The 144,179-nt window shown below is 38.4% G+C and overlaps 1 long non-coding RNA gene across 2 annotated transcripts; it reads right to left on the reverse strand.

The window, feature by feature from the left end:
• Positions 1–44,862: 44,862 nt before the first annotated feature.
• LOC144316744 (uncharacterized) lies at positions 44,863–90,435 on the reverse strand. Of its 2 annotated transcripts, none has more exons than XR_013382596.1 (4): positions 90,200–90,435; positions 86,990–87,080; positions 85,898–86,141; positions 44,863–44,957 (listed from the first exon to the last, which is right to left on the reverse strand). It is a non-coding gene; the product is annotated as an uncharacterized LOC144316744 (long non-coding RNA). The 2 variants fall into 2 exon arrangements; XR_013382595.1 differs by lacking the exon at positions 44,863–44,957 and adding an exon at positions 63,397–63,771 and having other exon boundaries at positions 90,200–90,434.
• Positions 90,436–144,179: the final 53,744 nt, after the last annotated feature.

Here is a 144,179-nt window from a genome sequence, read left to right on the forward strand (position 1 = left end):
TAAGATTTTTCCATTTATTTATGAGAGAGAGAGAGAGAGAGAGAGAGAGGCAGAGACACAGGCAGAGGGAGAAGCAGGCTCCATGCAGGGAGCCCGATGCGGGACTCGATTCCTGGTCTCCAGGATCACGCCCTGGGGTGAAGGTGGCATTAAACCACTGAGCCACCAGGGCTGCCCAAAATTAGATATTTTAAAACAGAAAATTAGAGATTTTCAGATACAAAGGCCACGTAAGCCAGGCCCCCAGGTTCCAATTAGAGCAACTAGAACCATCCGTGTTGGCTCCTCAGGTAAGCTCATTGTAGTTAATACGTATCATTACATAAGAGCTGATAAGAGAGTCACTTGCACAAGATGTTCTCCAAACCAGTAATATTCCAGCAAGAATCATCACTTCACATCAGAGTTCAAGCGCTCTTATTTAAATGTCTTTTTCCTTCATTTACATTGGTGTACTAAATTAACCTTATATTCAGTCCAATGGAAAAAAAAAAAAACAGCCATAAAGAGGAGATAGGAGGAGATCTGACTACAGTATAAAACCACAAGCTCCTCCAGAGCCTTCAGGTAAAGATTGGGAACTGTATTCATGGACTATTGCTGCTATCACAAATCTCAACAGATTTAGCATTTAAAAAAAAAAAAAACACATTGCCGGGGGTTAGGGAGTTGGGAGGGATGGATAGGCACAGTGTTAGGGCAATAAAATGGTTTTATAATATAGTATAATGTCAAACACATGTCATTGCTACTACGTGCAAAGCCATACGTGTTTGTGTGGATACATGCAACGTACGACGTACAGCACCAGGGATCCTCACACACCTTGGATGATGAGGACGCGTTCATGTATGTTCATCAATCGCAACTAATGTACCCGTGTGGTGGGGATGTGGATAGTGGGGGAGACCGCATGTGTCGGGCAGGAGTAGGTGGGAAAGCTCTACATCTCGGCCATTCTGTTTTGGGTAGACTTAAAACTTCCCAAAAAAAGAGCTGACTCAATATTCTTTGCTTATTTTCATTTGGGTGGCCATTGTTCATTGTGCGGGCAATCACAAGGGGTCCGCAGGACATCTTCAGAGCCTCCTGTTGCTTTGAGCAAGGGTAGTGCTCACAGAGGCCCATGTGCCTTGCTCCTGGCAGGTGTGTATATATATATATATATATATATATATATATATATATATATATATATACTTTTTTTTTTTTAAGACTCCTTTGTTATTCAGAGTTGTGGAGGCCTGAAACCCGAGTGCAGTCCGACTGGCTTCCTGGCTTGAGGGCGCGCAAAGCCAAAGTCAAGGCAACGAGCAGGGTGGATTTATCTGGATGCTCTGGAGGAGAATCTGCTTCCAAGCTCAAACAGGTTATTTTGCAGAAATCAGTTTTCCCGGAACTTCCGACTGAAGTCCTCGCTGCCTTCGTAGACGGAGGTTGTGCTCATGTTGCAGGAGCTCCTTGCATTCCTTGGCCTACGGTTTTCCCCATCCTAAAAGCCAGCAAGTTATGTAGAATCCTAGTTCTATTTCTTCTGCTCCTTCTTGTTTCGGATCAATCCTCGCCTCCCTCTCTGCCACCTTCTATTCTTACAGGGCCCATGTGATTTCACTGGGCCCACCCAGGTAATCCCAGAAAACGTCCCTGCCTTAGAGTTAACCAAATACTAATCTTGCGTTCATCTTCAGAGTCCCTTCAAGGCAGTACCCGTACTAATTTTAGATTGAACCCCAAGAAGTTGAGAATGTTGGGGACACATCATTAGAATCTTGCCTCTCGTAGGATGTTAGAGGCACATTTACTGCACTGATTGAAAACTGGGAAAAGGAAAGCCAACTTCACAGTATTATTTATGGGAATAACCTTGAATCTCAAACTTTTTCTTTTCAATTTTAGACTTTTAGGAATTTTTTTGCGTGGTTTTCGCCTTCTGTTTTTCACATCAGCTTTACTTTTAGCTTAAAGTAAATCTGAAATTTGAAAAAAAAAATAGAGTGAAATGTGAAAATGCCACACATATTTCCACCGTTCAAAGACAGCAACATTGACAATCATTGTGCTTCTTTCCAATATGCCCCAGAAACAGTTATATGTGTATCCTTCACAGTTTCCTACGCTTGTGCATGATTGTAAGCACATTTATGTGGATTTCTGAATTGTAGAAAACTCTCTGTGGGAGAGTTTGGGAGGGGATTCAATAATAGGATCATCCACGCCCATCATAAGTGGTAGACAAAGTCATTAGATTTTTGTTGTTATTTCAAATTTCATCCATGAACAGAGGAGACAACGACTCAAACTTCTTATAGATTTAGTCAAACGGACAGTTGAAATAGATGTAGCTTGGTCAAGTGATGATTTCCCCAGATCTTGTAAGGTGGTTTAGTGATGCATGTGTTATGGAAAACACTATTCAGCTTTTATCCCTGAACTTCCAAAGTCTTAAATGGTCATTTGGAGTTTCCACGGAAAACTGGAATATGATTCTAAGTAACTTCTTTCTGTTTTTGTTGTTGTTGTTGTTTGTTTGTTTCTTTTCTTTTCTTTTTTTTTTTAAGATTTATTTATTTAAGAGAGAGCAGGTGCATGTGAGCAGGGGGTGCTGGAGGAACAGAACCTTCAAGGGGACTCCGTGCTGAGCGCAGGGCCCAGTACCTCTGCACGGGGCTTGATCTCAGAATCCGTGAGGTCATGACCTGAGCTGAAACCTAGAGTCAGAGACTTAACAGGTTGAACCATCCAGGCACCCCTGATTGTAAGCAACTTTTTGAAGAAGTAATGAAAGGCATTTTGCCTGAGCCGTTGAACAGATGCAAATGTTGCCTTATTACCTTCCCACTTAAAATATATCTCAGCTGGACATAAAACTTACTGAATTACAAATTTTGTCAAAATTCTAAACTGTCTCTATTCAATTCGATATTTAGTTGTAAGAGAGAAAACTCAATTCAGGATGACTTGTATTCTGAGGGTAAGCAGAATTTTGTACCTGAATGCATGCTACAGTTTACTTATCTTTATCATTAACATTGAAAATGTCTCAAGTATTTTCTGGATGTAGGTCTCTTTTTGTGTTCTTTTGCCCTTGTGCCAATATTATTTTTATCTGTATGCTGAATTCTGTAATGAGTCAGGAATAAATTGATTTTATATTACTCCTTCTATGATTATTTTGTTTTTATCTCCAGGAACACTTACAACTCTTTAATTCTTTACTATATGCTTCTTTACGTGTCACATTCTCCATTGTTATTTTAATCTTGTTTTCCCCTAAATATTCTGGCAAATGATCTTGGAGGGGCGACTCAGGTATTTTCTTCTACAGCGTTACCACAATCTAACAGCGTCAATTCTGCTATTGCCTTTTTAGTTTCCCCGCAAACATCTCTGTTACTGTCTTTTTACAAAATTCCGTGGTTTTTGTATCTTTACTTAGTCCTTCTATGTGGTTCCTGTCTTTTTCATAAAAGTCATTCTCTCTTATTTCCTTTTTTTTTAAGATTTTATTTATTTATTCATAAGAGACACACAGAGAGAGGCAGAGACACAGGCAGAGGGAGAAGCAGGTTCCCTGCGGGGAGCCCGATGCGGGACTCGATCCCAGGACCCCAGAACCATAACCTGAGACGAAGGCAGACGCTCAACCACCAAGCCACCCAGGTGTCCCTCTATCTTATTTCCTATTACAGATATCAAACAGGCATCAAATTTTATAATGTCCTTACAGCTCTTAGAGGAAATCATTTTCAAGGATTTCAGAGAATTCAGAATGTTCTCTCATCACTGTTCTCCAACATGAATCCATGGTCCCATGTTAGTTTGTATGATTCCCCTTAGGAGGGAAGAGCTGTATCTAAAAGTTGTTTGCCCACAGACGATGTATAAATACTCTTGATCTTGTTATCTGCAGACTTTAGTACGAGTCAACTATCTCTTTTAGATGGTTAACTGAAAAAAAAAAAAAAAAGTGTGGCTCTAGATTTTAAAGCAAATTCACTTGGTTAAAAATACTTTTATTGAAGGCGACTCTGGCAGCCAGCCTCCAGGTTTGTGTTCCTCTGAGTAGGGAGGGCACTCGCACTACCATATTTTTATTGTGTCTCGGCGACAAAGCACATCTTGACTACTTTGACTATAATTACCGTTGTCTAATGAAAATTCACAAAGATGTAGTTTTGAACCTCCACTTTGTCACTTCCTAGTTTTATGGCTTCTCTAAAGTTCCCTACCTTGTTGAACCGGTTTCCTAAGCACTCCCCTCTTGGGATGGTGGTGTGAACCATGTGAGAAGACCCATGTGAGGCCCCTAACATGGAGCATATACGCCAAAGGTGAAAATGAGTGGTTAGTTTAAGTAGTCTCATGCTTCCGGGTTGTCACGGGTTCACCTCAATTACTCTTCCCTCCCGTCTAGGTTTTCCCCTCAGTGTTGCAGATTCTGACTCAATATAAAAAGCAAATTCATACTGAGGGATGAGATGGAGAGGGGTTAAGGTCAGTACTCTGACTCAATAAGCGGTATGCCACCAAGAGAGAGACACTCGATTGCTTTTTCTATTGATAGAGATCTTGAACGTCGGAGCCAAAAGACAGATTGTGTCGGCTCCCTAATTGCAGGCAGAGGCCATGTAAACTATCAATTTCATTCCTCAATCCCATTCCCTCAGCCTCTTTAGTTAGAAAAACTCTCACAGTTTATTACAATATGTTGAAGTCATCTCCTGTGGTCAAGGTGGGTGCGTCTGTGCGAACACAGGCCTTCGTAAGTATAGTAGTCTACTATTTAAGCAAAATACCATTTAGAACAAAGTGCTATGATTCAGGAAAAATGCCTCTCTTTAACTCAAAACTCTTGAGGTCTTATTGGCAAAATTCCCAGTGTGTTTCTTCCTGATGGTTGTTACTTGATAAATTAGTCAAATTTATTTTGGAAATAGTAGGTCACTGCATTACTACTTAACACCTGTGATGCGCTACTACGAGTCACCACTATCAGAAGGGGTAAAGCATCTAAAACCTCTCACGTTGGTTTGACCGTGAAAAGCGTGGTCAATAACTGCAGTGGGCATTCCTGACGTGCCACCCAGGGACTCTCACGCCCTTTCCCTGACCCTGCACCGCATCCCCATTCTTTTACTGCTTCGATGCCTCATCTGAAAATGTCTTCTGATGATCTCCCTTGGGCACAGGGACTGCCTTGCCTGTTGAAGTAATTGGAAATGCAGGAAGGTTTATACCTGCTTCCATTCCCATTCCTCTCTCGCCCACCCCTGACTCATGGCCAATGACCTACTCATGTGGGAAAACCAAAGTTCAGGTCCTTTTCTGGGAAAACCATCAGATGTGCCCCCTGAGGATCAGACTGAGTCTGTAAGTTCACTGGAAGTAGCATCTTCACTTAGAGGTCCCCTGCACTGCCTTGTGTCCCTGTGCTCCCACTTCCAGTGGTTTCTCCTGGGATCACAACCCTAGTAAATCACTTGCACTGGAATCCTTGGCTCAGGATCTCAGCCTAGAGGGATATCTCCTAAGTAGAATATTTTGGAACTATGACTTGAGAAACAAAGATGAGAAGTGCTGCTTTATTGCATTATGATTGCATTCAAAATATCTGAGAATGGGTTTTAGAATTTGGGTTTGGACAAGCAGCTCACATGATTTGATGCAATTTGATGTTTAAAATAACAAGAAATACAGAGAAGTGCTTGTTAAACATGTCCCCAGTAAAGAAGATCTTTCACGGTTGTCTGCTGGTTCTGGCCCTATCACTGCATTCTTCCGACGCATCTCTATACTCTTTTCTGAAGACTTTTATCCACTACTTCCTCAATTATTTTAAGCAATCTCCTCAGGAAGTTTCACTACCTACTATAAAATTTATATTAACCTATTTGAATTTCAAATAATAGTCTATTAGAGCTGGGAGAGACCTTAACGACCATCTATTCTAACCTTGTCATTTCAAAGATGAGGAAACTTAAATTTAGAGAATAAAAGTTATGGCCCAAGGTCGCACAGAGCCATCCCATGTTTTCTGAATTTTAGTCAGATATTTAATTTTTCCACAAGGGTGCCTTTCTAATTTTACAGATAATGATTGTGCAGGAATGTATTATATTTCTGGAGTGTTCATTTTAGCTCTTTCTATTCACAGAAATATGATCATTGCTTTGAATGGAACTCTTATTTAACATTCTAAACTCAAAAAAACCCCTGATTTTTCTGTTTATCCTGATCATGAATAAGGAGAAAATATTTCAAAGTCCATATATGCAGGCAAATGCAATGAAAAGCACTAAAATTTCCCATGATTCCACTTTAAAATTTTAGCTAAAAACCCTAATAAATTGGACCTCAAGATAGAGGGGAATCATTTTGGTGTTATTGCTGTTGTTGTTGTTGTTCAAAAAACACAGCAGTTGTTTAAACACTGAGAAGGAACAAATTTCAAAACTTCTCTATACCTCAAGTTACAATAAAATCTTTGATCCAAGGAAGGATAGTTTTGAGAGTGATAAAGGGTGTGATTAGTAATTATGTTGGATCTGTCCCAACAAACATATGTGGATGTGTAGTCACCTTCCCATGATGATGTCAGTAGACTCATATGGCTCTTAACTTCCTCCAAGAAGAGTTCCTCATTCATCCCCACAAACAAGCTCTTTTTCCCTGGACCACCAAAAAGCCCTAGGGGCATTTCTCTCTATTTTGAATTTCTGGATTATTCTCTCTCATCTGTATATATAGGTGAGATGAGATGATAGATAGATGATAGATAATAGATAGATAGATGATAGATGATAGATAGATAGATAGATAGATAGATAGATAGATAGATGAAAGACAGAATTATATATATATTATATATTATATATATGTAAATCTCTCCATCTTATACCTTCAGCAGTGGCTAGACTAGTGCATTTCTAGTCAGTGGTGCTCCCAAAATGTTTCAGTATGGTCACTTAAATGTCAATCATATATACAGTATAGACTTGAACCTGAAAATAACACAAATACATCCATTCGAGCTAAGCTCAAAGTCTTGTTTTCTATATTTTGTTACCAAACACAGATCAAAGATGCAAAGAAGCGATAACCAGTGCTCACTGCGATGCACATATTAAGGATCTTCAAAAAGATTTGCTAAAAGGATTAAATATCTGTACATGTGCCTTAATTCTTTCTTACTGACATTTCAGATTTTATATTATATAAAGAATTCAGGGGCATTTATAGATGTCAGATCAAGTCAGATAATCCATTAGTTTTCTGTTATTCTTCTCTTTGCAACCCAAGCTAATTCTCCTAATAGCTAATGATTCTTCTAATTACATTACAAGCTCTGTGACTATTGATCTCAAAGCAAATATTGGGGGGAAAAAAGAAATGAATACAATTAAAAGGAAAAGGTAATGCAAATTCTCCTCCTAAGATCTCCTTGCACGCAAAGTAATGCTTTTCAATACTAATAGTAATCAGCATCTCTGTCTTCTTTGTTCTATTATGACAAGAGTAATTAAAATATCAGTCCATAGTAATAAGATCGGTTTATGCAGTTATAGGCACCGAGGCATTAATATCACGACACCACTTTACATTTTTCCTTCATGGAGTTGGAGTGAGTGGCAAGTATTATTTCAGCCATGTCACCGACCAGTTTCTTTCCCACAGACTTCAAAACATTTTACAGGCTACCTGGTGACATTTCCTGCTGCTTTTGAATATCGGTAGCATCATTTGAGATTTGGGGGCCTGAAAGTACTTGTTCCATGTTACAGAAAATGTGACTATGACTCCAAGGTATAGAAAAACCATAAAAAAAAAAAGAAAGAAAGAAAGAAAGAAAGAAAGAAAGAAAGAAAGAAAGAAAGAAAGAAAGAAAGAAAGAAAGAAAGAAAAAGAAAACAGAAAAAAAAAAAAAACATCAAGCTCTTGGGTCAATTTTGTTAACTATCCTTGTTCCTAATTAGGTTACACTGATAATTTATAAAGCTTGCCAGGAGACAATTTTACAAATATTTGCAATGAAAAAGGACATCAGGTATTTAATAAATACTGAGCAGATTTCATTATAAGCACTTTTTGTGTATTATCTCATTTTATTCTTAAAATAACTCCAGTAGGCAGATATTATGGTTTCTCTTACTGAGATGAGAAAACCCTACCCACCAGGGTTGAAAAGATTTGCTCACGGTCTACCAGTCCACCCAGGTGACAGATCCAGGATTGGAACGTAGGTGATTTGTAACTCCAAGTACGTTTGCAGAGGGCTATGAATTCTCAGGCACGTTGCAAAATCACTTTCATTTTAGTTCCTTATTTTTATCAGTATGGATTTTCTTATCAATTTACTCGTGATGTGAGCCACGTATGTTACCATAGTTGGGATAGTTGCAAGCAAATAATCTTGGAAGTTGAAGCCCTTGCGATTTGGAACAAATCACTTAACGCCACTACCAGTTATTCTCATCCTTAGAATGGAATTAAAATATCTGTTTCTCCAAGTTGTGAGATTAAGTGATAAAGGACCTGGTGTAGTACTTTATTCACTAGAGAATGTTCACATGTAAGAAATTCATTGTTGTCCAGAGACTGAATTGAATATTTACTGCCAAAAAAATAAAATAAAAAACAAAATAAATAAAATAAAATAAAGTAAATAAAATAAAATAAATAAAATAAAATAAAATTAATAAAATGAAATAATAAAATAATAAAATAATAAAATAAAATAAAATAAAATATAAAATAAAATAAAATAAAATAAAATAAAATAAAATAAAATAAAATAATAAAATAAAATAAAATAAAATAAAATAAAATAAAATAAAATATTTACTGCCACTTTTCAGCTAGGAAGTTTTGTTTTTACAAAGTAGCAATGAAGTGAGTGTTCAGCATATGTTAAATGTTGCTGCACAAGTCAAATTTCTAACTCCAAATCTGCACCTGAAATCCCAAATTCCTGAGAAGGTGAAGGTGTCAGAAATCCAAAACGAGGTATCAGAGCCACTTTTTGTCTAAATATTTTTTATATGCTGATTATGTATTTATTTAATAAGTCAGCCTTGCTAGCCTACTGCGGCTCACTAAGGATCATACCACTGGGTTGTAGCGCTCGGCCTCTGTCCACCGTGAACACGTGTAGGGCTAAGTAGTGATCACTTCTCACTTGGTTTTGTGAGAAATGAGACACTAGTAATTGAAAAATATCCATCCGTGATCATTGATTTAAAACTTGGCAGAAAATATACCCCCCCCCACACACACACACAGACAACTTTTTCCCAGGTAGAACTTAGCATTTGCACTTGACCCAGCGTCTACATGGGTGAGCCAGAAGAATGAGCTGTCCGCACAGAGGGCGGGGCTCAGAGGGGCAGTGGGGGTCTTCTCTCCTCCTGTTTGCCTGGCGAACAGGCTCCATCCTAACAGTGACAAGCTTGAGTACAGTGAGAAAGATCATGGCTGGTAGCCATAAATGTATATGAAGCACATCCCTGCTCTCCTGGGACCATTGGTACTGGGAACATACCATATACTTTTTTGAAGATTCTATTTATTTATTTGAGAGAGAGCACAAGCAGGGGCCAGGAGGCGGGGGGCAAGGCAGGGGGAGAAGCAGACCCTGTTGGGAGCAGCGAGCCCCACGTGGGCTCCTGGGATCAGCCCTGAGCAGAAGGCAGGTGCTTAACTGGTGAGCCCCCAGCCCCCCAGGAATGTACCGTATTTCACACTATTGGTTAGTAACTTGTCTTTAGAAGTGCCCAGCGCCTTCCCTAGGGTCTTGCAAAGCCCAAGGCACCCACATTGCAGGCTGATGCCCACCCCGACTTACTCTGTGCATCCCATTAGCACCCCTGCATGCACGTTCAGAAACACTCCTTAACCATCAATGTATTTTAGGCATCTGTGTGGCTCTTTGACAACGTGACTATAAATTGCTTAAGATTGCTTTTGACTCGGTAACAGGAAGCACTGTCAGTACACTAGGAAAAAAACAGACAAACAAACATGAGTATGTGGTTGGTGTTGAAAAGGAGTGGAATAGTCTCTTGGAAAATGTGCCACCTCGGCGGGGGGGGGGTGGATTATTTTGAGCTAAAGGCAATTGAGACGCATGGCCCTGAGAAAATCTTTTAGCTCTCCCTTAAGGGATTTAGGTAGAGGGTCTGTCCCAGAAAGAGAGCTGTGACCAGGGGTGAAGGATTTACCTGTGCGGCAGGGCACACATCTGATTGTGGAGCAGATACTCCTCACCTTCCTGTGACTTGCCCTCGCCCCTTCCAAGCCCAGGCCCACACCCACTCTTGGCTCAGGATGGCATACAAGCCCCGACTGCCTGACTGCCGTTGGCTGTCCTATTTTAGGGCGTTCCCATAGGTAGAACACTACATTTGTCTTTCTCCTGTTAACCTTTATGTCGATACAATCATTTAGACCAGAAGAATAATCTAGAAGAGTAGGAGAAAAGATTTTCCATTCTGGCCGTGTTCATTACATACCCCTTTGCTTGTATGCTGGCTTTTATGCTATGATCCTTTTCTCATTTCTATTTGTTGTGATCTCTGAGCCCAGGAAACGGATTCCTGGGAAGGGACCTTTATCACCTGGGCCCTCCTGCCATGGGGCTTTCCATGAGATTCAGCCAATGAGAAGTTTCAGGAAGAGCAGGGGGCAGATAGGGAGAGCTCAGAGCTTTCACTGCACCTTATCCCACCCTCAGATCTCCCTGGGGCACCTGCCTGGTGAGCGGCTACTGTCTGTGTCCGTTGAAGCCACAAATCCTATTGAGCTGCTGTCTCGTCTCGCTTCCAGAGGTCGGTTCTCACCTCTGCTGGCTTCACAACAGTGGTGTCCCTGTTGTTCCTCTCCTGAGTTTACTGCTTAGTAAATCACCCCTTCATTGAAGTCCCTTGGGCTAATCCCTTTGAATGAGTCAACTATTTGTTGTTGGAACCCTAATACAGCTTAGTATCATATTATTATTATTATTATTTTTATTATTATTACTAGTTAAATGAAATATTTTTAGGGAAAAAAAATTCTTGTGTCCCCACTGTCACTTAAATATATTTAAGTATTAAATGAGGTATCAATAATTTAAAAAGACAAAAGTCTTCACAAATCTAACACAATTAAAGCTACCAACCAATTAAAGCATTGAATTAACATTTTGATTTGGCAAATGTTTCTCCTGAAATTTCATAGCTATTTCAATAAAATAAAATGCCACGAATACACAAATGACACTTCGTGGTCCTTTCTTTCTTTTCTTTTTCTTTCTTTTTTTTTTTTTTTTTACAATTTTATGTAAAAACATGACCATCTATGCAGGACAACAGATGAAAACCCCTGGGTTACAACCCTTCCTCTTATCTATCCTCCCCAGCATGCGATCGATCCACCTATTGTCCATCGTTAATGCGACAATGACATTGCAAATTACCATGGTCTAGACACTGGATTATCAAGTCAACCTAATGCTTCTTCTTCTAATTTGCCCAACCTCAATCTACCCTCCACTCTAAATCCCGTGTCATCGTTGTAGTATGCAAACCCGCTCATGCAAATCCTCTAATGAACATTTACAGTCCCTTTGATAAAGTCAACACCCTTTGCACAGTCTGTAAGACCTCTTGTAGTCTGGCCTGCGTTTGGAACTCTACTGGCACCAGCCACCCGGCCCAGGTTGAGCCATCCACCACCTGGCATCCCTGGATTACTAAATCCTTTGTTGTTGGGGCCTACACACGTGAAGCTTTCTAGCTAACACATGCTTTCCTTTCCAAGCTGTTGCCTGGCATATTTCTCCAATCTACCATCATTAGAGCCTCTTCCTCTAAGATTCTTTCTCTTAATCTTACTTGTATCTGGTTTAAATGGCCCATTCTTTCCTCTCATAATGTCGCAGTTGTCAGTTCACGTGTCTGTACGCCTCTTAGATTCTGTCTAGACAGAAAATATGACCATCTTGTTCACAGGTTCATTTCCAATATTTGGCAACATACAAATATTCATAATAGTTGTTTAATAAATTAGTAAATATATAATAAATACAACCTAGCACCCATTATCTCATTCTTTAAGGTTATTCAGGATTTCTCCATTTTATTTCAAAACATTCAAATCATAGACTATAAAAATTCTGTATCCATTTCAAAGATTTTAGTAGTTGTATCCTCAAATACTGTATTGGGGAGAAAACACTTTGATTATTTTCTTCTCTTAACATTTCATATTATGATAGAGTGTAAAAAAAGAAAAAAAGACTGAATATTGATAAAACCAACAAGTAAATTTAAAGAAATATTCTATCTATTACCTTTAAAAGATACATGTTGGCTTTTTAAAATTTTACTAACTAGTAAAAACCACTTTATTGCTGTTTTATATTCAGGGTGAATCTACACATAACACCAAATAAATTTAATTTAATTTAGATTCTTTACCAAAACTTCAGAAAAGTGACTAAAATAACGCTAGCCACATTTTCAGCAAAAAGTCAGGGTCACTGTGAAAAATTTATACTGGATTATTAGGTCCTATTCAAAATGTAACATATATAAATAAGTGTTTCAAATCTTTTAGGATTATATTTTAATAAGATATCTCTAATATGATGCCAATTTAAATTATAAAACATTATGTATACTATACCTATATTTTTAAGTAATAGAAAAGTTCCTTGAAAGTATTCTAGAAAGAGTAAAAAAATTGCTTTAACAGATGTATCTTTATGTGGCAAAATAGCAAATATTTAAAGCTATCTGTAAATTTTAATTTTCCAAAATAATTATCATTATGTATTGAATGAAATCTTAAACTATTTCAAGTAAAAAAATCCATTGATAGGATGTCCCTGCAAGTTCATATAATTCTATGAATTAAAAAAGTATTTAAATAATGAATAGTTGGAAAGAGCAAACAATATCATTAGCATTTTTTTAAATCAGCTTTGTTCTTGCAAGTGTAAAAATGATAAGATGTTATGCCACAAGCAGCGTGTTTGTTCTTTTTCTTTTGTATAGCTCCGTAAGAGGCAAATCCACTGTCATCTTGAACACTAATTTAGGCCGTTTAAACCATCCTGATCCGATGATTTGTGTGACTAGATTATTATTAATGTCTTAGAGATGTTTTAAATTTTCTGATTGGTAAGCATAGTACTCTTCCTGTACATAAAATGGCTGTGTGTGTTTTCATTTCTTTGAAAGTGTATATGGGAAAAAAGTATTGTCATCTCTAAAATAAATCTATTCTTACTTCTTTTTACTTAGGCTTCTACATACCTTTGGGAATGACTACTGTGAAAGAAAATTTATTATTGTTGTTATCATTATCATTGATTATCAATTAAAGCCATATATTTGCAGAGCTTTCATGCTCTTATCATTGATCTTTCACAGTAAATTATGTCTATGAAGCAATATTTTATGTAACTATATCTAATATGTAGTTATGATGACATATGGGTTTGCCAACTTCTTTTAGTCTATAATTATGGTAAGTACATAAAAATACAAATTTGATTTCCTTATGAAATTGATTTGTACATAATTTCTAAATTGGTACTAACTTGAAATACCTGAATAAAGCAGTGTGGACTTAAAATGAAATGGTTAGTGTTGATAATAATGATCTATTTCACTGACAATCTCAATATTTATATTATAGTATGCATTCAATAGTTGCTAAAATCAAGGCCTCAGACAATATCAATTATTAATAAAATTACTAAAATGAAGACAAAGGGAACTCTTCTTAATCACGTGTAAAAACTGTTGAAGGATGATATTAAATTAGCAAGTACTAAGTAAGTTCCTCCTAGGAAACAATGGGTAGTTCAAAGAAGCCTACTCAACCTGCAAGGTTCTGACAAAAACTGAATATTCTGTCCCTGAAGATACTTCTCAAATCACATCTGATTTTCAGTCCTAAATCTGCAATAAAACCGAATCCTTTTCAAGACTGACACATTAAGAATCAGTATAGATCTTACAGATTAAAAAAGAAAGAAAGAAAGAAAGAAAGAAAGAAAGAAAGAAAGAAAGAAGAAAGAAGGAAAGAAAGAAAGAAAGAAAGAGAGAAAGAAAGAAAGAAAGAAAGAAAGAAAGAAAGAAAGAAAGAAAGAAAAAGAAAGAAAAGAGAAAAGAAAGAAAAGAAAAGAAAAGAAAAGAAAAGAAAAAAAGAAATAAAAGAAAAGAAAAAGGAAAAGGAAATGAAAGAAAAGAAAGAAAGAAAAGAAAAGAAAAAAGAAAAGAAAAGAAAAGAAAAGAAAAGAAAAAAGAAAAGAAAAAAGAAAAAGAAAAAAAGAAAAAAAAAGAAAAGAAAAGAAAAAAAGAAAAGAAAAAAAAGAAAAGAAAAGAAAAGAAAAGAAAAAAAGAAAAGAAAAGAAAAGAAAAGAAAAGAAAAGAAAAGAAAAGAAAAGAAAAGAAGAAAAGAAAAGAGATGGCCTATCAAGAATGGGTAGGAGGGAACAAAGTGGACTAGTAACGCTTCAGACTCTGACACACGAGCGGCCTCGCCACATCCCTGGGCCTGAATGTTTAAGCCGATTCGTGTACCAGGTGCATCTGCTGCTCTCATGGAATTTCCTGACTCCTGCTCTTATTACAGGTAAATGTAGGAAGCACGTGGGTCTTCCCATGCTAATCTTTCACCTCCAGTTCTATTCAAAGTTACTGCCTTGACTTTAACATGTTACAGGCAGCATTAAAAATAAACTTGGAAATGTGAAAAGGTTATATTGGTGATGTATTAATTAAGGGATAGATCCATTATTTGATGATCTCTGGCCCTTGGACGTATGAGTATGCGTGGCCAGTCCCCGACTCCGCCTTTGGCATTCGTGGAGTGCGTGGCGGCAGGCGGCACTTGGGGCTCTGGTGGGTTGCTCCGGGTGGTAAAGAAACTGATCTGAAATCTAAGGGTGGCTGAGATTAAAGATTTGGAATATCAATGTCGTCCCCCTGTCTGCTCCACACAAGTCTTAGTTTTTTTTAGAATCAGCTCTAGTGGTTACCAGAGGGGCCCGTGTTCCAAACTGGCACAAACTGCACACCAGTCGGAGCATTTGTTAATATCTTTATGATAAACACATTTAAATTCTATGTTTGGTTGACCCAGATACAGAATATCGTCAGAAAAACACAGCACTTTCCAGGGAGCTGTGGCTTTGACTCATGAACTTGGCTCATTACCTTCTTGTAACCATAGAAAACCCACTGCTGGATTCCACATATGGGAAAGCCTATAGGTTTGATTTTTTTTCTCAACCATTTTACTCACTTGTTTCCTCCTCTTTGATCCAAGTTCAATGCGATAAATTTACTTTTCCCTTCAAGACCTTTGCACTAAAATGAACATAGGGTACTCTGAAAATGCTGAGAAAGGGATTATTCATAATTGCGTCTGACATGGTGAAAGGAAACGAGTTCACCGGGCAAAGCTCTGACACACACTGGTCCTCGGGCAGCCCAGTTTGTCTGTACAAAGTTGGAGACGTGAAGAAACAATGTGATAATAAACAGAATATATTTCCAAAGTCAAGAGCGATTCCCTATGCAGATTTGCAGCTGTGGAGAAAATTGTTCCAAAGGGAAAACAAACACATATTTCATAGAGTGTAATATGAGGCTAAAGACAAAGACCAAAAGAAATGAATTAACTATTTGACGCTCTCAACAGCAGTGTTCACGCGGATAAGTCAAATGGGCCTTAATGCTTCACTTCACCCAGACAATTCCATGGAAAGATCAAAAGGGTCCATCCTCAAGCCTCTAAGGTCTTAAATATGTATGGATTAGATAATGGCCAGAGGGAGGCTGGGCGTCCAGGGGTCTCCTGGAATGTAAGTGGACACTGGCTACAGGACCTACTCACTCCGCCACCACCCCGTGTACTCCCTACCACCGCAAAAATAACAGGGAACATGTCACCACGTCTTGCAACCCGCTGGACCTAACTTGGAACCTCATCCAGGATTTTGCCATTTCGGCTGGGGGCCCTGTGGTCAGTGATATCAGCTCCGTCTGCTTCTCTGTGCTTGGGGGACAGTCTAGCTGGACTGCAGAGGGAAGACGCAGAAGCAGATGGGTGTGGATGTGGATGTGGATTAGGTAACAGTGCCCAGGTCCTCGATCGTTTGGCAGCGTCAGCCTCTCATCATCAGCAATCCTTCCAGTGGCCCAACTATGCTCTTGTAACGGAGAAAATATACCTTCCTACCTTGTGACGTGAGTGATGCCTGAGTCAAAGTCACTTCAGCAAAGACAATTTTTTTATGTGTTTATTAACTTCTAGTCTTGTTCGTATTACCACACCAGCATCAGAGGGTATTATGGTAGATTTTCACTTTTATTAGTGTATTACATAGAGTTTTCCAGAAAAATACAAGCAATATGATAAATGTGTGTATAAATACATAGTCTTATTCGATACATACAGAGTGAGAGGGGGTTTGAGGGGTTGCCCTGTTGGCCAGTGCACCTGTGGAGGTGGAGAATCCACACAATCTGCCATCTGCCAGCGGAGAACAAGGAAAGTCCATGGTGTAATTCGGTCTGAGTCCAAAGGCCCAAGATTTGGGGCCGTGGATGGTGTAAATCCCAGTCTGAGTCCAATTGCCTAAGAATCAGAAGCAGCGTTGTCTGAGGGCCTGAGAAAATGCATGTCTCAGCTCAGGGAAAAGGGGCTTTCCCCTTCCTCTACTTTTTTGTTTTATTCAAACCCTCAACCGACTGGATAATGCTCTTCCACTCTGGTAGAGTGATCCTCTCTACTGTCTACCAAGTCACAAGCTGACGTCGTCTTCCGGAAACCTGTTTTACCAGCTCTCGGGCTTCCTTTAGCCCAGCCACGGGGACACAGGAAACTAACCATCACCATTAGTCTTCCAGTTTCAGGTTGTCAGCCTTCTTGGAAAGAGACTTGCTGAAGAATATCAGATGTTCCAATGTCAACTGACTTGTGCTCAGCACAGTTCTAGGAAATCCTGGTTTGGGAAAATGAAATCATAAGTGAGATACACTTTTTCCTTTTTTTTTTTTAAACACTTTTCTGAATTTCCGAAAAAATAAGAATATTCACAAATTATCAGAGATGAACACAAAGAAAGTTATCACAGTCCCTGGACTCCAGATTCAAAAAAAAAAAAAAAAAGACTTTATTCAACTAGTATCAGCCTTATTAAAAAAAGAAAAAGGCTGACTTTAGTCAAGCAAACTGGAGACCTTAAAGGGTTAGGATTCTTTAGTAAATAACCGAAGAAATATATCATTGTATTTAATGCACTATATGATAGAAGACATCTATAACCCTAAGCTGCTAGAGAGGAAGAACACCAGCACCAGCGTGAGATTTATAACCGAAGTAGGATAAATAATGATCCCCCAAGGCACATAGTTTCTAATTCCCGGAAACCGAGGTTAATTGTTATTCGGGAACTTTGTGATCATGATTAAATTAAGGATTCGGGACTAGGAGATTGTCCTGGATTGTCCGGGCTGGACCTCAACACAGTTGCTTGCATACTCAGAGCAGAGGAAGATCTGAACCTGACACGAGGTGGAGGGGAAGCAAGGGCCCAGGAAGCAGAGCCGGGAACTACGCAGCCCCAAGCCAGGGAAGGCCAACAGCTGCAGGAAGCTGAAAGAGGCAAAGAACAGGATTGTCCCCCCAGAGCAGAGCCCGGGGAGAAGGGACAGCCCGCTGATGCCCCAGTTTCAGCCTAGCAAAGCTGATCTGGGACTCTGGCCTCCAGAACTGTGCAAGAATGAGTGTCTGTTGCTCTGAGCCACCCGATTTATGGTCACTGTAGCCACAGTCCTAGGAAATTGATACGATCGCTGAGTCACACATGACCGATAATTCTCTTTCAATGATCGAAGTCCTACTGCACAACTCTGGCGTAGTGGGTGCTCTGCTCTGCTCAGGGCTACAGGGTCGTGCCAAACCTGAAGCGCCCCTCTCCTGCCACAGCACAGGGCCCAGGACAGACGGGCAATGAGGCTAGAGCAGAAGCTGTGCTTCTTCATACAAAACATGAACTGCACCATTTAAGAGCAAGGAGGGCTTAAAGCTCTGCGATTTTCCACCAGGTCACTGCTTATGCCCTTGTACCGCGCTGGAGCGCCAGGCCGGCCTGCTCCATAGTATTATCACTGAGGGTATTTGTCGGTTGCCTGCTTTGCCAACAGCTTTTTATACGTATTATGTTCTGCTTCTACTACAGACCTTCAACCTAGATACTATTATTCTTATTTTACAGGAAAAGAGAAAGTGGTTCTATTTGTTGGACTTTGCTGCCATCATAAAATGACACAGAGCGCAAGCAGAAAACGGAATGGAAACGTAAGACTTGGAAAGATCTTTCATAAAGTGGTTGTCGTTATTAAAATTAGAATTTCCGAAAAAATGTCGTTCTGCTTTCACCAAAAAATCCAGGGATGCCTTGAGTGGCTCAGTCAGTAAGTGTCCAACTGATGATTTTGACTCAGGTCATGATCTCAGAGTCTTGAGATCAAGCCCTAACAGGCGTCAGACTCCACGCTCGGCGGGGAATCTACCTGAGATTGTCTCCCTCTGCCCCTGCTCCCCACCCCATGTTCTCTTTCTCTCTCTCTCTCTAAAACAAGTAAATAAGTCTTTAAGGAAATACAGATACGCTCTTAAGATTTTGATAGATTCAGTCATCCAAGTTGTGAATCCAACATTAAGTTCCAGAATAACCAAAGATACTTGTGTTGATTCTGTAAGAAAATAGCTTTGTGGTGATAAATTGTGATTGGTTGATTTCAGGATAATTATTAAATAACTATTCTGGTAATAAGCAAATATAAGCTAGAAATTAAATTCAGTTAATCACAAGTCGTCAGAATAATATGCTGAACTACTTCAGCTTAATATACTAAGTTATTTCGGCTAAGGTCAGGCAATGGTCTGAAGGGTTATTTCTTCTGTTAATATAATTTCCAAGGAACAAAAGATTATTTAAATGTGGATAATAATGTGGTACATTTTACATGCTGCATGCCTTCAAGGATAGAGCAAATGGATATCAGATCTTACTGGATTATTTGGAAAAATATGCACATTATAGCCTTGTGTGCGAAGTGGGAGGGATATTTATAAAAACAGGTATGAGTTTTGATGGTTGGAACAATGCTATGAGGTTAAGGACAACACTTTCTTTAAAAAAATCGAATAGTTAGCAAGGAAATTCCTCATCAGTTTATGGAGATGATTAAGTGAAAGTGCTCTAGAATAATGCAGGGAGCATGCCAAGAGCTTAAGAATTATTAGAGAGTATTAGATTATGTAAAATTGTAATTTAATGTTCTTTGAAAGAAAAAATATTACCCGATATTAGTAGCCAGCATATGAATCATCCAGTGTAATTTCAGACAATGCTTAGTGTGGTTTAGATTGTTCTCTCACAGACCATCTGGCTTGTCCTCAAGCACCATGAGTTGTTTTTGTTTTTTAGGACTGTATTTATTTATTCATGAGAGATGCAAGGAGGGGGGGTACAGAGACACAGGCAGAAGGAGAAGCAGGCTCCATGCAGGGGGCCCAACGTGGGACTCGATCCCGGGTCCCCAGGATCAGGCCCTGGGCCGAAGGTGGCGCTAAACCACTGAGCCACTGGGGCTGCCCAACACCATGAGTTTTTAAATTAGTTGAATGAAGTTTAAAACCTAGCTGCACCTTGTACCAGCTGGGTAATCTTGGGTGATTTTTTAAACTTTTCCCATCATCAATGTGACCGTCCTACCATATTGAGGGCGGTCTCTATTGCACAGCAACCCTAAGGGGATTAAGTAACAAGGAATGGTACAGTGCCAGTGGGGTACCCCCTAGGAGTTCAATAAGGGATGGCTATTAATAAATAATAATTAATAATGGCAAAACGTCTCATCTTGAGTAGAAATGTCATATACTTATTTATTAAATGATAAGAGTATCTTTAAAATTAAATAGGGAACAATTTTCAGCCAGCAAAGAATGTATTATTTCCCACAGCAGAGGCCACCGCGGGAGGTCCACAGGAGGTTTCAACAAACACTTGTGAAAATGCCTTTTACCCAAGAGTAGGATCTGGCAAGTGGGCACAGCACTTCCTGACCTCCCCACCGAACCTCAGGGTTGCCAGAGACCGTACAGGTGACGTCTCCTACTCTTCAATCTCAACCAGTGCAGAAAATCAACCTGCCGTATTTCTGACTTAACAATTAGCAACGTTCTGGTTGAATGTTTTCATAATTATGGTCTACTACTTCTTAGTCTGTTCCTTTTTAAAAGAGATGGCTCTATTGTTGAAAGATTGTTAATATATTTGACAAACATCTGATTCCTTAGAACTACTTTCCTTTGGCCAAAACATACCACTTTGTGCATATTCCTGTGATGGGAGTTACCACATTGCATCACGCGTTTCCTTTTAACATGGCCTTTCTTGCTACTATACTATGAACAATTTTAAGGGAAGAACCGCGTCACAGCTCCAGTTTTGTCCCCAAACCATGTGAAGAACCTGACATACAATAGATACTTAATGATTTTATTGAATTACTGAACATAACATTCTTCATTTTGAAGCCACATAAAACAGTTAACTCCTTGTTCTGCATGACAGATATCAAATGATCGTATATTACTTTCAGTGTTTCTCTTTCAAAATAGCATTTTCAGTTGCTTCTAATGTATGATTCCGACATCTATCTCGACTGGTATTCCTGCTGTAGCTCTTTTTTATTATTCAGACTTCATTTTGAGTGACACCAAAAAATTTTAATAAAAGTGGATCAAGGAATATTTATTGAATGAACTGAAAATGGCCACCTTGGTTCCATGAGCCTTTAATAAAGCTGTTTTATTTTCAAGAAATGCAAGCTTATTGGCATTTTGTCTTGTTTATGATATTAACAACACGGTGATGCTTTGGGAAAATAATGAAATTTTTCTTGAAACAAACAGACAAACAAAAACCCTCAGTGTTTCTTTCTCTATTAGCATACATTATCTAAATAACTTTATGGAAGCAAAGAAAAAAGTCTGAGTGAATACCTACTGTTCAATTTTGGTTTGTTTTCCTCTCTTGTTACTAATTCCATTAATAACATAAAAAGTAGGTATAATAACAATAATGCCTGACAGACTGCAAGTATGATTAAATGAATTAATATTTATAAATAGGACGTGGCACATTATAAATACTATATACAAAACTAATAAGCAATAAAATCAACAAAATACTCAGGCATAGCACACCTACAAAAGCGTGCCATATACATAAAGTTGAACTCTTTCCACTTTTCAAGTAACTGGATAAAATCGTTTTTAATTTACAAACTCATCTATTTAATATATACCTACTAAGAGATACTTTCCCTTCAAATCCATTTACTTATCTTTCCATGAGTTTGTTTTAACATTGATATAACAGTGATAGAGACATAAAATATTTTTTATTCCAAAATATGCTTCTAGAATAGAATAGTTTCTTATAAAAGAGAATACCGATTACCAAAGGAGCATTAATATAGTACAAAAATCCTTCACAAAGTATTAATAAACATGATTCATAAATGTACAAAAAATTATATATGAATGTGTATATGCATATAAGACAGGTATCCGTTTTGGTGGTTGGCTGGCTTCCCACACATCTTAGGCGATAATATACATTTCTTATCGTTTCAATTAATACAACCCTTTATGGCTACCTAATCAACTGTTCTTTATGGACATTCTTAAAGTCTTAAAATTGCCTAGGAAACATATTTGTAAACAGGCCTATTTGATTAATAAAAGTATAGCAATTATAATTCTTGCCTAAGTATCTATTGGGTTAAAAATTAAGTATCCATCTGAACAATTGCGCTCTAATTTATATTTTTCCTCAGGACGCCTTATTTTTGGACATTCTGCTAACTTGCATTCCATTTAAAACTCTAAAAATGGGTCTAAAAATTTTGCACTATAAGGGATATTTTAAAAGCAATATACGTATTGCTAAATTAGGATAGGAACATTTGAGAATAGAAGGTAATCTCAGTGCCACGACTGCTATGAATTACATGGCATAAAAATCAGGAGGCACCTGGGAGAAATAAAGACAAGTATCATTAATTGACACAGTAACAGTAAAGAAGTTAACCTCGATTCTCCATTGTAATATAATCGTCCATAACATTTTGAGGTAGAACCTTCACACTATACATCGCATTTGTTAATTTTTTCTTTTTATTTTAAGAATATTTTAGTAGTTCAAAAAAATACCATTTTCACTTAACATTGATAAAACATTAAAGCAATTCAGTGTGATTTTCCTGATTGCTCCTAATCAAATACTAAATTCTCTTATAATTCTACAAAAGCGAAAACGGAGAAAAATTTCAGCTTTCACTTTCCAAATATTCTCTCTCAGGTTGCTCTCTACTCCATCACACCTCTCCAAATAACTTCTAAGAGAAATAAGAAAAGAAAACCTACGTGGGGTTTATTGTTCACTTAGAATTTAGACGCCTCGCAAAATACTGGATTTCTTTGTTCGGATACTATTTCACTGGCAATTGTTTATCTATCAAACACACTTACAAGCAAGACAATGCATTTTAGCTCTTTCTGCTCCAGAACTGACCTCATATTCATCTATTGAAACCATACCCTCACCCCCAAGCCATCTGTCTAACATTAATAAGCATTCATATCTAACTCAGTCTTCAAAATGTCTTCACGCCCTGCCCCAATTAGTTTTAAAAGCTTAGGCTTTATGTTTTGGATTCTCAGATTGTATTTAAGGTAAAGAAGGGTATTTAAAAGCGTCCTGTCAGCTTGTCCGGTCTTACTTCTGATTTGCCTTAAAATTGCTGTAATCGAAAGGGAAACTGTTAGATGAACCATGACCCTCCCCTCTTTTTTGCAATTTATGAGAGAGAGATGAAAATGGTGTAAAAAATTACTTCCATCCTAGGAAGTAGAAAACACTTAACCTAACCTCTGACCAGATAAGAGACTTTGTTTGTATACTGAAAACTGTTATCCTGCATATTTCTGAAAAACCTAATAATCTAATCATTCCTTCGCAGCGCTCTCCTTACTCTACTGTACACATATCATTGGATAGGATTGCTTTCGGAAAAGAATACAAACCACAAATTTACAGGGAAAAATAACCATATTCATAACCCTGTATCTCCTTCTAGTCATTTATTCTGTCCAAAAAAAGGTTGGCTTTACCTTTCTTTGTGTGTGTGTGTGTGTGTGTGTGTGTGTGTGTGATAATAGCAAAATACACAAAATACATAGATTAGTTACCAAAGAAACTATGACTCCAAAGATGGATTCCGTGTATTTTTAGAAGGGAAGAAAGGACAACAAACAAAAACGAGCTACAATCGCAAACTCTGATTATGCAGAAAGGCAGAACTTAAGGATGAGAAGGGAGAGGAAAGGAAAAGGAGGATGGGAGAGCAGGAAGTCAGAGAAGGGAATATACACACTCAGAGAACAGTCAAGGCCTGGTGTGCTTTCTTCTCTGCGCTCAGCAGAAGCCTGGCCTCAATCACAAGTCAGCAACTCCCGCATCTTCAGTCTCACCAGGGCTAAAGCAGGAAGCTCAAACAAAACAAGAAATATAAACTCAACCATGTCCTGTGGTTCCCCAGCTGGGTGACCAGCCCACAGTAGGGGCTTGGTAATTAGTTCTTTTGATTCGTTTAAACTACTAATTTCCTTAATTGTTCCTTAGGTGTAGACTAGACTTTCTTTGGGGACGTACTCTCTGAAGTCCTCCCCTAACCTGCACAGAAAGCCACCGTGAAAGTGTGCTTAATACTTAGCAAAGACTCAGCTGAATGAAACAATATACAGAGGGTGTTTTCAAGGCGTCGCAGATAACCCCCCATCCCTACTGGTTGACACTGATTCGATACCACTGCTGGATTTTTACTGCTTCTGCTTATTCAACACATAATAGCAGCGTAATATCAAGCAGTAAGGAAGGTTCTAAGAAACATCCATGGGTAACTCAGCGTACAAAGAAATGCTGCTGAGGAAGCACTTTTAACATATTAATACAAATTCCTTATCACGACCCGTGGGAAAAGCGTTCTCCGGTATCAGGACCTGGAATAGTTGTACTTTTCCTAGGTAATAATTTTCATCCTTTGGATTCTGAGAATCATGTAACTTTTTATGTTTTTCAATTTATTTTGGATACTACAGACGCTAAACCAAATTGGTATCTTACAAATAACAAATGCAAAAGACATAATGGCACATACTTTGGGTAATAATCTCAGTACTGGCTTCAGTAATTCAATATTGAGCTAATTTTCGTGGTTGCCAAGCCTATTATACAGCTTAGTTGAACATAAATTGGAGGAAATAAAGGCATTGATTAGAGAAAGCAGAAAGGGAAAGTGAGAACGAGGTATTTGGCTGAATGATTCTGGCCTGATCACGTTCTCAGCTTTTTTTTTTTTTTCTTTTTTTTTTTTTTAGATTTATTTATTTATTTATTTGAGACGGAGAGAGTGCGGATGCAAGAGGAGAGAGGAGCAGGGGAGACAATCCTCAAACAGACTCTGCACTGATCACGGAGCCTGATGCAGGGCTTGATCTCAGGACCTCAAGATCATGATCTGAGCCAAAATCAAGAGTCAGCCACTTCACTGGCTAACCCACCCAGGCAGCCCATATTCTCAGCTTTTAAAACTAATCTGTATCCTGAGCCATTTTCAGCTGGTTTTAGAGAATTAAAATATGCTTTTGTATCAGTTAGAAATGTCTAGGGCTGAAAGTAACACAAATATTTATATAAACATGGAGTTTCAAAAAAATAAGCAGTTTATTTTTCTATGCAATATCAAGTCCAGGGTTACCTGGTATAACTATTTCAGGAAGTCCTAATGCTGCAGAATCATTTGTCTTCCTGGTTGGCAATTTTTATGTGGTCTCAGAATGACTATCTGATTTCAGGTATGAAGTCTATTTTTTAGAGAAAAGAAAAAAATGAAGGTAAAAAAGATGCCTTCTATAGGGATTTCTTTCTGTATCTCATTGACCAGAACTGGGCCATTAAGCCACTCATAGATGCAAAAGAAGCTGGGAAATAAGGTATTTTGAATGTGTATCTTCATGAAGGTAAAGGAGAAGAGGATTAGAGTGGGTGTTGAATGTACGAAAAAAGAAAGAAAGCACATGTTATATTTTACTATTATAGTATTATAAGACACTTATTATTTGGGTGATTCTCAACAGTAATATTTTTAAGTCTGATCTTTTTTCCTATCTGCAAAAGGATAGTAATGTCTAATTTGAATAATTCTTGTGACTATTACATGAAATATAATATTTGAAGGTGCCTGGCCTATAACATAACCTCAATAAATGTTAGTTTCTTTCTAGATAAGTATTCAAACAGAGACCGAGACTATTCATTTAAAAATAAAATAAGCTGAAATCAAAGACGGAGATAAACCATGAGACTGAACTACAGGAAACAAACCGAGGGTTGCTGGAGGGGAGATGGATGGGGGAGTGGGGTAGCTGGGTTTTGTATGCAACAGATGAATACCTGAACTCTCTCTGTCTGAAACTCATGAAACACTGCATGTTAAATAATTGAATTTAAATGAAATTAACTTAAAAGTAAAACAAAATAGTCAATTTAAAAGAACAATTTCTAAAGCAAAGAAATTTGGGGAAAAAAGTGTGGTTCAAAATACAGGCAATATCTTATGCCATGTACAAAACCAGGTACTTTACACATTTCATGATTGTCTATAATTTAAGAATTTAATATACTGCACTGTGCTTTTCTGGAGAGTATGACTAATGCATAATAAACTAAAATATGCTTACATCATAAGACTTTAAACATCAAGAAAAACACAAATTCGTATTTGTGGATTCTCTGTTAACATTTAGGGAGTTGGATATAACAATGACACAATATCCCCTTTTCCCATCATTATAGCTTCATTTCGGCTGTAGAGAGCTGTGCCGTGTCCCTCTGGGAAGAGGAGAAATTCTAAATAGCACATCATGACACAGTGTTTCAGAAAAGAAAAATCGGTTCCTGAAAATATATCATGAAATCAATATATTTCCACAAGCGACCAGCTTAATCACCCAACCCTCCAGTCAAAAGGATTCCAATTGAAATGCTGTACTGCCTTTCTGTCTTCAAAACCCGGAGTCTGCCCAACAATACATTGACCGTTTTATAGAAGTAAGTAGATCTGGAGAGCCATGCATTGACTTGAAAGGGGGCATTGCAGGTCTAGCCAGAAGGCTGCATTGCCTGCCCTTAGAAGTAATCAATAAAAAAAAAAAATTGTATTCATAGTTCTATCTATTTACTCCTGTCAGATGTATTATGGTGATCCTTTACATTCTAAGAGTGGCATGAATATAACAAGAATGTATTTTCTACTAGATAATGGTGCTATCTGACTTTGCACACACATGCACACACACACAACCCTCAAAGGTTGCAAGTTAGCGTTTTGTCAAAAATAAAAAGAAAGAAATGTTTTCCTACTAGGAGAGATGCCAAGAAAACACCGTGCATCTTAGAGATACTATGAATATGAAATAAAGTTCCTTTTCAAATACCTTACTCAAGATGTCTTTCACTGTGTTCTAAGAAACCCCTCATTAGAAACAGAAAATAACATTTTCCCACTTTTCTTTCTCAGAATAACAGGTGAAAAAGTGACGATAATAACATACCAAAAGTAAACCACCACAATTTGCCTGTGCACTTGGTAAAGCAGAAGCACCCCCATCGGGTCATTGTCTTCATGAGAGGTGCACTTCCACCCCTTCCGTGTGAAAGACCCACAAACAAAAGGCAAAAGCCCAACCTGTTCCCATTTCTGAAACTGGTCCAGAACTACCATGCAGCTCTTTGGGGTGCAAGACCCCCCTCTAGGAGAGGGATGCATGGCTTAGAGTACCCTCCACGTGGAGCTTCTGTCCTGATACAGGAGATGACTGAGACACTAACTCTTGTCCCTTTATCTGCGCTGTGTCTCTGCACTCCCCCCTACCTCTGTGCCATCATGTGCTGTTACCCAGCGGAGTCTATTTATTATCCTATTTTAAATTGAGCTACAAAGTTTGTATGTCCCTACATCAAGGTTTAAGACCCAATCACACAGATAATAATAAATGCTTTTAGTACTTATTTGCATTTGGTTTGCATTCGAGTTGTACTTTTTTTTTTTTTTTTTTCGGAGAGTTAACTCTTCGTTTTTAATTCTTAACATCTTTGCACCAAATTGATGTGGACAAGTCCTTCAGCAAAAACATGATCCATTACTTTTATTACGGATATCGGTTCTGACAGGCTCCCAGCTTCTGACCTTGGGCAAGTTACTTAACCTCTCTCTTAGTCTCTTCCAGAGTAAAAGCGGAAGTAATGATAACACCAGCTTTATATGAGATAATATTTGTTAAAAAGAAGGCAACAAGCCCTAAATTGAGTAGCTTATTCTAAGCCCCATGTCACCAAACTGAGATCTCACTTAACTACACTTCGGGTCTCTCAGAAATGGAATCTTAAGCTAATCAGGAATCACCTGATGAGCATCAGGTAAGTGTTTGCCTGAGAAACCCCTGCCATCCTCTCTAGGGAAAGTAACCTTGAAATAACTAACTCACTTCCACCTCATTACAGCTTCCTTGTTCCTGCCTCCACCTGCCTACCAAATCTCTTGCCTGGAGTAGTTCCCTGGCGCTCCTATCTATCTACTAGATTGGATGCTGCCTAATTAGCGAATTGCTGAATAAAGCCAATAAGACCTTTAAAATGTACTCAGCTGTATTTTGTTTTTTAACATATTATATATCATCATATATGAAACGTTATGTCATTGGGCTTACTAGGAAACCGTAGTCTTTAAAATGTTTTCTTCCTATCATCAGAAGGAGAAAGAGCAAAAATCCTCTTCAAGAAGGAGGAAGTTTTATCAAAGGCAGAAAAGCTTCATGTGGCTTCATGTATCAGAACTATTTGCATATGGTATAGAGAGTTACGAACTAGGTAACAACAACAGTCAAAACTGGATAGATGTCCAAGGATGAAGTTATACAGGAAGCTTATAAATTAGTTTTCCTTTTTTTAGTGGTTATTTAGTGTTCTCTATTTCTAAAATTATCTTTTCCTGTTAAGTATCCAATCATCTTGCTTTTGATGTTTAGAAATATTACATTGAACTTAATCCAAAACATCTCAAGCGAAATAATAAAAAATCCAAAATATCAGTGTTGAATTTATTAAACATCTCAAATAGAAAACAAACCTATTAAAAAAAAAAACAACTATTTCATTAAAAAATTAATTAGTAGAGTTCTACTTAGAGTCTTACAGTAAGTAGATAATCTTTTCTGGACATCAGATATGGAAGCTGTAAGCTTTTTCCGATGATTCTTCATGGGAGAAATACTTAAAATCTGTAGCATGAGCACCCCAAAATCCTCCATGTGAGTCCAGTACACATGTAATCAAGAGAAATGCCCACCGTCAAGGTTAAATCCAATGTGCTGCACTTTTCAATTTATTCTCTTTGTATCCCTATAGAAAGATTGAAACCTTGTATGGGTGTTAGAAATTATATTTACCAGAAAAGTAGTTCTGAATAGTAAATGGATGCCATCTATCCGTTCTGCTTGGCTTTTCCATGGGCAAATATAACGCATACAGGGAAAGAATTTACCAGAAAGCGGTTGAGAATGCTTGATGGAGGCAAAGATGAGGAAATCGATGACAGTAATAAATCTTATAATAGCATGTGTGTCCTAAAGAGTAACATTCTGTTTGGGTCACGTAGAGGAGATGGGAGAGGTGGAGAGAATGATGAATCTACAGATGGGAGAGGTCAAATGAAATTTATTTCAGAAATTTCATGTCTGATATTTGGGAAATAATTGCCTCGATGAAATAAAAGTTGAACAGAAGGAAATAAATAAATGTTACGAAACCATAATTAACATACTCTAAAATGAAATCAGATTTAAAAAATAATTTTAAAATAAATTGAAAGTCATCATCTTCTATTTAAAAACAATCAGTGCAAAAATAAAAAATAAATAATAAATAAAAACAATCAGGGCTGCAAAATACTCCTATTGCAGAGTTCTGCATTGACAAGTCCGTGAACGACCATTCACGTAGGTTACAAGGGTAACGGTGCCCTCCAAAACTGGCAACAACCAGGTGGCCCCAAACACACTCCTTATCCCCAACATCTTATATTTAATATTAGAATGATGAAAGACCACTTGGGAACAGATGGGAATCGTCAACTGACATTAAAAATACTCGACAGGTATACTTTTGTAAGAGCAAAATTTAATATATTTAACAAGTCATATAATTTTATTTGTTAAAGAGTCAAAGTATAACAAGACCTTTGAATCGTCTGATTTGGAATTTTAGGAATGTACTTTCCATTTCAGTGATAACCAGAATACATTGTTTAAAGCTAGAAACACGATATGAGTTTTCCTTTAAGCAGTGATAAGATGCTTGCTCTCTATATAAAACAATCCATCTCTATTGATTTTTTTGCCTTAATATTCTCCAAATCCAATTTCCAAACCCACTAAAGCACAACTTTCATATTATAAGGTATGCAGAACTTCACTAGGTCTAAGGTATTTTTTTCTCCTTCTATTTCAACACACACACACACACACACACACGTACACGCACACACGCACGACATAGACACAGATTACCATTCTTATCATTTATCGTCCCCAGAATTTTCAATATATAAAAACTCCACTGACCGCTACCCTAAGTGATTTAAGCACCTTTATTAGAAATCGTGAGTATTTAAGAAAATTATCGTAGCAATCCATAAGGAAAACAAAGCCCTCAGTGGATAGACATCATTCCAGCATGGCACCACGGAAAAAGAAGATGGGTTAGCTTGTTTTGTCTTGAGAAGTTAAAAGGGTAAGTTAATTTATGCTGACAAAGAAAAATCAATAGTACATTGTGCACAAAAGAAGAATCAATCATCATTTCTATAGCCTCTATATTCATTATGACGTGAATTTATTGAGGAAAACGTTGCATTCAAATATGAATTGAGTTTGCCTCAAAAGTCACTAAGCTCATCAAAGGCATAATCAAGGCCCCCGTTCTCAGAATCTTCTATTGACCCCAACATTATCATAGCAACCTGCACACAATGAAGAGTGTGTAAGAATATCCGGCTGGCTTCAACAGCGTTTTGAGAATCATAAATCTTATTCTTCACATGCCACAGTAATAGACATTTCCTTCTGGTGTACCCGTCGCACATTAATTTTAATTTTACCAAGGGTTCTCTCAAAATCGCTGAAGCATACCAGGCCCTTAAACTTATGTTAGCTCCTTGCAAAGAAATGGGGGCGGGGTTGGGGTGGGGTAAGGGACGTCTGTGCCCACTCTCCCTTTCTGTTTTGTTTCTGTTTTTGTTTTGCAGCCATCCTTTCCCTGAAATCATCTCCGGCCTCTGTGGTAGCACTTACTAGTCAGCAGCGTTTCGCTTTCTTAAATGTGGATTTTTAAGGATTTTCCTTCATAATCCAACTGCCATGTTAATAAGTAAATAAACGGAAGTGGCATAGTGTGAGGATACAACTCCTGAAGGGATCAAAGTCTTTCAAAGATTAAATACACTCAGAATAAAGTGTGTTGAAGAAAAAGGATGTATACTGTACATGCTTTTTATATCTTTTGTGTAACGTTTATTTCCTGGGTCATACAGGAAAGTGGAGCCATCAGAGAGTCCAGGGAAGGTCCACCGTCTCTTGGCTTCAACTGAAGGCGTAGTTCCTTGGTCCCAGAAAGTTCTCCTTTGGCTTTATGGAGGTGATATCCATTTGAACATTGACTGGGTGCATAGGAAGCTTCTATGGGCTTTGCCTTCCTTAGTAGAACTGTGGTAACAAACCGGGCTAACCGGCCACCCCCCGCAGTGACAATGTCTTTTGGAGGCCGTCTTCCAGGTTAAGGTGACTTAGAACTTCTCTGCCAACTCACCGTCACCTCGAAGGGCCTTCTGGCTCCTGACACCAAGGGCTCACGTCTACACCAGCCTGCTTACCCCGAGACAACCTGAGGGACTGTCACCTTTGGAGAACTGTGGCTGTGTTGCCACGTGAGAAACCGTCTTCACCGCAGGATGAGACTCCTCACCCAAAGTGGTTTCCTAAGAAAGGCCAAGTGGCTTCCAAGGGATTGTAGAGGGAGGCCTCAGGTAAGGGGAGGACGGGCTGAGTTCCTGGGTGGGCGCACCTGCGCACCCACACGCAGCCACCCACCGCTACAGAACAGAGAAAATGCTTTTAATTAAAAGGGAGGACTAGGAAGCGGGAATCCCAGCATAGGTGATGAGGACCACATGAACCCCACGTAGGAATGAAGAGCCAAAAAAAAAATTAAAAAATAAATAAATAAATAAATAAATAAATAAATAAATAAATAAAAAGGAATGAAGAGCCAGGCTGGACCCAGGCGTCCCCTCAGCTGGAGTGCTGGACATCGGCCCGCAGGAAGAGCCGGGGACCCCACACAGGTGACCAGCTAACAATTGCAGTCTGCATTCTGGTGCCCAGAAGATAATAAGAATTCTCCTCTGCATGTGCCTCTTCCTATGTAACTCCTACCGCAAGGACAAGCTTGCCATTCTGGGCCGGGAAGTCCTGTCCAACTCTACCCACACCGTGCTGGGCCTACTATGGCCCCCTGGCCCCCCTGCTCTTCGGGGTTCCAGTGTCCCTTCTGGCCCAGTGTCCTAAGAGCTCTTGCTCCAAGCCCTTTCCCAATGTAGCTTAGAACTTGGATTCCTAGGGGCGCCTGGGCGGCTCGCTGATTGAGCGTCTGCCTTGGCTCAGGGTGTGATTCTGGGGTTTTGCAATCAAGCCCCCATCGGGCTCCCCGCAGGGAGCCTACTTCTCCCTCTGCCTGTATCTCTGCCTCTCTCTGTGTCTCTCATGAATAAATAAAATCTTAAAAGAAAAAAAAACAACAAAACTTGGAATCCTTCCATCACCCCAGATCATTTGTGATAGCTTTCCCAGTGAAATGAGAGAAGAATCTTTGAAATCAAGGAAGTGACTTGCTAAACATACTACTTAAGGAACATTATTTCACATTATCGGGGGTCAGTAATCATCATAAAAGAAGATTGTTATAAGAATTAATGTAATACTATATGTAAACCACTCACCTTACTGAAATTATTCAATATTTGGTAGTTCTTATAATTAATCTTACTGTATACGGCCAAGTTAATTAATATATCCAAGAGCTATGACTGTATCAAAATCTCCTCAGGGAGAGTTCTACAGTTTTTCATTTCAGAAGCCTTCAGAGGTTATTTTGAAGGGCAGCAAGGGTTAGAAACTTCTGTTTTTAGATACGACGCTATACTTGTTTACCTGTGACTTGACTGAGCTGAAAAATTAAACACAGAACAGTACGTAGTTTTGCAGATGTGACACTTCTGAGGTCAAAATATTCTACGGATGTTAATGTAGTCTATTTTGTGGATAAATAAGAGGATGTTACTGTTTTTCCTTATGAAGTGTGTTTTTTTTTAATTAAGTCTCTATAATTCTAGGTTGTCCTATTGACTATTTTTTTTTTTTTTTTGCCAGAATTCAGACTTTGACTTGTTTTCCCCTATTGTATCAGCTGTTGTGAATTCCTAGAAGTGGTCGGGAGCTAAATCATGACTCTTGAATGTATTGCTTGGCTCTTTCATTCAGCGAGTAAATGGACAAATTTGATAAGCACACACCATTTATTTCTTCCTCAAAATTGCTAATGATCATGTTTTGATCAGAATAGGGAGTAGAGCACATAGAAGGAGACCCGGTATCTTCTTACTTCCCCCAACACCCCACAGGCCGGAACACACCCAAAACATTCTTTTTCAGAATTTAAATATAATTCATTTGCAGAAGCGAATGGAAAAGTCCAAATACACGTTTGCTCAATTATGGTCGTAAACTCTTGAAAAGGTTGGCAAAGGCTGTTATTCTGCAAGCGGCGTTAATCAGACGTTGATAGTCCAGAGAACTATATCCTGGCTCAAAAACATTTAAAAATGCAAGTGATAATATATTCTGGAATAAGCAATTCAAATTAGGAGACTAGAACATGTTCCTTGCTCTTCGGGGTCACTGGGAATGCTACTACAGGGAAGGGAAACAGACAGAAAAAACTTAAATTCATGGAATTTGAGACTTGTAAATCACCTTGGGCTAGAGACCAATTGCATCATTTTGCAGATGAGAGGACTGAAGCGGTGACTTACTACAGACTGCATATCTAAATAGTGGCAGAGATAATACTAGAATCCAGTCTTTTGACTCTTAGTCAATATTTTTTTCACTCTACTAGGTGATCAAACAAATCTTAATGGCTCTATGACACTAAGCAAATCAGTGATAAATTTAACTCTATAACCAAGTATTCATTTGCTAACATTTGACAGTGTCCTAAAGTATACCTATGTTCACTTGTAATCCAACTTTATTTAAATTCCTATCTGAGACACACCCAAGATCACAGTAGAAAATCCCGTATGTTATTACATTTTCAAATTGTGCCACAAGAAGCTATGATGAGGATAAGAACAATCCTTTTAGGCCTTCACATGAATAAAATGTAAATACCTGCCTTCCTGACTTGCTCTATAAGCAGATGCAATTTAGAGAGTGTTTTTTGAAAAGCCTCTTTTCCCGAAGATTAACAAATACCTCGGCGTGAGAACACATGTACGGTATAGCGTTGAAGTATAAATCAATTATTTTCGACCTAACAGTAGCCAGAAGCTGTACTGCTAATTAACAAGCTGAATTCCAGAATCCCTTTGCTATTGCTCATTAAAGAGTTCATCACAAATGTTACAAAATCTCAGGATAAGCAAACTCTAGAGCATTGCTATTTAGAGAAGGAGGAAGATGTCCATCTGGTTGGGGTTATTAGAAATTCAAGAATGGAAGAAACGAAGAAAATGTTCCTGGGGAGGCGCATTGTCACATGCACTCACAGAAGGGCTGCACTGACATTTAGCAGAGGGAGATCTCGGTGCCATAAAATAAACCAGGGCCCTGGGCTCGTGGTCACTTGGGCACGGCAGCTGACCCCCCCCCACGTAACCCGGTGCTCTCCCTGGGCCGCAGCTTCATGGCTCAGCCCAGGCGAGGGTTTTACCCACAGGCAGGGCCACCTGAAGTCCACGGCCTTCTCCTGGCGTCTCGAGCACGTTCCCAGGATGTTCAACCTCGGCTATGAGCCTCCAGCATGGCAGAGGGGAGCGTGCAGCCGTTTTGCTCTAAACAGAGAGCTGCATGGACGGCAAGCAAATAAGCCAAATAAACTCACAATCCGTAAAGGTTAAGGCATTAGACTTGCCTCGGTATTAGCCCGAGGGTCTCCATGGGGTTGAGTCTGTTCGTAGCCGAGAGGAAGGTTAGAGCTCCTCTCCCAGCCGAGCAGGTGGGCACAGGTGCGGGCAGGTCTTCCGAGGAAAGAGCTCGCGTCAACACTTGATGCAGGTGGAGGGCCTGCCTGACACAGGGGAGCGCACGCCCCAGGTGGGCCTGGAGAGGAGAGGGCCCCACAGGGCCACAGGGCGGTGGGCAGGGAGGGCCCAGGGCTGGGGGACGGCTCACTGGCCTGTTCCCGCTGTGCAGGTGCCCTTCCTCGGAGCTTCGCTCACGGCTCTAACTCACCAGCGACCAAAGCCAGGCCTCTCTCTGCTACTCTTTCACTCACACTTGTTTCTTTTGACCCACCTGCATCGCTCACCATTCCTCCCACTGACCTGAATTCCACCCCTCATTCAAGGTTTCCCTTCTCCCAAAACTTGCTCTCAACACTCTTGCCCGTACTGCTCTCCCCACTCAAGCCGTAAGACCTAATCCCAATACATCACCCACTGGGCACTTGCATTGTTATCGATATATTTAAGGAGGGGGGTCGTTCCTTTTCAAACAGGCATACACCCCGGGACATCAGAAGCCGTGTTCCACCAGTGCCTTCTTCACTCCAGAGTGGTTATATTTTACAAGGGAAGAAAACCTCCCTTATTGTATGAATTCAGTAAACTTCGTGAGTTGACCTAGGAACCACTTTTGCAATGGTTCCTATTCACCTCTGTTGGAACCATTCTTTCAGATAAACCTATCCTCAGCTCCAAATAATCCCATGTAAAGGAATTTAGGGAACACTTAGGAGTAGTATGTATTTCCTCAATACATGAAAACAGGCTTAAAAACCTAAAAATCACATACTGTCTTATTTTAGAAGTTGAAATTAAACAGCAAGCTAAGCTTTCATTATTTATTCCAGCTCTACTTTGCAAATTTAGAGTTAGCATTCTGACCAGGAATTCTAAAAAATGCATTCCCATTAATTCCTTGAGCAAAGCAACTCCAGATTATTCCAAGACACATGGTAAGTGTGCCCTTGACTCATATAGAAAAACCTCTGGGACATATCGATGCGTCCTAGCTTTTCATTCAAATGGAAAATGAACACTATGGAGATATCATAATAATTTTAAAATATCCAGCTAAGTGCAGGAACTTTAATTATGACTTTTGGCAACATTTATTGTCTCCCTATCTATTTTCCACCAGAACAAAAAAAATATTTTTCTCTGTCTAGCATATTAATGACATCCCAATTTTGTTATTTTAAGCCATATGCAATGCTGAGCGAGCTACCCGTTGTCACCCTCATTTAAATATTGTTTTAGCCACTTCAAATACACATGTCACTCAACAAAAACAAAAATTATCAAAATTAAGTACTGCAGTGGCTTGCACAGTGCTGCTGTGGTGAGGCGCGTTTGCTGCAATTATCCACACAAAGCAGCAGGGAGGATTATGGATTGGTTAAGTGCATTCCCACGTCTACTCGGCAATCTAATACTACATCTTACCATTGAGCAAAGGAAGTTTTTAATACATTACCTACATTCAATCTAAAGTGCCTCACAGAGAAACTGTATAAAACTTCGCAATTATCCTAAACACGGATGCAGCACTATTAGATGTTGAGTATATTTAAATGTGAATCTGTTATGTCTGTCTTAATCAGGGATTGTTACAATAAACATGTCTAAATCACTACAGTTTAGAGAGATATAATTGATCCTAATTTTTGTAATGCCATGAACACTATCTAATAGAATGTGAGCAAATCCCATCCTTTATCTGGAAGGCCTCCAATGTTCTGTAAATATTATGGAAAATGTTAAATGGCTCTTCATTAAAAGGAGGGTCTCTATGCTTCTCATTTGTCCTTTCGCAGAAAAAGAGTAAGTTTGAAACTTTCCTAAATGATATTTTAGGCAGAATGATCATTTTAATTTCCTCCAAAATTGAAGACGCTGTTTCCAACAATCCTGTAGGTTAAAAAACAGCAACAACAACAAAACAAACAAACAAAAAGTCAACGTCTACCCTCAATATCTCTGCTCCTCTGCACTCATTCACTCCATGCCCTGCTCCAACCTGGCTGCCCTATTATTACCACCAGATTTTTCTCAAGGAACCAACTCCATAAGCTCCATATTGACACGCGGTGAGCTCTCTCTTATGTTGAGACTACTTGAAAATTCAGCGATACTCAACGCAGTTAACAACTCTCTTTTTGTTAAAGGCCTCCTCTTTTGGAATGTTCCTGGGTTTTTTTTATTATCCACTAGCCAATTCCTTTTAGTGTCCCATGCTGAACATTCTTCCTCAACCACACTTTTACATCTGTGTGTTCCTCAGAATTCAATTTCTGGCTTTGCTCTCCTATCCTCCACCTGTCACTATAATAAAATTTCCACGACTCTATCTTAGTTACTATTATGTACCCCATCCTTACAATAATATCTACTCCATAAAAGATGCCCAGTAGATATGTGACATGATTAGATTAATCCATCCACATGAGTTTAAAAATCATTATTCTAATGGCCTCCTAATATGCATTTCAAGGTCTCATTTCTCTATGAGCTGCAAGTTTGCAAATGCCTATTTTGACTTGACCTATCCCTTAAGTGTCATGGACTTTTAAACTTAACAAATATAAAACATGAATTATCCCCAATCATCTCCTTTTTGAGAAATGATCATCTATCTTGTTGCTAGGTCTAGAAATTATGTATCATCTTAGGAATCTTTCATTAGATCAGTCACATGTCTAATATATTACAAGATCCGATCAATTAGACCTATAAAATATAATATGCATTTATCTACTGGCTGCCATTGTTATTCTTATTACCCTAACCCTGACTATCAGCATCTTTCATATAGACCATTGCATAGTCTTCTAACCTGTCAATGCAAAGAACAGGTGAGAAGGAGCCAATTTAAGCTGATAGGACTGAAAGTCTAAAAGCGATTCCGGGATGAAACACAATTCCTAAAAGCAAAAAATAGAAACTCAACTTTGATTACTAACCCTAATCCCCCTACTTCCTGGACCCAAATCATTGCCATTGGGTTGTCATCTGCAACACAGGAACCTACAGGATGGTAGATTACTATCAGTAGACCACTGAGGAAAAAGTAAAAAGAATTTAAAGCAACAACTTATACCCATGCAGGGTGGCATTTATCTGTCAGGTAATTGCATATACACAAAGATGTAAAGAATATATCACTCACAGGCCCCTTTTGAGAAAAATATTCAAAAAATGCTACTTCTTGGACAATAATCATTCAGAATGGAATTCTCAAAATAGGGGGAAAAATAGAAGGAAAAGAAATACTAGTGATCAATAAACATGGATGAGATAAATAAATATGGACATAATTCACAATCTGTGTATGATTAAAAAATACTAAATAAAGATTCTGAAAATAGGGAAGATAAATTACAGGAAAAATCTAATAATAACCTAGAACAAATATAAAGTATTTCAGCAAAATCTATTGAAAAAGGCAAGCAGAAAAAGGAGAAGTGAATGCATTCTGGGAATTGATAGAAAGAAGTAGTTAAAAAAGAGATCTACTGGTAGGGGAAAAGGGCATTGTTTAATATACTGGCAAATTGTGTGTTTCATTATGAACCCTAAGAAAAAGAATATAATCAGAAATAAGATGCGAAAGTACAATAAAACTTACAAAATGACAAGAGGGATGAAAAAAATTAATAATAATTTGATCAATCCACCAAAAGTTGGTTAAAGGAAAAATAAATGAGAAGAAAATAAATAATAAATGTCTTTAAAATTATTGGAAAAAAACAATTTTATTAACTACATAAAATATGAACAAAAATTTCTGATTAAAAGCCAAGTACATTCATATTGGCTTAAAAAACATATCATAGCTCTGTGCTATTTATAAGTAACACACTTTAAACAAAGTAAGAAAAGGGCATTACAAAAAGTGGCTGAAGGAATAAAAATTTAATCAAACAAAAAAGGACCAACAACACTAATAATAGAAAAGGAGGATGTAAAATGTAGAGTTTTGCAGGATCCAGAATAAAGAGGGAAATTATATTCATAATACATATATCTATACACACACATAGAGGCATGAAGTATGATAGAGCACAAACAGTTCTATAAAATATAAGTAGTTCAGGGTCACTGGTGGCATGTGGGGTGATCAAAAGTCATGACATAAATGTTGACGACAAATGTATATACCTCTTTTAACCTTCCTTAAGTTGATAGGATTCAGCCCTATAAATTACTACATAGGAGATCAGAGCCCTACTAGCAAAAATATTAGCTTATGTTTTAAATGGCCACATATTGTCAGAGGTGAAAACCTAACAAAAAGACCATTCTGAGATTCTTTACTATGTCGCAGTGTAGCTTTCTTAAGATTATAGGCTCAAACCCGGTTCTTTTTTGACATAGCACGTTAACATGAGATAAAATATTAACTAATTTACATTCTAATGTACCTCTGGGGTGGAAGAAACTTAGTATATTTCAAATAGCTAAAAAATTGCTAAATATAGAATACTGGAGATTATCATAATGCAAAGATTTCCAGGAATGTTAGCTCAGTCATGTTAAACATATTGTAGATTTTATATCTCTTGTTTAAGTACCACTTAATGTCCATATTGACAAGTTATGATAGAAATGGTTGTAGAAATTTGAGAAACGAAGATGCTTGAATTTTAAAACATAGATTGCATAGATATATTAATAAACTTCCTGTTTTTAAGGAAAACTGGTAATATTTTGAAGAATTAAAGAAAGCTAAGAATAGTAACATTAAAAGGGATTCTCATTCTCATTAAGTCACCAAGATTTATAATTTTTCTAACCATAGTTTAAGCCAAAAATTCATAAACAGATGCGAGGAAGATTTACTTTCCTCTGTAGGCATTGATCTCCAAATCAAAATGTGTTGTTATATGACATGCTTACTTTCCTCAATACCACCTGTTTCTTAGAGAATAGACTTTTAAATTACAATTACAATTAATTTGGCCTACATTTATTAATTCAAGCTAAAACGTATTGGTTTTTCTATTGTTAAGTATCGGAACTTTTCCCGCCCTGGCATCTCTGCTGGTGTTGTTTCCTTCAAGATCTTGTAGTTGCATGCTATGGCTTTTTCCATTAACTTATTTATTTATTTATTTATTTTTAAACAATTTATTTATTTTTTTTAATTTTATTTATTTATTTATGATAAGTCAGAGAGAGAGAGAGAGGCAGAGACATAGGCAGAGGGAGAAGCAGGCTCCATGCACCGGGAGCCCGATGTGGGATTCGATCCCTGGTCTCCAGGATCGCGCCCTGGGCCAAAGGCAGGCGCCAAACCGCTGAGCCACCCAGGGATCCCCTCCATTAACTTTAAAAACAAAAACAAAACAAAAAACTTTAATAAAGAGCATACCGCAAAACAGTGTGGGTACATATATAAATAAATCAAGAGACATTTTTTCTCCTTTTCTTTTTCATCATTGACTCCCTCTGATACATATCATGGGAGAATTCTTTCTCCACATAAAAATAAAATGAAATAGTGAAAAAAATTTACAAGCTAATTGTTATAAAATGATGACATGTAGATTCTGAGAGGAAAAAACTTTTCTTAGAGTTACTAAGGTCTTTTCAAATATGTCTGTATTGTTACAAATCATAAATGATAAGTATAGAGCATATGAAAATTTAAAAAGACAGAAATAAAATTGTTAATTAATCCAACTACACAGAGATAACCACTATGAATATTTTGTCATATATAACTAATTGTTTATTCACTTGTGAAAATAGAAGAAGAAGGGAAATAATGGAGAAGAAGAAACTCAAACTTTTTTAAATATAGTATATTATGAGCTACTCATAACAAACATGTTGATTGCGCAACATCAGACCTTAAGACCAATTTCATAACATGTTTAACAATCTTTTACTACATTGTTTTTTTTAAAATCTTATTGTAAATAATGCTGTAGTGAATATATAAGCCATTAGAAATATTTCAATTATTTCATCAGTATATAAGTTAGAAGTAAAATTGCTGGTCAGTTTTTTGAAAGATTGATTAGTTTTCATTCTTCATAGCTGAATTTCTATATTTTCAATACTCTTTACCAATGTCTGTGTGTTAAAAATCTTTGCAATTTGACAGATGAAAAGTGTCTCATAATACTGAACTAAGCCTTAAATTTGTCACAAATATCTCTTTTTTTAAGATTTTTATTTATTTTTTTAAGAGAGACAAAGAGAGAGAGCAAGCAAGAGTGGAAGGAGAGGCAGAGGGAGAGGGAGAAGCTGACTTCCTGCGGAGCAGGGAGCCTGACACGGGGCTTATCCAATCCCAGGACCTTGAGATCGTGACCTAAACCAAAGGTAGATACTTAATCGACTGAGCCACTTAGGCACCCCTTGTCACAAATACCTTAAGAGAGGAAGTAAATTGTCTTCCACTCACTAAAAAGGAGAATGCTAATAAAAGGCACTCTAAACAGAAAAAAAGTAAAACTCTATACACAGAAGACTTGATCCTATATATAGAAACTTTCCAAAATCCACAAAAAAATACTCTAGGTAATAATCAAATTCAGCAATGTTGCAGGGTAAAAGGTAAACACAAAAGCATCAGTTGTGTTTCTCTACACCAGCAATGAACAATCCACAAAAGAACTTTTTTTTAGAATCCCATTTACAGTGACATCCAGAAGAATACAATACCCAGGGATAAATTTAACCAAGGAAGTGAAAGTCTTCTACACTAAAAACTATAAACCATTTCTGGAAGGAAGTAAAGAATGCTTAAGTAAGTGGAAAAGACACCCCACTTGCATGGACTAGAAGATGTAATAGTGTTAAAATAACAAACATTCTACAGATTCAATACAATCCTTATCAAAACTCCAACAACTGTTTTATAGAAATGGAAACACTGATCCTCAAATTGTATCCAAACAATCTTTAAAAAGAAGAAAAAAATATTGGATTTTTCTGTCAGCTCAGGCTGTCATAGCAAAATGCCATAGACTTAGTGGCTTAAACAAGAGAAGTTTATTTTCTTGTAATTCTGGAGACTAGGGTCTGACAACAGGGTGCCAATATGGTCGGGTTCGGGGGAGAGTTCTCGTCCTGGCTTGAAGACGGCTTTCTTTTCTCTGTGTCCTCACGTGGCATACAGATAGAGGAACAAGGAAATGGAAAGAGAGGGAGGGGAGGAAGAGACGAGAGACAGAAAGAGTAAGCTTTCTGGTGTCTGTTTTCACAAAGGCACTAATCCCATCATGAGCTCCCCATCCTCATGACCTCATCTAAACCTACTATCTCTCAAAGGCTCCAACTCCAAACGCCATCACATTGGAGGTTAGAAATTCAAGGTAAAAACTTTGGAAGGACATGATTTGGTCTACAGCATCAGAGAATACACACTTTTCAATTTCAAAACTTACTATGAAGCTACAGTAATCAAAACGATGTGGTGCCAGCATAAAGAGAGACATATAGACCAACGGAATAGAACTGAATTCAGAAATAAGCCCATACATCTGCAGCCAGTTGATTTTTTGATAATAGAGCCAAAATTGTTCAATGGAGAAAGGACAACCTTTTCAACAAATAGAGGGGCACAAGATGAAAAAAGAGTGAAGTTGGGCTCATATCATGTGCAAAAAGTTAACTTAAAATGGATAAATGACTTAAATACAAGAGATAAAAACATAAAACTCGGAAAAAACATGAGAGCACATCTTCTGGATCTTTGGTTGGCCAGTAAATTCTTAGGAATGACACCAAAAATATGAGTAACAAAATCATAAATAGGTACATTGGACTTACCAAAATTAAAAACTTTTTTTCATCAAAGGACATTATCAAAAAGGTGAAAGACAACCCACAAAATGAGCAGATACTTGCACGTCATACATTGGTAAGTGTCTAGTATTCAGAATACATAAAGAACGACTTCAACGCAACAACAGAAGCACAAATAATTGAAAAATGGATATAGAACTTGAATGGATATTTCTCCAGAGAAAATATACAAATGGCCCATAAGCACATTAAAAGATGCTTAACATCATTATTTGTCAGGAAAATACAAATCAGAACCACAATGAGATACCATTTTATGCCCACTGCGATAACTATAATAAACTTCTTTTTAAAACAGCAAATAATAGTGTTGGTGAGGAAATGGAGAAATTGGAGCCTTCAAAATTGCCAAGTGGGAATCTAAAATGGTCTGTCCACTTTGGAAAACAGTTTGAGGGTTCCTCAAATACTTAAAAATAGAATTACCATATAATCCATTAATTCTATTGCTAGATATTGTTGATGTAAATAAAGAGGAAAATTGAGGCAAGCTCAAAGAAACGAATTTATTCAGAATAGCAGAGAGATTGCGATTCAGGATATACAAACTGTAGCAAGCCATAGGCAAGTCCACCGAGGATGGGGTAGGTTGTATTTATGGGCAGAAAATGTAAAGAAAGCGGACTCAGTTAGAATCAAAAATGAATGAAGGCCAGCCGTGAAAACTGCCCACGCAGACAAAATCAGTCAAGTTGCACAAAAAGCTCAATTCAGCTCATTTTGTGAGACCAACAGCCTGGGTCACCTCCTGTTTACATCTCTGGCAAAACTTCCCAAGGTTGATATGAGACAACCTTGGATCAACCCCCCCCATCCAAGAGAATTCCAATACTACCCCGTATTCTCTAAATCGGGCATTTACAGGAAATCAGTCTCTTGGCCTTAAGTTTTATATTCCTGAGGATACATAAATGAGATCTTCCATTTTATATCCTCCGGTCCTATTTTATATTAAAATTCTTTCACATTTCCCCCTCCTGATCAAGATCTTTCACAGAAAGCATCACTGATCAATTAGGTCATTCACGTGCTGCTTGTTAATTTTTTGCATGAGTCCCATGGAACCAAGAAGGACCATCCTCAGGCATCTTCTCCTGCCTGAGGAGGAGGGAAACAATTTCATTTGACCTCATTTGACCAGAGAATTGAAAAATGAAGCATCTCCGTATGTCCCGCTAAGGTGGATGATTCCGTTTACGTACATTTGGGTAGAAGGCATTTTAATGGAAACAAAAGAAAACGGTTAATAGTTGGAGCAAAACATAAATTCAGTTTCTGAGTTTTGGAGAGCAGCCAATTGAGAAAATTTCGAGATGCCAGGCTGAAAGCATCGTCAGGTGGGGTGAGGGCAGACCGCAGCCATCTGACAGACTTGTCCGGTTTGAGATTTCAGTGTTTCTGGGGATCCTTTGAATGGCCACACAGCAACAGGCGTGAAGATTGTCCGCACGGGAGCTGCTGTCGGGAGTTCTCTGGAGTCAGTATCAAATGGTCCAGCTATAGCTAGAATGACTTTGCACAAAGGCCAGTTTTAGTTTCACCCTGATTCCAAGCCAAAGGAGCAGGAGACAGTGGAAATGTTAATTTGGGGAGTTCTAGCTACATATTGGAGGGAATTAGAAAAATCCAGAAGCCAGTCCAGTTTATAGGAAGAAAGCGAACCAATATTAACAGCACTGACATCTGATATCCATAAGGGTGCATTATCGAAATATAATTTTTTCTTCTAATCATTCCCATTTCTATCAAAGATAACCATAGTAAGATTGATTTGTTTGCAAATTAAGTCTAGTTTCGATAAACTTAGCCTGATTATTACAAGGACAGCAAGTGATTGTCCATGTAGGTTTTTTAAAATTTATATTGCTGGAACTTTTTCATAAGGAATCTCACATTGGATTTGCAATGTCTCTTTAGGCTGGAAAGTCAAGCCAAGGACTTGTCCAGTTGGATCCTCTTACAAGGAGACCAGATTTCTATTGAATTTATTTAACTATATATTTTGTCATGAAAAGTAAGTGTACTTAATAAGAGCTTCCCAATTCTGCAGAGGTTAGGTGGGGAGTAAAAGACGAATGTTTTAACTTTTGTACAAAATATAGATTTTCTTACAAGGGAAAAGAGGGCAGCCCCAGGGGCTCAGCAGTTTAGCGCCGCCTTCAGCCCAGGGCGTGACCCTGGAGACCCGGGATCGAGTCCCACATCCGGGTCCCTGCATGGAGCCTGCTTCTCCCTCTGCCTGTGTCTCTGCCTCTCCTTCTCTCTGTATACACGCTATCATGAATAAATAAATAAAATCTTTAAAAAAGAGAGAGAGAGAGAAAAGGGGGTATTTAAAATGTAGAAAACAATACATTAAAGAACAAGCAATATTTTAAATGAAGCCATAAAAATTATAACTAGCATTAGCAGTTTATCCCGGCTTAGGTAATTAATTCTTGTTCTCTTTCATCTTTTGTTAGCAATTTTAAGAATTCATCAGTTTTCACATCAGAGTTTGAGAGATTCTTACCTGGCTCGGTGTTATGATCTTTAAATTATCAGAGATCTGTATTCTAGGGCTCTTGTCAGGGTCTTTTCCATGGTTTCTTTGAAGATGAAACCTATCTGTAAAGGCATCAGAATAAAACAATAATTGCCTGCAAATGTCAAAAGACCTAAAAATGGCAATGGTCAAAGGTTAGATGAGAGTTCTTTATAATGAAATGGACAAGAAATGTGGTTATTTCTGTGGGATACATTTTTAAATCATCACTGATAAGATTGTATCAGAACATATAAGAATGTTAGGAATTTTATATGATTTCTGGAATACTTACAAAATGCACTTCTATAAATACAACATAAAGAAGGTCTAGTTTTATTTTTATTTGATACTGTTCTCCATGAATGGGTATTTAATATACCAAATAAGCCTAATTACTATAATATTCTCCTGTTATACCAAGAAAAAATGATCTATTTAACCAACGTGGTAATAAAAGATTTGAAAGGCAAGTATAGAGGTAAGAGCAAAATCCAGCTCTTAATATTGTGAAAACTGGGTTTATTTAAACAATTAAAGCACAAGGAGATTATTCAGATAAAATATAAAATCTTTGTTTTCTAGGCAGATTAATTAAAAGGTAAAAGAGAACCTTCGCTTATGATTTTTTATTTACTGCCAACCAATAATCTAAGAATAATCTTCATCTTTTAAACAGAGAGAAACCTAAATTCTAATTTTGCTGCAATGTGCTTTTGATAGTAAGAATTCTTTATTTTTAAACTTAAATCCATTCCAATCTTAGTTGGATTGCACACCAAGTTCCCTTCCCAAGATTTCCCTTCCACAGACCTTCTGCACCGTAACTACATCTATCTAGGTTTTGTCCTATCTTTTTGTTTGTTTGTTTTTTTCCCTTTCTTACTCTGAAAAGGTCATTTGACTTTGGGATGAAACGATTTTTGTTTTTTCTCAACCAAAGTGCGCCTCCATTCTTCATGCCTTCTTTTATCAAAAGCACACACTCTACTCTCCTTAATTCTTAGAAATGGTGATGTCCTTTCATCAATCATCAGTGCTCTACTCTTCATTCTCGTCACGTTCCCAGAGAGTCCACCTCTTGGAGTCCCAGTCAGGCCTTGTCCCGGGTGACTGGGTCTCGAGTGGCATCCTGTACCCTCCGACCTTTGCAAAATGACATGTTGAGGGGCCTCCAGCTTAACATCCTGCCCCTAAGCCGGCACAGCAGTGGGCCCCTGCACGTCCTTCCCTAATCCCAGCTCTTCCAACTCCTACTTGTAATCTTTGCCTTCCAGGCAAACTGTGGATTGCGTGTCATATATATTGGGATCCTGTGGCAAATTAGCAAAGTCATAAACACATTTTTATAATTTCTAGAAGTATATTTTGTTCCTAGTAAATTTTTCAGTGTGACACAAAACATGCTTATTAATAGACCCAAACACCATTAGCACCTCTATACAGGAAGTCAAGAGTAGATAAGTCCATTTTTAGGAACGGTTCCGTATTTTGACTTATTTTACTTGACTTTATTTGGAGATGACCTAGAAACCCAATAAATTTGACTTAACTCAGTATTTAACTTAACTTAGCAAAACTTTAAAGTTTTCAGTAACCAAAAGATTTTGGAAACCATTTGCTGAAAGGTCACCTAGAAACTCTTATTCCATTCATGTCTATTTAAATCACTTGTTTTTAACAATCATATTTAGGTTACTCTTAGAGATTTCATGATACATTAAAGGAGTTAGCCAACCTTTTAAGTTATTTTTCTTGCTGACAATTTTTGTAACAGAGATAATATGAGCTTATTTGATTTTCAGTAAATCAAGAAAGAATAAAAGTATTATACCTCATGTTGATCACTCTAAGGACATATCTGTTTTATTTTTTTAAGATTGTATTTATTTATTCAGGAGAGACACAGAAAGAGGCAGAGACACAGGCAGAGGGAGAAGCAAGCTCCCTGCAGGGAGCCCGACGTGGGACTTGATCCCGGGACCCTGGGGTCACGGCCTGAGCCAAAGACCCACCCTTAACCACTTCGTTTATCAAAGATTATCCTGATCATGTAAACTTGAAAAACATTTGGGTTTATTTCTATGTTTCTGAGAATATACTTAGTTTATATAAATATTTGATTTTCTTTAAGCCAATTAATTAGAGCTCTTTGCCAATTAATTTTGTCAAGGGAACTTCAATAACAATCTGTACTTAAAAAGGCTCTTTCTCCCTTTGATGTTTTAAAGTCTAGAGCAATTACCATTTAAATTTTTTCCTTCTTTTTTTAAAGTGCACTACAATTGTATTTCCAGTGTTCTGATGGTCTTTTGTTATAGTAACTGCAAATGTCTGAAGGAAAATAGAAAAGTCGATTTTGGGTTCAAATCACAAATTTTTTATCTTAATTCTCTCTCTCTCTCTCTCTTTATTTTTTTTTAAGCAGCCAAATTGAAAACAGTTTAGCACTAGAGAAGAAGGGGAGGTCAAATAAAGAAAGGGAGTTGGGGGGACCTGGCTGGTGCTATGAGGAAGAAGCCCCAGATACATTTTTAAAATCTGCTTTTAGTTGTTCATTTGCTTCAGTTAACTTATAAATAGCATTTTGTAAAGAGGCAACTTTAGAATTCTGAATACATTTAGAAGTCTCTAGAACCAATTAAAATAGCTAAAGGAAAACAAGTTTGGAGAGTTTGCAGGTTCCCCATAAAGGGCATTGAAGTTCTGAATGAGGTCCCTATGTGGAGGCACCAAAATTTTTGAACCTAAAACTGATGGGGCCCCGAAGGAAGGCTACCTATAGAGCATTTAGATGACTGAAATTCCATTTTTCAGAGTATTTACTGAGAGCAAAAGAAATAAAAATCTCTAAATAGCCTGATGCCTGTGTTCTCAGGGTAGAGAGTTGTGTTTTGTTTCACAGTGTGCTTTTCATGGGGTACTATTTCTCCTGGCAGATGAACGTTGCCCCAGTTGTCCACCCTACCATCTGGTGTCCTTTGTTGCATGAAAACTGCCTTCAGTTGGCAGATGACCTATCATAAATGTGGTCTGTCCGTGACCAACTCACCCTTGCAGAGGAATTTATTTTGGTTTGGTCTGGTTTGGTGTTGGAGACTGAAGTCTCTCATAAGGAGGTGGCAAATGTTCTAGTAGTGTTTATTTGCTCAGCTACTCATGACCACTGATTTTATTATTACTTTTGTTTTGTTTTTCTCCTCAAGAATTCCAAAGGAATTGTATTGAAATTCTAGTGTGTTGTCAACAAGAAAATAACCAAGTAATCACCAGAACGGATAAAGCCTTCAAACAGAGTCCAAATAAAGTCAGAGCTCAGCCAAAAGTGAGGGGATGTAAAGAGGAGGGAATTTAGGGAGAGTCAGTTAAAATCAAAGACAAATGGAGACCAGCCTTGAAAACTGCCCAAGCACATTAAATCAGTCCAGTTACGCAAAGAAAGCTCAATTCAGTCCACTTCGTGAGACCAACACAACCTGGGTCGTCTCTTGTTTGTGCCTCTGGCAAAACTTCTCAAGGTTGATACAAGACAACCTCTGATCAACCTCCACCATCCAAGGAAATTCTAACACTATCAGTTTTCTGTAAATCAGGCATTTATGGGAAATCAATCTCTTGTCTTCTTGAGGATACATGTATGAGATTCTCCATTTTATATCCTCTGGCTCTATTCCAGATTACAAATTCTTTCACAGTATATACCCAAAAGAATGGGGAAAAAGGTACTCAACAAACACATGTACATGCATAGTCATAGCAGTACTGTTCACACTAGACCAAAGGTGAAAAGAACCCAAATGCCTATCAGTGGATAAATGGAAAAACAAATTGTGGTGTATACAACCAATGAAATGTTATTCGGTCAGAATCAATGACGGTATATACTTAAAATGAAATATTTAGTCATATAAAGTAATGAATGGCACATGCTACAACATAGATGGATCTGGAAAGCATTATGCCAAATAAAAGAAGGTAGACACGAAAGGTCATACGCCACATGATTCTGTTTATACGAAATATCCAGAATAGGTGAAGGGGGAAGCAGGTTGGTGGCTTCCTGAGGTTAGATGTAAAGAGCAATGGAGATTAACTGCTAACGGGTGCAGAGCTTTCTTCTGGGATGATAAGGATGTTTTGGAACTAGATAGAGCGGATGGTTGCACAACATCGTGAATGTACTAAATGCCACTTAATTGTTCATCTTAAGATGTTTAATTTATGCTACCTGACATTCACTTTACTTGAAAAAAAAATAGATGAGCATTAGGCTTTAAGAAGTCATGTCTTTTACCAAAAGTATGAAAAAGATAAGTAATTTGAGCTGCATACTCAGGTGATCTGACAGGAGGCTGTGTACTACCTTTCCTTTTGCCGTTCTGACTCTTTCTGTGCCTCTGGGGGGGGGGGGTTTGTTTGTTTGTTTGTTGTTTTTTGTTTTTGTATTTAAAGCAATATTTTTATATATCTATAGAATATTGGCTCTGGGGATGCCCGGGGGACTCAGCGGTTGAGCGTCTCCCTTTGGCTCAGGAAGTGATCCTGGAGTCCCGGGATCGAGTCCTGCGTTGGGCTCCCGGCATGGAGCCTGCTTCTCCCTCGGCCTGTGTCTCTGCCTCTCTCTGTGTCTCTCATGAATAAATAAATAAATAAAATCTTTTTAAAAAAGAATATCTGCTCTGAAATCTGTCGTTGCCTTCAGGGGTTTGCCTTTACACGGTAAGAAAGGAGGCATTTGTGATTGTCAAGAGATCCAAGATTTCCTGATGCAAGACAGAATTCTTTTAGCCACCAAATAAATATGTCACCTATGTCTAACTCAAGATTGAATTTTGATTCAAGAGACCTTTTTAAAAAATGTTGAAATTCAAGTGGTTAAATAGCAAATTTTAAAACATGCATTTACAGTGGCTAGCCGATTGCCAAGGTTTGCAACCAACTCACAGTTTCTGCAGGAAGTAACCAGCAGCAAGTTAACCTGAATCCACTTGCTTCCTTCCCTACACTCCAGTCCTGCGTATTTCAAGTTTTTACATCAAAGGTGGCTCTATGGTAACAGGAAGTTTATACCCAACATCATACCCTTAGGAATCATAGATATTTGGTTCAATCAAGGTTTAGAGAAAAAGAAAGTGCATATTATTAAGCTGTGGGGGGTGGGGGGGGCAAGAAAGAGAGAGCAATCAATGACAATAAATATAGACTAAGGTCAGGATGTTAGGGCTGGAAAGGAAAGGTTTGGAATTTATCAGCAATAAGTAACCTTAATGGTGACTTTAGGATTGTGGAGACAATCCAGAGAGACTGCACAGATCAAGAGAAGAAAAGAGGGAAAGATCAAACAATGTGGAGTATCAGTATTTAAGGGCAGGGGAGTAAAGGGAAGTCGTCAATTATATACCGATCTCTGAAACATACAGGGGAAGAAACAGTAGAAGAATCAAGGAAATAAAGCAAAAATGCAAGAGATAAATGGTTCATGCTGTCCTCGAGAGACCAAGCAGGATATGAAATAAAAGTGAGACACTTAATTTGGCCTTTATGGGTGAAGTAAGAGCCTAGGGGACATAACTTTAAGCAGAAGCCTGATTAGTAAAAAGTAGAGAAGAGCAAGATTCTGAATGGAAGGAGGTCGGCAGGTACCACCTGGAAAAGAAGGTTTCGAAAAGATTATAAAGATGGGAGAGACCCGACCCTGTGCCCATGTTGAGGTAAAACAGACAGCAAGGAAGGTGCTCCTGAAAGGGGCCAGCCGATAAGGGAGAGATCAGGGCGGCACGAAAGAGGGGAGGATACGGATCAAGGACAGGAAGGGTCTAGCCCTGCAAGAAGAGGAAACTGCCACCGTTGATGCTGAGTGAACAGAGTGCATGAAAATAAGTCGGAGGGCCCGGCCGTCCAGAACGTGTGCGAGCCCATCCACTCCACCCAGCGCTGTCCTGAGGCCGCCACCGTCTCCGGCTCCGGCTCCGTCTCCATCTATCTCCATCTCCGTCTCCGTCTCCATCTCCATCTCCATCTCCGTCTCCGTCTCCGTCTCCATCTATCTCCATCTCCGTCTCCGTCTCCGTCTCCGTCTCCGTCTCCATCTATCTCCATCTCCATCTATCTCCGTCTCCGTCTCCATCTCCGTCTCCGTCTCCATCTATCTCCATCTCCATCTATCTCCATCTCCGTCTCCGTCTCCGTCTCCGTCTCCGTCTCCATCTATCTCCATCTCCATCTATCTCCATCTCCACCTCCATCTCCGTCCCCATCTCCGTCTCCGTCTCCATCTATCTCCATCTCCGGCTCCATCTCTGTCTCCATCTCCGTCTCCATCTCCATCTCCGTCTCCGTCTCCATCTCCATCTATCTCCATCTCCGTCTCCATCTCCGTCTCCATCTCCGTCTCCGTCTCCATCTCCGTCTCCGTCTCCGTCTCCATCTATCTCCATCTCCATCTATCTCCATCTCCGTCTCCATCTCCGTCTCCGTCTCCATCTATCTCCATCTCCGGCTGCGTCTCCGTCTCCGTCTCCATCTATCTCCATCTCAGTCTCCATCTCCGTCTCCATCTCCGTCTCCATCTCCATCTCCGTCTCCGTCTCCATCTATCTCCATCTCCGTCTCCATCTCCGTCTCCATCTCCATCTCCATCTCCGTCTCCGTCTCCGTCTCCATCTATCTCCATCTCCGTCTCCGTCTCCGTCTCCGTCTCCGTCTCCGTCTCCGTCTCTGTCTCCGTCTCCGTCTCGGTCTCCATCTCCATCTTGGTCTCCATCTCCGTCTCCGTCTCCGTCTCCATCTCCGTCTCCGTCTTCGTCTCCGTCTCCGTCTCCATCTATCTCCATCTCCATCTATCTCCATCTCCATCTCCGTCTCCGTCTCCGTCTCCGTCTCCATCTCCATCTCCATCTCCGTCTCCATCTCCGTCTCCGTCTCCGTCTCCGTCTCCGTCTCCGTCTCAGTCTCCATCTATCTCCATCTCCATCTATCTCCATCTCCATCTATCTCCATCTCCGTCTCTGTCTCCATCTATCTCCATCTCCATCTATCTCCATCTCCGTCTCCGTCTCCGTCTCCGTCTCCATCTCCATCTCCATCTCGGCGAGGCGAGGTGCAGCAGCAGGCCGGGGGGGCTCCTCTCACCCCACTCTCCTCCCTTGCCCACAGGGAGGCCAGAATGATCGGTCAATACACAAAGTAGACCTTTGCTGCGTCCGGTGTCAGCCCAGGGCAGCCCAGTTAGATCAGAGGCCTGTCAGGGCCCTCGAAGTTTCTCAAGAGAACCTGAGTCTCCGTGACGCTCCCCGTCCTTTCTCCCTCTACTCTCTCTCATCCAGTCAACTTGGCTTCCCTTCAGCTCCATGAACACACGATTTCTTTTCATAGACGAGGCCTTTGTGGGTAGTCTTCCCTGCATCTGCCGTCCTCTTCTCCTTCTTGGTGCTCCGCAAAGGACCGGCTTCTTCTGGTTTTTCAGATTTCAGCGCAAAAATCACTCCAACAGAGAGGACGTCAGTCACAAACCAACATACAAAAGACCTCCCTATACTCTGGTTTCTCTTCAGATCGCATAAATCTTTCGCCTTTTACAAAAGACCTCCCTGCTCTCCTTCCTAATATTTATGACAAATTAATCTGTTTATTTGTTTAATCAACCAAATTATAAATTCAGTGATGATACGGACACTGATGCTCAATAAATAGTTGTTGCATGAACGGCAAAGAGTATCTATACCTTGTGATACCGAGTGAAGTCGAATTGAGGTGGGAAGAGCTGATCCCACGTTTCTCTGTGAATTGAAAATCACATTCAATTACTTTTGCTAGAGACCCTTCATGAGATGTTTTGGAATTTTGTTAGGGGCCAAATTAACGGGATCCTGAAGACTTTTCAGGGGAAGCTAAAATCTGAAGGATGAAGAAGGTTTAGCTACAGGAAGTTGGGGAGGACAGTATTTATCCCCTTATCGAGAGAGGGTGACCGAGAGAACTGAAAAAGGGTCAGAAACTCTTAGTCCAGCAACAGATAGTGTTGACCTCCTAGTGGGAGAGCCACCTTGTGATTTCATGGTTATTGTCATCATATTTGTTTGTTTAATTTTCATTTAAGATTCTGAGTCAGTTGCAAGAAGAAACAATATAAAAAGGGCAGCGTATCTTTGTACTTCATTTTTTTGAAATATTTAAACAGTATACACAAAAGCCCAGCTTAAATCACAAATTCACTCCCCTGCCCCTCTAACAGCTCCCCAGAAACAGCCGTTTGAAAAAAAAATGAATAAAAATCTTTTTTTAAGCCTTCTGGTGGTCATCCATTACTCTGAAAGATTTGAGCTCTATTTCTTGATCTACTAACTTTACAAGTCGTCTCTTGACTTCTATCTACTCATCCATCCCTTCTTTAAATAATATTATATTTTTCTTCTAATTTCCCTACTGATCTGTGCAGCTACAAATGGTGAACCTAAATCTTTATTACTTGTCTCATCAAACACAGACAAAATCTTTTGACCCCAACTTGTGAAAGGAGGCATTAACCTGCACCATCTCTGCACTCTTTTGCAGATCAATCTCTAGCCACTATAATTTTTTCTTGACACAGCCAAAGATAATAACCTTCTATCCAGTAATCATAATAAAGATTTCCTGGCCTGTCAATAGCTTGACCTTAAACACTGAAAATCAATGCAATGGAATATATTTTTTTAAATAACTCCCCATCTACTTGGTCCTGCCAGTGATCTGATGCTTACCGCTTACCCCTTGAAGCCCCTTCACTGTGGGACAGGGTGGAGAGAAAATTTCACATAAAGAGGAAGGAAATGACAGTTTGGAAATCCCCATTAAGAGGGAAGATACAATATAAATTTCTTCCAGGTTGGGAGGAAAATAGGGAATGAGAAATATTCATGTAGCAACCCACCAAGGTATGAATTATCAGCCCTTACACGACCCCCTCCCCCAACATTTCTCCAGGTGTCAAAATCCCAGGTGAACAAGTGTATAAAAACACACAAATTTAATCGAAACCTCCCTCCCAACCCCAAAATGTACATTGACGACCCTGCTCTGCTTCCTTCATGTGCTCACTACTTGGCAAACACGGCCAACCAAGCTCCCAGGCAGAAAGTCCGGAGGGAGAACCGCAGAGCTCTGCCTTCACTGCTCAGTTTCAGGTCGGAAAGATTTTATTTTTGTTCATGAAATGTTTACTGGGAGTACAGTGTTAAGTGATAAAGATGGAGAGATGAGCAGCACCACACGGCATCGTCAGAGAGACAGATGAAAAAAGTGAAGGCATAGAAGCCTTTTCTGATATGCTTAACGAGTAAAATGATAAGTTCTATTTTGTATGTTTTATTTCCTATTTAAAAAAAAAATACTCTCTAAGTGCCCACTATTGCTAGTTGTTTTTTTGTTTTTTTTAAATCAGTTTTTAGACAATATACAAAACATCAGTAAGCAACCATTTGAACGAAATTCAACTTTGTAGGCCACACTATTTACAACAAATACAGCAGGTTTATACTAATATCTGGAATCTTACAAATAATTAATTCTAGGTAAGCTATTGTTGAGGTCTTATTTAAAAGGTCATTTATTATGAGGTCTTATTAAAAGGTCAGCGGTTTAGCACCGCCTTCAGCCCCGGGCCTGATCCTGGAGACCCGGGATCGAGTCCCACATCAGGCTCCCTACATGGAGCCTGCTTCTGTCTCTGCCTGTCTCTCTCTCTCTCTCGCTCATGAATAAATAAATAAAATAAAAATAAATAAAAGGTCATTTATTTAAGGTCTTAAATAGGCCAATAAATATAGTTCAGACATTATAGGTGGAAGGAATAGTTTGAAAACCGAAGATTATAGTTGGGGCATTTGGAAGAATTTGGCAGCAGCTAAAATGCCACCTTTAAAATGGGATAAGTTTAGAACTAAATATGAATATATCGATCAGCTGATTAAGGAATCATTGGCATGTTGGACCTGTGCAGGCTTTCAAACCTTACCTTGATCTCCAAAATGTCTATTTTCCCCCAGACTTAAGGTTGGAACACTGCCGTGTCAAGTTGTCAGATTCCAAAAAACCATGCTTGCCCAGGTTCTTACAGACCTCCGCCTACTCTCCTGCACTAAACATCTAAACTCGAATGAAAAATGCATGTTAGGAGGTGCTCCCTGCAATCTTCTCTCCTGTATGAACAGAAGAGGAAGGCATTTTCCAAATACTTACCTTGACGAGATAAATAATAATGATATAGGTATCCCTTCACTATGTTAAGAAAGAAATAATGTCCCTTTTGGCTCAGAATCCACTGTCCCAACTATAAACATACAAGATAGTTTTTACCCAAGTGAAAGAAGAAAGGGAAGGGAAACAGAGCTTGACAAGTCACACTGCGTAGATGCTGATTTCTGGAAGTGCCTGGGGTCAACAGAACCTACCGGCCTGCAACAGCTGAAGACAGAATGGTTTAATTTGTAGAAAACCATTATATTGTCCATACTGCAAAGGCAAAGCCACTGCCAACAATGGAAAATCCTGCAGGCCATGGCCCCAGCCACTGTACGGAATATAGGCCGTCACCTAATCAATGTGTATGACTCCAGGTCACCCATCCGTCTTTCTAACCAGGCAAGCAACAGCACTGTGAAAAGTAACATCTCAAAAATAAACAGAGATGATGTATTTTACCTGTAGGCAGAAGCCGGCACTAAATATCTAACTCTATGTCTCTAACATCTACATCCAACATCTACGAAGGGCGTTCTCCCCATTTCGGATTCCCCTGTTACAATAGTAAAACATTACCTCAAAACTGCAAAATCTTGTAAAGCGTATCTTATTCTGGGAAGCAATCACTCCTATTTTCTCACAATGAATTTAACGTTCATAATAAAGAATGTTTAATTATAGCAGCCGTAGCCCATTTGGAATTGAAGTTTGATATCTGCTGTGTTTTTTTTTCTTTTTATGACAAGCTAGAGCTTTTTAAAGATATATTTTATTTTCCAGAAGACTCAAGCAATTCTTCAAATGAGTTTGAATCTTCAATTAGGAAAAAGGCACTTATACAGGCTTGGAGGAAAAGGCACTTATATAGTGGCTTCAATTTTACTTTGCCAGATAATGATATAAACCGCAACACATCAGAGAAGATAATGAGCTTCTAGAGCTTTCACCAAAACCTCATGAGCTTAAATCAGATCTTACTGTCTCTAACCCATATCTGAACACTCCACTGGACGTGCAGAAAATTGCTTAAAGACAAAGATATATGGTTTTGAGGCTTTAAAGTCCTTATAATACAGACACATATCACACAGATTTTGACAAGCCTCCCTAGATACCAAAGATGAGCTGTCATGGAATACACATGCCCCATAGAAACAAGCTCCAATTATCAATTTCACCACTAATACATCTACCTTTAGAAAACATTAACCCAATTCTGTGTATAGCAGTTTGATTTTCCCCCCGAGGGTCTAAAAACTCCCAGAAATGAAAGTTTCTCATGAAAAGCAAAGTAAAAATTTTCTATAGCACACTGCGAAAAAAAAAATAAATGATTTTTAGTGATCTCAAATGATTAGTTTTTTTCCACTCATTTTTCTACACAGATCAAAAATATTTTCATGATATCACCTTCCAAAGTAAGCTTCGTAGCAAAATAAGCAAAAGAAAGCAAAACCTATCCAACACGGACATTAAGAAGTGGCAAGAGAGATGACCAACATTCAATCATTCAAAGCTGTACATTCTCAATATCAAATTGTCGGTCTTAACTATCATTCTGATCAATCCGCTGAACAAACACAAATATTGAGATGCTTCTAGTTGCTGTGAAATATGGGTTTTTATTTCCTGTGCTTTTAAACTTCCATACGAAAAATTTAAAAAAACAAAATATGCTTTAAAAATGTACCCTGCTTTAAGCAAAACATAGTAATGCACAAATTAGCTACTGGCTTGTGTTTCAGGAGAACGTATTATCCACACCAAACTTCTAGGCATTAAAATTATATTGTATAGTAGAGCGAGACCTCCCTAAAAGTCAATAGACAAATATTAGATTCCCAAAGAATATAGCTCGGACTCTCTGGGATCTCCAAGAAAAATATCAGATCCAAAAGAACACTTTCATTGAGGAGAACTTGCTTAGCAATCAAGAATCTAAAAATAGTGTGTTCCCAGCCATGGGCAGCTACGGAATTCTTTAGGCTTAGTGCAAATAAAAATCTGAGGGTCCTTGTTTAAACAACACAGGTGGTGGGGGAAGCTTGTTCCTTTCTTCTACAGCCACTCCCTCTCTCTCACCTCGTCTTCTTTTTTTTTTTTTTTTTTTAAGATTTTATTTATTTATTTAGAGAGAGAGCATGAATGGGGCGGTGGGGTGGAAGAAGGGCAGAGGAAGAGACAGAAAGACCCTCAAAGTGACTCCCCGCTGAGCGCAGAGCCCGATATGCAGATCTCACCACCCTGAGCTCATGGCCAGAGCCAAAATCAAGAGTTGAACACCTAACTTACTGAGCCACCCAGCTACCCCATCTACTAGTGTTGGTTTTTCACTTGCTACCTAAAGTTCCTTCTCTTGACTATGAGAAGAGTCCTGGGCGAGGGCAGACCTCCACAGGCCCACAGGACCTGCTGGGGTGACTTAGCACACAGGTGCATATACCCATCCACTGCTCTCTCAGTGCCTGCCCCCAGACTTCTCTGCAGGCGGGAGCAGTGAGAGGTGGCTGAGAGCTGTCTCAGGGGAAGGAGGAAGTCAAGGAAAGCAGATCTGTACATGAGGGATCTGGGAGTCCAAGTCTCAGCGCCCAGCTCCATTGTCCCATGGGACTCCATGTATAAAACACAAGACCAAAAATTAAATCATTAAGATTTTTGATAGTGACCGCAGACATGAAACCTAAGCCCCTTCGGAATGTGTGGTGCTTTGAGACTGCATTGTTCCCAGTCCTAAGAAGCCAGCCGGGTCCCCAGCTCTAGACCAGAGTTTTTGGTGCTATTGACATGAAAGGCTAGATAATTTCTTCTCGTGTGGCAGTCATGGGCATTATAAGATGTTTCCTAGCATCTCCTGTGTCTACTCACTGGACACTCGCCAGTGTGATGACCAGTCATGTCTCTGGACATTGCCAAATATCCCTTGGGAAATAAAATTGTCCCTGGTTGAGAACCAAAGCCCCAAATTAATACTTACCTGGGCAAGCCCAGGATGACGTACGTACTCCTGACATTCCCCTACTGACAAGCAGAGGAGAGATTCTAAGATGCACATAACCTATGATAATCATTAGCAGTTACCAATTAAAGAGGCAGGAGGCATCAAAAGGTGAGGTTGGTGTTGACCTGTGGTGCACGGTGCTGACCGCCCCCCGGACAACGGCGGCTTGGGGCAAGGAGCAGGTGATTCAGCCTGGGAAGGGAGCTGACGAAAAAAGCTCAAAGGACACATTTCCTCCTCTTCCAACAGAAGGCAGAGTCCAGTTACTACTCTACTCATCTCCTATTTGCTCTGAGGCAAATAAATCAAGCAAATCTCCCCCACGGTGTAAGTCTCGTGAGGATTATTGCTTGGACTTCGTAGAGCTGGAGGTGGGAAGGGTAGGTCAGACAGCATCAAGAGCGCCATCTAAGAGGGCATTGCCTGGGACTCGCAGGCTCAGGTAGAAAGTGTTTTCCACCATCCACTTCTGAGGATCCCGTACTGATTTTTAATTTATGAAAATTGTATTTATATTCATAGCGTCTTCCTAAGGACCAAACTCCCAGGACATTAGTTGGCTTAATATGACTGATCAGCAGCTTGTTTTGCCATCGTTTACTATCTCCCCCCAATACCCCCCCCAGGTCCCCTTCCCCTCCTCCCCACCTTTTATCTCTGAATTCAGCTTTTCCAAGAGACTTTCTTTACTTATGAGCTGGAGTAAGTCCTCCCCCCTTCAGGGCCAGATCAGTTATGGGATAAAGGGGGAATGGGTACTGGGAGGGCAAGTACAATGCAGTGCATTCAGCTGCTGCTCCAGTCTTGTGTCCTCCATCTCCTTGCACAGCCCGCAGCCTAACAAAAATGCGCTCAGTCCCACACATTTCCCCCTGCCTTGTCTTCCCTCGTGGTGCGCCCATGCCAACTGCTTGCCTCTACACCCCTTGAGCTCCTTTCATCCATCCAGACCCAGATCAGTGCAGCTTCTGCTGTGAGCCTCCTTGACCATTCCATTCCACGACAATCTCAGGCTTTCTGAATGTCATGGGCACGCATGGTCTGAGCCGCACCGGGGGCACCCCCCTAGCACATAGCGGTGGGTCAGTTACCATCTATGGAAGAAGAAAATCTCACAATTGTAAGTCAGTGCTACATGTTGCCATGCTATGTTTCGTCATTCTTCCCAACTACATCAAAACCCTTGAGAGCAGAAGATACCCTTCCATGGGATGGATAAATTAGCGCATAATTAGTCACTACTTCAATTCTATGCTCTTAGTTTGTCCCCTTCTCAAATCGAAACAGTCCTGAAGAAGGACTCTTTATTCTCTACCCTTGAAAAACCATCAGTCCCCCAATTCAGCTCTTCCCAAGCTCTTGAGTTTTCCAGTCAAGGAAAACATCGACATTTTCTCGCTGCTTCCTGCCAAATGACTGATTATCAACTCTGGGATTGCGTTCTTTTGGCTAAATAGTCATCCTACCAGGAGCTGTTTTTCCATGTGTTATAGTTTCCCTACATGACAGACATAAACATTGTGATTATTATTTTAATAAGAAGAGCACAGTCCCTTATATTTCTAGAACCAAATTAAGAAGCATAAGGGAATTGTTTATTCAGTTGGAGTAAACTGAGAGTAATTTCTTATTAGAGATATTCAGGTAAATCTGAAAAGCATAAATGATCTTACAAAAGCATGAATGAATCGGACACCATTTGTGGCCTGATAGAAGTAACCGTCTCTTTACATACACTGAGGATGGAACAACATTATGAGATTAATCAGCTGAACCGATAAATGAAAGTAAGTTAACAGAGTGAACACAGATGAGCAGTTGTGGTTCGAGCCTGGCAAAACAGGGAGGGAACCTGTGTGGTATTAATCAAAACTCATATTTGGTTGGTGTATTTGTAATCTCTGCAAATAAACAATAATGTAGATCTCTGGAGAAATGTTCAACGGTTATTGTCACTATAGGTCAGTTAATATAGGTCAGTCTTGATTGTGAATATATTTTGATTCCTGGAACACTTGCTGACCTACCATTGATCAGTGCAGAAGAATTAAAAGATACCTAAGATATGCAAGTCTATTGGGGCCCCTGGGTGACTCAGTCAGTTGAGCATCTGCCTTTGGCTCAGGTCATGATCCCAGGGTCCTGGGATTGAGCCCCACATCAGGCTCCATGCTCAGTGGCGAGTCTGCTTCTCCTTCTTCTTCTCCCTCTCATTCTCACTCTCTCTCAAATAAATAAAAATCTTATTTAAAAAAAAAAAAGAAGATATGCAAGTATAAGTTATGTAGAGTATATGCAGGGATTCCACTTTTAAAGGTTTGTCTAACTGTTGCTGAGATGAATATTAGAATATTACCCAGTCACTTAAAATTAAGACTACATGTTCAAAAAACCTTCCAAATGAAAGTTTTATGATTTTACATAATCGAGATCTACTACACAGGACTCTAAAAATGTTTTGTTATGCTAGTTTATTTTTTTTTTTTTAATTTTTTATTGGTGTTCAATTTACTAACATACAGAATAACCCCCAGTGCCCGTCACCCATTCACTCCCACCCCCCGCCCTCCTCCCCTTCTACCACCCCTAGTTCGTTTCCCAGAGTTAGCAGTCTTTACGTTCTGTCTCCCTTTCTGATATTTCCCACACATTTCTTCTACCTTCCCTTATTTTCCCTTTCACTATTATTTATATTCCCCAAATGAATGAGAACATATAATGTTTGTCCTTCTCCGACTGACTTACTTCACTCAGCATAATACCCTCCAGTTCCATCCACGTTGAAGCAAATGGTGGGTATTTGTCATTTCTAATAGCTGAGTAATATTCCATTGTAAATAGGAAGTATTCATTTAGAATGGATTCTGAGATTTTTTTTTTTTTTTTAGAAATTTAAACATAGAATGAAATACTTTGAAATAAGGTGTATATATATCCATGGAGGAAAATTAAAGAAGAAAGAATGCAAGTCACAAAAGTGGCCAAATAGCAGAAATCTGCATGTGTTGGTGAAAAATGGGGAGAGGGGCTGGAAGAGCAGTCACGATATATTCTATCCAGGACAGACGGGCCGGGAAAGTGCACCTGCCCCAGCAGCTTAGAGGAGACTGACACCGACTGGATTTGGGGGCTGGTGTGTTTTATGTTCCCAGCCTCAGAGGCACCCAGCACGAGAGAACGGCCATCAATGCATCCCCCTTGGTGTCACATTCTGGAGCAGCTGAGATCTGCCCACACGGGGGTCCAAAATGTGTAAATAAGCTGCTTCTAGGGCACGTGGGGGTAATATGTAGTGTGAGGACCAGGGAGCCATTGGAAACTCCTAGAACGAGTAGTTTAGGTTTGAAAAAGGCTACATCGCATTTGGAAGTGCCAAAAAGAGAACATATTTTCAATCCCCAAATGGATTTTCTCTTTCTGGCCCTGTGTCCCATGTCCAAGAAAGGATGCGGCGCTTAGAGGTGCTTAGAGGTGAACGTTGATACTTTCCTGAGGTCAGAGCAGCCAGGCTTGGATGTGGTCCTGGCATCGCAGTGTGCTGTTCTGACGGGATGAGCTTCTCCTCTGGCAAGAACCCACCACTGCGTGACCATTTTGTTGCCCTGCCTTTGTTTTTACCTGTAAAAATACCATAGTAGACACTAATGGCACAAAAACTACCACGATGCAGAATGAGTGCAGGAAGGAAAATCCCAATGACTCGAAAAGCAAGTTGTCGGACTGCAGATTTTCCTATCATGTCTTGGGGACAAATTACAAATGCAAAGTTGCCACCTCTTGTGAGACGCTCGGCCTGCTAGACACGTTGTGTACAGTCTTTGCTCCTCCTCCTGCCACAGAAGCCACCCTGCGCTCCAAACGGCTCAGCCAAGTGTATTCATTCGTTCACCCGAGCGTGGCTCTTTGACAAGTGACAGACTCAATTTTATTCCAACATTGGAAAAAATGGGGAATGGTGTTTAATATGATTGATAGAAAATACATCCTCTCTCTCTCTCTTCTTGTTTTTGAGTCATCACCAATTTCCATATTATATAAACATCGGAATCAGCCATTCTTAAAGTGAATAACATTCTTCCCACTACTGAAAATTGTATGTCCGGGAAAAAAAAAATATGTTGTTTATGTAATTTTCTTCTCTGTAGTTGATTAAAATAGTACTATGTTCTTAAACATTGGTATATGGTCATTAGCATAATAATGAACATAACACTCAAATTGCCATTATTATTAAGGTTTCCTTAAACAGTTTGCTTTGGGTTAATATAGAAAAACAACTTATTATTTTTTTAAGTAAATTAAGGCATAATATTCTCTAGAGCCAATAAATAGCAGAGAGAGAGACAGACAGATGAGAGAGAGAGAGAGATACAAACAGCATTCCTATGTCATCATGTAGAAGATAAAGCTGCCATTCCAGAATTTCCAGAAAGGGAGTCCTACTAACATCAACCCAGAGGTCCTAAGAAGGGGATTTCTGATTGCCTGGCCCCTTTGAGATGTGGATGACCCCCAGTTGTGCCAGGTTTCCAGCATTCTACCAGCGATCTCTTGACTCTTCTTTTTTGGTATGACAACTCTGAAAGAAAGTTGTGGGTTTTTTTAAGCACCATTGAGGCCACGTTATATAGACTAGACTTAGGCAAATGAAACCTGTTGCCAAGTATCTTTGCCACTTTACCACCTAAAACAACAACACAGAAGACTCGGGAATTGCCAGGATCCTGGTTCCTGAAGGGTAAGAAAGACATGCAGCCATCATATTTACAAAAAACAATGCTTGTGAGTGATTAGAATTCACATGGAAAACTTTTTAAGGAATTTAAGGTATTAATAAGTACTCTAATATCATGTCCGGATGTTTGACAAAGAAATATTATTTTGAGATTACAAATAAATACAGATTTCCCCTTGCCATCTGAAAGTAGATCATTCCTATGAAAACTTTTTTTAAGCCCAAGTGGTATAAAGCAAAGAAGCAATTACCATTTGTTTATAAGGAAATTTTTTTGAGCTTTCCCAGACCTCTAAAATAACCTCTTTTAGGATTTTCTGATGCTTTCAAAGACATCTTGCTAACAGATACATGAAATAAATTGAGATAAAGCTCAGATCCCCCAACACAGTTCAAAGCTATGGTCCTAGCTGCTGAGATGCGCAGGATAGAGCAGGGCAGGGAGCCTGGTCCTGCCGCCCTCCCTGCTTGGGATGCGCGCTACCTCCGTAAGGGCTCACGGCGATCAAATGCTCACCACGACTTTTGCTTTTCAACTTTTATTGTAAAAGTGAAAAACGTCCTCAGCTTTCTTTTGGTTACTGAAAACAGGTAGTAGTGTAGGACTTTTGTAAAACCAAAGGAGCATGATTCAAACTTTCAAAAAGCAGGGGACATCTAGTAAGTACAAAATAAACTCATGCTCATTTTCCACAGTTGTTGCCCTGGCCATCTGTAGATAGGAATCCTCCTTTCTTTACGAGAATGCTTCCAGGTTCCATGGATTCGGGTCATTGATCTTTTCAGAATATTTCACAGTCAACAGCATTCTTCTGAAAATAAAACTCATCAAAAAGATTGGATGAATAGACAAATTCTACAGTCACTGAGCTTTGACTCTCAAATCCTGGTATTGCTTTCATTCCGGTTGTGTGCATCAGGGTCTTCACGTGAAACAGACACACTTATATAGGGGAATTGAGAAAAGGTTTAATAAGGAGATGTTCACACATGTGGGTAGGTTTCAGGCAAGTGGACACGCAGGGCTGGCTTCTTGGGCCTGCCATCCCTACTGTCACACAGGTCCCCGGGCTTCAAACCCTGTGCTTGGGGTAGTGCTCTACTATTGCCACCTTGAAAGTCTCAATAATTTTTTTAACTGGGTCCCCCACATTTTGTCTCCCCTGCACCCCACAAATTATGTAGTCAGTCCTGTCAACAGGAGATGTTGAAGTACCGGAAGAAATTCTGCTCCAGACTCCCTTCAGACTCAAGACTGCAAAGCCAACTCTTCTCAAGGCCTCCAGCCTGCTGCTGACCTGCCTCACTGATTTCAGGCTTGCCAGGCCCCACAGTCATGTGAGCCAATTCCTTAAATAAAATCTAGACAGGAAGATCTAGAGATAGATAGGTGGACAAGTAACTCTCCCAATTTTCTGTTCCTTCTGTTCCTTTAGATGTATAAATAATAGTCATCTCTCTTTCTCTCTCTTTTTATTCAGAGAGATAAAGATGTATATAGAATATTATATTATATTTTATATTTTATAGATGACAGGTAGGTAGATAGATCCAGTGAAATACTCCAGACCTAACTCTTCTCCATACTAAAATTTCTCTCTCAAATCCTCTCTTTGCCTTAAGCTAATTGGAAACTAAAGAATAGGAGAATTCGTTTATGCAACCTACAAATATTACCTTTTGAGGCACAGAGCAAGATGGAGAAAATTGAGAATGGATCCAGAGGGCAAAATAATAATCCCCAGCATTCTAATATAGTTTTCTAATTGTAACATTCGAAATGTAGTTTCTAGTCGATGTAGCACATAGCTATCATGTAATGGGTGCCTTAGCATACTGAACTTTTTTTTCAAATTCATGAGATATGTTTGCTATTCCCTCTTCAAAGAGGAGGAAACAAAGACTTAGAAAATTTAGAAAATGTGTCCAATATCAGACAGCTACCAAATGACAGAGCTGGGATTCCAATGCTAGTCTGTCCAATGCCAGAGACAGTGGTTTTGGCTAATTCCTAAGCTGACGCAGATGTTTTTCTTCAATGCACTCCTAGCCTCAATAAACTCCCATACAAAATATTCAAATTATTTCCAGCATCTCCCTTGTATCCCATGATCAATTTATATCCTTCCCCTACAATCTTGCTCTCCTCCTAGCTTATTCTCCTGGTGGGAAATTATTTTTGCTGAGATGTTCCTACCAGTGTACCCCAGAAGGTAAGAAGTTTTCTCAAATACGGCATTCACAGCATCTGCAGCTGACTGCATGGAAAGTGTTTTTCATAGTTGTGTTTTCGTGACTATTCATTTGTCTAACAGCTTTTTTGAATATCTTTGGAAAGGAAAGAATTAGAAGGTCGTTCTGTTTTGTTTTGTTTCCACACGTTCTACAACTCTTTACGCTGACCGTGTGAATAGCTGGCAATCAACATCTAGTGAGTAAATATTTTGATAGTTTAAGAATCTGGGTGGTGGTGTGTTTGATCACTTCCAACAGGAAGTCTGGGCTGAGAGAGTCTTGACCTTGTCTCAGCCCTACCCACCAGAGCAGGAAAAAGTACCAGGCATCAACTCAGCCATGAGTTTTGACAGGAGATTAAGTAGGACAAGGAAACAGAGTTCAGGCTCAGCAAATCTCCTGCAAATGGGGCTCCAAGATGAAGTGTAGTATCTGGAGGCTGCCGCTTCACAGGAGTTCCAGAACATGCAGGCACCACCAAAGGCATCTATCAGAAGTAGTGGAATTCCATTCAAAGGTCAGGATTTAAGACCAGAGCTCTTGATTCAGGAGTGAGGATGGCAAAAGTAAGTTAGGGTCCATAAAGAGAAATTGCCCTGAATTCTAAGCAGGCTTCTAAAACGAAGTACAATTTTAACAACTGTCACAGGAACAAAGAGCAGGGCAGAGACCTGTTTATCCAACTTAAACCCCATACCAAATCTTCAAAGCTAGGGTTAACAGTAGTCCCAAGGCCTGCCTGCCATTCTTGGACCATGCCTGGCACAAGATAAGTCAGCCCCGAGCTGATGGGGGCAGAGACTGGATCAGAACGAACTCCATAATACCAGCAGAATTTGTTTCAAACATCAGATGATATTTTTTAACCGAGATACAAAACGGAGTCCAACTTAGAGTAATCAGATATCCTAAACTAAAGATTCATGACTTATTAAGAGCATATATTGTGTTCTGGTTTTGAGCTCTAAAGTCCCAAATGTGTTGGGATCCTCTTGGTCAAACTAAAGGAGTTTGACAGAGGCTAGATGGAATGTTAATTTTGAACCTTTCTTTAATTTCTCTGATTATGTATGAGTTTTATGTAATGATTAATATGGGGGTGGAGGGCTATGTATACACAGTCATCCTCTCAGAAGTGAGTATCTGATTGGCTTTCTCAGACAAGGAGGATTTTTCTACACTTATGTAGGATCACCTATGTATCCAGAATTCCCAGATTTTAAAGGCAATCTAAATGGTTGTTCATTTATTTATACATCAGTTTTTTTAATCTATACGAGTGATAATTATGTAGGAGATTTTTAGTTGATAGGCCCCAACAATGGGTTGCACACGATTGTGATATTCATTTGATGAAAACCTCTGGACTGTCTCTTATGTCAAAAGTTAAGTGGTTCTAAAAATAAATAAATTAATTAATTAATTAATTAAGTGGTTCTGTCCATTTAGGGCCTGAATAAAGACATTAATCGACACTTTGATTATATGATTGATAATCTCGTATAACCTCAGGATGCAGAGAGAACCTGCCACTGTTATGAGATACGACCCTCTTGTAAGATCAGATTTGTGATGTGTGCAGAAAGTGGAGGCTCTAATTTGAACACACTTCACAATTTTTATATTATTGGCCTTGTTCATTCAATAGCATGTAGATCTAAATCTACCGAAGCCATTCATTTCCACTCTATATGTTAGAGCAGCTATTTAAATGGTATAATTCTTTTTTTCTAGGACTGTGGACACACTTGACCTTATGGTTCTAGAAATCTTAGGAAGGTTGACTTTGAAATAATTTTTTGACTATAATAGAATATTTGCCAAACTTCCTTGAAGAAAGTCAAGCATATATAGTAAACACCAACTCTAAAAATATTAATGAGCACCAATAGTAGATTATAAACCATCGCTGGGAGGCAAAATCCTCTCAGGATTAAACATTTATTTATTTATGTTATTGATTCAAGGTCACCACATGAATACAAAGACACCGCAAGCAAACAGAAGAAAGTCTTAGGACAACATGATTTTTTTTTTTTTTACTGCTTTTGTGGATAAGTTTACTGAGTGTTACCCTAAATTTATAAATACAAATCATTTTAGAATGTACAGTAAGTATTTTTTAAGTGTAACTGACAAATCATTTAGATCTATGTTAATCAGCTATACTTTAAATGCTTTGGGACAATGATAATGGTAGCTGCTATAATTTCTTATCAATAAGTGTCATATATGTGTAGTTCATTAAAGGTGCATTCGGGGGCTCTTTGGATTTCTCAAGAGATAGGATAAATTTCTTTGGTAAATATGACCAAGAATTTTTCAGCAATTAACTGTGAGCACCATATAGTTATTTGCACCAGAAAAAGATAAAACAGTGAAAAGTTTGCAAAAAGCAGCCATAACCTAAGTAGACAGATTAAAAAAAAAAAAAAAAAAGATAAGTAGAAGAAGGATCAGGACTTCTGGACTCCTAGGATACACTAAGATTTTGCTGCTAGAAATTAATGAATATACCAACAGAAAAGAGCAGACTAATAAATAAACCAAAGGATTATATTCTTTGCAGAAAAAATTACATCCTAGTTAAATCATTAGCTATCTACTCAAAAAAATAAGATGAAAGCTCAAACAATATATAAAAATGGGAATGTGGTAACAATCAAAGGCGTAGGGGATTTAAAAAAATTATGGGGGTACTTTGTTTCTAAGTACAAAACTGTTTTGACAATCTGACTAAAATAGTTTTTTTCTACAAAAATACAACTATGTCCACTGCCTTAATAAAATTCTCAGTGAACTACTATCTCCAAACATACTCCAAGCAATTGCACAGATTAAGTCTTTCAAATGTACATGGAAAGAAAGAAGAAAACCTCTTTCTCTTGTTTCACTTGGGTTCAAAACCTGTCCTTAACCCACTTTACTGAAATTCCTTACCCTCCTTGTGCCTCCATTTTGTAATTTGCAAAATGAGGATGCAGATAGCATTTCCTTCATAGGTCGGTCATGAGCACTAGATGAACATTTGTGAGGCATTTAGGATGGCTGTTGGTGCTTAGTTCTATATAAGTTTTTGTTAAATAAAATCAAATATCTAACAAACACAATTTTTTAAAACCACTGCAATGTTATCTACAAATCTTACTGTAAATGTCACAAACATTAGCAAAATTATTTCACCAATGCAGTAAATGGATAACATACAATGAAAAACACAATTTTATATCAGAAATGCAGTGGTGATAGTCTAGGATTACAATTTACTAAATTCAAACATTAATTCATATAAGTAGTTTAATATTTCATGATACAAAGTTTTTAAAAAAACAAAATTATATCAAAAAAAGTTTCTTTCTATAATTACTACTTACCTAGAAAAAGGAGTAACAATTTGAAAGGAAACAAGCGAAAACATAAAATACAGTATTGAATTGAATATTTTTTTCTAAAAAATAACACTACAGGCAACTAATACTTTTAAAGATATTCTTTAAAAGGCTCTGGAGAAATAGACATTCTCCACAGAAGAATTCCCTTTGAACTGAGGGGAAAAAAAAAAAAAACTAATGTAGAATTAATGCTTTTTAAAAATCAAATTGTTCTACATGTAAAGTGCCCAGAGCAACTAGAAGTAATAATATATTCCTTATGTTCTCTTTAGGTTAATAACTATATTTTTAAGAAAAGTGAGACCAAAAAAGTTATTTGGGTTCAATCATCATCAATATGAATACTAACATTGTGAATTTCATGCTTGCAAATAGAACCTTTGCTACTATGAATTATTTCCCAATTTTAAACTCAGCCTGGAATCATGAGATAACTTTTGGCTGGACATCTTAAATTTCTATATTAAACAAAGAAAAGAAGAAGGAATATATACCCCGAGAACAAGTAGGATTCCTTTTTTCTTGTTTCTATATTTCCGTTTATTTCTACATAAAGTATATAGAAAACACTCCTCAATCTCCTGTTCAAGAGAAATTTAAAAAGCAAGCGTTTGTTGATAACCTCATATATTTCCTAAATTGTGTAAGGAGCTATGAAAACCTAAAAGTGCACAAAATAGGTTCTCTCTTTGTGAAGCTCGTGATCTCGTTGGAGGGAACAACACAACCATCACCGAAGCCCTTTGAGGACATGAGCGACTTCAGGCGTAATGGCACTTTGGTCTCAGAAGAAAGAGGTATGGGAGGTCTTCGAGAAGATGGGGACTTCAGCTGAGTCTGGAAGAGTTAGAGGATCTGAGTGGGTGTTGGGATGGAAGGGGGGGCTGAGAAGGAAGGTAAAAGCCGAGCCTGGTCTTTGCAGTGTCCTGAGGCGATCTCCCATCTGGTGGCTAGAATGCTTCCATCAGAAGTGAGATTTTTATGACAAGATTCAGTCCATATTGAAAGTCAGCCTTCATCATACAGGAGAAGGTCATGGGCAGCATCAGAAGTAGACAGAGGAGTCAACCTGAAGTCAATCTGAAGTCAACCTGAAGCTACAGGAAACTTCTTTAAGTCCTTGAGCAGTGAAGTAACATGAGGAAAGGTAACCCCTAGAAGATAATTCAGTTACTCTCTGCCATCTGGATTTAAAGAAAGAAAATCGTAGGGTCAGGACCATCTGCAGGGATCTGTTGTAGCCCTGCGGGTGTCAGAAGGTGTCATCTGACCTGTTGTAACACCGCAGATATTAGAAGGTAAAGTGGTTTTAAAACGTGCACACGAATTCTTCAGTATCCTCCTTTTAATAGGTGGAGCCTAATTCCCCTCTCACTTTGTCAGCTGGGTGCAATGACTCTTTGGGTGTATTCCAACCAGTAGAATAAAGTGGAAGGGATGGTGGGGCACTTCTGAGACGACACCATAAGAATGTATTGTGGATTCCTCCTCGCTTGGTTTCTTGGGGAAGTTAGCTGGCACGTCAGGAGTCCTTCTCTGGAGGGCCCACGTGGGGAGGAGTTGAGGTTTCCAACCAACGTCCAGCTAGAAAGTGAAGCCTCTATAGCACAGCCATGTGACTGAACCTTCTTGAAACAAGTTCTTCAACCCCAGCCAGCTCTTGCCGATACTCCAACTACAACCTCGTAAGTGGCTCTGAACCAAAACCGACTGGCTAAGCTACTCCCAGATTCCCGACGCTTGAAAATTACGTGAGCTAGCAACTGTTTGTTCTTTTAAGCAACTGGGTTTTGGGGTAACTTGTTATACCACAACAGAAACCAATAACAGAATGAAAGTCTAAGGAGCTAACAATAACTGGCTGGTTTTCTGTTGTTGGTTGGTTAGTCTCTAATGCTTTTTAGGGAGGGCAAAGGGAAATATGTGTAGAATGCAACAGTTTGACCATTTCAAGTATCAAAAGAAAACCTCAAATAGTTGACGTGACGTAGTAGCCTTGGTAAAGTTGGAAGGTAGCCTCAATCTGAGCCTAAGCCATGCTGGTAAGATCAGCACCTTATGGAATCTACTCATAGTTTTGAAATATCAAGACGTAAAGAGATCAGGCCCTGAAAAATAAAATCGGGAGATCAATGTAAGATTCAGAAAAAGAAAAACAAAATAGCTACAATGGAAGAAAAACTATGAAGAGGGTATGTAAACTTGTCCTTGCTCTGGGCTCCAGCCCAAAACCCAAATCCATGGGAAATCAATTTATACTCAGATGTGAATTTGGCAAGCATAGAATTAAGGAAGACATATCTGATCTAAGTGGTGGTATAAACTAAAACTTCAAAATAGAGAAACTGTTCTGTGTGATCCTCATTCTTTGTATTTATTAGCTAAGGTTTCTGTGCCTTAAGCAGTGTTGAATAAATTCTTATAATTATGCATACCAATTTCTTAGCTGACATACCCCACAGCATACAGCTTGTTGATATTGATTATCTTTTATGTTGTTCGCTTCTTGGAGATGCACTATACACATTAATCCTCTTAGTAGGTTGTCTCAAAAACTAATGATAGGTAATTTTGCCCCTAGAATTAGCACTGTGTACTGAGTATATCTTTTCCTTTTTTTTAAAAGATATTTATTTATTATTTATTTATTTATTTATTTGAGAGAATGAGAAAGAGAGGTGAGAGCATGCGTAGATGAGGGAGGAGCAGAGGAAGAGGGACAAGCAGACTCCACACTGAACATGGGGCCCATTGCAGGGCTCAGTTTCACAACCGTGAGATCATGAGCTGAGCTAAAATCAAGAGTCAGAGCTTAACCCACTGAACAACCCAGGCATCCCGGGTGTGATACCTCTTACCCTGCCCCTAACAAAAGAAAAATGGGGGCGCCTGGGTGGCTCAGTTGCTTAAGTGTCTGCCTTTGGCTTAAGACATGATCCCAGGGTTCTGGGATTGAGCCCCACATTGGTCTCCCTGCCTGTTGGGAATCTGCTTCTCCCTTTCCCTCTACCCCTGCCCACAGCCCTGCTCCAAATCCCTCTCCCTCAAATAAGTAAATAAATTATTTTTAAAAAATAAAAGAAAAATGATGTTAGGGCACCTGGGCAGTGCAGTCAGTTAAGCATCTGACTCTTGGTCTCAGCTCAGGTTATGATCTCATGGTCACAAAACCAAGGCCTACATGGGGTTCTGAGCTGCATGTGGAGCCTGCTTCAGAGTCTCTCTTCCTCTTCCCTCCCTCAACACCCTTTGTGTTCTCTCTCTTTAAAAAAAAAAAAAAAATTTTCTGGGCAGCCTGGGTGGTTCAGCGGTTTAGTGCCACCTTCAGCCCAGGGTGTAATCCTGGAGACCCAGGATCGAGCCCCATGTCGGGCTCCCTGCTTCTGTCTCTGCCTGTGTCTCTGCCTCTCTCTCTCTCTGTCTCTCTCTCTCTGTGTGTCTCTCATGAATAAATAAATAAAATCTTTAAAATTTTTTTTGCTGGGATGCCTGGGTGGCTCAGTGGTTTAGCGTCTGCCTTTGGCCCAGGGCAAAGAGCCCTGCAGGGAGCCTGCTTCTCCCTCTGCCTGTGTCTCTGCCTCTCTGTGTGTGTCTCTCATGAATAAATAAATAAAATCTTTTTAAAAATTTCTTTTATGATTTTTGTATATATGTTCGAATTCTACAAAAATGACTTGATGGAATTAGGAAACATAGTCTATGGAGTTTTGATGATAATATCTAGTCTCTCTGCTTTAGTTCCACAACAATAACATAAAGATTCAACCTTGCATAAGTGGAATGCTGATATTACTGACAGAAATGAAATTGTTGGTATTAAGGCCAGTTTTGAATAAAAGAGAAAGTTATGCTAAATTTGTGTTCCCCTAAGGGGTGTTTCTCAGGGTAGTAGTTCAGCAAGTTAATTGAATCTGTTCATAAATAGATTCTGTAGTCAAAATATTTGAGTAGAAAAACCTGGCATACATATTTTGGTATGTGATTTACTGGATGATCTACATATCAATTTTCAATGTTTGAAAGCTATGATAAATTCAGTTGAAGTCATGTAGATGAAAACAACAAAAGAAGAACACACACTGAATCGTGAATCTCTGGTAACTAAACAGTACCACAATGCTCTGAAAAGTTGTAATTATCTTTACCACACCGATTTAAAATGAATATAAAACTACTTTGTGAGATGGATCCATATGTCTCTCCCTATTTCCCTCTATTAAAATTGAATTTCAAAATTAAAATAGCTGAAAGGCATTATTTTACTATTAATCCAATAATGTGCAAACAGCTTCCTTGTGCCTAGACAAACAGGAGTTGTCTGAATTGCCATGTTTTAATGATTTAATAAGTAGGAAAAATTAGAGGGTTAATAGAGTCAGTAGGCAAATATGAGTCTTACTATGATAGTCATTTCCCAATATTCCTAAGATCCAAGAGAGGTAATTTTCATATTTTCCATGGTAAATAATCCTACTAATTAGCAAAGCAATACCCATCATTGCATGCAATGAACTAAAAGGAAGATGAGACATTTGCAATTACAGCAAATGATTAGAAAAAGGCCTCGGGATAAAACGTATGATCCAACGTGCCCTGGTGATGTATATAATGGAACAATGCGTCTATAAAATTTTCCATCAAGTAAATGTCCAATCGTCTGTATTCTATTCAAAGTAAGTTCAGAATAGGATTCAAAAAACACTCTGGGAGATTTGAAGGTCAGGTTGAAAGTACAGTTTCTGTCATCGGTGTAGACCGTGTAGAGGTGAAGAATGGGTTTCATTTAAAACTTTACTCTGTTTCTATGATGTTCTTATAAATTTCAGTCATGGTAGAAATAGGCATTTGACAATTTCCAGTAGGCTGTTTCCCCCTTCCTTTGTGAAGTCGAAAGTTCGCATATAAACATCTAAGCTTTCTACCTTTTTCGAACACGTATGGGAACAGAAACCTCTTAAAACTATGTGTAGAGCAGCAATTTGGCATGCCTCGTGCCAACACATAACTTTTTACAACCCGTTGTCGAGTTTACTTGCTGTATTAATTCCAACAATAGGTAGGGTCTTCAGATAAAAAATATGACACCTAGATAAACGTCTATTACAGATCAACAATACATATATTTTTGGTATGAATATGTCCCAAATATTGCATAGAACATATTACACACAAAAAAGGTTTGTTGTTCATCTTAAATTGGAATTCAACGGTGGTGTTGTGTATTTTCATTTGGTAACTATGGTACCACTAACAACCAGGAATCACCTTTATAAATTAACAAAAAATTGGGTATGTAAATAGGAATAATAATATTAAAGTGAAGAGATGTGTAATAGATTGTCAGAAAAATATTTTCCTGAAAATCTAATAGACAATAACATTGCTTTCTTCAAAAAAAAGGGAATTTATGTATTGTGAGGTAAGCCTGAAAGTTCCTTGCAAAGTTTCCATGGATGTAAATACGACACAATTTTCTATGCCGTAACTTTGAAATAAGAAGCCCAATTATTTTTTATAACGCTTTTATTGAGTGTAACTCACATACCATAAAATGCACCATCTTAAGGTGTACAGTTTAGCCCTCTGTAGTATATCCACAGAGTTGCACAATAAATAAAATAATATTTATTATTTAAATAAATTTTATTTATTTATATATATTTAAATAATTTATATTATTTAAATAAATTTTAGGGCATCTTTATCACCCAAAAAGAAAAGTGCACCTATTAGCAATTCCTCCGCATTCCTTCACATCTAAGCCCAAATCCTAGGCAAACCCACAATCTTCTTCCTCTCGCTCTAGATTTGCCTGCCCTAGACATTTCATATAAATGGAATCATATATCACGTGGATATTTGTGACTGGATGCTGTCATCAACACACTCTGCTCAGGGCTTGTTCATGTTGCAGAATGTACAATACTCTACTTCTATTCTTGAATAAGGTTCCCTTGTGTGAATACGCCTTTTTTACTGATCCATTCATCAGTTAATGGATATTTGGTCATTTCCACTTTTAAGCTATTGTTAATAATGCTGCTATCAGAGTGGCACACGTATGTTTGTGTGGACCAGTGTTTTCATTTCTCCCTTCAGTAGATTCCTAGAACTGGGATTATTGGGTCGTATGGTAACTTCATGACAGTTCCTGAAAGGTTTTCTAAGCGAATGCCTCATTTTACATTCCCAATACCAATTTACACGGGTTCCAGTTACTCTACATACTCCAAATTTTTTATTGTCTTTTTATTTCTAGCCATTCTAATACATATGAAGTGATATTTCATTGAGGTTTTCTTTGTTCTTTTGCTCTAATGATTAAAGGTGTTGATCATCTTTTCATGTGTTTATTCATCATTTGTATGTCTCTGTTGGAGAAATCTTTTTTTTTTTTTAAGATTTTATTTATTTATTCATGAGAGACTCACAGAGAGAGAGCGAGGCAGAGACACAGGCAGAGGGAGAAGCAGGCTCCATGCAGAAGCCTGATGTGGGACTCGATCCCGGGACTCCAGGATCATGCCCTGGATGATTTTAGCAGGCGCTAAACCGCTGAGCCACCCAGGGATCCCCTGTTGGAGAAATCTTTATTCAAATCTTTTTCCCATTTCTTAGCTTTGCTGTTCATCCTCTTATTATTGAGCTATGTAAGGAACTGGATTCTCCCTTAGGGCCTCTCAAAAGAATACAAATCTTCCAACTCACTTTAGATTTTTATAAGAAGATGAGGTCCCCTACGACTCCTCCTTGGTGATGTCACTGTCTCCTGCAACCTTAATGAATTATTTATTAGTTCTTTTTTTTTTATTTATTAGTTCTAAAATTCTTGTTGTTGTTGAGTCTTTAGAGTTTTCCACATATATGATCACATCATCTGGAAATAGATAATTTTATGTCTTTTCTTAATTTGAATGTCTTTTATTGCTTTATCTTGTCTACTTGCTCTGGCTAAGATTTCAAGCACTATGTTGAATAGAAAAAGAAAGGATGGACATCCTTGCCTTGTACCGGATATTAGAAGAAAAGCTTTTCTTCTATTTTTTCTATGAATCATGATGTTAACTGTAGGTTTTTCATATATAGCCATACCAGCTGTCAAAATATAGTAAAAGAAACAATTAAGAAATTAGAGTGGTATACAAAAAAAAAATCTATTTAGAAACAAAAGGAATGAAGGAATAGAGGGGAAGAAAGACTTAAAACATATAGAAAACAGAAAGTAAAATGGTAAACAAAATCATACTTTATCAGTAATTGCATTACATTGAAATAAATTAAACATTCCAATCAAAAGATAGAAATTGTCACATCGCATTTGAAAAATCCAACTACCTGCTGCCTATAAGAGATACAATGGGTTGAAAGGAAAAGGAAGAAAAAAGAAAAATACATACAATGAAAACAATACCAGGAAGACAGTTGTGTAAGGTCTTGGTCTTAGATTCATTTTTGGTTTTTTGCTTGTAGTGCACCAGTTGTTCCTGCACTATTTTTGAAAAGACTATCTTTGCTTCACTGCATTTAGCGCTCCTTTATCAAAGATCGGATGGCTATATTTATGCAGGTCTGGACTCTATTCTGTTCCAATTGTTTATTTCCCTATTCCTCTCCCAAAACCAGACTGTCTTCCTCTCTATAACTTTAGTCACGAAGTCAGGTAGTGTCCGTATCTCAACTTTGTTCTTCTCTGATACTGCGTCAGCTATTCTGGGTCTTTTGTGTCTCCACATAAACCTTACAATCAACTTGATCATATCCACCAAATAACTTGCTGGAATTTTGATTGGGATTGCAGTGAATTTATGGATCAATGGAAACAATTGATGTCTTAACAATATTGAGTTTACCTATCTGTGACCATTTGTTTCTTTGATTTCATTCATCAGAGGTTTGTAGTTTTCCTCTTAAGGCTCTTGTACATATTTTGTAAGATGTATGCCTAAGTGTTGTATTTTTTGTGTGGCTGCTAATAAAAATGGTACTGTGTTTTTAACTTTAAATTCCTCTTGTTAAAAAAATAATAATAATAAATAAAATAAAATAAATTCCTCTTGTTGATTCCTAGTACATGGGAATGTGACTGACTTTTGTAAATTAACCTTGTATCCTGAAACCATTCTATACTCATTTATTATTTCCAAAAGTTATTTTGTCAATTCTTTCAGATTTTTCTGGATAGGCTAGTATGTCATCTGCAGATAAAGACAATTTTGTTTCTTCCTTCCCAACCTATACATTGTTATTATTACTACTACTATTATCATCATCATCATCATTATTCTTGTTTTTGGTTATTGCATTAGCTAGAATGCTCAGTTTGATATTAAGAAAAACAGAGATAAGACATCTTTGTCTTGTAAATGAGCTCAGTGGGAAAGCTTTGAGGTTCTCACTATCAACTATGATGCTAACTGGTTTTGTGGATATTTTTCACCTAGTTGAGAAAATTTCCCTCTTTACCTAGTTTACTGAGATGTTGTTGCTGTCGTTATTGTTGTTTTATGATGAATGAATGTTGGATCTTATGAAATGCCTTTTCAGCTCAATAATATAACTATGTGGAGTTTTCTGTGCTTTTTTTTTTTTTTAAAGTCTGTCGATGTGGTAAATTATAGTAATTGAATTTATAGTTTTAAACCACCTTGCATACCTGGGATAAATCCCACTTAATGGTGGTGTATAATTCTCTTCGTACATTGTCAGATTTAATTACTAATAATTTGTTGAGATTTTTGCATCTATGTGAAAGACAGATATTGATCTATAGTTTTCTTTTTGTAATGTCTTTGTCTAGTTTTGATATTAAGATAATGCAGATCCTCAAAAAAAAAAAAACATAATGCAGATCTCACTGAATGAGTTAGGAAGTATTCTTCTATTCTCCTAAAGTGACTATGGAGAATTGGTATAATTTCTTTTTTAAATGTTTGACAGAGTTCATCAAGCATTTATATTAATTAATAACTCATTGAGCTTATTGTTTTCTATTTTGAGAGATTATTAATTTTTGATTTGATTTATTTGATAGATATGAGCCTATACAGATTGTCTATCTCTTATGTTAGCTTTAGCATATTGTATCTTTTAATGAATTGGTCCATCTCATCTAGGTTATCAAATTTGTGGGTGTAGACTTGGTCATAGCATTTCTTTTTCATGCTTCTATTGTCTATAAGATACCTAACCATGTCCTTTCACTTCTGGTATTAATAATTAGTGTTATCCCTCTCTTTCTCTTAATCTGACTAGCAGCTTATCAGTGTTATTGATCTTTTTGAACAGCCAGCTTTTGATTTCCTTTGATATTTTCTATTGATTTCTTCTTTGCAATTTTATTGATTTCTGCTCTAATTCCTTTTTTCATAAGATGAGATGTAATCGACATATAAAATCATTAGTTGCAGGTATACAACATAATTATTTAATAAATATATATTGCAAAATGATCAATAAGACACAATAAGCGTCTTTAATATCCATCACTACACATCATTACAATTTTTTTTCTTATCATGAGAACTTCTAAGATTTATATCCTCAACAACTTTCCAAAATACAATAAAATATTATTAACTTTAGTCACTGTTGTACATTGCATCTCAGGGCTTATTTTATAACTGGAAATTTGCTCTAATTCTTAATATTTCTTTTCTTACACTTACTTTGGATTGTATTTGCTATTCTTTTCCTGGTTTCCTAAGGTGGAAACTTAGATAATTGGTTTTAGATCCTCAATGAATTTTTAAATATTAAGTAAGATACCTAAAAATAATCCTTGCATGGTAGTTGGAACCGACAAGTATTATGGATCTCATTTAAGTTGTAAATAAACAAGGACAAAAACTTAAAGATTTATGTGACCTACCCCAGAATCTTGAGTAGTATGTTGATAAATTAGCCATAAATATTTAACAGTTCAGATATTTGTTTTTATTTTGGAGTCTTTTCCAGGTTTTACAGGTTTTCTCAGGATTTAGTCCTTATACAACCTCATTGGAAATGGGGAATCTGTCTCAATAAGATTAAGCAAACTAGAAAAATATTTTTGGAGGGACCCTAGTTTACTACTTCCGATTCTTATTGCCCGTTTATGATGACAATGGGCTGCACAGATGTGACTGCACATTATAATGACAATAATTTTATAAAACACAAAAACTAATAAATAAATAAATAAATAAAAAGGTTCCTGTTAGGAGAAGCAGTCATTTTTCCAGGTTTCCCATAAACAGTTAAACAGTCTCTGACATATTTTTGCTCTGAAAATTAGAAACAAACGGTAGCACCCAGTAATTTTAGAGTTTATTTTACTTTTGGTGACACATTTAGTTCTGCTGCAACATGAGGTAGTACATTTTTAAACAGGTCAAATTCTGAAGAAATACACAAATACTGCAATAAATATGGTCCTGTACCTGGAAAACTACCTGTTTACTGTCAGCAGTGAGCATAAACAGCTCTCACCTAGTGAGTTGCTGTAAAATGGAGGAATGGGTTTATCTGGATGAACAGGGAAAGCTGTAATTAGAGACGCGAAGGGCCGCCTCCCAGGCCGCAGGGAGACTGGTGGAGACCAGAGCTGGGCACACCTGTTTGGCGAATCCCTTCACTTTGTTGTATTCAGCTGAACGTGCTTCTTCCATTCGTCATCTACTGTTTTTGTGTTTTTGTTTTTGTTTTTGTTTTTGTGGGGGAGACTGCACATAGGCAAATGCAGTATTTGTGTTGTGCTCCAATTGTTTCTTAATCTATCTGTTGCTTTGGAACAAATTTGACTTTTCAAGACCACCATAGCCGAGCTAACTATATCTGGAAACTTCTGCATTAAAAAAAAAAAAAAAAAAAAAAAAGTCTGATTGGATGCTCCCCACAGATGTATGCTTGAGTAAGAAAACTGAGCAAAGGAACCCACCTCCTCCAAAGGGGCGGTTTGGAAAGTCATTTGAGCGGCCACTGTGGAGGTGGCAGAGATAGGGGGTGGAGCTGCTGGGGAAACTGAGGATGTGCTGCATGAGAGGCCAGCCACGGCATTTGTGAGCCCCAGAGAAAAACACACTTGCCCCGTCAGCTGACACTACGGCCCTCCTTGCCCTCCACTAACCCTGGGTCACAAATATAATGCAATTCTCCTAAATGCTGATAAACAGTCTTTTTTCTCTGGTGCTAGGGTAAACATTTACACCTCTTTTGTAAGCTTTCTTGGAGAATAATTTAAGGAAAGCTGATTTCATTTCATGCCACCAGCCTGTTACACTGGTGAATACGTTCCTCTGTGTATAAATTATATAAAAATAGAATCAAGACTTTAACAGTATCTAACTTCAGAATGGCCATGATGTCTTCATTTGCATAATTTCATATTCTTGAAGGCTTTACTTACAGAAGTAAGTATGCAAGAGGTAATACAAGATTGATACGAGGAGGTTACAAGTCTTTTAATTTTTTCCTTTTTCATATTTTTTAAGGCTTTAGCATAGCATCGTTCATATGCTTCTTTGCTTCTTCTCTACCTTACAGAGAGTATTACATTTCATTAAGTCAGTCACACCTTATTTTAGTATTTTTTGTCTTCTGTTTTGTTACTGGTGTTACAATAAAAGTATAATATATTGGGGCCCCTGGGTGGCTCAGTGGTTGAGCACCTGCCTTTGGCCCAGGGTGTGACCCGGGTCCTGGGATTGAGTCCCACATGGGGTTCCCCGCCACACGGAGCCTGCTTCTCCCTCTGCCTGTGTCTCTGCCTCTCTCTCTCTGTGTCTCTCATAAATAAATAAATCTAAAAAAAAAAAATGTATAACATATTTCTTACTTTTAACTATTCTTAGAGTTCTCTGTAAATATTTTCAAGCTGCAATCAAATCTAAATGTTTGAATATTTGATGTTTCAATGATATTTAAAGCAGGTGTTATATTTTCTATACTTGATTTATATATTTATATGTATTATATGTAAATATATGTATATATTATTTATATATTACAAATACATAATATATGTCTAAATGTACAATTTATTTATATAACATATATAAACATAATATATAGATACATATTTATATAGAAATATGTGCAACTTATATATATATGCATATGTAGACATCATATATATATTTATAATTTGGAAGAGGTGAGCCACTGATATTTTCCAATATTTTTTACAATGACTTGTTTACAGTTAAATACATAAGATGCAAAGCTTCAGAGATAGCATGTTCATATTATCCAAGCAGACAAGAAAAATGTTTTTAAAACTTCATTTCTATAACTTAATGGTTTCTAAACCAAGAATTATATTATCCTCCCCCTTGGTTCCTTAAATCTTCAGTAAAGAAAGTAATTGCATGGTACTGGGCTTAGGGGCTGCCAGATGTGACCATCATTCAGCCTTTCTTTTCTTGACTAAACTTCAAGCAAAGAGAATTATCCAAATCCTATTCTCTAATTATTACTGGGAAATTCTCAGCCCAAGTATTAGGCTTGCAGGCAAAATTACAGGTGCCGGCATTGTTTGGGTGTTTTGTTCCCTTCTGCAGCCCATGATTATAGCTGGTCTTGGACTTTACTCCCTCACATTAGAAGAGGTTAAATCATACTATCAAATAGCCCAGCAATGAACTCATAGCCCCAACATAATAGCACTTGACTTCTTCATATGTCCCGAATGTAAATTGGATTTCCAGTGGAAATTTCCTTCTTAAAAACAAGATTTTACCTTGTTAGCCCTTTTAGTTTTCCGTTGTTCATATCACATCTACTAAATTTAGGATTTCACTTCAGATTTTTAATTCTTTACTCTCCCTATATCCTACTTTGGTAATATTCAAATATTTTCATTTTCAAAACCTTAAAGATTTTTTTCTGTCCATAATTTTATAATCTTTAGATTAAATTTGGAACTTCAGAATTTTACAATATCGATCCTTGCTTATAGTAGAGCTTTTCATTGTACTTACACAACTATTGTTTACAGATGATCAACTCAAGGATTAAAACAAAGCTATGCCCTTCACATTAGGTTGAATGCAGAGATCTCAGTTCATAAGCATTCAGATTCTCTAATTCTATATTAAGACTTTTTTTTTCATAATAAACTTAGGGAATATATGAAATCACATGCATTCAAGTAAATTACCAAACAAAGGAACTCCATCATAATACATTATTTTATGATTTATTTGGTCAAATAATTCCATTAAAAAAATAGTTAAGCAGTAAAGCCTGAGGTGTCACTAGTAGTCTCAAAAAGGAATCAACCTAAACTTCTAACACTGACAACATCAAAGTGTTCTATGACATTTTCAATATAGCAAATTTTGGCAGAGCCTCACGCTAATAGAAATTTTTATCTTGAACTAATTACTAATTTTGTAACAAAACATTCAATAAAACTGTTTATTAAAAACTACATGCCCACAGGTGTTAGAAATTTTTCTGAAATAAGGGAAGCCCGGATGGCTCAGTGGTTTAGCGCCGCCTTCACCCCAGGGTGTGATCCTGGAGACCCTGGATCAAGTCCCACATCGGGCTCCCTGCAGGAAGCCTGCTTCTCCTTCTGCCTGTGTCTCTGCCTCTCTTTCTCTGTGTGTCTCTCATGAATAAATAAACAAAATCTTTAGAAAAAAACCCGAAACTTTTCTGAAATAAAACTTAATACTCTTAAGTCTGATTTAATTTTGACCAAAAAAAAAAAAAAAAAGAAGAAGAAGATTCTTTTTCTAAACCTTACATTTCCAAGATCCATTAGTCACATAGTTTACCCACTAAAAATCGGATTTTATTATGGTTTCCCTGAAGCATTATTTGTATTTTTTCATATTTCTTTATATCCAATATGTCTAATGTCCCTCACATGAAAGAGTCAACAAAACTTGTCACCACAGCATTGCCCTCCTTCCTACATCATGTTTGCACCGCTCAAGTTCTGGGCTAATTCTGCGTCATTTATTCTTGTATCATCCATGTACTTAAGCAAACATTTATTTAATATCTACTCTGTACCAGATAAATTTCATAGGTATGAAAAATCATCAAGATTAAGTCACTAGTTTCAAAATGCTCAGAGGAGAATGGGAGAACAAGTAAAAATAAGATACAGGTACACATGATACATCTGAAGATAAGCATAAACATAAGAAACTCTGAATCTCCTGGCGTGAATTACACAAGGCCGGGGCCTGTAGTGTTAATAAGAGTTAGGCACGTGGAAAGCGAAGGGGGAAATGGTAAAAAGTACCAGGAAGTAAAAAGAATATCCTGCATAAGGGTTTTGGAGTACACACGTTACATGCCGGTTGGTGATCATGGGTAGCAAAGGTAGTGTTGAAGATGAGAGAAGGAATGGGATGGCAAGGAGGCTGCAAAGGTGCAGACATAAGAATAGTAGGCATGTGTCCAAAGTCCAGTGAGTCACTGAAGACTTCAAGGGAAGGGTTTCCATTAAAGTCTTATTTTAGAAAGATCATAGAGGAAAAAGAGCAGAGAACAAGCTGAAATGTGACACTAGAAAATTGTGGATGTAATTAGGAGGATGCTGTACTCAGCCAGAACAGAAATGTTATGAGAGAGTGAGCTGGGGATAGGGATCACTAACAGACTTTAGCAAAGTCCCGGGTTGATTTTAATCTGACTTGCATCTCATTTAGAGGTAAGGAGTGAAGGAGAACCGTGGTTGGCCTCCAAGATTCTGCTTTTAGAAGCAAATGAGACATAAATGAAAAGGAGCAAGTTTAGACAGGACTAGAATTAGTGCACTTCATCTGTTCCGTTTTAGATGCCTGTCTCAGAGATGTTGTTTACAGAGTTGGAAATGCTGACTTGGAACTAAGAGAAAACGAAATTAGTGAGAGAGATTTGGGAGTAACTAGCAGATAAATGATAATTCTAGACTTGGGAAGAGATGATCAGGGAAGTAAAGATTCAAAGGTTGTCACGTTGTGCTTTTTTTCTTTTTTTTCTTTTTCTTTTTTTTTTTTTTTTTTGAGTCAGTGGAATGTCTACTAAATGTTTGCATTTGAGTTTTTGTTTTGTTTTCAAGTGGGGGAAAGACCTCTCTAGTTTGTTCTAGCCCTCACCAGGCTCTATCTCATTAAACAGCCTGCTCCACTCCCTTCTGCTACCAACCTGGACCCCAAAAGCAATTGATTACAAAACCCAGAAGGAGATAAGAAGACCAAGAATTGATCTCTGAAAAACATCAACATTAAAGTAGTGGACAAAGAAAGATAATCAGGTGAATGATATTGAAAAAGGGATCTACATAGTGAAAAAAGTAGATTTGGAATAAACCTGTTAGTATTGAGACTCTTCAACTGACTTGCTCCCCAGTTGCTATTTCTTACTCTCATATATATTTAATTGACTAAACAAGGGAAATACCTTCTATTCTTCTTATTTGTGTAGATATCCTACCACATTCTTTCACTAAAGGTTAAAAATCATTTACAGAAATCATAATATAGAAATATTGGAGATGCCAACAGTTTAGGGTGGTTCTCCTTCATTTTTGTCCATTCCCCTCTGCCCTTTATTATTTGGAGAATAACTATTGCTAAGATGCCTGACATATAGAAACTTCTAAACACATGTTTATTTTTTTCTTTACAAAGCATTTTTTTTTTTTCACAAAGTAGGGAATGTGGATGTATGTCATGGCACCCTTTACCTCATTAAAAGCAGCTTTTTGTAAAAAGGAAGGAAAATGAAAAGGAACAGGGAGATGTTCATTTATTTATTTTTGAAAGACAGTTCAAGTTGTTTATTTTTTCTTTACTGAACAGAAAAAAAAATGTGTGGAAGAATAGTGGTGAGGGAAAACCAGTCCCATCTGATAGTAAAATACATTATTAAATAGCAGTAATAGAAATTGTACTAGACAAGGATTAGATGTAAATTAATAGGACAAAATAAAGACCCCAGAAGTGGGTCCAGATATCTATAGGGATTTAGTTTTCAACAAATTCATCTTTTTCTTTTTTGGTAAGAAGAAGGATACTTAATTAATAAATGACATTGGGACTAATACACATCCATTTGGAAAAGTTACATCCCTAACTATCATTCAATTGAAGACTGAAAATTTAATTATATAAACGTTTTAAAGCTGAAATAATGAAAAACACCATTTACTTGGTAAAATTGTAAATAAAATACTGGGAGGATAACTTTCAGTATTAGCTTTTAGAAGAAACATGGAATTAGTTTGCCACAATAAATAGTTTATATGAGTAAAGAAAAGGACATGTAATCCCAAAGAAAACAGTCAAGGAAAATAAATAATCAACTCATGGAATGAGAAAAAAAAATACTAAAATATGCTCTGTCTCATTAGCATTTGAAAAAAATGCAAATTCAAATAATGAACTATGTCTTTCTCCCCAACACCTGGGCAAAATGGAAAAGATTGATTGTATTTATTCATCATTCATTGTGAAGAAATGGCCATTCTAATACTATTGGTGGAGGGCAAATTAGTTCAGCTTTTTGGACATCATTTCAACAATACTTATTACAATTTTAAATTTTCACACAGTTAGATTCAATTTCTACTTCTATGTACCTATCCTAAAGAAATACTTGCACATGCATAAAAAGGCACGTATTTTAAACGATGCAACTGCAACATTATTTGTAATACTGAAGAAATCTCATCACTACAGATATAGTTAAAGGGCACAAGCACACTGGAGAATATATTATCCAGCAGTTTAAAAAATGTAGAGCTACTTGCACTGACCCTAGACTTCTCCAGGCCACGTGAAGGAGAAGGAGAAGTAGTAGTGAGGTTGAAATGAAGATGGGGGTGGATGTGCGGGTTGGGTTGTTGCTCGTTTAAGTCAGTGTTTCTCAGCTGGTGGCCCATACTAGACCGCATCACATGGGATCCAGCATCAGACCAGGAACCCCCATGTTGACCACTTTTTTTTTTCTCTTTACTGAGGTGTGTTTTACATATTATATAATCCACCGATTTTACATGTACAATTTAATAACATAGAAATTCTACCAATCTTTGGGGTGCCAGAGGCTCAGTCATTTAAGCTTCTGATTCTTGGTTCCAGCTCAGTTCATGATCTCAGGGTTATGAGATGGAACCTTGCGTCGGGCTCATGCTCAACACGGTGTCTGCTTGAGAGTCTCTCCCTCTGCCTCTTCTCAGGCTTGTGCTCCCTCTCCCTCCCTCTCTCTAAAATAAATAGATAAAATCTTAAAAAAAAAATTATCAGTGTGTGCCACCGTCACTAGAAATCAATTTTAGAGCATTTTCAACACCTTAATAAGATCCCTCATATCTTCATATATTTTTACTGTTCATCCTCATTCCTGCCCCTGTCCAGACTATCATTAGTTTACTATCTGTCTATATCAGTTTGTATTTTTTGGACGTTCCATATAAATGGAACCACACAACAAGTCTCAAAGTTTCACATGCATAGGACTCACCTGGGAATCTTGTTCAAATGCAGACTGAGCAGGTCTGGAGCAAGCCTTGGAATCTGCGGGTCTAACAATCTCTGGGTCAGATGATGCTGATGTCCTGGTCCAGGGGTCATAATTCCAGAACAGGGCCCTGAGGGTGCTTCTCGTTCTTGCACGCACCAAATGTTGAGGGTCATCAATACGTATCTGTCTGTACTTTGAGTTTTTAACAAGGAACATTCCTTCCTATTTTACATCTATCATTTTTCTGAGGAGAAAGTTAGATAATAGGTAAATTTATAATGCTATCTCATAACAGCAAGAATTTTAGTCCAATAACAATAACTGAAAACTGTATTAGGTTCCTGAAACCTTTGCAACTTCCCTAATTTTGTCATATGTGTATTGCCTAAAGGGAGGTAAGTCATGAAATACAGGGATTATTTGGGGCAACAGAAACATGGAAGATCTTATGGAGATAAGAGTCTCAAGAAATAAAAAAGAAAAATATTGAAAACGAAACACACACCAAATAAATCTCTGGGCCTGTGGTCAGGTGGCTGACCAAGGAAAGACTGAGGTAAGACCCAGGCTGTTCCCCACTCAATACTACAAAGAAGTGACAAAAGAGATTTGACTTATTTGCACCTTCTCTTGACACGTTTACTTTTAGCGTCTGCCCTTAAGTTGTTTCTCCAACCCTGTTAGTGATTGGACCAATTTATGTATGTTTTCAGATTCATATTTTCTATGGGTTGTATAACATAAACTCCTAAGGCAGCACTTTTCTATTATTATGCACCTGTACTGGGGGCCTGAAGAATGCATCGCCAGCTATATTAGCATTCGGTTTCTCCCTGAGCAATATCCTGTTATGAACACAAAGAAAGAACAATAGTAGATGTTTAGAACATTGTTATCCTTATTGTGGACTCTTGCTCTTTAGATAAAAATCTAAATTTTTATTATTTTAGTCCAAGCCAATTAATTTTACTCAGTGTGTATTTACCATACACCATTGTTCATCTCCCTCTTCTTTTCAATACTACTATTGAATTTTCATATGAAAAAAAGCTGTGGTTTGGGTAATCCAAAGCAATAGTTAAATCAAAATACCTAGTTTTGAAATGTTTTGTCAAATTCTGTTGTTGTCAGCTTGAGTCTCCAAAGCCCAGAAGTTAGGAATGCTGGGGGCTTTAAAAGTTATCTGAGGAATATCAGAAAGAAAGAAATATATATATTTTTAAATTTTTCCACTGCTTTTTGCATCTCTGCAAGTACGTCTCTTTTCATAACAATCATTAGTTTGTGCAACAATAAAATATCTTTTGACCTGTGATTTTGTAGTACAAAGAATTTGTCACCTCACTAATGACCTTAGCAGATAAATTGAAGATTTTTTCCTTAGGAAATATTTACATACTTAAGTACATAGTATCACTTCTAGAAATATACGTAATGGAAAAAAAAACCTTGAAAGCAGAAAAAAATTTATATTTGAAGATGCTTATCACATTGTTATACATAAGAGAAAATACTCAAAATAACCTAAACGCAGGATAATATGAAAAATGGTTAGATAATTATGGTATATCAGCCTGATTAAGTGAGCCAAAATTTAAAAATAATTTCTATGGTAAATTTTAACATGAATTGTTTATAGCTGTATTCATTAACTTATTCATTTATTCATATATTTAACAAATGTTTTTAGAATTTGCCAGACACTGTATAATAAAAAAAATATTTATGTGATAAGTTCTGAGAAGCAGCGTGCAAAATTATAAATTATATATTATTGAAACAGTTTTAGTATCACAACAGAAATTGTGAGTATAAGACCAGAAGAAAAGGTAGTAACTATGAAAATGAATGCTTATCTTCCAATTTTTAGTATTTTATCATTTATTTACTCTTACAAGGACTATCTAAAAAAATTAAGAAATAAGTAGAGCTTGAAAACCATGGCTTACCAAAATTACTGACAAAGTAATTAAATACATTTTCTAAGGTATATATATTTTTAATGCACTTTTTCAGTTCTCTATTCTCTTTATGCATAACAGAGCTTGTCTATTCTAGTTATTTTCTATTTCAATATCAATGATAACCAGGCCAGAAGGCTCCTAGTCTTTGAAAATGTACTCTCTAACAGATTAGTTATAGGGTATCAGTAAATTGGATCTAAACCCAAGGCATTTCTCACATGCTTCTCAATGTTGTTTTCCAGATTCTTACTTGTAACTTCAGTAGCGGCACAAGGAGAAAGCCAGCTTAGCCTACAGAAAAAAAACTTTTCAACTGATATTAATTTTTATGTCCAAAGTAAAAAATTTCAGGGGTCGACTCATGGGCTTCTTGCATTAATACCAAACCCAGTGATACAGACCTAACTTTCTCAGCAAGATTTCTAAATCTTTTGCAGAATACATCTGAATTTTGTGGCCACCAGACCATAAGAGACAAATGGCACTGCATGGACTGATTTAATTAAAAAAAAAAAAAAAAGAAGAAGAAGAAGAAGAAAGTGTGTTTTCCTCTGAAGACTTTACTCCTATCTCAGAAGCTAGGAAGACGCTACGTGATGGCTAATTTCATGTGTCAACAACTTGGCTAGACTCTGGTAGCCAAAATTTAGTCAGACACTATTCTACATATTTCTGGAAAAGTATTTTGAGGATGGAAATAATCGAATCAGTAAATTTTGAGTCACCATGTTGCCCTCCAGCGTGTAAATGGGCCTCATGCAGTCAGTTGAAGGACCGAGAAATGGGACTCTGTCTCTGTTTCTCTCTGCTTCTGGACTCAAACCACAGCTCCCCTATTTCTCCAACCCGCTGGCCTACCTTGCACATTGTGAACCTGCTAGTCCCCACTGTCAGGTGAGGCAATTCCTTAAAATAAGTTTCTTCTTTCTCTGAAGTAATCCCCCACTCCACACACACACACACACACACACACACACTACCGGTTCTATTTCTTTGGAGAACCCTGGCTGATGTGTCATCTTATGTCACTTTTTTATCACATTGGCTGCTATGAATGCCAAGTGTACTGGTCTCCTTCTCTAAATATCATAATTCATAGACTTGCTTGTGGATTATGAAATAATTAATTATTTCATAATAATTATTGTGAATTATAATATTAATTCAGCTGGTGAGCCAGGTCCTGGTCCAGGTGTCAGGTGTCCTCCCCATCTTCCCCTTTCAGATACATTGACCAATAAGAAGACACCTTGTATGCTACAGCTAGGAATAATTGTCATATTAATAAAACCAGAAATGACTGAGGTTTTGCCAGGAAATTTTTAAGCAAACAAGTCATCTCATTTAGAAGTTTAATGATAGCCTAGGTATATCCTAGAAATGGATATTTACCTTATTTTATTGACAATATTTTCAAGGTGAAGGAAGTGTCTTTCAGTGTACTTGGTTATGGTAGATACCTAAGTTCACATGGATTTTATAGAACTTTACCTCGGATTTGATGCTACCCAGATCTTCTGCAAGCTTTTCATCGGCTGTGAACTCATATTTTAGGACTTTCTGTCTATCAGGAAAAAGACTTCGGGGCTATCTGAAAAGCTTTATGGTTAAGACTGGCACAACACTGTTTTTCACAGTTTTGTCTAAGAGCAAAGATGACATCTTAAGTAAGTTTACATTTTTTTTAATAAATTTATTTTTATGGTGTTCAATTTGCCAACATATAGAATAACACCCAGTGCTCATCCCGTCAAGTGCCCCCCTCAGTGCTCATCACCCAGTCACCCCCACCTCCCGCCCACCTCCCCTTCCACCACCCCTAGTTCGTTTCCCAGAGTTAGGAGTCTCTCATGTTCTGTCTCCCTTTCTGATATTTCCCACTCATTTTCTCTCTTTTCCCCTTTATTCCCTTTCACTATATTTTATATTCCCCAAATGAATGAGACCATATAATGTTTGTCCTTCTCCGATTGACTTATTTACTCAGCATAATACCCTCCAGTTCCATCCACGTCGAAACAAAAGTAATTATACATTTAAAGAAAAGAAAAAAAAAAAGCAAGACCAAATTTGCTCCAATCTAAGAAAAAAAAAATTCTACCCAATGTCTTCATCTATAGGTCTTACCTGCCAATTTTTCAAATTGGAAAACCCCAATCAAAATTAATACGCCCATCTGGTACACTAAAATGAGATCAAAACTAAACTCTATGTTTAAAGGTTTCAAAAAAATAAAAATAATAAATAAATAAATAAATAAATAAATAAATAAATAAATAAAATAAATAAATAAATAAAGGTTTCACTGATTATTGGATCAAAAAAATATGGGACATACCTATTACTGATTTGAAAGGAAATATTAGATCCATAATGTTTCCTAGTTCTTTTTGCTTTCACTTACAGCCGCAGTTCACCGGGATAAAGATTTGAGAAGGCACAGACGAGGAATACATCACAATACAAGGGATTTGTGACATACTGACTATATCATGGAGCTTATTCAGAGAGATGTGATGATGGAATAGTCTGGACAGCTTTCTTATGGACTTCCTGTCTTGCCGCTGTTCGCCAGGACTCCCCAAACTACTGAAAATGAGAATAATACATAGAAAACTTGGGGATAGATGTCTGTGCCCTGAGCCCCAGGGGTTAAAACGATCAAATAAAGGGGAGGATACCTTGGGCGAGAGCTAGATGGACAGAGATAGGGAGCCTCGTATGAAAGAGTGTGGCACACCTGGGCAGGGGCACAGCAGCCGAAGTGAACAGCGTGCTGGTGTACAATAGGAACACCTAACTGCAGGATGCTTCACAGAAGTAACCTATGGAAAGTTGGAGAACTTACCAAACTATCCTTATAGCTTTTACTGTAACGGTAGCATGAACGGAAGTCAAGAATCTGTCAATAACTCAGGCACCAAATAAAGTGAGAACAGAGACATGGTTTAAACAGCAGGAAGAACTCTGTGACCAGCCAGGTGAGAGCATGAACCTCCCAGCAGCAGCAGCGGGGGGCGGGTGGGGTGGGGGACCAACAACAACAACTGGGGCAGCCTGCACTTCCAATAGTTCAGAAAAGCCGCACAGGAGTCAGAGCCATTACAGCCACTCCACTCTGGGTTGTTCCTCAAAGGAGTCTAGAAGCAAGGGACATTGACCTAAGCTACTGTATTTAATTCACCTTATTTTCTAAAGAGCAAAATGATGCATAGTATTAGAACATGGTCTCAATTTATTTCTATACTATACATTTTCATAATTTCATAACCAATAAAAAAGACTGGTGAAATTCTTAGTTCCCTGAGAAAGCACAGTCCAACAAAAGCTTTGATTTGAAAGAGTACCTTGAAATATAGCGGCCAACATAACTGCCCTTCAAGCTCCCCTTGAATGTAATTATCCCATTAAAACAAAAACGTTCCAAAACAACGAAGTTTAGCACCTAAATTATATTTTCTCTTGGCTTTCTAGATTTCCCCTTGTCTTGATTTTCTCCTTTATTCAGATTATTTAAATAACCATGCATCTCAGCATTGAGTATTAGGCTCTCTTCTCCCCACCCCACCCCCACCCCCGCCCCCTGCACTCAAACCTTTGATTTTTTTGTCAGCTCTTCTATCTTCAATTCAGTTGCTACCTGATGGCCAGTGACGCCCGTATCGCCAGTCCAATCACATTGCTTATGTCATATGTACATGTCATACACACACACACACATATAAAAATCATATGAGTAGAGGCTAGAGTATATGAGTAACTTAGCATATTGGACGTCATTTGGGAAGGCTTCCAACAATTTCAAACTTTTGAATATTCAAACATTTGAAAACATGAATGATTAATCTCCGTCTGCAAAACTTGCTTCCTCCCAACCTTTATTTGATCGGTAAAGGGCATTTCCCGCCTTGTCATCTCCTTCTCATCATTTTCTGTGGTCAGTTCATCACCAAGTCCTGTTGCCTCTACTTCCGAAATCTACATTGAATGTATGTGGTTCTCTTCATTTTAACTCTCCTCACTCTAATTCCATCCATCAACGTCCCTTACCTAGATCTTCACTGGAGACTCCATACCGGTCTCCCTGCTTCCTCTTTATCTTTACTCTCATTCTTCCCACACGTATGCTAATGTGATCTTACAGAAGTATAACCTGGAGCCTATCACTCCCCAGCACAGAATCCTTCCAGGTCCCATCGTATTCACTTAGTATCTAAAAATCTTCCACACGGCCTGGAAGCTCTTTCCAGAGTCATCTAATGTTCATCTCCAGCTCCGCTGGAGACCTGCATCCTTTGATCACTCAAGTCCAGACCCATCGGGCACCTTTCAGTTCCTCAAGCACATCAAGATTCTCCCCGCATGGCTCCTGAAAGTACAGTCCCTCTAACTGGGTAAGTCTCCCTTCCTCCCAGTCTCCTTCCTACGACTGGTGGGGATCAATTTTTAGCATTTACCACATCCCAGCTCCCTCCAGGAAGACATCCCTAAGCACTCAACCAAAGTTAGAATCCTTACTATACTCACACTGCACATGGTGCTTTCTTAGAACACTTACGTTATATGATCACAAATTGGAGTAATTATGTGTTTAATGTTTTCTTTTCACCTTAGACCCAGGAGAATGGAGTTATATTAGTGTTTGACATTACATATTCTGTAATCAGTGAGCAAATGGCTCATGTTAAATAAAATAAGGGTTTTATTTCATTCAATATCACTATGAAATATTTGCAATGACACCAATACAAGTTGTTTCCCTCAAAATGCTTTCTGTTTAATTTTATAGTTTAACGTGACTTATGAATTCACAAACAGCTGTTCAAATTCTTTATGAATAATCTGTCTTGTTCCATGAAGGGCTTCTTGAAGAATCCCAGTCATAGGATTTAAAAGTACTTGTTCATGGGTTATTGAAAAGTCACTTCGTTTCCTTTGGAAAACTTATTTTCCCTTAACTGGGTGTAAAACCATTCAGAACTCCCCCCATGTTTAAATTATATTGCATATTTCTATGCAGGCAGGCCCTGTCTACTGCCAGATTTTTTCCTACCCATAATTATGTGGACCTGACATGTGTTATGCTATTAAATTTGTAGTCATTTGTATTTTCCCAAGTGCTGTCAGTATGCAGATCATCGTTAAAGATTGTTTAACTTTTGAGTTGTGTTTTTATTCTTACCAATCCTGGTGTGATTTGCTCTCTCAAACCACGTTTTCTCTGAAAACACTGGAACTGTACATCCCTTCCGTTGACCAGAACCTTGCTCCCCCTGGTGGTCTTGCTGAGTTCAAACTGTTGACCATGCATATTTAATTTATAATTTGGCTTTTTTTTTTTTTTTCTTCATGTTTTTGAAGACTGACATCTCAAGAGCGTATTTTTAGGATAGTATGAGTTGTCACCGAACTTACTGTTAAGAAATACTGTCCACTGATTTGGGGGGATCATTCTGTGATATCTACATTTCAAAAACCTTTCATTATTATAATCCCTAGAGCAGACCATCTATATGTGCTGTTGTGTGAGTTCACATCAAGATGCATGGCGACAGGATAATAACTGAATGCTTATCACAAGAATCTCTCAAGACCGACCACTCTCCAGAAATGGGGGAGGGGAAGGCAAAGAGCTCCTGTTTGGGAGAAATCCTCCATCCTAACCCTGTACCACTGCCTCCCATTCCATCGAATATCATTACGACATAAGGAATTCCTTTTAAAATCACTGAATGCTTCTGACATAAAAGAGATACAAGCTGAAAAGGATTTGGACTAAGGAACACTTACTTGAATCCAGTCTTTCGGAATAAGGTAGAGCATTAAAAATAAATGGCCACATTTCTGAAGATCATTAAAAATAAATGGTCTTTTCTAATGTGACATCACGTAAATACTTCAAATGTTTAATGGCGCCGGAGCACAAGCTAACTTCTGAGTCAAATGCTAAAACAGTATATTTGTGTCAAAATGCCATATTGGCTTCCAACTGAAGCAGCCTTCAGCGAACTGCTCCCAGAGCCAAGGGGAGGGGAGCTGTCTCCAGCTGCTCATACGTAGGCTCCCAGGTCCAACTCACAATGTTTTACTCTGGGCTCTTCGGGGGGGAGGGGGCATTCAGAAGGAAATCTCCAGTATATTTTCTTCAGATGTCTGATCCTGAAGACTTTGCATTTTTTAAGCCTCCCTATCTGTCAGAGCCCAGTGAAAACAGGGATTCACTTCAGTAAGTTTTGAAAAAGAAACAAAACAAAACAAAACTATTGGCCATTAAGAATAACGAATAAAAAAGGAAAACAGAAAGAAGACGGAGAGCAAAAGAGAGAAGTGAGTGGAGCATTGACATCTGAAATATAAAGGGCTCCAGAATGTTTTGGGCTTAACCGTATTGTTTACATAACAAATATCCCAGCAGACGTGGAACCCCTTGGAATCAGAAGGATCTAGGTGATTTTAGAGACATTTCATTCAAACACTCCTCAGCACAGACTTATAATAATGCTACTAGACTTATCCCATCAGCTTCAGCTGCTGATAGGCCGGTAGGGACTGTAACTGTGAGGATAATATTATCATATTATTGTAGCATATTAAGAATCCTCTGGAGAAATCATCTGTGACATTCATTTGTAAGATGAGGGCATCTGCGAAGCTCTTCTATATTGATCTGGAGATACTGGAGAGTCTAGAAGGGGGTTAAACCTTCCCCATTTATGGTGGCCCTGATCTTAACAGAGAGCCAGCTGGTCCCTGCAAAGCCCCTGGTTCCATTTAGCACGAGGCCTTATTGTACATAGTTCTCTTGAGTCAATTAAAACTTGACATTTTGTACCCTCTGTAATTAAAATGCAAATGAAGGGGAAAATTTTGTTTTCACAAACAGATTACACAGGTTAATTAGGATGAACATTTACCCAGGCCAAAGTTTACAGATAAGTAGTGCCTTCCAAGAGCCTACTAACATGGTAGACTGAATTCTGAGCCTGTGTTCTACGTCATGGAAAGATCCATTAACTACATGTCAGAGCAAGGGAAGGAAGGCCCAGAGACTCTAAAATATAATTATTAAGTATATTCTTTCAAGTAATGAGGAGGAGAGAGCCGTTCACCCACTTCCTGTTTGAGATTAACTTTTCCATGGTTCCATTTTGCTTAAGACTTAGAAAATGCCAGCTCTAAAAAGCACAGAGCCTTTAGATGGCACGGATAATGAAAATGGCCACAATGGATGCATTTATGAAAACCATAAACTGTTGTGCACTCTATTTTTAATCTGTCCACCTGAGTAATTAAAGGGAAGCTTCTGGACACACTAGAGACATTTGGGTCACGATTCAAATACTATAACCTCCCTCCCTAAGAGGAAAGGTGAACAAAGCTAAGACAAGCAAACACTTTAGAAATGACCTTGCATTATTCTTGGTGCTACTGCAAGAAAATGCAATTCTAAGGGTGATGATGGAAAGGAATAAGATGCAACATTCATTCTCCACACTGAAAAGCCAAATAACGTTTTGTTAGTGGTTTTTCTAAGGGAGCATTTTCTAGTCTTTGCCGCTTAATCATAGCTGAACTCCTTGCACATAAAAAACACAATGTCGTATTTAATTTTTAGCCATTAGAAAGATGGATAATGTGTAGATGTTTAAAGCAGCAAAGATAAAGAAACAATTACATGATATTTACGGCACAAGAAAGAAAATATTGCCAGATATCACAGATCAAATGCAATAATTATTTTTAAAACTGAAAGACCTAACACCAAATTGAGAATTTGGGGCATAGGATAATTAACGTAGGGTCAGAAAAGTTCACCATAGCTACCTTGAAACCAAAACTATTGCTACAATATAAATTAGGCCATTAGAAATTGAGTGTGGGAGTTGAACCAGCGTCCCCAGCATGAGACAGCACCCCGGACCATCCCATTAAATACTCCAAATTGATGAAGTGCTTTAACATCCATATGTTTTTATTTACTGATTTAAATTCAGTCCTACAAAGCAGAAAACCAGATCGAGTACATCCGGAAGCCAAAAGGAGGGCTAAGCGGGAGGTGTTTTTCCTGGGTTCTTCAGAATATATTAGTTTCTCATGGAAGTCTCTTCATGGGCTTCCAGGGCGTGGCTCTTCTCGAGGGAAAACGAAGACCGCGGATTTTTCTCTCGTGTAGACATCTACCCCTTCAATCTTTCATTTTTTTTATTTTTTTTAAGAACCGAATCCCTTATTTCTTTTACCTTTCCTCAACAATTTAGACAAAACCAGATACTTGAAATCCCAACCTAATAAAACCTGTATGCGTTTGGGTTTTAATAACAGATGAGTTTCCCAAAAATATTGCTTAGCATTTTCATTATACATTCAGTATGCCAGTCATTCTTTAGGGCTTTTGTTATGTTTTACACACACACACACACACACACACACACACATTTTTACATTTTTTAATGTTTTCCCTTCTGGGAAAGTTTTCTTCTGAGCCTTATAAACATTTACAAGCACCATAAGAGACTTTACTCTCAAGCATGTTTTATTGGTTCTCAGTCTTTGTCAGAGTTCTTAGATCCTCGCTTTGAATCTTTTGTTCACTCTTTTTTCCCCTTATCATTTCAATCATGTGATCCCAGAAGGCTTTTGTTACAGGGTACCCAGATGTGGCCAAACGTGGGTCCTCTGTGTGGCAAGGCTAGGAGACCCGGGTTCTTTAGGGGATGCAGCCGTCTCATCTACTCTGAGGGCCTGACAGAAGCTCACAAGCCCAGTCCAATCTGTTTTAAACTGATTGTGCCCCTGGGACTAACCCACGTTCTCTCCCTCCCCAGCAGCTGGTCAAGTCCTTTTAGGAAGAGGATGGGCAGCAAGACAGGAGTGTTGCCAGGGGAAACTCCACCAGCCCCGAAAACAAGCAAACCACCCCCCTGGGACAAACAAGGCTGTTGCCACGGAGTCAGCCCGGCTTCTCCCTCATTTACCTGCTGTCCTCGGTGACTGCACATCCCGCCCTCAGGAACACCTTGTTTCTCTTTCTGCGAGTTCCCTTCAGTCCACCCCAGGGGAGATGCCCTGTTGACGTTTTGCTCCAGGCCCAGGGAAGGCTCCCTTCCCCAGCTACCAGCTACCAGCCCAACGGGGAACCAGGAGTCAGTGCCATGGGTCGCTACTTGCCAAACCAGCGTGGACTTCTCTGGCTCCTTCTGCAGGAAGGAGAGTCTGCCCTCCGCGGAAAGCCACGACAATTGACCAAGCGGCCTTCTGGCCTAGGAACTGACTGACCTTTCCTCTCTAACCTTAATCGAGAGGTTTCCAGGGACAGTATAACGCGTTCTCCTGAACGGTGTGTTGGAACCCTGAGGAGAGGCCCCCCGCCTGCCCCACAGATGGTCTGACGACATCTGGAAGCTGGCCCTGGAGACATGCCGAGGCGGCTGAACGACAGAGACGCCTGGGACTCCAAGACACGGCAATCCCTCACCCCTGACATCCTCGTCAGCCCTAATCAGAACCCAGGGTGAAGCCCTTCTCTCATGTTCACACGGCTTTGTGCTCGCCTTCCCTACTTAGCCTTCACGGACGTTCTCTCTCCAAACTTTATCCGTTCCTTCCAAATCTGTGTTCCGTGCAAGCAAAGCAAAACCAAGCAAAACAGAACAAAACCCGCTTTCTCATCTCTTCACCAAACACTCCCTGCTTGAGGACTCTTACTCCTCCATCCCCTTGGGCGGCCTGCCTTGCTCCTGTCATGGCATTGGACTCCACAACCCCGAGCCATGGGGAGCCTCTAAGTCATTCCCCCATAATTACTGGATGTGGAGATCTGGCCTTTAAAGAAATAATTAATTTCACTGAGTTATAAGGATGAGGCCCTAATCCAGTGTGACCCTAATCTAATATGACTAAAAGTGAAACTGATACCAGGGATGTTCAAGAACACAGAAAGGGCTACATGAAGACACAGGAAGACCATGGCCATCTACAAGCCAAGGAGAGAGGCCTCTGGAGAAATCAATCCTGACAGTACCTCGATCTGGGACTTGCAGTCTGTAGAAGTGTGAAATAAAATAAAGTTCTATTGTTTCAGAAAAAAAAAAAAAGCACCATGCTGTGGCCTCCCCATGCACTTAAACTCTTGTCAATATTCTGAGTTCAATGTCCATGCAAGAGACCAGTCCAGTTGCTTGCTTCACAGTTTGGGTTTTTGGGGTTTTTGTGTGTGTATTTCTTTGTTTGTTTTTCAACTCTGGTGACTTTTGTATCCAGTTTACCATAAGCCCTCAAACTCAGAACCCCACCTCGAATCATGTAAGCACCTTGACCTACTCCATCTCTAAAGCATCAGCTGTAAATTTCCACTTGTATTAGTGCCTACTTTCCACTGTTTCATTTATTTACTCCTATTATGGCTGCAATTGAAGCCTGTAAAACCTCTCATTTCTTCAATCTATGAAAAAAATTCTATTTCCCTTCTTACCCAGGCTTCACCCACCCACATGAATGTATCACTCCGACAACATTAGCTTCCTTTCCTCTTCTGCTGGTCTTGCTCAAAAAAAAAAAAAAAAAAAAAAGCTCCCGCCTGGATCTGGAACATCTCACCTCCTCTATGCTTACACAAGAGCTGCTGAAATGAAATTGGAGACAATCACACAGCTGTGCACATTGGGTCACAGTAAATTGCGAGTGTCCAACCTCAGCTTGGCACCATACCCTGCTTGGCAATTATTCTAGTTGGCTACCTTGCACAGTCACAAATACTGGTTACTTCAACTATTCTCAATTCTTGTAGCATGCTACATCCATATAAATCTTACAATTAACGTGACCAAAAAAAAAAAAAATGCACCTAAGTTTACAACTTGATGGGTTTTCAAAAACTTAACATGCCTGTGTAATCCAGCATCTTAACCAGGAAACCAAGCGTTGTCAGCTACCCAGAAACTCCGTGGTGCTCCCCAGACCCCCATTCAACTGACTTTGAACAGTACAGGTTACACTGTATTTTTTAATTCTTTTTTCTTTTCTTTTTTAATTCTTTTTTCTTTTCTTTTTTCCTTCTTCTTTTTTTTTTTTACTTTTTGTTTATTTATTTATTTTTATCATACACCCTGTATTCTTTCATCTATGGCTTCTTTAGGTCAAGATTATGCTCTTGAGATTCATCAGGGTTATAGTGTGCAGCTTGGTCGTTCTCAATGCTGCATCCCATTTTATGAAGATGCCATAATGCATATATCTGTTGTACTATAGACAGACCTTTGATATGCTTCTAGTTTGGGAGTATTAGAAATAATGCTGTTATAAAAATTCTAGTACATATCTGGATGAATAGAATTGTGCACGTCTAATGGATGGATACTTAGGATGGATACTTAGGAATTATTAGATTTTATGGCCTCTTATGTTCAACTCTATTAGTGCCGAACCACTTTCCAGACTGGGTGCACCATCTTATACTCTTATATAGACTTTGACCTCATGGAACAACTTTTCTGTGAGAGAAAAAAAATAAGAAGTAAAGAAATAAACTAAATAATTACAGGCTGTACCAAATGTTATGAAGGATACACACAAGTAATGGGACAGACAGGACTTGGAAGAGTGAAAGTGTGTCACCAGCGTAGCAAAGAAGGAACACTCTGAGGAGATGACATTTGAGACTGGACTGGACTGGACTTGTTAGCGAGAGCTACTCATAGGAAGTGCCAGGAAAAACACATGTTAGGAGGAAAGAAGAGCAAATGCAAAAGATGTGAGGCAGGAAAGAATTTGGCGTGCTCAGGGCACACAAAGGAGGTAAGAGAAACAGCTGATGACTTCTTGAAAAGAGAGACGGGGGCACGAGTTTTGAGCTGAGTTGGAAAAAACGTGAGAAGGAAGCAGTTCACACAAGGCCTTATAAGCTATTGGCCGACATTTGCTTTGAATCATATGTCTGGTAGAAGTCTACAGGAAGTTTGTATCCAGGGGCAAGTGAGAAGGAGTGCTGACACCATCCGTTTACTACACTCCCGCAGCCATATAAAGAACAGGCTGTATAAGGGCAAGAGTGGAAACAGGAGCATCCATTAGTAGAGTGGCCATTCACCTTGGAGCCCTTGAATTTTGTCTAATGTTCCATCTAAATATAATTAACATCTTTTATCAGTCTCAAAATGTCTTGTTTTTAGGTTAGAAAGTTAAGTATATGGTCACCCTATCTATTACAGGACTTTAGCAGGAGTATAGAAGATAGATACCATTGGCCTGAACTGGGGTAGTAGCAATAAAAGGAGAAAAATAATATTATATTCAAGACCTATTTTGAAGGGAGCACTGAAGGACATATTGATGGATTGCATGTGAGAGGTCAGGAAAAGGCCCAGACTGGGGATGATTTCTAGATTTTTCATCCTAAACTGATGGTGGTACCAATTACAAAGGTAGGGATGCCTGAGGTAAAGACAGGCTTAGACAGAGAAAGACAGGTCTACCCAACTGACTGCGAATCAAAACAGGAGAGATGAAAGAGCACACAAAAGATAAAATTTGCATTGCCAAAATAAGCATTTGCCTCTTTTCTTCATCTTTTCATTAGGTCTCCCTCAATCTGAAATATAACCTTGCACTTGTTTCCTGAATCTTCTCCCTTTTCTCCTCCATCTGCCTCATACTCTTATCATCCCTGATGCAAAGCTACCCATGCCAGCTTCTTCATTGCTCTCTCTGAAAGTCTATAAACAATGATAAACCATCTTTAAAAAAAAATGAATAAAAAAGAACAAGCAAGCCCTTAACTCTCCATGGACCCTGTATCTTTTTCTCACTCCCAGAATTCCCTGGACCTTTAGAGCCAAGTTTCTGAAAAGCATAATCTACATTCAAGGTCACCAATTCTGTGACTCTTATTTCCACGAACTCGCTCGCACTATGATTTCCATCCTCATCGCGTTGATTAAAATCTTTCCCAACAATAATCTCCCCCGCCAGACGAGCAAGTGCTTGTGAGTCCTCGTGTATCAGACTTTCCACAACCTTTGTGCTCCCTCCCTTTTCAAACTGTCTTCATCATTTGTTTTCTTTTTTCTGTTTCCCGTTAGTGCCTCTTTTTATTTTTTCTCAGTCTCTAACATTTTTTCTACCCTTCCTTAAAATTAATATTACTCAGGAATACACTTAGCCCAATTTTCTTCTCATTTTAAAATGAACCACCCCGGTGGCTCAGTCGTTTGAGCGTCTGACTCTTGATTTGGTTCAGGACATGGTTTCAGGATTGTGAGCTTGAGCCCTGCATTGGGCTCTGCATTCAGTGCAGTCTGCTAGAGAGTCTCTCTTTCCTCTCTCTCTCCCTATGCTCCTCCCTCACCCCCTCTCTCAAATAAATAAATAAAATCTTTAAAATAAAATAAAATAATAAAAATGTATTCCTCCAAAAGCTTCCTCTTGACTCATACTCACTTCAAAAGGTTAATAAACATACTTCCTATTCTGATTGTGGTGATGTTTTCATAAATGTACACACAAAGCAAAGCGTATGAAACTACAGACATCAAATATGTGCAATTTATTATAAATAAAGTTTAAAAAATTGCCTCTTGGTTTAAATGAATTTTGGCAGAAAGTCCATCAAAAGAGAAGACTTGTTCCCACAACACATCATGCTTGTTATGGTAGAAATTTTCTGATCTCCAGTGGGACATACTTGGCCATGTGAGTTAAATCATCTATCACTAGCTATTTATCACCCATGTGTGGACAATCTGTTCCTAGAAGCAAAATTCAATAAACTGCCTTTAGTGATGTGTCTAGGATGACTCTATTTATGACTCTTCAGATAAGTCTGATATGAAGCTTCTTTAATGGATTTTTTTTTCTCACGAACTGTCCTCCCTCCCATCTTATGTCAAAAGAACCAAAGTGAGTTAGTTCGCCGTTTTCTCTCTGAGCCTCCACATTACCACAACTTCTTTGCGGAGCTCTATAGTATGTAGCATGTTAGTACTTCATCATAAAGTGATGTCATGCCTAGAGTAGACTTCCTGCCTCTCCTACCAGAAGGCCTCCATTTTTCCCTCCGACTGTCACTCTGAAACTCCAGATCACTTTGTTAAGCAGCAACTCTCAAGCCCAGGTTTTCACCCTTGCTGTGGTGTGGATTCCAAAGACAGTCCCAGATATTAACTTTGCCAAAATTTTTAGGATGGAATCAAATCAAATGTTTGCTGCCTCAGAGGTTCTACACACGTACCCTTGCTAGGTGAGGCCTTAGTGCTCTGAGATCACAACCTGTAGGACAGAGCAAATACATCTCTTTTGCTCAATCCTGACCTAAAAATAAAGTCTGGCGCATAGTCTCATAGAGCTGCCATTTTGAAATTCCTTGTAGCTTCTAGCATAGCACCAGTCGAGACAAAAGGGAAAGACACATTACTAGTCCACACCTGGAAGGGCCGACATGCACCTCTGATCATTATCGATGGTGAACTACTTCAGCAGTAGAAATGGGACATCAGTCTTAGCTGTCGGAGGGGTTCCTGTAGGAACTGCCCTTTCCCCAGAGATCACATGTAGCACCCTAAGCTTTCTGAATTGTCTTCAATGGTTTTATGAAAACGAGTTGAGAGGTCGAGAAAAGTCATTACTGGAGTGTTCATTAGTCAATAATTCAAGGTCACTTTCAGGCATTCCCTGTCTCTCCTCTGATGCTTATATCTACTTTTTGGGTATGCATATTAATATTCACTAAATGTTAGCATCTACATTTTGCCTAAACCAGCCCGACACCAATTTACCAAGGATAATCCCAAATTCACTATCAGTAAAAGTAGTCCCTAAATTTCTTTGATCAAGTGCTCATATCATTAACAACTAAATAATTTAAAACTAAATATAAATAACAACAGTTATATGATCAGAATGTATATATGCATTCTTTTTCGTTAAAAATTATACGTGTAAAAAAAAATAAAAAAATAAAAAATAAATAAATGAAAATTATACGTGTGTGTGTGCTACTATTATAAGGCATGATATATGGTTAGGATGAAGTTTATTGTTAAAGATAGCGTATGTGAATTTACACTTCAAATAGTTTCCTTAGCGATTTTATAATTTCAAAGAATTTAGCTGACTTTCTTTTTTTTAGATCAGAACTAATTAAGTCTTCATTGATCTTGCCTTGAAATATAGTTGGAAAATGTGTATACTAGCAGCAAAAATTTCAACTGTAATTTTTTTAGGGGGTAGTGAGAAAGGTTATTATTTGCTTATACTTTAAAACACTATCCTCATCCCAGTGTTATTTTGCTGCATTCATTTTGATCCACCTTGTCACTTTCAGAGGTTCTTTGTAATTAAAACTAGATAATATAATGCATATAACCACTTAATGAGACACATGGAGACCACAGGGCTTTACAGAATGGTGAAAGCAGACATCCCCTTGGTGTTGTATCTTTTCCCTCAGATGACTCATGAATTCTTCGTGAATAAGAAATATGATGTAATGACCTAGTGAAGACTCCAGAAGCTATTCACATCTCGGATATCAACAAGCTTGATTTTTATTTCATCTTCAGGAAAAAAAATAAACATCAGGGCTAATGTTTTCTCCCTACGCTACAGTGGCCTATTGTTTGTACCTCAAGGTGCACTCACCCCAATTCAGACACCGTTAATTTATATCAACTATATAACTGTTATAAATCTATAATCTATAAATCTATAAAACTATAAGATAGCTGATTTATATCAGCTATGGTAAGCCATAGTTGCGGCTTCTATCTTTGTGTATTTCGGCAGTGCAGGCAAGATCTCTTCCACTTTACTTACTTATTTGTGTATTTATTTTAAAATAGACAATGTAGAGTGTATTTATTTTAAACACAAATTTAGTAAGACATTATGTCTTTGTTTTTTCTTAGTCTATATATTTAATGACCCCTTATTAAGATCTTTATTTCCACAACACTTTTTTATTCAAAAAAAAGGTAGTTTCATTTTGACCTTATGGTATAACAGTAGTTACTTCATTCCGTACTAGTAAATAGAGTAAGCTATTTGATTTAGCAAATCCTGCAAACAAACACTAACATACAAGTGGTATTGACTCCTTGCAGGCAACAATCCAGGCCTCCAGCTAGTTCTATTTGATGGACACTCACTTAGTTTTGCCTCAATAGCAAACTCTATCTATATGCTCAAGAGATGCAATGATTGTTGTTTCACTACTATTATCTAAAGGAATAAAATATGAATCCCAGTTTATATATTCCTGCCCTCTAAGAACATTAATATTTAAACATTATTAAATATTCAATAGTTTAATTTCATAGCTAGATACTAAGAAAAAGTCACTGAGCCTTAGACATGCAGGTTATTGAATAGGCAATATCTATAAAGGCATCATCTATGACTAGGGCAAAATAATCTAAAATTGAATGTGCCGGTTCAGTAATAATTTTGTATATGAGTGAAACACGGAATTAATTCCATTTATTTAATGAGTGGTCACTATGTTTAGAACAGGCTAGTGGATCCTGTTGTGAATCATCAAGTTGACTGAAGGACTAATTAAAAAAAGAAATAGATGATGAGGACAAGCACTAAATACAAAGATGAAGGGAAATAAATGTGTCATAAATGAAAGTAAGGGGGATAGAGAGTTTAACTGAGAAGGTAAGAGGGAATAAACAAGGTATGTCCCATTCTCAGTAAATAGAAGTTCTAGAGTTCAGAATTCAGCTTGTCCCAGAAAAAAACATCATTTTTATTCCCTTTCTAATGTTTTAATTCATGACTCCTAGCTTAATGTAATCTTTTTTAGAATGTAACTTCTATCTGATGGTCAGTAAATATTTTTTAAAAAATGAAAAGAATTAGAAAAAATGGATATTGGGTATAAAATGCATGGTTTTTGTTGTTTGTAGTGCTTAGTATAAACTTGCATTATCTCTTTTGTTATGGTACAAAATATGTCATATATAATTTTACATGGCCTCTGATACTATGAAAACAATGCTTTTTAAAATTTGAACATACAATTGACTTTGCTATTTATGGTGAAATGTGGTCAGTATTAAGGTTAAGTTAAGAGAAATAATGCTTATAATCTGTATGATATATGTTCAACGTTCTGGGGGATGTGTGTTGTTCTTGGACTAAGGTGACAGCAAACATTTTGTAGACAACCCACAAACAGGCCTTTGCTGTTGTTTTGCTAGCACTTTTCTCTGATTATAGACGTAATTTAACTAACCTTTGAAAACTAAGACATTCTGAAGAGTAAAAGGAATAAAATAAAGTCGCTCTGGAGTCAAGATTAATATTTCAGTGGATTTCAAGAATGTCCTCTTAGTCTCTTAGTTGTATGCATACGTAACATGGAATTATAGTCCTACAAAATAGAGTTGCATTTGACTTGTTTTCTCATTGAGCCCCTGATTGCAAACATTCATTAAAAACTCCCCAGGGACACCTGGGAAGCTCAGTGGTTGAGCGTCTGCCTTTGGCGCAGGGCGTGATCCTGGAGTTCTGGGGTCAAGTCCGGCTTAGGGCTCCCCGCAGGGAGCCTGCTTCTCCCTCTGCCTGTGTCTCTGCCTCTCTCTCTCTGTCTCTCATGAATAAATAAATAAAATGATAAAAATAAAACTCTCCAAAAACATGACTTTCAACATTTTTACAATCTTCCACTCTATAGTTGTAGTGTAATTTGTGTCACCTTTCTCATATTTGCGGATATTTGGATTATATATGATCAAAACCCACATATTATGAAACATTCCTATATGTGGAATTTCTGGTCCAAAGATCATTTAAAATTCCTGATACAATTTGCCAAGAAAGGCTATTGGTTGTTATTCCCAAGCTCACAGTGTACAAGAAAAACTCCCTAGTTTACTCTAGTGTTATCAGCACTGGATATTGTGTTATTTGACCATCACTAGCATGGAAGATGAAAGAGTATTAGACATTCAGTTTTTCAGTTTTTATGTTACTGTTCTTATAAACTATCAACAAACATACTTTCACATCTTTGCCTTCAAATTTTTGAGTCTGTATGGCCTTTTCTGAATTTTCTACTGGTGTTACAGTTTTCTAACTAATTTTAATGATACATTTCTGTACATATTAAGAATGATACTGTTATGTTAAATATATATGTATAATTTATGCATATATGTATATGTATACAGAATACATAATTTATGTATATATGTATATTCTGTATATATGTATACATATATAAATATGTATATATTTATGTATATATGTATACATATATAAATATGTATATATTTATGTATATATGTATATTCTGAACATTTCCTTCAGTTTATCATTATTGCTAATTTTTTGACCTTCAAAATTTAAACAATTTTAATCCAATCTTTATTTTTTATTTTTCTTTTGACATTCATTCTGCTGTTTTCATGCTTGGAAAGTTCTCCATTCTACATCCATATACATGTATCCCTAAATTTCCAACCGGTTTTAGATTTTTGTCGTCTTATATCTCATTATTTAATCTATCTGAAATAACTTGATACAGGTTAACTTTATTTTTTTTTTTTGTTCCAGAACAAATGTCTCAGCACTATATAGTGAATCCACATTTTCATTCAATAAGCATCCCATGTTTCAATTGAGCCAGCCACCACCCTAGTCCTGAATCATTCTCCTTTTACCACGGTGGTCACTGCCAATCCTTTAAAAGTATATTGTAATCATTTCTTGAGCCTGTAACACATTATTTTATGTATTATCTAGTTATAATACATATAATTCAAGTTTGGTTGTTGTTTTTGTTTTTTTTATTGAGATGTAATTGGCACATACCATTATCTTAGTTTTAGGCACACTGCATGATGATTTGATTAATGTGTGTATTAAGAAATGGTCACCCCATGAGTTTAGCTTACATACACCTACATCCATAGTTGCCCAGTTTTTCTCTTGTGATGAGAACTTTTAAGATCTCCCCTCTTAGCGACTCTGAAATATACCATACGATAGTAACCGTCGCCGTCATGCCGTATATTGCATCATAAGGACTTATCCTATACCTGGAAGCTTGCAGCTTCTGACCCCTATCACCCATTTTGCCCAAGCCCTGCTTCTGGCAACCACCCCTCCTTCAGACATCTCTCGCTACTACTCTGTTTGTCTGGATACTTAGGGAGAATGTGTGTGACCGGAGAGGACAAAGAAGGTGGGCAATAATCTTTTATTTTTTTTTTTCTTCATTTAATTATGTGTGGTTTTAATTGGAATACCATAGATCACTTTTACAACTGCTTTATTACTTTTTAACTACTTTGTCAAGTTCAATGTTTCTCTCATTATTCTGGTTAGAATCACATCATATTAATGAATTAATATGAAAGTAATTAATGTATCTTTTTTAAAATATAATATCCCATTTTCCATTTAAGAATATGTCTCTTTGTTTAGCCATTTAATTTTCTCCTCATTACTATTTGCAATTATTTTCATAAAGACCTTGCATATTTCTTTGTTATAATTCAATTGTTAGACTATTGAGAATGTGATATTTTAAAATTACTCTGGCAACTATTTTTGGCCACTGTATAGAACTCCATCATTTCATATATTTATTTGTAGCAAGTTTCTTTATTAAACTTTTAATATTTCTAGTTTGTCTTCAGTGGAATCTCTTAATTTATACTTATTTTATCTAGAGAATACTGTGAAGTAGATTTCTTCTTTTTTAATAGTACTAATACTTATAACTGCTGATGGCTGCAATTGATTGGTTCCTGCTCCCAGAACAATACTAATAGGGGCGTCAATGTCTCCTGGTCTGGTTCGGCTCTAATGGGAATGCCTCTGGTGTTTCAAGGTTAAGTACCATATTGTCTGTTGACGTCAATAGCTTTTATTCTAAAAGATAACTATCTTTCCATTACTATCTTTCTATAATTATAAAATAAGAATTGGTTGTTATATACAGTAAAATTCCTTCCTGCATCTTTTGAAAATGGTGGGCTTTTTTTTTCTTACTGACTTATTGATTATACCTATTATATTAGAAGATTTTCTATCGTTAAGCCATTTTTGTTTTCCTAAAGTAAACCATACCTCAGTATGTTATATTAATCTCTTCATGGAAAGATCTGGAAGAGAAATAGTCTGTAGGTTTCTCTTTTGTGCCTTCATCTACTGATATTGGTATGTAGATCATGATGGTTTAATAAGATAAAATAAAATGATACATTTTCAAATAGGATTATTTTTAGTAGTATTTTTGGTGGGAAGGTAATGGGTTATATGGGAAGAGAATTACTGGTTATTTGAAAACTGAAAAGATGGGGCACCTGGGTGGTTCAGTCGATTAAGTGTCTGACTTGATTTTGGCTCAGGTCATGATCTCAGGGCCATGGGATCAAGCCTTTTGTTAACTGCTGTGCTGGGTATGGAGCCTGCTTAGGATTCTCTCTCTTTCCTTCTGCCCTTCCTCCTAATCTCTCGAAAGAAAGAAAGAAAGAAAGAAAGAAAGAAAGAAAGAAAGAAAGAAAGAAAGAAAGAAAGAAAGAAAACGAGAGAGAAAGAGAGAGAGAAGGAAAGGAAAGGAAAGGAAAGGAAAGGAAAGGAAAGGAAAGGAAAGGAAAGGAAAAAGATGGTCATCTGGGTGGCTCAGTTGGTTAAGCATCTGACTCTTGATTTCAGCTCAGTTCATGATCTCAGGGTCATGAGATCGAACCCTGCCTCAGGTTTTGTATTCAGCACAAAGTCTGCTTCTCTCTCTCCCTCTCCTCCTCCTCCTCCTCCCTCTCTCTCTCTCTCTCTCTCAAACAGATGAATAAAGTCTTTAAAAAGACAGAGAGAACTGAAAAGAAGGTTATTTGTTAAATACACAATACAACTGAGTTTAGAGATTTAATGGAGTGATTACTTGACTTTTTGTTTTCAGTTCTTCATAGGGTTTGTCAGTGATGTCCATCGGCTCTATATTGCACTTATTTGCTGCTGTGCTTCTTAATGGGGACCTGGGTAAATCCCACTGCATTCGGTAGTGACAACAACACTGTGAATTATGTGGTAGATAGTCATTTCCTCATCAAAGATAAAAATAGTACGACGAGCAGATCTGACTTGTCTAATGTCACACTAGTGTAACAAGCAGCAGACAAGGTGAAAGCCCCAAATAACCCAGAGCCCAGATTTCTTTTGACCACTTTGTCTTGCCTCTTACTCAAACTTATAAATAGCTCCCGGGTCACCTTAGCTTGTCCCTCCAAAGTAACTCACTCTTATCTTGCCATGTGATCCTTGAAATGAACTGCATCATTTCCTTTACCACACTATTCCGACCAAGATGGCCTTAACCTTCTAGTTTTTGACTAGACTCGAAGCAGACTTTTTCTTGCCTAGAGGGGTCCCTGACCCCCCCTTTTAGAGACTTTACTTTAACCATTGTAAATGTTTCTTTGTCTCCTTGAGATGTAAGTATTCTCCTAGCCTCTAACCAGTCTTCAGAGGCAGGAAGGTTCTTCTCAAGGACCTGGGAATCCTCCCCTCTAAATGTGATCATCAGGAACGACAGCGGCTCTCTCTCCATCTCTATGTGACTAAGAGCATAACTCCTATAAGGTTATCACCTACGAGCAAAACACCGGGGGCCTATTTTCATTGACTGACTTCCCCTCTAATATCCTCTAGAATTTTCCCACTAGCTCACGTCAGTGCTTAAAAACTGCCCCACCTATTGTCTCAGTGGACTTGAGGTCAGTCTCTCTCCCCTATTGCAATAGTCTTGAAAGAAGTATTCCTTTGCGCATTTAACTCCGTAAGGTACAATTTTTGTTGTACACCATTAAAATGTTCCTATTTGTTTGGTAATCTTCCTCTCTGCTCTTTGAAGTTCTTAGAGGCTCTAATGGGCTTTAATCCTGTCTGGGATTCCTAACGTTGAACAAAACTGCCCAAACATATTAGGTATTGAATGAATATATGGAATATGTTTGAATGAACGAATGGATGAGTGGTGGGGAGGGGCTGCAGCAAAGCAATTCCGAGTCCTTCTCCCTATTATAAAGATAGCTCAGGTAGTTTTGTTTGTAAACATGTGTAAGCGCTGCCCCTGTACCAATTCCTTCTGCTGTGTGGACATTGAAAACTGACAAGTGGCTGAGACGTAACATCCAGAAACTGTCGAGGGGGTGATCTCTTCCTTCTAATTTTAGTTCACCTTCCCTGTTTCCCAAGGACTACAAGTCGAAATAATACCATCACACCTGTGCCTCAAGAACAATAAATTAGAGGAGTGTCTTGTCAGTAGATATCCTAGAAAAAGAGCAGCCCCATATAGCTTTGTTTTAGTGGGAGTGTTTGTTCTCAGCCATCAAAATTCACCTTTCCTCTGAGAGCAGAAATTCGGAGTGACTTTTCTGTTGTCATTTGAAGAGACAGGCATAAAGTTTGAAAAAAGAAAGAAAAAAAAAAAAAGCACAGCTTGAACAAAGGTCAATGCCTTCTTCGGCCCCTTCCTTTTAAAACTCGTCTTCAGCACATGGTGATGTAACAGGACTGTTTATTAGTGAAAAATAGACGATTGGGGCCCTCGTCGTGATGCCCCTGATACTGCAGCTTTTCTTCAGCAGCACTTGATTTAATTCTCTTTTCTGCTCTTATATGTAGCCGGCCAACATGTACAGTATTTGCAATTGTATGTGGCTTCCATGTTATATTCATCTTTCAGACCGAACCAACTGTAATTCTGCTTCAGTTCAACTTCTTCCTGTAGAAAGATGCATTCCCATCACCCTCCTTCACTGAGGACAGGCTCTGTAAGTTTACAGGTGGAAGCCCCAGCAGGGCCGGCCGGGGCCCTTCTGGTCTGCACAGCACACCTGTAACTTGGCCTCCAGGGGCTTCCTTACCACTTCCATTTTTTTTTTTTTTTAACTTCCATTTTTTTTAATGACATTTATTTATCCATTCAAAAAATATTTTTCCGGGATCCCTGGGTGGCGCAGCAGTTTGGTGCCTGCCTTTGGCCCAGGGCGCGATCCTGGAGATCCGGGATCGAATCCCACGTCGGGCTCCCGGTGCATGGAGCCTGCTTCTCCCTCTGCCTGTGTCTCTGACTCTCTCTCTCTGTGTGAGACTATCATAAATAAAAAAAAAATTAAAAAATTAAAAAAATATTTTTCCTTTTTTTAATTTAAATCCAATTTGCCAACATAGAGATCATTAGTTTCAGATGCAGTTTTCAATAATTCATCAGTTGCCTATAACACTCGGTGCTCATCACATCGCCTGCCCTCCTTCGTGCCCATCACCCAGTTACCTCATCTCCTACCTACCTCCCTCCAGCGACCCGCAGTTTGCTTCCCAGAGTCCTTACCACTTCCTATATTGACATTTCCTTCTTAGCACTTAGCACAATTTGAAGTTATGTGATTGTTCCTGTGTTTATTTGTTTAATGTACGTCTCTTGCATTAGCACGAAAACTGTGATTCTAGACCTTGTTGTTCACTTCTACGTTCTGACACATGGTAGACATCTGATAAATATCTCCCGGTTGCGAAATGATAATCTCAAAGGAGTCAGGACACAACGGGGAGAGAAGGCTCCCATGCCTTGGATGGAGAGTTCACGCAAGGCCAGCAGTCCAGGACGGGGCCCAGGTCTCACTAGGTCTTCCCATCAACTCCTACCTGGAAAGGGCTACCTATGGACAGCCCTTTACCCTCTAGCTGCCCTCAGTTCTTTAAACTATTTGAAAAATGTATACTCGAAAAGGCAATTATTTAGGAATGCAGCATTCATGGGGCATCTACAACATCTTGATAACTTTCTATAAAGCAAACCATCTAGCCCCAGTGTTTATAATTTTTCCAAAATATTTTTTGCTAACAATCCAGAAAATCAAACTTCTAAAAATTAACTGCCATTTATTTTGTCATGAACTGTCTCAGTCTGGAGCCAGGCAGAGCAACTCGGGCCAACGGAGGAGTCCACATTCCATCCTGGGGCCCTCTCCTCTGCACACTGCACCTGTATTTGCAGCCAGGCACTCCTCTTCCACCTCCCGTTTTGCATTTTCCTGACACAAGGTATGCATTTCAAGGGAAGTCTTGCAAGAGGGAATGGTTAAGGTCAGATGTGTTCCAAAAAAAAAAAAAAAAGTCAGATGTGTTCTAGAATGCTCCCCAGTATTAAAATATTTACCTGAGTTACAAAAGCCAGAATGGCAAATTATGCCACTGTCAGTTTCTCCACTTGGACAATGGTGAGAATAGTTGTGGGCAGATGTCATTAGTGGTGAGGACACAGGTTTGAGGACCGAGAATACACTGGAGGCTTTACCATAACTTAGTAATCAGATAATCTTAAACAAGTTCCTTCACCTTTTCGAGACCAGTTTTCATGATATGTAAAATAACATGATAAGTAAAGAAATAGCAATAGTTTTTTACGAGCCAAGTGTCTAATGCAATGTCAGGCACGTTTCTACCCCTCGTTAAGTGGTGATGATGGTATTGGTGAGGACAAAGATTATTTGATCCAGTCATCTTCATATTATAAATCTAAAGAAGTGTTGTTATAAACCCTGTGTGCCATAGACCCACCCCCAAAGTCTTTAATTTTAAATTGTTAAATTTAGCAGGAAAACTTGGATACATACCACCCTTTGTTCATCCTAAATTATCTGTCTCGGGGCACCTGGGCAGCTCAGCGGTTGAGCATCTTGCCTTCGGCTCACCTGGAGTTCCAGGATCGAGTCCCGCATCGGGCTCCCTGCATGGAGCCTGCTTCTCCCTCTGCCTGTGCCTGTGCCTCTGCCTCTCTCTCTGTGTCCCTCATGAATAAATAAATAAAACATTGAAAATAAATGAATAAATACATAAATAAAAGATCTTTCTCTCACACATGTTCGTCTCCCACCCATAGCCACCTGCTTTTGTCATAAGCATGTCAAGAGCCTGCAGTTTCCTGGGTTGGGGGTAGAAGAGGGGCAGGAAGCTCTCGGGAAGCGTGACCAAAGCCAGATCAACTGTCAATCCACGACGTCGGATGCCTTTTCTCTGGAGACCTGGGTTCCAGTCTTGACTCCACGACCGGTTAATGATATGACCTTGGGCAAGTGACAGCCGGTCTGGGCTTGGCTCCCTCATTTGTAAAATGAGGAGCTGGGCAAAGATTCCGCTCTAAAGCTCCTTCCAGTTCCTCGAGGACTGTGATGAGTGCCTGTCACTCTGGGCAACGTCGGGCTGCCCTAGCTAATGAGGTCATGTGCGCTCAACGTCTATCGATAGGTCCCTTTGCAGAGGCGTTACTGTCCTGTATTGATATTCTTTGGATCAGTTTGAATGAGTGCTGACCATTAGCAGAAATGCTCTCCCTAAAAATGTACCAGGTAATAAACGTGAGGTTCAACCCACACACTCATTAACAAGTTATTCCCAGGAGTTCAATGACCCTACTTCTGTGGGCGCCGCCCCCCATCTTTGCAGGTATCACATCACTCACTCCTGACATCAATGGCCACCCTTCTCCCCGCCGATTACTACTATTAGTGATCACAACAGACTCACGGGCTTTTCTTAGGACAACCAGAAATTATACGGCTTTGTCTCTAGGAAGAAAAACCGAGAGACATAAAATAGCTCTTTACATAATTCCTGTTTTGCTCTTTATTTTTCTTCCTTAAGAATGTTAGGATGTGGGGCACTTTGTCCTTCCACTGCATTCTGCTGGTTTCATTTAATTAATCTTTGATTATGTAATCTATATGACGTTTTTCTCCAAAACTTTTTTGTTCAGTCCTCTCCCAGAACCATATTTCTAAGCTTTAATAACTTTGTCTTACGTGGTCCCAACAGGATTTAAAACACGCACACACACACTTTGGGGCACACCTTTCTTTATAATGCGGATCTCTTTACAGGACTTCACCAGAGTCTTCAGAAACGCTTCCCACGTGTGACACAATAACCCCATAGATGAACGTCCCGAATAGACAGCATAAATCAATTAAAAATGGGAGGCCAATTTCCTTCACCTTGTGGTGCCGGTAGCTGGATCAGAGTATTTACATTCACGTTTTAATCCTCTAATCTAGGAATCAATGTATGACCTGAGGCAACAAGTTAACAGCTTGCCAGGACTAAGCCGGGGCAGATGGCAGCATTGATCCCGATTTCAATTTCCCAAGACCCCGAAAATACCGGGCGCCTGAGCCGGACACACAGTCACAAAGGAGCCGGAGCCCTTCCCGCAGCATCACTTACTTTCCCTGATCCCTGCAGCATCACTTATTTTCTCTCCCCATTCAGGCCGCTGAGTTTCTTGCATTCCTTGTAAAAAAGAAAAAAAATATATACATATATATTCATTTTATTAACAAGTCCCCCTTCCTCTAGGACAGCATGGATCAAGACAAATCATATTTCTATTTAATTCACTCAAGTTGCTGCAAAAGGGCCCTCTCCTTTCTCAGTAATGTTGGTAACATATCCCTGTAATCATTTCCAAGATTTTCTTTCTGTCTTTTTTTTTTTTTTTTTTTTTTAATTCTGCTTTGTTTACTTGTCACTTCCTCTTCTTCGGGGCTCTTGAGATTTTATACTTTATTCTTTTTCGAGAAAAATCCCCAACACTCTGCAAATTTCTCCGTGTAGTCGGTCGAACCTCCAGGGCCTTGTCTTCGCAGCAAATGGCAACAGGACGCAACGTGAACACAGTCGATTCGGCTGGTGACACTTTGCACATTTGAAAGAGCAGTAGTGTTGTTCCTGGCAAATACTCAGGTGAATGGACTGAAACTCTGCTCTTTTGAATATTTGTGTTCCTTGGCTAAGGGCACACGTCCCCCTGTGTGTGCCTTGCTCATTTATGTTCTTCTTCATCATATTCCTCTAAGTCCCAACGTGAACGGCACATATATTTTTTTCTTTTCCTGTCCAATTTTTTTTTTTTTAATCTTGCAGGCTGTGTTGGCTTCTGATGCCCCAATGGACATTTGATGACCAGCACATAGTCCATCTGATGGCGATTACTTATAGTATCTAGATCCTTCGCTGAGTAGAGCTTATTTTTAACAATCTAGCTATTATTTTATTTTCCTCAATCCCTAGTTAATTAAGGATAACTAAGTAATTGGCCATAACCAACCTACGTGTCTTGTTTTCATTTTTGCGTGTAGCCCGCGTGGCCCTACGACTTCTCCCATCAATTCACAAACTTGCTCAAAATCTGATTTCCTCCAAATGATCTAAGCATATTTTCTGCTATCCCTCAACGTGCCCCCCTGCTTCACTTGGATTCATCTTCTTTTCTTTCACTGAGGACTCGCGCTCATTCCTGCCTCCGCTTGACCTGCGTTTCCACGCACAGCCCTGCTCGTCCGCGACCCTGAAGCCACTCGGCCTACAGCAGCCCACGTACCTCTCTGTCCTGGGAACCTTCTCAGCCCCTCAGTGGGACTCACAGTTGAGGACAAACACACCCTTGGACCGTTGGAGCCGCCAGCAAGCTCTCTGCCCCAGGCTCCCGCGCCAGGGCCAGGCGCCTTCATGCCACCCGCAGCCCCACCTGTGGCACGTCCCACATAGTCAACACTTTTTGATTAAACTATTTCAATGTGCCACTCTGCATTACACCTTGGTCTTCTACAGTCTCAAGGTACAAAACATCTTAAAATCACAATGGATTTTTATCCTCAGATAACAAGGTACCACAAAATTCATTGGACAAAATATAGATAAATAACAATCTCTATTATCCACATACTCAGAGGATATTTATTGTGAATATGTGGATATGCTTCTTTATAGATGGAAGGAGAGATAGGAAAGTCACTTGCTTGTTTCTTTAATTTTCAGAAAATGTGTATTTCCATTTTATTTTTTCCACTCAGCAGAAAATGAAGATTTTTACGATATAATATAGCCTTCAGAAGCATGATTGTACCCTTGTGTAATCATCTAATTATTCTCACATTATTGGGGATTCAGACTCAGTCCTATTCTGTATTTCTTAAAATATTATTAGTGGTGCTGTTATGAACATACTTTACGTACATGTGTGTGTTTTTGATGATTTCTTGAGGACAGATCCCTGCAGTGGAATCGCTACAGCAAAGGGTAGAAACTAAGACATCGGATTGATATTGCTAACTTGGCAGGGTTGAAGTGCCCTCTTGATTTCATTTGAAGTCATTATTCATTCTCTTATGAAATGTATTCGTTCTACAAACATTTGTTGAGTCGGGGAGTGTGTGCTGCTTGCTGAGGAGAGCTCCAAGGCCGCATGAGTCTGGTCCTGTTGTTAGAATGTGGAAGATCCTTTTGGGATCAGGGTGGCACGCTGTCCTTCAGTCTCTGTGCCATTAGGTTTTGACTTTTAAAGTGAGGTGGTTTTCTTGCCTACACGTTACCCTCGAGTGATTTCCTGAGTCTCATCATCACGAGTCCTCGGTTGCTCCTTTTAGTGGGTCCAACTTGATGAACCCTGGATGAAAGGCACTGAATGGCGTGTACTCCTTTTCAAATTTCTACTCCTCAAAATAAAACAGCCATCCTGGCATCTACCGGGGCCATCACTACCCAAAGTTTGAGGGCCTCATGCACGTCAGGAGACAGCACAGTGCTGTTTGAAATAGCCTCTTTACTGAAAGTTCGATAGCCCTTCCAACATCAGCTCTCGGGTTTGACGTTGTATTTAACAAGTTGTCCAGAATAGGTTTAATTCCTCTACTGAGCTAATGATCACACTGGAACTCTTATTTCTGGAAATCAAATCGCCTTCAAATATTTCTCTTGGATTTACGTCAGTTGAGTGATGTGAGGATCCCTACCGTTTTTATTTACTTTGTGATGGTGTCTCTTCCAGAGAGTTCTAAAAGTTCACCTCATCAAAACTTCAAATGCCAAGATCCCACTTCTTTAGAGGCAGCCGAAATCAGGAGGCTGGGTAGGTGAGTCAGCATGGACAGCGTATCAAAACGTGAGCTGTCTGAACCTAAATTAGAAACTATACTTTCCATCCCGGTTTTACATTTTTGGCAACATGAGAAAAAAAATCCATCTCTGATGGGGCTACTTGCCCTCATTTGTATTCAACAGAGAAATAGAAAGTATGGATTCCAACACGTTTTAGAAAGCTGCAAAATGCTGCTCATACTTCCTTTCTCAGTAGTTCCTTTCTTCCAGAGACTGTCCAGAAAACAACACAAAAAAGGATGCATTTCCCCTTCTTCTGTGCTGCCCTTGCACCAACACCTACCTCGATCTGGCTTCCACTACGACACAGCTGCCCGGGGGAAGCTTAAATGGGGAGGCCAGGATTGAACGAACTGACCTAATTGTAGAGCGTCTGAGGATGGAGGCTGGAATCTGGATTTCTACAGAAATGGTGACCTTGGGGGGACGCGGCCTTTAGGCAGGGATACCTGAGGGACTCTAATTCACTTAGGTGAGCACGGCAGCCGGTAGAGGCTGTGAGTCTCAGCTGCAGCAGTCCACTAGGGTCGCCGGAAAGCTTTAGCGACTACTGACACCCAAGTGATCCCGATCAACTTGCCTGTGGTGGGCGCTGAACTCTCTCTATGACATTTAGAAGCTCCCCAGACGAATATAAAAGATAGTGAAAGAGAATAGAGGGGAAAGGAGAAAAAATGAGCGGGAAGTATCAAAAAGGGAGACAGAACATGAAGGATTCCTAACTCTGGGAAACAAACTAGGGGTGGTGGAAGGGGAGATGGGCAGGGGGTGGGGGTGACTGGGTGGCAGACCCTGAGGGGTCACCTGACGGGATGAGCACCGGGTGTTATTGTGTATGTTGATAAATTGAACTCCAATAAAAATAAATTTTTTTTAAAAAAAAAGAAGCTCCCCAGACGTTTTTAACATGAAGTCCGAGTGGAGAACCACCGAGCTGGAGTCTCCCCACAGTGGTAGCTCTCAGTTTCAAGCAGGAGGCAACAGTGGGGTTTGGGTGAGGTCTCCATTTCTTCCAGGCCCTCAAGAAATGTGTGGGAGGGTAGAGTCGTGCCTGTGTGGGGAGGGACTCACGGGAGACAGGGAAGGCTGAGGGCCGGAGCTTCTGCAGCCAACTGAACTTTCTCCACGGAACGTCTTCCTTGTCAAGGAGAAGTAAGGTCCACGGAAACCAGGACCGAAGTGGAGACTAGAGACCGTGGCTAACGCAATGTCGGAAGGGGTGACACGGGAGACGGGCCCATAGGGCTCCCCCAGACCTAGCAGACCCTCCACCTCGCTTTCTGCCCCACGAAGGGGGCACAGGGTGACTAGTGTTCAGCCTGATGAGGACGGGGAGGGGGTTTTCCTGGGAGAGGCTTGAGGGCTCCTATGCTGGAGACTCCCCAGTACTGAGGCCGAGGAGCCTGTGCCTGAGGTCCTGGAGCTTCGGGCAGCGCCTCCCAGTCCGAGGTGGCATCTGTGTGAACCCTGAAGCCGCGCCAAGCTCCGAGTTTCCTAGGAGATGAGGGGACAGGGAGGAGTGGAGCTGTCTGGGCTTGACCCTCTTGGCCCAGCTGCTGGCAGTCGGAGCCATATATTCTACTTTGAACACTCGAGAAAGAGGAAAATAAAAACCTGAAAGGAGAGGAAAACCAGCCGAAGCCTTGGAGAACCAACCTGTTGGACGAGGTGGATGAAGCGATGTGAGGACAAATCTGCTCGGCCCCAGAGCAGCGCCCGGCCCCCCGCTCCCCCGTGGGCCCGGGGGGAACATCCGAGCCCGGGCAAGGTCAGGAGGGCATCTGTTCGGCCTCTTTCTCACTATCACTTTCTTTTGCCTTCTATTTCCGTGGTCGTCCTCCTCTCCTCTGACCTTTTCCTCTTTCCTATAGGATTTTCATCCTTTACTTCACCTCCGAATCGCCTGATCTGAAATAGGATTACTTTTAAGTTTGTTCAACTTCTTTAAATCATTCAGCGACAGTGTCAGATTTGCATTTCTATTTCTGGAGTCGAGGCAGTACTTTCAGACTCCCCCCATTGTTCAGAAGCGCCTCCATCTTATCACATTTCCATTCAAACTTTGGTCTTAAAATACCTGTCATTTCTCATAAACTTTGGAAGTTTTCAGTGCTCGGAGAGAAGTTTTTGAGAAGATTTCTTTTTTTTTTTTCATTTGTAGAATAAACTAAAACCATAATCTGAGAGAAAAATTTGATTTATCCTGATGAGTTTATTCTATGAATTGCAGTCATCAAGGACAAAATCTGCATTGCATTTTGTCTCTCCTTTCTTTTTAAATTTTTTTAAAAGATTTTATTTATTTATTCATGAGAGACACAGAGAGAGAGAGGCAGAGACCCAGGCAGAGGGAGAAGCAGGCTCCATGCAGGGAGCCCGACGTGGGACTCGATCCCGGGACTCCAGGATCACACCTTGGGCTGAAGGCAGATGCTTAACCGGTGAGCCACCCGGGCGGCGTCCCCTTTTTAAAGTTTTTTAATAGGATTGAATTCTATTCGTCACAGGATGGTTTTAAATGACTTTGTCCAGAATCCTTCGGATGAAGTCAAAGACGCATATTTACCTAAGTTTTTAGGCTAATGTGTGTGTATCAATTTCACTGGCGTCAACAATTTTTGGAAGACCGTGCTTGGTTACCCCACTACCTCTCAGATTTTTCAGATGCATGGTCCAGAGAAGAAAGGAAGCTGAATGTGTGCTGGGGACCAGCACGGTCCCATCCATAGTCGCCAGCCCAGCTCCACCTGCTGCTGGCCCTCCCCATGAGAATCCATAGGCTGAGAAACTGAGCCCTGGCCCCTCATGTCCAAAATGAAAAAACTTTGCCCATCCCCAGTGATGGATAGGCCTTGTCCAAAGGCTGGGTTATTGCGCAGGTCTCCGACCTCGGTTTCCAACTTATTGCCCTCTCAGCTCTTCTTTGTAGACTGGAGCTCTGCTGAGCTGATAGTCTTCTGGCCCAGAGCTGGGTCCTCTACTCCTCGGTTTCTGTCTACTGATAAATGTCCTGTCTTAGAGGGACAGAGCAAACCAGATCAAAGAGAGGAACTATCATTTGCTTTTTGGTCACTTCCTCAGCAGGTCTCCTTTGAGTACCCTATTGATAAAAGATCTCCTCCAGAATGACTCACTAGCCCAATATTGTGTGTGTGTGTGTGTGTGTGTGTGTGTGTGCTTCCTTTATGACACTTGTTATAACTTCAAGTCATGATATTTATTGTCTGGAAATGTGGGTTGTGTCTGCCTCTGTAGAAGTCATGACAGTGCCATCTTTTTAGCTATTTTATTTATTTTTTAAATATTTATTTATGTATTTATTCATGAAAGAGAAAGAGAGGCAGAGACACAGGCAGAGGGAGAAGCAGGCTCCATGCAAGGAGCCTGATGTGTGACTCAATCCCGGAACTCCAGGATCACACCCTGGGCCAAAGGCAGGCACCCAACTGCTGAGCCACCCAGGCGTCCTTTTTAGTTATTTTATTATCAAAATCTAGGGTAGTGTTATAAACGTAGTGAGAACTGAATAAATGCTCATTAAATGAAAAAAAAATAGCTATAACTGGCTTCCTGAATGTTTTCATGCCATCCTCCATCCTTCCTTTATCAAACTAGCAGTTCATTTCTGACCTTAAAGAGAGTCTCAATGCAAACCTTGTCCAACATGAACCCAAACATCTCAAATGACACTTTCTCCTCTGATTCCAGCACCAGTCCAAGATGCCTGCTCTAAAATCTCACCACCTTTTTCCAAGTGAACCTGTGTTTACGTCATTAGAAACAAGTTTTAGGTATAAGAGAGTCTGTAATTGTCACATGGATATAACTCAATAGAGAATGTGCTTAGGCAGCAGTCACGTCCCTGTCCTGGATACACATGAGGGGCTGTTTCTAGGAATAAGTACTACTTTTCAGTCAGCTGCCCTGTTCTTGCCCTAATTAAATGTATGCACCGAAGCTCTTTGAACAGCAGGCCTTCCCTGCCTCAGCTTCAAGTCAGTCCTAACCAAGTCTGGTCATATTACAGCAGCTCTAGCCCTTCAGTACTCCAAGTCTAGATTTATCTACTGCCCTTGTTTGGGAACCCAGTAGATCCGGGACTTTCTCCCTAACATCCAGCCTGTGTATCAGATATGTATGACCAGATCTTCACTTTGATTCCTGATTTATATTCATAGGTTCTCCATTGGAACTAAAGCATCACCAAATCTTAGGTCATTTGGCTTGACGAACCACCCAGTTCTTGCCAGCATTCCTCTCCAAGAGCAAGACACACTTCTCCCCGCAGCTGCTAGCTACAAACAAAAACCACCATGCTGCTGCCACCTGCCAATCCTGGCATTGCCTGCTACTGTCCTCACCCAAGTGGAGCCCATGTGCATGCATCAACCCAGATCAGGTCAAGGATGTCAGGGGTTTTCAACTTCACTGTTCATATTGTAAACTTTCAGTCTTCAGAAATGAGACCTAGAGCCAGGAGGGGGCTCCCACTCTTGCTACACCCATCCTCTGATGATGACGTCTCCCAAAGAGCTGCCTGTCAGTTTTGTACGCTTTGAGGCCCTTGAATTATGAATGTGCCTCTTAAAGGAAAAAGATGCCACTGGCATTATGAGTGTTTGCCAATTCCATGTAGACTTTTAGGGTCTCTGTGGAAAGGAACTGTTATTAAGAAATCCTTCATGCTAATCCTTTGCCTAATTCTTGCCTAACGAAGTCATGCGAGCATACCTCTTACTTGTGATGTGTTAGAGGAACTCACTGCTCTCTAGTGTAGGTCACAGGGCCCTGACTATATCTCTACTGGCTCATCAGTGTGACAAGGCTAAGTCTTAGCCCGGCTTCATAGCCCCTTAGGGCTAGATCCAGCCCTTCTCTGAGCTTTGTCACTGGCCAGATACCGTAATCGTAGTGTTCCTGTTACTAAGAATATCCTTACTTGGCCAGGATGGAGACCAGCCACGTATGGGAAATTCTGAGAACAAGTTCCTGACCTAAATTCCTACATTTGATGTTTGTCCCACTAATTTATACTGAGCAACTTCTGCAAAGTGACCTCTAGATCTCAAATTGGAAAACCCTGAAGTAAGGCAGAGAGGTCCCACCTGACCATAGCTCAGATCGGACACAAGAGGAGATGTGACTCAAATAACTCTGGGAAGAAGGACCAGAAGCCCCACTCATGACTCAAGTAGAAGAAAACCATCATGGGAAACAAGCATAGGGACCCTTCCCATGAAAATGGTTAAATTCACACACACAAAATTGTATCTACCGTTTGAGGGCATCAAAGATACTTAAAACTCAAGCATGGATCCCAGGTGAACAACTGTTCAAATAAAGTCCAGTGGAGATAGTTACTCCACATGTGCCAATGCTTACGGGGGCAGGACAGTTTTGGCAGGAGCAATCTTTTCTCTTTCGTATCTTAACTTTAAGGATGTACATTCCTTTAAAAATGGGTGAACAATTATCTAAAGACAATATTGAGCCTCCAGAGGCTGCAGTAATCTAGCGTCTTCCTCCCCAAAATGTGGTCTGAGTCACCTGAGAGCCTGATAGGAATATAAAATCTCAGGTTCTGACCTAGACCTGGTAAATTGGATTCTACATTTTTAACAAGGTGATGCGTATACACGTAAAAGTTGGTCAACAGTGACCTAGCAAATATGAGAGAAGTACCCGGGCCACCTGTAAACATAGAGTAATATTACTCTGCACTGAAAATCAATCCTGCTTTTGCCTACTTGGCAAGCTTCTCTTTATCCTCTGCAACCCTACTCTTGATTATTGTGCTCTTTATACAATGGTACTCATACCGAGAGGTTTTCGTAGATCAATAAATCATGTAAGTACCTCTGTGGGTAAAATCATAAGCACATAGGCTATAATAATAACAATAACAGGTTACACTTTTTTGAACACTGGGCCAGAAGTGTCTTGAGCACTATAAAAGCATTAAAACTCACTTAACCCCTAAAAGCTGTACAAAGGTGGATGCTATTATTTCCATTTTCAGATTGTGTTAACTGTAAACTCACCAACTTTGAATCAATTAATAATATTGGAAAAGCGCCATGGTTCACAAATTAATCTGGCTTGAATTTTCTTAAACCCTGAAATAAAGTGTAAATTAGAAACTGGCCACCTATCAAACGCTTCGATTTCTAAAGTTTCACGTTCCTCTTGCAACATCAGATGTAGAGTTTCCTCAAAACCTCATTTTTCACAATTGTCAAGAAGCTATTTTTTAAATAGAGGGTTTCGATCTTCAAATCATTAGCAGAAATAATGCTAGAATCTCGTGGATCACCTCTACACTATTGCTTCCCTGGCACACAGTATTAAATGCTACACGCAGAACACAGCCCCACCTATGAGCTTGACTGGAGTTCGTCGAACCTACTGGCGACTAGAGGTGCACTTGGCTGTTGTGTTAACTCGTCTTCACAAGCTACAGCCACGCTCAGAGAAGACAAACACTAAGCGGGTCCAGGGCTGAAACAGCTATCTCGGGGTTCTGCAAAGCATGGGGTGAGGCCACAGCATTTAATCTCATCAGATTAAAGGGCCTAAGGGTCCTTCCAGTTTCTATATACAGCCATTTTCTTGGGGAGGTTTTATGGGACTGGGATCTCTGCCTCCTTCGATTTCTTTGCTAAATACTTTATTTCAGAGACTTAGAGGAAAAAAGGGAAGGAGAATCAGAAGATGAGGGCAAAATGAATTGAATAATAGAAGATGCAAGACAGAGCAAAGACGAAAGTCAAGAAAGTAGAAGGGCACAGTATACACTCCGCATTCTGAAGACCTGACTTCCAATATCTTCTGGGATTATTCTTTATTATTCTGCTTATTGTGGCTGTTATTATTGTAGAAGATTGTATACTCCTATTTCCCACTCCCTGTGTAAATAAGAAATTTAAAATAAATGTTGCAAAAAAAAATAAAATAAAAATAAGATAAATGTTGCCACAATATTAAAAAGAAAGTCAACCCAATACAGGACATACATTGATCAGTCTAGTGATCTAATAATAAATGATTTAATACCAGGAGAAAAAAATTCCGCGATTGAGTCAAAAAACACTTTGCGTTCGACCTCGCTGTGTAAAATTATACAGAACCAGACAAGTTAAGACTCCACCAGCACTTCTTCAAACGTAAAGAATGTGTATATCCTTCATCAATCTCATCAGGCTTAGAACACAACTTCATAAATAGCAAAAGAAAATCTAAACGAGTCCTAGGTTTCTACATTTTGGGCACGATGGAGACACGTGCATATAAGTGGTATGTTGGCAAAATACAAGGCAGAGATTTGGAAGTTCAGTTAAAATATCCAACTGCAGCCTCGCATAAAGTAGGTCACCGATTCTAACTTACCATTTACGACGGCCTTCCCCTTTTGAAGCATTTTAATGAAATGTATGATCTTGGGGTCTCTTGCACTTTTCTAACGCACGCTGAAGTATGAAATTGGGGGGGATCAGAGACCCCCACGTTTCCTTAATCAGTTTAGCCCATCTGCAGTCTGCTGTTCGCGCTGCCACTGACACCAACAGTGAGACTCCTTCTGTCAATAAAAACAGCGCTGACGCTAAGAAGCATTTTGGAATATTGATCCCTAGCAGTCTCCTATAATCCAAAGCCACTGTTTATTATCCATTATCACCCATTGCTAGAAAAACATTTCCCGCTATCAGATTTCAGCCCATTATCTAACTGCTGAGACTGCTGTTGCTGTTATTATAAAGTCAAATGCTTTCAGTGTGCATCTCCGTAATTGTACTGCAGGGGAAATTCCATGGAAACTCCACTTTTACAGAAGGGAGGACTGGGGGAGAAGGATTTTCTCTGAGGAAGCCGTCTTGCTAGAATTCTCGGAACAGCCTGGCTTCAATGGACCCACTGCGCTTCCAGTCTGGGCAAACTCTATTGATTCCAGATGCTGCCTAATTGGCCCGTGACTGAGCAACACCCCGAAATGTGTTGCATTTGTAAAACCAAAGTAAACAAGCCATCCTGGCCCCGCTTCCACCAGGGCTAACTAATGCCGCCTGGAAGAAGATGCTCTGATCTGAGTGTTTTTTCCATCCCCTGTTTCCTGGATGCCTGTGGCCTTTTGTACAGTCTCTGTGATTGAATTTGCTGACAACTAGAATCTTAAGAGGCCCCTGGTGGGATGCCCTACCCTACTCTTAGACAACGTAATAATAGTAGTGGTAGTGCAAGTAGTGGACACTTGCAGAAAAGCCCGATGCACGGTGCACAAAAATTCCAATCAGTCAATCATCAATAACTGTTGTATACATCTCGAAATAAATTATGGAAAATTTATTTTTAATCCTGCTTTCTTGATTAAAAAAAAAAAAGATAAATTCTAACATCAGGGCACACCAATAATCTTTCTCTTAACTCTATTTCTGGGGACAAATTAACTCTAAATATTTCATTTTGGAAAATTAAAGTTGTTGGCCTTTGGAGCTGAATTTCTCCTCCCCTGAAGAAAAAGAGAGGAAAATAAATTTATTTCATAATTGATCCGGGAGGTCTTTTTGCCATCCCTTTTTGTTTTTGTGCTGGATGACTAGGAACAGCTGCCAACTGCAATGCTAATGGTGAAGTGGAACCTAATCATAACCAGTTGGTTAATCAGGTTAAACTTGGCTTACTGATGACCCACGACAAGATCTAAATAAGGCAAACAAATAAAGGAAATAAGATTTGATAGTTTACCTTCCAGTATCCATTTTTTTTTTTCCAGTATCCATTTTTGAGGGATGTGTCCATTTTAGTAGCATTCCCTAAATCGTGCTTTCCTTGGGTAAGGCATATAATTCATTTTAAGGGGAAAAAGTACGTGTGTATACACTGTCCACATTATATACATGAAACCATAATACACCTTAAATATTCATACTGATAAAATTATAGCAATATCAAGAACATATAGCAATAGGGATCTATCAAGTTATGGAAGCCATATTTTAGGGACTCAAGAATCTCCCTTCCCCTTTCCCCTTTTCCCAGCTGATGATATGATTATTAAAGAAAAGTCCGGTTTTTTTTTGTTTTTTAATTAAGTGATTCTTAGCTGTCTGTATAAGATTTCTAGCCCTAAGCAAATCGTTTGGACGTATACAAATGCTTTTTTACAAGTAAGTCTCCAGAGATTTGACAATTATTTTTCTGATGTGTACACGTTTGGTTGTATAATTAGACTGATGACTGAGAGCAGGTTAGTTCCTTGCAAACCACCTTTTGATTTTTAGGAAGCAATGCCAGGTTAAAGGTGCTGGCCCGGGAGGCTTGGGAGCTAAGGGCGTTGTTCATATATCGAAGGAAGTACAGCTGCTCTGAGGAACTGAGCTTCACGGAGGGAAAGGATCCAACTACTGGGGGAGGCACGCCTGGAATGGAGAATGCTGCAAATACAGGGCACTGTTCTAACTAGTCAAGTAGTCTTGAAGTCCAACTTCCAAGCATTTTAGAATATCAGTAACAGAACAACCTCATCAAAAGTGCAAGAGGGCCTGCCACTATCTGTACTACAACACTCGAGGCAGATGAAATTAGACACGCGACACAGTCTTGATTTGTCTCTATTGTTTTATGTTGAATACAGTCATTCTCAAGACTTATCTCAGTAAGAACATTTTACAAAGTGAAAATGAGGAACTCAGATAAATTTCAAAAAAAAAAAATGAAAGCATTCTGATGACTCTTAGTCTAGAGAGTTCTGGGAACAGAGAGGAAGAGGGACACTCTCATCTTTACAAATTCAATTACTGTGTAGATTCCAGGAATAATATTAAAGCCTTAACCTAGCCCTTTTATCTCTTGGGGCCTCAGTTTCCCCATCTATAGACATAAATATGGAATTAAATAATAAGGTCCATTCCACGACCCTTATACCATAACTCGTATGATAGTTCTTTTGATCTAAAACAATTTTCTTCTACTAATTTATATTTGAATTTATTGATTCAAGGGCCTCTCTCATCAGCAGCCATTCTTGGATACCTTTTAAGTACTTAACAGAACCTTCATTTCAATGCAAAGGGACAGCTTCAAATGCAGGGAGTGTCCTAATTAGGAGAGTTCCGTATTTTATGAGCCATAACATTTGAATTTGAACTAGAGAAGTTTATCCTTTCAGGTAAGAAAATGAGCCCCTTCCAGTGTGCCGACTGCAGCAAAATATAAGGCTCATTAGTGAAAACCAGAGATCCAAGAACTCAGTTTTGTTACTCAAACACCTGTGTCTCTTGGATGCTCTATAAAGCCCTGAAGCATGAAGGTTCATGACTAATAAAGCCAAAGGGAAAGAGAAGGGTATTGTCGAAATCAGGAGACATCTAATTGAGATCCACAACCAGTGACTCTGCAGAATTTAGGAAATACAATCATGTTCCTACATAGAGATTTTCCAACAAGTTAGATTTACTTAATCAACTCTCTCTAACCTTCAGAACTATTTAACAAATATGAAAAGAACGCAAACTAAAACCTAGAATGTAATTAACCAGGAGATTTAATGGAAAGTGGGCAAGTCTTAATAAACCAAGAAAAAAATTAACATTTATTTTATGAACGTTTTGATTTCACTCTTGTTACAAGGAGAAGTGATCATAAAGAAAGCAAGGAAATTCAACAAATGTTGATAGAATGCTTTAAATCTCTAAATAATTTATATACCAGTTCATAGCTTGTAAAGAAAGTGTATAACTCTACACATTTTATTCTATTCCACTATATCCATTTACTCTATTCATTAAGCAAAAATGGCCGCTTTCATTTTTTAGCTAAAAGTACTATTTTAAAAAGCTTTTGTTAACTATGAGAGCTTTGAAATGAAGTAGGTGGGCACCTAGAGAAGGTGTAATGGTTGGGAAGAAATTAACGAAGGGGTCCAGTTACTTCAAAAACTGTCAGATCAGGGCAACCACGAGAGGGAGGGGGGTGGCTCAGGGTTTGGTGCCACCTTCAGCCCAGGTCATGACCCCAGGGTCCCGGGATCGAGTTCCATGTCAGGCTCCCTGCATGGAGCCTGCTTCTCCCTCTGCCTGTGTCTCTGCCTCTCTCTTTTTCTCTCATGAATGAATAAATAAAATCTTAAAAAAAAAAAAAAAACTGTCACATCAGTTCATAGGGATACACAGTTCATAGGGATCCTCAGGGTGAACAGAGAGATTTAAAAAATTAACTTGAGAGGGGGAGCCTAGGTGACTCAGTTGGTTCAGGTCTGACTTGATTTGGGCTCAGGTCATGATCTCAGGTGGTGGGATCAAGCCCTGGGCGGAGTTCCATGCTCAGTGGAGAGTCTGCTTAAGAGTCTCTCTCTCCTTCTGCTCCTCCCCAACCCACCCCCCCACCCCCCGCCCACAAGACTCTCTTTCTCTCTTCCTCTAAAACAAATAAATACATCTTTTAAAAAATAATCAACTTGGAATTTATGACCTATTCTCTGAGTTCCACTAAAGGTTCAGAATAATATTATGCAAAATTTTAGACCCGTGATAAACTCCTCTCTAGGATGTATCCTTTTTGTTTTGTTTGCTTCTCATCGTCACATCCAAGGTGGCTTTAATCATTTAAAGTACAGTGATATGTCAACACGTTTCCAGATTCTTGTCATAGGGTCATCTTTGAAAAAGTGATAAGTGTGATATGCTCCCCTCCCCATATTCTGAAAGCTGTAATGGTTTCTCTGAGATCTCTGTGCAGCATACTATACATAATAGTTCCCATTATTTTTTAAGGCTTGACTGCAAGAGATAGGATTGTGGAAGAGATGAACTGTAATTTCACATTTGGGGAAGCATTCTAATGTCTTTTAGAGGTGTGATTTATCACACTTTTTGGGTCAGGTCCAAGACAGCTTTAGCCAAAAAGATAAAACACCAAAATCCATATTATGAAAAAGAACAATAATAGCAAATCATGTTTGAGAATTTGAGCTTCTTCAATAATAACCCAGAGAGAATGACTGTGTCTTGAAAAACAAAACATGAGAGCATCTTCATGAAGTAGATAGTCCACCAAGTGTGACTGAATTAGACTAAACTGTGATCTGATTAGACATACACATGTACACACAAAATATGTCCTATAAATATTATAATTTGTGATATATTCTTGTCAGTTGGGTTTGCTTAATAAGAATATAAAATTTCATAAAAGCTATAGCTCAACAGAACAAAATTACTACACTCCTAATATTGCAAACATAATTAACTTTGAATTATGTGAATTAACAGTGCCTAACAAATTATCATTCAGCTCTGAAATTAAATTCTTTCGTACCATTAGATTTGTTTGTTAAGCTCAAGTAGGCAAAAGTTGTATTTAATAAAGTAATATAATGGTGCTTTGCTAAGAGTGCCTTTGAGAAACATAGATTTATCTAAAATAAATCAAGGAACTTCTATTATTAGTTAATTTGTGAATATCATAACCTCTATATAATAAAATCAAGGAAAAAGTTTGATGCGCTTACAGGGTACTGATGTTTATTACAGGAAGCCTTTTTCTAATTACCTCTTTAATTAGCTATTTTACATGGTTATTTTGTGGTTCCATACATGTAATGCAAATACATTTAATATTGTTTTAGGTTCCATTAAAGTTATCCTACCACCTCCATTTAAGAAAAAAATTAAAAGTCAGTATTGTTTAAACTTCCTCTTACATTATCCATCTCAGATTACTCATCCATTCTCAAAATACATTTAATGTGAACAAACAAAAAAATCAAGAAATATAGCATTTAAATACTTTCATGTGACCATAGGAACAGGAATTCAAAATATGTACTTCCTATATGGCCGACTGTATCCACGTAAATTCTAATGCTCCATTGGACTGGAATTTTAATACATCAGGAACAGGAAGGAGGGCATGATTTCACTGCTTTGTGTAAAGAAAGGAACTCTGCTCATTGTTTAATTATGTTCAGCAGGATATCATCTGAGCACTAAAGATCCAAACAATAATAATGACGAGACATCAGAGATGCCTGTGGAATAGCTGTGAGAGAGCAAAGATAAACCATTTCAAATCAAAGCAAAAATAAAATTGCAGCAGAATCAGTTGACTTGAATGTCAACATAATGCATGTGCTTTCTCATTCAAAAATGACTCCAAGACAATTTTTCAAGATCCAGAGACACTGGGAAGCTCAGCCAACTTAGCTTTTACAATATTTGAGTGTGGTTTGAGACAAGTTTGCCATGAGGGAAAATAGAATAGTGTTTAAAATGGAAGATGTTTGGAGCTGAATTTAATGTTGAGAGTCATGTTGCAATATTGTCTTATACTAACTAAAGCTTTCAGTATGTTCCAATTATAAAATTTAACCAAAGGGAAAAAAAAAATTAACCAAAGAGACAACAAGGGGAAAGCTCATCAGGAATTCCATTCTGTAATGAAGAGTGTTGCTACCGTAAGGCACCCGCTGGTCTTCTCTCGTAAATCATTTCACCTGCTCCATCTGTAGTAGGGCTTGGGATATAGAAAGTATTTTTCTAGTCAGAGTGACAGGTTTGTTCTTGCTCCTAATTCTATCCATAATTCCTTGCTGGATCCTACTTATAACAAGTGGCTCAAACACTCCAGTTGAATATTCAGCATTAGATGTTCGTGGCCATGGTGAAGAAAAGTGTGTGTGTGTGTGTGTGTGTGTGTGTGTGTGTGTGTGTATGAGAGAGAGAGAGAGAGAAGAGGAGGACAAGGACGAAGAGGAGGAAAAACATGGAAGGAAGGAAGGAAGGAAGGAAGGAAGGAAGGAAGGAAGGAAGGAAGGAAGGAAATGGAGGGGAGGAAAGCAGGATGAATAAAAATTAGGCAAACAGAGAGAGAGAGAGAGAGAGAGAGAGATCTAGCTACTGGTTCCCAGAGAGATAGAACACACACGTGTCTTAAAATAATCAGCACAAACCATCTCACTCAAAACCCACTTTTAGTTGAAACAAATCTTTTCTATGATTTTAATGAAAAAAATACCTATTACTCCAAATGTGAATAAAATGAAAGTCTGTGCTATTAGAATTATTAAAAGCCAATGTGGTTTATTTCAATATTTAGTAAACAAATTTCCCAATAATAGAAGTGCACCCTTTCTGAATGCCTGTATTACTAAAGCAGCCTCCTAACTGGCCTCTGCATCTCCATCATCGCCTCCATTACCATTCATTCTCCATATTGTGGAAGGAGTAGTCTTTCTAAAATGCATCTCATTCCCCTGCTTTCAGTACTTAATGACTCCCTTTCCTTCCATGATAAATGCTACCTAATGTCGGACACAATGCACCAAGGCATCCTAGAGTAATTACCTAGTTACCTGACCAAAGGCCTCCTGGATAGCCACTATTTTGTCCATCATTTCACTCTCGCTGCCTCGGAGCATCTGACAAATGATAGTAGCTCAATAGATACATACCTGGTGAATCAATTAATGAGTATAAGTTTTTGTATGAGAAGAATACCTGCAAACACAGATAATAATGTATTTGTGACATTAGGAACATCTTAGGGACATGCAAAGACAAAACAATATTTTAAAAATCGTTCTATGTGTATAAGACAGACACACATAGTGGTTCTGCATAGTGGTGATTAGGGAGGTAAGATGATCCCATGTCCAGTATCTTATTTGACCCTCATAATCAAGCTATGGGTTAAAATAATCAGGGAAACGAAATAACATAAAAGTAAACATTTTAAATGACTGACCATAGAGCTCCAATTTTGTAATACCTGCTTTTAGACATAGCATTAAGTTTTGAATATTATTTTTTCTTCCAGTAGTTTACTATTCTCACTTGTTATTTTGTTTTGAGTATTTATACACAGGGGATTTTTATAAATTGTTAAAAATTAATATTATTTTCCTAATGGGTGTATATATGTATATATGCATGGAGAAAGTAGACTGTAGGTGGGATTATGAGCTCTGGCAAATGGCTTCTCCATCCTTTAGTTATCTCTTCTACTGAACAAGGATAGTCATAGTACCTACTTTGTAAGTCCATCTGAAGTTTAAATAAGTTTACTTGCAGAGTAATAAGAATAAAGTGTGGCACATAGTGCACACATCAATTATTAGCTCTTATAATTATTACACATACATGATAAATTATTAATTTTTACTCTATCATTTTATCTGGAAACTAGTATTTATCTAGATAGAGGTCACTCTGAAAATTAATACTGTTTATTGGAAGTCAACTGATAAAAGCATTTTTTAAAATTTAAATTGCACTAGGTGTTATACTGTATGTTGGCAAATTGAACTTCAATTAAATATATGTATATAAAGAAAAGAAAGAAAGAAATTGTATGGATGCCATTTTTTCTAATGATGTAACAACTCTTGTAGGTTCTTATCTTCCTTTCTTCAAATATTATTTTCACTAATTGACAGGGAAACTTGAGTTATAATAACCAATTTTTTTCTAGAACCAACTTACATTTAACAAATTCTACACTCAGATGTACTAAATACTTTTTGAATATTTTCCTCTTCTTTTTTTATATAACATTTTCATTACTTAGTTCTAAGAGCAAATGACTATTATTAAGACCAAATTTTTGTATGCTGTTAGTTTCTAGTGCGGATCATTGCCTCTAGGTGTTGCAGAATTGAAATCAAAACAACTAAATAATTTAGAGGTAAATTAGCAAGTAACTGAAAATAACTTATCACAAACTGTGGTTCATACCAGGCAAGTGGGCTGACGGAATTGGTATAACCTAGCAGACCAGCTGCTTCTATCTCTCCCTTCCTCCCCTCCACTCCCACCTTCTGTCTGTCTGTCTGTTTCTCCACCCTCCTCTCTCCTGCAAAGACATACACATGTATAAATGACATAGAAATGTATTTACATAATTAAAAAAATAATACAACTTCATTTCTCTTCTCCTGAAAAATTATGCCTAAAAACTCCATTAGTGGAAAGCAAACATATAATTGCCACTCTATTCGTATCAGTTAGGAGAATTCTGTCCATAAAAAAAGTTGGATGGAGGGTATGGAAAAAGAAGCTTGTCATTTCTTTCTCTCTCTCTCTTTTTTTTTTTTTGAAACTTGTCATTTCATCTAATTTTCTACTCAGCTATATTCTACTAGCCCAACTCATTTAATCATTTTAAAGGAATTTTTAAAATGGAAAGTTTAATTTGAGTTAATATATGACCTTGGTAATATCTCGTATTGGAAAAAAATAACACAACAAACACTATCTTTTGTTTTCAAACACCAACATAAAGGTGTTTGAAACTCAAGGTGTTTCTAACTCAAAATTATGGAGTTGGAAAAAAAAATTATGGAGTTGGAAAGGATCTTCTAGATGGCCCTCAGATTTTACAGCTGAGAGAAGTGAGATGCAGAGTGGATTAATCGTCATGCCAGAAACAACACAGAGATTTGTACCATTCCTGGAACAAGAACATCTGTCTTCTTATGCCAAGTTCCATGTGCTTTCTGTGTCTCAACTCAAAACAAACCATCATGGATCATTGGTTCCTGCTAACTTGTTTCTAAGATAAAACATTTGTATCTTTCACACAAGTCACCCATACTTTGGAGCACAGTGAATGTGGTTCAACTCTATGCCCAATAAGTGGAAGCAAAGGAACACCAAGTTGCAGCATATACCACATTTCTCACATTGTTCATATTCCCGACAAAACCTCACTAGAGAAAGATTGATTGTGCTTAACTTGCCCTTCGTAGAAAAGAGTCCCCAGTATCCTGTTCTACCCATTCTAACCTCAAAGAACTCAGGGACAGGTCTCAAATCTCTCCTTTCTCATCCTGATATCTAAAGGTCTCCTTGGTATTATTTTTCTCTTGATGGGAAAATGAAGACCTGACTAACCATGGTCAGTCCAAGAGTGCTCTCTACACACAAGTCCACCCAACAGTTTGCTAAACTATGACATTGTGAGAGCGAAGCTAGCTCTTATTTAGTGCCATTTTCCATAAAATGATAACCTGATTGTGCCAAATATATTTTAGAGCAAAAAAAAACTATCAACTCAATCAGCTATTGATCTTGTAGGCTGAAAATTTACTTTAACTTTTTTTCTATTTATTTTGTGTGTGGGGGTGTGTGTGGAGGGGTGGTAATTTGCTTTTCATTTTCCTTACAAGTTTTCTGGTAAAGAAGTACAGGACTACACATGAGGGTCTAAGCACAGACACCGGTATTTAAAGGAAAGATTACTTCAAGATGACTTCATAATTTCAAATTGTAATAAAATTTTTTTGGAGTCCTTAATTCTGTTTTCTTAAAGAAAACAGCACTCTACTGCTGACTCAGGATTAGCCTGATATCCATTCCCACAACCCCCACCCCTAGGGGTCTATTTCGCCTGTATTAGCACTTAGGCAGTCATCCATTATAATAGAATCCCAAGATACAGAGACAATTATCTTCCTAAATTAGCTTGTTCCTAATTAGTGAAAAAGAAATACCTAGCCCAGAAGTGTTTATTTTTCTTGCATCTCAACATACACAAATACTATTGCTTTAGCTTTCAAATCAACATTATAAGTATGATTTCCTTTCTCATTTGGCACCAGTATCTGTAAGCAGTAAAGATATATTAAGGAGTCAAAACCAAGAAAAGTTGTGTAGAGGTGAGCCAATTATAGAAACCAGTGTCAGACCAGAGGGCAACACTAAGCTGGTCAGTCTGGTGAAGGACACACATAAACACTGAGGTCAGGGTAACGCAGGAAAGAAAGCCAGGTGGACAGAGGAGAGGCTGATAGATGTAGAATCAAAAGGTCAGTTAGATAACTGGGACTGGAAATTAAGCTAAAAAAAAACAAAAACAAAAAACAAAACAAAAAAAAAACCCTGATAACCAGGAGATTGTCAACTTTGGGGAAAATAGGACAAAAGCAAAAAGAATTAGCTTATGCAAGAACTCTTGTGGGATTAATTGTTGATTCAACTGTTCTGGTTGCCTCAAAACTACCTCTATTCCTCTCTCGTCCTGAATGAGACTAGACCAGAAATTGTAGAAATGAGCACTGAACAAAGCCAGCTGGGGAGAAAAGTATGGAAGCAGGACATGCCCATCTACCTTATAGATAATTTCTATAAGATCTGCTGTTACCAGTCTAGAAAAGCCAAATTAAGTTCATGTTGGATCTTGAACATTGGAGTAACAATTCAACCTTAGTAATATTAGTTTACTTATTAATTGAAGCCATGAATTAACATTTAGAAGGACCTTCAAGCTAACCTTTAAATATCATGTTTTTTTCAAAGGGATTTTTCCACAGTGCCTTCTTCTGCCAGAGACCCACTTTGGTTTAGAAGTCAAAACAGAAAAATGGGCAGAAATATACATGCAGATTATTGATAAATTGATGATCACAAGTTGGAAGTGGATTTTAAAGAAATTTTTGGCAGATATAGAAGAAATGACAATAACAATACTAACAATAAATAAATTTGTTAATATATAAATAAATTTGTTAAACATAAATAAATTTATAACAATAATAACACTTTAAATAGCTGCATTTATTCATCACCTTATATATTCCGGATATTTTGCTAGATACATCAATACAAATTAGCACAATGTTCCTAATGATAACAGTGCATTTGACAGACCCTTCTAAAGTGGTTACCAAAGTATTTTCATAGATGTCTTGCATCCCCCCCAAATACATCAGATTAATTAGTTTTCAAACAAATTAATGAATACTAAACTAACACAAAAGTCAAAGGACTTTATCATGCTGCAGGTGTTCTTGTGGTCTTTTAACACAATAGAGTAGAAATTCTAAGATGGAGAATATAGTATAGAGTAAACCATACTCTATTTTTGGACAATGGAACCAAGTTTTCATGGAATATATTGAAATATTAGTATGTTAGTGTCCTGAGATACATGCTTTGGGAAATGTAATCAGACACTAAGCACTGGGAAGAAATAACTTGAGACAGAAACCAAATGACTGTAAATATTCCCTTATCTGCACTAAAATAAAATTACAAGGTCAAACCTAGGAGAGCTTGGGAGAAGGAACCTCCTACTGTGCATGGGAATGGCCATTACTAAATTTCATTGTCATTGCTCTTATGTTGGGTTTTTCATCTCTATTGCATTATTTTGGTGAACTTCAGATGACCTCCTATCATGGAACATTGATCATTTACTTATAGGTCTCAACTTCCTCGATCACAAATTCTTCTGTCGTAGGAAATTTCAAGAACTTCATTTCTAAATGGTAAAAGAGCCACCACAATTGCAAGAGTTATGAACAAAGTGACAGGGACATAGTGAGGAGAAAGAGCTGATCCTTCCTGCAGGGGGTCACTGGGGCTGGGTTTTATAAAACGATGACCAAGGAGATGTTCTATAACTCCAACAGAGGCTGCTATGGTTTACTCAGACATTTGGTCCAAGAAAATGCTTGAAAAGAACAACAAAGGGAAATAATTACAAAATGGGTTTTGTCACGCTGCTTGCTCGAAAGTTTCTGGTTCATATTTTTACCCATCTTGTAAACACCGTGGATCATTGTGGGACACACATTTAGTTATTCTTGTGACTTCACTTTGTCTCTGATGCAGAATGATTGTGGGGGTTAACTTCTTTTTATAGCCTATTTAACTTACCCCTGGCCCAGTTCCACATTTTATCTGAAGCAGCATTCTTCAATACTGTATCGGGTTCATGGACGAAAAGGGAAATCATTCCAGCATATAGTCCCATTCTCTAAGCCTGACATCAGGTTAGAAAACTCTCAGGAGCGTGAACACAATTTCCCCATAGAATGAAAGCAGCTTGCAACAAATTCCGGTTGGATTGTGGCGCTGGCCCATGGCTGAGTGATATGAGTTCCCACCTCGCCAGTCCTAGAAAAGGTGAGTGCATGGAGTCTCAGACAACTATAATGATGAGCTGGATATAGTATTGAGTCTATCAATTCCAGATAAAATCTCAGATGGTTGGCAGTTTCCACCTTTCCTCCTTCAACACCTATCCCTTAGACTTAACAATCAGAGGAGGTATTAATTCTCTCCCTGGTCAGAATTATTCCAAACTTACCCAGAAGTGAGCAGCAGAGAACAGAGACCATGGTCACTCTCACTGGCTTCTTCATTCTCAGGCACATGGAGGGGAAGGGAGGGCTGAGTCCTCCTTTATCTTCCCCGGGGAGACAAGTTAAATAAAGTTGGACCTTCTCAATAAGTATAATTATATACTTATCTTTTCACTCAAGATTCAAATTAATTCCAAAATAAACATAATTGAAAAGCAAAACTATGTTTTACCTGCTGTTGTTTTTATAAGGGAATGAAGATAAACCATAAAGTTTCCACTCACAGACTAAAACATTTCACCATTTACAACCCAATTATCAAACTTGCATAAGCTTGATATGTCTTAGAGTTCCCTTTCTTTGTTTTTCTTATTTTTTTCCTACTTTGTTACATTTGTAGGCAATAGTAAACCTCCAAGTTAATTTCTAGGGCAAGAGATGCTGTAAACAAACACAAAAATGATGAAAAGAGAAATAGCTGAAACTAAAGGCTACGTAAATGAAGTGACCTAAAGCAGAGAGTGAAAGTTGATTATGCCAAAAAATTAACAACATTAAAAGGTAATGAATAGAAAATTACTTGGATCATTGGTAAAAGTGGATATCTCCAGTCTTTCATTATTTCTGAACAGATGTGGGTTGCTAAAACCAGAAGGTATTTCTATATATAAAGAAGAGAGGTCACCAGGCTACACCAGAACTTGAGCTCAACTGGTGTTCTAGCAGGAAAAAAAATAGAATATAATTGTTTGAGCTGGATCAGAAGAGTAATACTCTGGGAAAGAGAGCTGCAGAAAGATTCCACTTTCTCTCCTAAAACTTGTACAATGGCTCATGCCAGTGCTACTCCGGGATTTGACAAAAGGTCTACATAATTGTAAAAGTTTTAAAATGCCTGTTGTAAATCTTGTTTGTTGTTTTTCCTAATTGATGTAGCTGTGTCTTTCTTCTTTCTTTTGAAATTTTCCAGTATTCTACCCTGGACAGGCCAGAGGGAACCCTGTGCCAGCTGCCAGGGAGACTGACATCGTGATCACACATCACACCAATATAATGGTTTCTGCTCCTGTTGGAACACGGGAAAATACAATCTTTGAATTCTACCTTGGGGGAAAAAAGGTAATCAAGTTTATTAATAGAGTGGAAGAACAACCAAACTGTATATAAAAGTATTTATTAATTCAATGAATATCTTTTTGAAGTAATTTGTATTTTAGCATATATGTGTCGACTAGTAAGGAATGTGATGATTTCCACCTTTTAACAATCAATTAACATCTTGCTGAAAGTGTTTCCTTTTTGATTTAGTGGCTTTTTGTGTATCTGCCTGTTTTGAAAATAAAAAAATACATAATGATAGCTACTCATATAGATAAAACTCAGAACAAACAATTTCTTTTGAACTAAGTGTTCCCTTATGTTTGACTAAAGAGTAATAAACAGTTTGATGGATCTCTCTTATTATGGTCTATGGATGAACATATGCAAAGGTAATATTATAATCTATGGAAACAATGTGACCTTATGGAGATTCTAGTTTAAATACTTGGCTCAAAATGCAATGTAAGATTTAAAAATAGGGTCCAAATGGTCACATGAGAAAGAAGAAAATGTTTAATTATTGCAAAAGCTTTTACCATGACAATATATCTACTCCTTCTGAGAAAAGCATCTTATCATTTTTGTTTATTATGACTTCAGGTAGTACAGTATTATGGTCTTTTCAATGGGCATGTTATTTTCAGAGGTAAAAGTATTATAAATGGCATCAGGTATAGTGAATGTGTAGAACCTAGGCAATGTATCTGAAAAAAATATGGGTGCAGCAAAGAGATACCATATTGGTGGAATCCTTTTCTCTTCCCCACTAGAAGTATATTGGCAATTCTTCTCTTCCTTTGGATACTCCCACTTGGCTTCAGGCTGGCCATGGCCTATACCTCAAGTGGCTAGTGTAGGTATGTTCCCAGTGTGTAGACTCAAACCTACACCTGACAAGGCCTGTGGAAAGCACCACTACCCCCTCTAACAGTCCACTGCTTCAAAAACTCAATAGCAACATTTACCCAAAACTGTTCAGGTCCAGACCAGTTTCATCAGCAGGAGCTTTATTTCTGGACAATTTTTTTTTAAAGATTTTATTTATTTATTCATGACAGAGAGAGAGAGAGAGAGGCGGAGACACAGGCAGAGGGAGAAGCAGGCTCCATGCAGGGAGCCCGACGTGGGACTTGATCCCGGGTCTCCAGGATCACGCCCTGGGCCGAAGGCAGACGCTCAACCACTGAGCCACCCAGGGATCCTGTATTTTTGGACAAATGTTAACCAACAATCACCGTGCTCTACAATGACAATGGAGATAAATACAAAATAAGGGCAAGATTTCAATATCGATATTTTAGGAAATTTGAACGTGTTCGGTAAGCTATTTTCTTTTTAGTTAAGAGTCCCATTTAGTTTTGCAAATGTATTCCGATAAAATATGCCATGAGTTTCTCAACTGGTGAAGTTTAACTTCTTGGTTTTTCTCTAATTGACAATACATAGTTTGAATATATTCTTCTTTGGTAAATTGGTCTCCTGATAAGGATAGATTTCATAAAGGCAATTTTCTTTTCTTTCTTTTTTAGATTTTGGAACAGTTTTAGTTTCACAAGAAAACTGAGCAGAAAGTACAGAGATTTCTCATATATCCCCAAACCCCACACATACACAACTTTCCCTGCTATTAACATCCTGCACTAGAGTGGTACCTTTGTTACAATTAATGAACCTACATTTTTAAATCTTGCTATAACAAGGTTGCAGAATACTAGGTTAACCTACAAAAGTCAATTGCTTTCTTATATAATAGCAATGAACAAATGTAATTTGAAATTAAAAACTGAATACTATTTACATTAGCACCCCAAAAACAAAATACTTAGGTATATATCTAACAAGATATGTGAATAATCTATTTGAGAAAAATTACAGAGCTCTGATGAATGAAATCAAAGAAGAAATAAATAGAGAAATGTTTTATGTTCATGGATAGGAAGACTCAATATTGTCAAGAAGTCAGTTGTTCCAAATTTGATCTATAGATTTGATACAACCCCAATTAAAAAAAATCAGCAAGTTATTCTGTTATTTTCATATCATCAACAAGTTATTTGAGATATCAAAAAATTGATTCTGAAATATATATGGAGAGGTAAAAAAAAATACCTCTAGAATAGTCAATATAATAACAAAGCAGAAGAACAAAGCTGGAGAACTTCTATTACTTGATTTCAAGACTTACTCTAAGGCTACAGCAATTAAGACAGTGAGCTACTGGAGAAAGAAAAAACACATAAATCAATGGAACAGAATAAAGAGCCCAGAAATAGATTCCCATATAGTCAACTGATCTTTGGCAAAGGAGCAATGGCAATAAATGCAATGGAGCAAAGACAGTCTTTTTAACAAATGCTGCTGGAACAGCTAGACATCTACATTGGAAAAAATAATAATCTAGACACAGGCCTTCAAATAAATAAACTCTAAATGGATAATAGACCTAAGTGTATAAACCTTCTAGAAGATAATGTAGGAAAAAACCTAGATGACCTTGGGTATGGTGATGACTTTTTAGATACAACACCAAAAGCATAATTCGTGAAAGAAATAATTGGTACTTTAGACTTCATTAAAATTAAAAATCTCTGCTTTGTGAAAGACAGTGCCAAAAGAGTGAAAAGAAACGGCACAGATTGGGAGAAAATATTTGCAAAAGATGCATCTGATAAAGAACTATCATCCAAAATATACAAAAAAAAGTCTTAAAACTCAACAATGAGAAAATAATCTAATTGAAAAGTAATCAAACACCTTAACAGTTACCTCCCCCAAAACGATATACAGATGGCAAATAAGCATGTGAAAAGATCTCCACATGGTAAATCATCAGGAAAAGGCAAGTTTAAATAACAATAAAATACCCTATACACCTATTAGAATGACCAAAATCCAAAACATTGATTTCTAAAGTTGACAAGGTTGTAGAACAAAGGGAGCTCTCATTTATTGCTGATGAGAATGCAGCATGGCACAACCACTTTGGAAGACAGTTTGGTGGTTTCTTGCAAAACTAAACACACTATCACCATATGACATAATAGTTGGTATTTATCCAAAAGAGTTGAAAACATAGGTCCATAGGAAAGCCTGCACACAGATGGTTATAGCACCTTTATTCATAATTGTCAAGATTCGGAGGCATCCAAGATATCCCTGAGTAGGTGAATGGATAAATAAACTGTGGTACATCCAGACAATGGGATATTATTAGTATTACTCAGCACTAAAAAGAAATAAACTATCAAGCTGTGAAAGGACATAGAGCAACCTTAATGCATACCACTGAAAGAAAGAAACCAATCTGAAAAATCTACATACTGTATAATTCCATCTATAGGCCATTCTGACAAAAGCAAATCTATAGACATGGTAAAAAAAAAAAAAAATCAGTGGTTATCAGGGGCTGGGAAGGGGGAGGAATGAATAGATGAAGCACAGAGGATTTTTTTAGGGCAGTGAAAATACTTCATATGATACCATAATGATGCATTTATCTCATTACACATTTGTGCAAACAAACGACTCACTAGAATGCACAGCACCAGGGTCACCTGAGGCTCAGTCGGTTAAGTGTCTGCCTTCAGCTCAGGTCATGATCCTGGATTCCAGTCCCATGTTGGGCTCCCCCAGCAGGGAATCTGCTTCTCCTTTCCCCTCGGCCCTTTCCCCCGCTCGTGCTCTCTCTCTCAAATAAATAAATAAAATTTAAAAAGAAGAATGCATAGCACCAAGACTGAACCATAATGGAAATTATGGATTTTGAGTGAGTATGATGTGTCAATAGAGGCTCATCAATTGAAATAAATGTACCACTCTGGTGAGAGATGTTGGTAATACGGAAGGCTATGCTTGTGTGGTCCAGAGGGTATATGGGAAATCTCTGTACTTTCCCCTGAATTTTGCCATGAACCTAAAACTACCCTAAACAAAATAAGGTCTAAAAAAAAAATAAGGTCTTACTAAAGAAAGAATCTAAAAACACAATTAACCAATGTTTTGATTGAAACAGTTTTCACTTGTTCAAACTCATCTCTCAATTGCTGCAAATTAAATAACCCATGAAAAAAATGTTCTCAAAAAGCCTCTTCCAAGTTCTTCAGAAACCATGCCCATGTTTGACATCTCTCATCTCTCACCCTAGGGGTCATGATATCATAGGTGTCATGTATTACAGCGTCCTTGACACTTGTGAAATGACCTCACAAAGCATCCATTCCTCATCGTACTCATGGCTTCAGAGACTAAAACTGAGTTGATAATGCTTGTCCAATGAATATTAAGTCAAGACAGACCTGAAGCAAAAACTGCCACCATATCACAGTACCAGTCTGAGCTGAAACCGAGCCATTAAGTGGTTGATGAATCTCAGAGCGGGAGAAGACTCATCAACATAAATTTGCCATACGATAATGAGTCGCAGAAATGTTTGGGAACAAAAAGACCTTTCTCTGTCTACGTATATAGGCTGTAAGTAGCACATCTCCTCACATCTATCTATCACTATCAAGAGTATTAGGAAAAGTTCAGACCATCCCAGCAGTCATCAATTCTCATCTGTGTTTAATTACCTGCAAAATCCAGACAAGTGTGAATCATCCAAGGCAGTGGTGTTTTCCATAACCAACTGTTTCTAATAAACATACATGAACAGAAGCCGTTCTGCTTTCTTAACCCTCAGCATTTCGAAATATCTGTAGAGAGAAAAGCCATACTAGAGAGAGCACAGAATAGACCCCGTGGAGTGTTACAGGGCAGTACATTCATTAAGTACTTCTTATGACACTTTAAATGTTTTACTCATGAACGCCAGTCTTTCTAATGCTGCAATGGGGATTGCTTTAATTATTATACGCCCATTTCTAATCTCTTTGATTCTCACCCAGAATATAACAAGAGCTTATTTTCGATTAATTTAGACTTGTGTCATCATTTCTAGCATAACCATACTTTAGGTCCTCTATGGTTTTGAAATGATCCTTCGTGATAGTTAATCATTTGTCACTCTCCCACATTAAAAAATCATCTGGTGATGACATAATTGAACAACAGTTGGAAAATCATTAACTGTAAACAGATACTGATGAGCTCTTTAAAAATCTACATGACATAAATTATTTGTAATCTATAACTATACGAAGAATAAAAACATGATGTGAAGGTATTTCCTGCTTAAATTAACCCCAAAGGGGAAGTATATGGAAAAACCTTACAAACCTTGAATAATAAGAGGAAAGTTGGCTTGAATTACTGAATACCTACCAGAATGCACCATTAGGACTTTTAAGCAAAAAATAAATGAATATGTTTAATTTAAGAGCTTACTTTTCCCATCTAAAGTGTTATAAGAATAAAAGGGTTATTTTTTGACTTCCCATTTGGATTTTTTAAAAACACATTGATGCTTAGTTTAAACAGATCTTTTGCTCTAGCAAATAACGGCAGACACTATCCTCCCCAGCCTCATGACGTCGTAGATACTAAAGACACAGAATCTATACAACCCACTCACTTTTTTTTTTGCCCTTCAGATTCTTTTAGACCAATTAAAGAAATTGTTAAATAAACAATAAATGCAATATAATGAGATTATGTTGTATCAGATAAATATACAAAATTGCAAAACAGATACAAAATAAATCGTAGTATATTACTCTCATTATTTTGTGTTAATCAGCTTTAATATATGGTAAGTAATAAGGAAAATTGGCAAGTTAAGCTGCTATCAGCACTGAAGTGCCATTTTCAAATACTGATCATGAATAACCTTTAAAGGAACTGCCATCCTACAATCTTTAAAAAGTTCAGGTAATATGACTTTTTGAGATTGGGAAACAGAGAACAAAACAATGTGACAGGGAAATAAATCAAAGATGCAGTTCCCTGAGGGTCTCAACTAAATATGTTTTACAATTAAGTTGGCCCTTGAGCCTAAATATTTTTAATAGTAAGAACATTTTTATTATACATTTATAAACTATATAAGTACTACACTTTGAGACATTGGCTAGTGAAAAAAGAGTGGTCTGAATAATCATGTGGTTTTTAATCGGCATATTTTATGTCAAATATGACTTACGTGAAAAGTGGAAATATATCACCCTTTTTGTTGCTGGATCTCAATTCCTAGGAGTCTTAAAATTCTATTTCTGTTTTGCTTAGAAGCACAAAGTGTAACGATCAGCTTTCTACT

Source organism: Canis aureus, chromosome 7, assembly GCF_053574225.1.
Source record: "Canis aureus isolate CA01 chromosome 7, VMU_Caureus_v.1.0, whole genome shotgun sequence".
Taxonomy (NCBI): Eukaryota; Metazoa; Chordata; class Mammalia; order Carnivora; family Canidae; genus Canis; species Canis aureus.